This window comes from Schistocerca serialis, chromosome 2 (assembly GCF_023864345.2).
Source record: "Schistocerca serialis cubense isolate TAMUIC-IGC-003099 chromosome 2, iqSchSeri2.2, whole genome shotgun sequence".
NCBI lineage: Eukaryota > Metazoa > Arthropoda > Insecta > Orthoptera > Acrididae > Schistocerca > Schistocerca serialis.
In genome coordinates, this window is record NC_064639.1 from 1,096,331,012 (window position 1) to 1,096,475,190 (window position 144,179).

At 43.8% G+C, this 144,179-nt stretch overlaps 1 protein-coding gene across 1 annotated transcript; it reads right to left on the reverse strand.

The window, feature by feature from the left end:
• Positions 1 to 53,160: 53,160 nt before the first annotated feature.
• LOC126458557 (chitin deacetylase 1) lies at positions 53,161 to 121,521 on the reverse strand. The gene is made up of 7 exons (XM_050095680.1): positions 121,364 to 121,521; positions 90,656 to 90,807; positions 78,894 to 79,043; positions 76,638 to 76,737; positions 60,195 to 60,516; positions 56,621 to 57,036; positions 53,161 to 54,210 (listed from the first exon to the last, which is right to left on the reverse strand). Exons 1-7 carry the CDS (start codon positions 121,416 to 121,418, stop codon positions 53,798 to 53,800), a joined length of 1,608 nt encoding a protein of 535 aa, XP_049951637.1. The 5' UTR covers positions 121,419 to 121,521; the 3' UTR covers positions 53,161 to 53,797.
• Positions 121,522 to 144,179: the final 22,658 nt, after the last annotated feature.

Genomic DNA, 144,179 nt, shown 5'->3' on the forward strand with positions numbered 1-144,179 from the left:
CATCATTTCACAGTTCACTTCAGTGCAAGGCTACAGTCCAGCTAAATACCTTCAGAAAAGACTTCCTAACAAGCATATATTCGATATGAACAAATTACTTTTCGTCAGAAAGATCGGTCTAAATTTCATGTCCTCTCTGCTTCGGCAGTCGTCACTGTTTTGCTCTACATATCACAAAACCTATCTATTACTTTTAGTGTATCTTTCCTCGCCCACGATGGAATTTCCAGAAGGCAGACTGGGCCACCTTTGCAGAAAACCTTGACAAGTGTCTAGGTTGGATACCCCCGACTAGGGACAACTATGACAGATTTGTGGGAGCAGTCATCGCCACGGCTAAGAGGAATGTACCAGAGGCTACCGGAAAGAGTACATCCCTGGCTGGAATGAGAGATGCGAAGACCTGTACCAGGAATTTACCGAAACCAACAGCCAAGAAATCGCGGACGAACTGTTGCACAGCTTAGACGCAGCTCGACGGGAAAAATGGATGGACACCGTGGAGAATCTAGATTTCACTAAATCCAGTAGGCAAGCATGGACCCTACTCCGTAGCCTGGGCGGCAGTATACGTAAAATAAAAGACACCCATCCGATAACCCCTAACAATGTGGCCGCACACATAGTTAGAACCTCAAGAGCACCAAGGGACAGAACACACACCACGACCGTCAAACGTGAATTAAGATCCTTAAAACAAAGGGCATCGCCTACCTCCGAATTTTCACAGCCTATCACAGCGGAAGAAGTTGCAGCAGCCTTGTCAAAAATCAAAAGTGGCAAGGCTCCCGGCTTCGATGGCATCCACCCGGAATTCCTAATTCACTGTGGAAAATATACTAGAACATGGCTCGCAAACTTCTTAACAGATATTTTAGAATTGGGTAATATCCCACACCAGCTTAAACGAGCAAAGATTATAGCGATACTAAAGCCAGGCAAACCTAATGACATGCCCCAAAACTACCGCCCTATCGCTCTGCTGAACTGTGTCTATAAGCTGTTGGAACGTATCATCTACAACAGAATAAGCGGAAAAATTCTTGAAGTGGTACCGATTGAACAGGCAGGTTGTCGACCCAACCGCAGTTGCGCCGACCAGATCCTCTCCCTAGCAACTCATATAGAGGCGAGCTTTCAGAAAAAAACTCAAAACATCAGTAGCCTTTATTGACCTATCAGCCGCTTATGATACCGTTTGGCGACAAGGCCTGATATTTAAGTTGCTGCGGGTCATACCATGTAATAAGCTGGCCAACCTCATTGATAACATGCTCACAGATAGAAGTTTCAGAGTCATAATGGGCGACTTAAAAAGTGACCAAATGAAGCTCAACAATGGTTTACCACAAGGCTCCGTTCTGGCGCCATTGATGTTTAACCTCTACATATCTGACTTACCTGAAACCACTTCTCAAAAATTCGGATATGCCGACGACTGGGCAATAGCTGCAAGAGGAGGATCAATGGAGGCAACGGAAAACACATTAACTGCGGATCTAACAAAGCTGGGAGATTACTTCCGAAGGTGGAGATTACGGCCAAACGCGACAAAAACGGAGGTGACATGCTTTCACCTCGACAATGCCCAAGCAAAAAGAAAGCTCAACGTTCATTTCGAAAACAGGCAGCTAAACCATAATAATTACCACAGATATCTAGGCGTCACCTTTGACAGAACCCTAACATTCAAGGAACACCTACGTAATACAGCCGCAAAACTTAAAACTCGAAATAATATCATACAGAAGCTATGTGGGACCACGTGGGGCTCTTCCGCGGCTGTACTGAGATCTTCGGCTCTGGGACTTGGCTACACAACAGCAGAATATGCCGCACCGGTATGGCTAAACAGTAAACACACAGGCTTGATCGATGCTCAACTAAACTACACAATGAGGATGATATCAGGAACAATAAAGCCAACGCCTTTACACTGGCTACCTATACCGAGCAACATCCCCCACCGGACCTGCGCAGAGAGAACGCTCTCTTACGCAAGTATGGAAAAGTGCTGAACAACGAGAAACTGCCAATCCATAAGGATGTTCCTGCCCTGGAGATGAACAGATTGCGCTCAAGACACCCCTCTTTAAAAAAGGCAAAAAATACGCATCCTCTCAACCCGGATTATGGCAACCTCTGGAAAATGCGGTGGAGAGAATCTGTGCCCCAAAACCTGCAGAATATGCCATGCATCAATGTCCAACCACCAGGATTCAATTTGCCAAGGAAAACTTGGACGACCCTGAATCGAATTCGGACAAACAACGGCAGATGTGCAGACAGCCTCCACAGGTGGGGTAAAATCACCACCCCGAGATGTGACTGCGGTGCGGACCGGCAGACGATTCGTCACATCGTGGAAGATTGCCCTCTGAGACGTTTTGCAGGAGACCCCAATGAGTTTCTGACCGCGACTGAAAGTGCAATAGACTATGTCACAAATCTGGATGTTTGTTTGTGAACTTTTGTTTGTTATATACACTATTTTTAAACACTTTTATATCTACAACTATATGTTACACACTGTGACTACTTTTTATTTCTGTGTTTTATGATTTTTATGTCTTTTCTATATGATGTGTTATATGCCATAAGCTAAAAAAATAAATAAATAAGTGTATCTTTCCGTAATTTAATTCTCTCACAGTCACCTGATTTAATTCGACTACATACCATTACCCTTGTTCTACCCTTTTTGTTTTCATTTTATAACGTATTTTCAAGAAATCTGTTCATTTAAACGCTCAGCCAAGAATATTATGCCGGACGTACCGTGTAGTGGGGTTAACAAAATTATACGAACACATGTGTAACAACAGTGCTTAAAGAGAACATATCTTATATTCCCGCACTTTACAGTTGGATCGTACCACCTAGCGGATGATAATGTATACACAGCAGTCTATTACTAGCAGATAATTTTAAAAGAGGTTGAACTACAACTAAAATAGTTATACATGGTTGCTTGACACTTCACACAGTGAACATTTTTTTTTAAATACAGGCATTGAGACTAGTTAGTTTTGACGTCTGTATTTAAAAAAAAAACTGTTCACTGTATGAAGTGTCAACCACTGATCTATTATTAGCAGTCTAGCAGTAATACCGCTATTCTGCGGTGCTGTAACTTTTTTCTATCTAATCAGTCAGATTTCAAAATAGGTATGATTACTGTGGGAGACTCATAAATGAAAACATCCACTCTTATTGCTGTCAGGAGAAGCACCGTGTTGACTTTGAACGTCTACGTACAACAAAATCATTAGCCGAGCACTTCATCGACGAAGGTGGCTGGTAGAGGAGCTTTGTACGAACTACACCATCACAAGACAAAATTATTCCATGTAACATATGACATTAACACATTTACAGGGAGCCGCATCTCTGAAATCTGTTAGCCATTATGTATATCCGGGAAACCTTCATGGTAGAACGAATATTTCAAAACAGCTGATTCAACCATTCTTCGAAATGACGTAGCTGGTGTCGCCAACATGCAAATGAGACACAACAATAATGAGAGAAGGTCATCTGGAGCAGACGAATCGTCGTTCACATTAATCGCGACCATTGGACGTGTTTACTTCTGGAGAAGGCTCACCGAACACTACCATGGTGATTTTGAAGAATGGCGTGGATTCAGTAACGCCGTGGAGCGCGATGTCGCACTGCGGTCGTGATCCACTTCTTGTCTTGCGTGGGCGGGCTGCGGGCGGGAGAATGTGAGTCTTATGGGTGACCCTCTTTGTGCAGTGTTGCACACTGCGTTTTCTTGTGACCGAGCTGTTTACCAACACTGTACTGCTCCAACTCAACACTCCTAGAATTGTTTGAGACTGGTTTAATAAACGAAATAAAAAAATGGTTCAAATGTCTCCAAGCACTGTGGGACTTAACATCTGAGGTCATCAGTCTCCTAGACTTAGAACTACTTAAACCTGAATAACCTGAGGACATCACATACATCCATGCCCGAGGCTGGATTCGAACCTGCGATCGTAGCAGCCGCGTGGCTCCGGACTGAAGCGCCTAGAACCGCTCGGCCACCGCGGCCGGCTAATGAACCTAATAATGAAACACAACAGCTCATCTGTCCCTCTCACTCCTCTGATCTAAATATAACTGAACCTTTTTGGGATATGTTGGTGGATAAGCTACTTAGTCAATTCGCTCCTCCTAGGACAGTTTTTGAATCAGTGACCTTTTTGCAATAAGAATGGGTTCGTATTCTTTTTACTGTTGTGCATATTTTGTATTCGTCCGTCCCTTGTCTGATACAAGCTGTCACCCATGTAAAATACTAATAAAGATTTTATCTATTATCTGCTGATGTCAATACCTTTTTGTCCAACTCCTTTACGAGGAAACTCAGTACTGTGTGCAGATAGCTACCGGACGAAACAGTGAATCTTGTGTATTGCGTTCTAGGGAGACTGAGCAGTGATATATTCACGTCACTGGACCAAAAACTCCCTGCACTATCATCAGAAGGTAAGACAACGTCTGCAATAACAGGTTATCCAGCTTTTATCCAAGCACTTCTGACGTGACGAATTCATTCTAATGACTAGCCCTTGTTTGTAATTGTATACCGAAAGCTAAATTTGGTAGGTAAAAGAGGGAATTGAAGGAAAAAAGAAGATAGTGTTAACACCCAGTATAAACAACTGTCAAGAGGTTTCCTAAGTCCGCATCTTACTATGGTTATAGCAAAATTGCCTCACACAGGACACGATTCAAGGACGACAAAAAATAATAATTGTTGTGACTTGGCAAGACAGCCAAGCCACTATGAGATAGCCGAAAGGCACGCGTTTAAGCTCACGCAGGCTGGCGTGAGGTCTGGAACAGTTAAAGGAGTTGAGTCTAGTAAAAAAAAGTACGTAGCTTCTGGAATACTTAACTTTAATCCATAATTGGTGAACATCGGTCGGACGGTACATGCATCACAAGATAAATAGCAAATGATAATGGCGCCTTGCTAGGTCGTAGCAAATGACGTAGCTGAAGGCTATGCTAACTATCGTCTCGGCAAATGAGAGCGTAATTTGTCAGTGAACCATCGCTAACAAAGTCGGCTGTACAACTGGGCGAGTGCTAGGAAGTCTCTCTAGACCTGCCGTGTGGCGGCGCTCGGTCTGCAATCACTGACAGTGGCGACACGCGGGTCCGACGTATACTAACGGACCGCGGCCGATTTAAAGGCTACCACCTAGCAAGTGTGGTGTCTGGCGGTGACACCACAATAATAATATCTCAGGAGGGTTTACCCGCCTTGAAACAGATCCCAGACGTAAAGTCTCAACAACGAATTTATAGAAAAGCAGAATTTCGGAACTTTGTTGACGATTGCGAGATGCAGGAGTGTGTTATAGGGCACTAACAACAACAACAAAAACTCAGTTAGTAATAGCGAATACACTGTTCAAAAATCACAAGTGGAGCAGGTGCGCTTGCAAAAGGCCCGGAGACATAGGAAAATACGGACTGGATTACGTCACAGCGAGACAGAGATTCTGTAATCGGGTAATGGGTTGTAAGGCGTACCCTGGAGCAGATATAGACTCAGATCAAAATGCACAAGGGGCCTTCAGTAAGCAGAGTAGCACGTTTTTTCTGAAAGCCGGCTAGTTTTATCCAGGATTCCAATACACCATATTATTTCTCACTCTTTTGCCTACAGAACCCTTTTTTTCAACATAATCTCCTTCCAATGTGACGGCCTTTAGCCACCTTACTGGAAAGGCCTGTACGCACGCATGGTACCACTCTGCTGGTCGACGACGGAGCCAACGTCTCACTGCATCGATAACTTCCCAATCATCCGCGTACTGCTTCCCGCGGAGTGCGCCCTTCATTGGGTCAGACAGGTGGAACTGAAAAGGCGCTAGATTTGGGCTGTAGGGCGAACGAAGAAGAACAGTCCAATGAAGTTTTGTGAGCTCCTCTTGCGTGCACAGATTTGTGTAAGGCCTCGCATTGTCATTGAGAAGGAGAAGCTTGTTTGCATTCCTGTGACGACGAACACGCTGAAGTCGTTTCTGTAATTTCTTTGAGCTTTTTCTTCGGAGGAGAGATGATGTAGCACCACTCCACGGAATGCCATTTTGTTACCGGTTCCAAGTGACGAACCCATCTTCCATCGCCTGTGACGACCTTCGACAAAAATGCCACTATCAGCCCAGCAGTTCCGCACAGACGGTCCTTCGTTGCTTTTTATGGTAGTGTATTAGGCAGCGAGAAATATGGCTATCACATGCCTTTGAGTACCCCATCTGGTGGAGTGTGTCAGTAGTACCAACAGAGACGTCCAACTGAGCAGCGTGGTGTTTGATTGTGGTCCGCCTCACCTCGAATGAGAGTGGCTGAAGCGGGAATACTCCACTATGGACTACAACACATTCCGCATTTTTTTCAACCGAAACCGGCTGAGAAAAGAAATGTGTTGCACTGTGTATTAAGCGCATCCCGTAGATATGGTGAGTAGGCAGAAGTTTAAGAGAATCGTCAGGAAGAATCGGCGTATAAAGAAGTGGGAAAATAAAGCACTAATTAATGATGGCGCCTGTTTGAAGATCTCTGTCGCTGTGAATACTGCGATAAAGAATACCACAGTAGACAGTTCCGTGGAGGATGAATGGACATTCCTAAACAGGACAACCATAGAAGATTGACAGACAAAAATACAGGAACAAGAAAGCTGACTGCGAAGAAACCTTGGTAAGCGAAGGTGTAACTCTGTTGATCAACGAAAGAAGAAAATACAAGAATGTTCAGGAAAGAATAGAAAAGAAATAACTACAGTTATTTAGGAATGAAATCGATGACAAATGTAAGGAAGCCAAGGAGAAATGGCTAAAGAAAAAATGTGAAAAATCGGAAAGAAAGTGATCGTTGGAAAGACATATTCGGCATATAAAAAATTCAAAATTACATACAGTGTAATTCAGACAAAGGCTTCAACATTAAGAATGCAAATTAAGTTCACTGTTAAACGCAGAAGATGATGCAGATTGGTGGAAAGAGCACACTGACAGCCTCTGCAATGTGACGCATCTGTCTGATGACGTGATGGAAGGAGATACAGGTATTTGTTTCGAAGACATAGGGATCCAGAATTAGTCAGAGTAAAACAGAGCGTTGACAGGCTTCTGATAAAACAAGGCAGGAAGGGTAGATAACACTTCGTCACAATTTCTAAAAATCACTGGTGGAAGTTTTAATTAAACGATTACTGAAGTGTGTAGCTGCTTGGGTGGAATTTCTCTCTCTCTCTCTCTTGTCTATCTCCCTTTTCTAGGGTAAGTGTTTATGATATACAGACAGTGTGTAGCATAAATAAATGAGTTATACACGGTGCCAGCATGTACTGTCCACAAAAATCCACAGATCTCCCGTGTCTCTGCTATCAGCATCTATCGCAACGTCGCCGCTCGGCCGCAAGTTGAGCTGGCATCTTAGCGGCACACGTCCGCTGGTGAAACCTGGAACGTTGCCCGCCAACGGTCCTACGTAATTGCCGTAATTCTGCAGCGTAACAGGCTGCGATTCTTCCCACATTCTGATTACCTCCTGGCCGCCGATTAGCGACGTCGCTTGTCCTTGATGTATCCTCTTGCTGAAACGGTTTATGCTTTGCGGAAACAGCACCCTGCAAAAGTGTAAATGATAAGAGGAAGGTTCACGGAAGGAAGTACTGGGAGCAGTTGGGGTACTTTGGGCAGGGCGAGGGCAACCAACAAAATAGGCATTTCTGCTATGAGAGTCCATGGTAGCATGCATAATGCTTGTTCGAGTGTACTGTCTCCGATGTAACTAAATTCAAGTATTTTTTTGTCCACAGTATTTTTAGACAAATTATTTCCTTCAAAAACTGTTTTATAAAAGCAGCCAGAAATTCAAGAGAATTATGTAATGAATAAACTAGGCTGTACCCGGAGTCTAAGAGGAAGGGCAGCTTTTGTAGCTAACTCCAGCTCTTTTTCCCATCTAATATTTGAGTTGACAAAAAATTCACTATCATTATTTATTATGTCTGTTGACATGTCATCTTATTGGCGATAAAGAGGAGAGTTGATTTTGTAATGAACATTTGTATCCCTGGCATTTCCTCATTGAATACGAGGGCTGTCCAGAAAGTAAGTTACGATCGCTCGCGAAATGGAAACGACTATGAAAATCCGATAAAGCTTTGCAAAGATGTGTTGGGCAGTGTCTCTAGTATGACTCTAGGTAGAATTATGTCGCTCTTATCATTCCTGAGCTCTTAGTGAGCGCGTAAAGATGTTATAGAAAATAGTGTCTCCCACCAAGTACGAGGGTCTGGTGAGAATTTTCCCCTGAAGCTATGCAACCAACATTACATAACTGTCGTGCGGTTTCTTCTTCAAGACAATTCTCAGCCTCATTCTGCAGGGGCAATGAAGATGTTCCTGCATCGTTTCAATTGGAAATGTTTGGTTACCTACAATACAGCCCGTAATTGTCTCCCACTGAGTTTCATCTCTGCTCAAACGAAGACAACATTTTGGCACAGACAACGAGCTTTGGGCCAGCGTAGAGAATTGGCGGAAAGCACTGGCGGCTGCCTTCTATGATGAGGGTATTAGAAATTTGGTACAACGCTACGACGAATGTCTGAGTCAGAACGGCGACTACGTAGAGAAGTAGCTGAAAGGTGTAGCTAACTGTTACAAATGAAACATTTCTGATTTTCACTGTGATTTTCATTTCGCGATCAATCGTAACTTACTTTCTGGACAGCCCTCGTAATAAGCTTAACTGTCGTAATTACTTTCTACAAGCGTAGTTTATCAACGCCATTATGGCTCTTCAAGAAGTTATTTTCATATGTACCTGTACATTTTAATTGTTTTATAGGTTTTGCAAGATATCCTGTGTTTTCGTTACGCTAACTCATAGAATGTAGTTGGTAAACAGTACCGTGTGGTGCCAACATTGTAATTAATCTTGTTAACTAGTCTTGCCAATGATTGTATTGTAGATCTTCTTATGTTCTTATTCTTATGTTCTTACTCTGTGATACCAGACTCTTTGGTCTCCTAAGGGTAACAGGTCTGAAATGGCAGACGCCTGTTGACCGTCAGGAGCGTATATGGGGTTGGGTTGGGTTGTTTGGGGAAGGAGACCAGACAGCAAAGGTCATCAGTCTCATTGGATTAGGGAAGGATGGGGAAGGAAGTCGTCCGTGCCCTTCTATATGGCTGTGTGCGCCGCCATATTGGCGGGTGACCTTGAACGAGTTTCGCTTGGCCGCCGCTAGAGCTCGGAGGATCGCGCTATAGTTCTAACTAAGCGCGATCCGCTGGGAAAAATACATTTCCGGGCGCCATATTGGATTTCTAGCGCGCTACTAAATGTATCCACAGTCTTGTACACAGGCATTCTTGATCTTCTTGCATATCTTCTCCTCCTGCACGGCATGGCTGTGTGCTCAGTGCGGCTGCTTCGAGTCGAATAAGCGTGCAGCTGCCTGTACTGCGGAAGTACAGCCTGGAGCGATTTAGGGAAATCACGGAAAACCTAAATCAGGGTGGCCGAACGCGGGATTGAACCGTCGTCCTCTGGAATGCGAGTCCAGTGTCTAACCACTGCGCCACCTGTGCGTATATGGAACTTACTTAAGCTTTTCAAGATATTTTCAAAATCTTATTATATTGCATATACAATTATGTAAGCTGAAAAAGATATTGTCGAAATCTGGTTATGTTGCACTCCAAGTTTTATGATTGTTACATTTGCTGTATGAAAATGTCTTCTATGAGGAAAATGAATTTTTAACCCAACAAATGTTATAATTTTGTAAGTACTGTATGTGATGCCGATGTTCAGAGATAGAACTCTAACTTTTCAGTTTGTGTCTGCGTATAATACACATGTTTTTTTCTTTTATTTGTCCAGTCTTCCAGTTTATTATGGTTGAAGCAACCGAAACCGGATATAAATAAATGTAATTTATACAGCTAATGGCAAAGAAATGCGTTTCGATAAATGTTCAGACCTTTAGCCAGCTACCTACACAAAATTTTAATTCTTTTCCACCTGACTTTTATTATTGTTCTTTAGCGTCTCATTTCAAATTCTATAGAATAGTCTATTCTCTAGATCGTACTGCAGATCATATTTTTCTGATAATTTTCTGTATGTTGCGTGCTGGGTGTATCTATTATCCAAAACTCTTACTCCTTGGTTCTGAAGAAGTAACCCTCCTGGTTGAGTGAGTTTCAGTCTGGCTTCAACGTGTAAGTTATTTCTGATACTTAATATACAATTAATTTCATTGATTAAATCTAAGAGAAATATTAGTTTTCCCAGTGTAGTATTTATTCGTTTTAAGTGCTCATTTCATGTCTCAATTCCTGGAGAGACAGAAAAATCGCAAGGACTTTCAAGTACAAACAAATAAACTGCCCTTGCTTCAACCATAATAGTCGACCAAGAATCATTTGTCGTATTTCCATAAGTACAGAAAAGCTCCTCTTTTACATTCACTTTACTTTTGGTACAGAGATTCCGTTGACTTACCTCTGCAACACAGAACACTGCAAGTAGTATGTGGGATACTGCATAAGAATGCGGAAATTTAGGAGTAGTCAAAAATTTTTGCCGACGAAATATTAAAAAATCTACGAAGCATATGTCGTTAGCTACTAATGTCAAACTTCTGTGCATTCTGCTACGGCGCGTAGTTTTAGATTCATATGTGTGATTTAAATGTCGCAATGTATCCGTACATCCCAAGACATTTGAGTTTTTTGTTCAACCGAAATCGCTTTAAATTTGAAATTTCTCTACATTTCTCTTGGTGTCATGGCTCAATAAGCATTCTTCGTAACGCTGCTGTAAGTGACAGAAGCAGATGGCATTTTCTGCCTTCCATCTATTACTTCAGATCTCACCAGTGGCTGAACTTGAGGAACCGTTGTTACTTGCGTTCCAGCCCTGGGGCTAAACAGAACGTTTCGTAATGCACTTCGACGTGTGGCTGCCTGGAGAATGTGATTTAAATGAAAATGTTGTGAGGGATTTTCTGTTCGTTACCAGTCAACGCTTGCAACTACAAATTGCTCTTTCATGATTTATAGCCTTCCATACATTTATATTGTTTCTCGTAACCTGTTTTCAACACCAGCAACAGTAACTATTCCTCTTTCCTCAAGCGGCTCGTTATATAACAGCTCTGAGATCTGCAATTGAAGCTGCAGTGCAGCACATTTCACCCAAGCGCAACAGAAAGGCAAGAAGTGCAGCCAAAGGCCGCTTTGTTGGCAAAAGACTCTGGCCGGAAAGCCCAATGTGCGCGCAATGCTATAAAATTATCCAGGTTGTATTGGATAAGTGGCGTACTACAAGGAGATACGACCAAAATCCCACACTGTTTAACATAATGTCAGCAGACATCACGAGGATAATCATGGATAACCAAGCAAAATGCTCACGTCATGGGCTGTCGAAAATACCTGGAAATAAACCACACCAACACCAAACAGATGATTTTCAGAAGAGGTGTAAACTCTCACCAAAGACACACTGGCCCTTCAAAACAAACCAGTAGAAGTGGTACTAAAATACAAATATATCGGAGTCACTTTGCAAACAACACTGACATCACCCAACGCCCACGTGAAAGTACAGCAGCAATAAAAGCAGTTTACAACATCCATCAGCCTCACAAAGTCTCAATAAAAACGGCAATGAGGCTATTTAAAACAGCCTAGCACCAACAGAAACTTACAGGGTCCAAATAATCTGGGACAAACTAAAAGTCAATGCCTCCTAATACTAGAGAAAGTCAAAACCCGCTATATGAAACGAATCCTGGGCGTACGGTAGACAACGCCTTCAAGACTGGCTTACGGCTTAATGAAAGAAACTTTCTTCATAGATGACACAGATACTCTTGTCCAACACCAAACCCTACGCAAACACACACCAAATACTCATAAAAAACCACAACCCTATCTGAAATGACTTCTGCTCAACCAACGCCATAATGACAGAAGAGTGGAAACAGGCAAACTAGGAACTCCGACACGTGGTAACACGATACGCAACACATGGATTTCACAAGTTACGCCAAAACAAGAGATTCCACCATCCGAACGAAGACTGCGTGTCTAAACTGTGCAACGAACACTGAAAGATATGCAAAAAAAACTGCAGAAAAAAAACAATGTCAATAATAAAACTAGGACTGTAATACAGGGCGTTTCAAAAAGAAAGAGCAGATTTCAAACATTTATTTCTCAAAAACTACAAATGATAGAAACACAATTCAAACGTTTCTTGTCAGAGAAAGGTTCAAAGTTTTTCAATGGTCCGCGCAGAAGTTCCATGCAAATCCGCAGTGGCGCTGGCGTTTGTTTGTAGGAAAATGGCGACGACACCACAGGAACGATCATTTTGTGTGCTGCAATTTGCAAAGTTAGAGTCCATTGTTGGTGTGCAACGTGCATTCCGCCGTCAATTCAACAAACAGCCGCCTCGTCATAAGCAAATTTATGAGTGGCATCACAGATTCGTAGAAGATGGTTGCATCTGCAAGCGAAAAAGCACGGGTCGTCCACGCACATCGGATGAAAATGTCGAGCGTGTCCGTGCAGCTTACGAAAGGAGCCCTAGAAAATCCACGACACGGGCAAGTCACGAACTAAACATGTCTAAAACAACGGTATGGCGCGTTCTGAGTAAGCGTCTGCACATGAAGCCGTACAAACTGCAGTTATTGCAAGCATTGCGTCCTGACGACCACAACAAAAGGTTCGAATTTTCAACTGCAATTCTACAGGACATGGAAGAGGACAATTTTGCCGAACGATTAATTTTATCAGATGAATCAACGTTTCACATTTCTGGTAAAGTTAATCGGCATAACGTACGAATTTGGGCGAGTGAAACTCCGAGGGACGTTATTCAACATGAAAGAGACTCACCAAAGGTTAACGTCTTTTGTGCAATTTCGGTAAACAAAGTTTATGGACCTTTCTTTTTCATGGAGAAAACTATCACAGGAACCATTTACCTGGACATGTTAGAAAACTGGCTATTTCCTCAACTTCAGGAAGATTCAAATCACTTCATCTTCATGCAAGATGGCGCCCCACCACACTTCTCTGAACCTGTACGACGGTACCTAAATAACACCATTCCAGGACGGTGGATTGGAAGAGCAGGAGCACAAGATCAATGTCATCGTCTGTGGCCTCCCAGGTCACCAGACCTTACTCCCTGCGATTTTTATTTGTGGGGGTACATAAAGGACTGTGTTTATGTCCCACCTATGCCCGCTACTCTTCAAGAGGTACGACATCGAATTGTTGCGGCCGTGAATTCGGTAACTAAAGACCAGTTGCGTCGTGTGTGGCAAGAAATGAGATACCGGTTTGATATTTGTCGTGTAACAAATGGTGCTCATATTGAGGTACAGTTTTGATATTTGTTGTGTAACATTTGGTACTCATATTGAGTGAAGGACCGTTGGAATTGTGTTTCTATCATTTGTAGTTTTTGAGAAATAAATGTTTGAAATCTGCTCTTTCTTTTTGAAACGCCCTGTATAACTCATCTTCCTTTTTGTATTGCTACTTGTATTTGAATTTGCACTTTGTGCGCATTTTGATAAATAATAATACTAGGAAAGGTTTTAGAAATTATGAGACGGATTTATTACACTGAAAAAAAGCATATGAACACATTTCGAAAAACTGCATCGCTTTGGGGCGTCAGTAACACGGGTTCTTATAAAGTTTTAATTATAGCTTTGAAAAAACTAAAATTACGTACTTACTTTTCAAGTTGATGGTTAAAGCTTTACACTGCCCTTCGTATCAAAGTAATTTATGAAGTTTTCAAGTAGGAAAAACATTACGAACTTTCAAAATGGCCCCGCCCTCCCACTACATTTGTGGTACGTGCTACAATTCCGAGAAGGCACCAGCAGAAGTGAAAGATTAATGTGTGGGCAGAAATTGTAGGTGGGTGTCTGGTAGCTCTATTTTTGCTCTCCCAGCACGTCTTCCGGGTTTTGTCTACAATGAATATATTCATAAATCTTCCAGACATTCTGTACCATGTGTCGCTGCAAACGAGAGGAAACGTGGTGCTTACATGATTTGGCTCTTGCACATTTCAGTGTCATTGTTCGAGGAGCATTGAATGTAGAAGAGTAGGTAGGGGGAAGAGACCGTGTTTATGGCTTGTGAGTCCCCCCCGACCTCTATCGTTCTACGATGTCACTGACGGTAACTGTGTTATGCAGCGGAATTTTCTACTGGAGAGATACTTAGCGTGTCATTGAAGCGGAAATATTCGACACTGATCGGGTCTACGAGGGCGTTCTGAAAAGTAATGACTTCGAATTTCTTTACTTGAAAACTTTTAAGGCTTTTTAAATAAAACAAACGTTATTAACATTCTACATCTTTACTCTTAGTGCCTACATATTTATTTCTCAATATAGTCACCCTGGCGACGAACACATTTTTCCCAACGAGAGACCACTTTGTTGATACCGTTACTTCAGAACGTTTGACTTCGTTGACGAAGCCATAACCTCAACTCTGTCTGCACCGCTTCAGCACTACCAAAGTGAAGTCCTCGAAGGCGTTATTTAAGTTTGGAAACAGATGAAAATCAAATGGGGCCAAGTCGGGACTGTATGGAGGACGATCGATGACAGTGAATCTCAGATGTCGTAACGCTCGCGTGTAATCTGGCATTGCCGTTCTGAAGACATTTGTGGAAGAACTCATCGAGTTCTAAACTCGATTACGGCACGTTATTCCTCACACACCGAAATAGTTACGTTACATAACGCCACATTAACACGCTACGATTCGGAGCGTTCTTGCGGTAGAGCGTTGCAGATATGTAGACATGAAGAATAAGAATATGGAAGCTTGATATTTGTCTTATTTAAAAAGCTTTAAGAGTTTTCACTTAAGAAATTCGGAGGCATTACTTTTGAGCACATCTTCATACTTCTTCCAATTACATCTTGCATAACTGCAGTGACTGTAAAATTAGATTAATTCGAGTGTGCACGAAAGACACGGACAGTCGTCTTGTCCTTTCATCGTCGGAGAATCGTACACCTGAGCAGAGATTGATGATACCTTTGTAGTACGAGGGAAGTCTTACGGGGTAAAGATTAGATGAAAGTTTAGCAGTCTCAGAAACAGAGCAGCCCATATCATCAGAAATTTATAAGATGCTGTATCTTTCCTGATGAATGTCTCATTCTCAAATAATGCGAGCGCTGGCTGCTATATGTTATGGTGGTACACTATTAACTGATAATAAAAATGAAAAATTTAAGAAATCAGCAGCAGTCAACGCCGTGGAAATTTTACCGCGGATTATACACTACTGGCTATTAAAATTGCTACACCACGAAGATGACGTGCTACAGATGCGAAATTTAATGGACAGGAAAAAGATGTTGTGATATGTAAATGAATAGCTTTTCAGAGAATTCACACAATGTTGGCGCCGGTGGCGACAGCTACAACGTGCTGAAATGAGGAAAGTTTCCAACCGATTTCTCATACACAAACAGCAGTTGGCTGGCGTTGCCTGGTGAAGCGTTGATGTGATGCCTCCAGTAAGGAGGAGAAATGCGTACCATCACGTTTCCGACTTTGATAAAGGTCGGATTGCAGCATCTCGTCATTGCGGTTTATCGTATCGCGACATTGCTGCTCGCGTTGATCGAGATCCAATGACTGTTAGCAGAATATGGAATCGGTGGGTTCAGGAGGGTAATACGGAACGCCGTGCTGGATCCCAACGGGCTCTTTTCACTAGCAGTCGAGATGACAGGCTTCTTATACACATGGCTGTAGCGGATCGTGCAGCCGCGTCTCGATCCCTGAGTCAACAGAAGGGGACCCAACGACGAACCTGGGTGTACGAATGGCAAAACGTCATTTTTTCGGACGAATCCAGGTTCTGTTTACAGCATCGTGATGGTCGGATCCGTGTCTGGCGACATCGCGGTGAACGCACATTCGAAGCGTGTATTCGTCGCCATACTGGCGTATCACTCGGCGTGATGGTATGGGGTGCCATTAGTTACACGTCTCGGTCACCTCTTGTTCGCATTGACGGCACTTTGAACAGTTGACGTTACATTTCAGATGTGTTACGACCCGTGGCTCTATCCTTCATTCGATCCCTGCGAAACCCTACATTTCAGCAGGATAATGCACGACCGCATGTTGGAGGTCCTGTACGAGCCTTTCTGGATACAGAAAATGTTCGACTGCAGCCCTGGCCAGCACATTCTCCAGATCTCTCACCAATTGTAAATGTCTGGTCAATGGTGTCCGAGCAACTGGCTCGTCACAATACACCAGTCATTACTCTTGATGAACTGTGGTATCGTGTTGAAGCTGCATGGGCAGCTGTACCCTGTACACGCCATCCAAGCTCTGTTTGACTCAATGCCCAGGCGTATCAAGGCCGTTATTACGGCCAGAGGTGATTGTTCTGGGTACTGATTTCTGAGGATCTATGCACCTAAATTGCGTGAAAATGTAATCACATGTAAGTTCTAGTATAATATATTTGTCCAACGAATACCCGTTTATCATCTGCATTTCTTCTTGGTGTAGCAATTTTAATGGCCAGTAGTGTAGAACCGGAAATAAAGTGTAGGAGACTGGTCCTTACTCGTCGAGGCAAAGGTTCTGCCTCTCCCACACAGCTAGAAAGATCGACCTTTTTGTGCAACCTGTCCCGCGGTATAAAAATAGAGAAAACACGGCACTGGGGAAAATGAATACGAAGGCCGGGGGGAGTACGTGGCTGGCGGGGGAGTGAATGACGACTGTCTCGGTGAAGGACGAGCGAGGATGAAAGTAGGAAGATGAGCAGGAGGAGTGAGTAGGTGGAGGAGGAGGAGGAGGAGGAGGAGACGGCGCGGGGCGACCGCGCTGCCGAGTTGTGCAACGGCGGCGGGAAGATGGCTCAACTTTAACATTAGTGAGTGTGTAAATGTCACAGCGGCCCGGCAGGCGCGATGGCCCGCCGGCTGGAGGTGGCGCTGTTGCCCGCTCCCCGTGAAAAGGGAAAGCTGGCCGGCTGCTGCCCCCGCCGCTGCCACTGCCGGTGGCTCTGGCCGCGCCGCGGCTGCCTCTGCGGCTGTGGCTCTGGCGGCCCGCCTGCCTGGCCTTGCGCTGCGCCGAGAAAGTCCCCAGCCGGCGCCGACATCTGCCCGTCCTGCTCCCTTATAACCCGCCGCTGCCCCTGTTCCCACTACCGGCGAGAGACACCCTTTACGTCACAGCTCTCAATGAATTTAATACGCACTGATGGAAACGGAAAGTACACCGTGAAGGACTAGTGCGACACATATCAAACTTTGTGGAGATAGTCATCGCACAAATTACTGAGTATTCATTCCATTGGGAATCGGTCAACATCAGTATGAGGTGTGACCCCCCCTCACAAGCTGTGTCAGTTCGTGAAGGTTGTTGGATGTATGAAAGTATACATCTCCTCATCACATCCCAAATATACAGGGTGATCAAAAAGTCAGTATAAATTTGAAAACTTAATAAACCACGGAATAATGTAGATAGAGACGTAACAAGTGACACAAATGCTTGGAATGACATGGGGTTTTATTAGAACAAAAAAAAAAAAAACAAAGTTCACAAAATGTCCGACAGATGGCGCTGGACAGCAAAACGTCAGTGACTGCGCATGACAATCGTGTATAAAAGGAGCTGTAATGAGAGAGAGATTCAAATACGCCAGCATTCGCACCATGTTGACGTTACCTGAAACGGCGCTTTTAGTCAAGCTGTATTATCAGCATGGGGAACGTGCTAGTTCAGCGTTACGATCCTATTGCCATAAGAAGAGGATTCGAACGGGTAAAGGTCAGTTGACAAATGGGGCTGTGGCAAGAATTATTTCGGAATTCGAAGCCACCGGTTGTTTAGACGATAGACCCCTTAGTGGCCGACCGAGCACAAGGCGTAATGCTGCTGAGACAGTTCCGGAAGAAATGGAGACCGTAGCGGGTTCGTCTATGCACGGGGAAGCCAGCGCTCGTGCAGTCGCACGTCGCACCGGCATTCCATACGCTACTGTTTGGTTGCCACTTAGGCGTACCCTCCGATGCTTTCCGTACAAAATCCATCGGCATCATGAACTGTTACCTGGCGATTTAGTGAAGCGCAGGGCATTTGCGGTGTGGGCGTTTCAAAAGATGGCGGAAGATGACGATTGGTTGAGTAACGTGTTGTGGACCGACGAAGCTCATTTCACGCTCCGAGAGCCTGTCAACGCCCACAACTGCAGAATTTGGGCTACCGAAAATCCTAGAACTGTCGTGGAAACTCCATTGCACGACGAGAAAGTCACGGTATGGGTTGGATTTACCACATCTACCGTTATCGGCCCTTTTTTCTTCGAGGAAATGCGTGATTCTGGTTTTGTAACTGCTACGGTGACGGGTGAGAGGTACGCCGATATGTTACAGAATCGCATCATCCCCAGCCTGGCTGATAAACACCTGCTGGAACGTACGATCTTTATGCAGGATGGCGCTCTACCCCATGTTGCTAGACGCGTGAAAGATCTCTTCCGCGCGTCGTTTGGTGATTATCGTGTGCTCAGCCGCCACGTTCGTCATGCTTGGCCTCCCAGGTACCCAGACCTCAGTCCGTGCGATTATTGGCTCTGGGGTTACCTGAAGTCGCAAGTGTAACGTGATCGACCGACATCTCTAGGGATACTGAAAGACAACATCCGACGCCAATGCCTCACCATAACTCCGGACATCCTTTACAGTGCTGTTCACAACATTACTCCTCAAAAAATGGTCCAAATGTCTCTGAGCACCATGAAACTTCACTGCTGTGGTCATCAGTCACAAAGAACTTAGAACTACTTAAACTGAACTAACCTAAGGACATCACACGCATCCATGCCCGAGGCAGGATTCGAACCTGCGACGTAGCGGTTGCGCGGTTCCAGACTGTACCGCCTAGAACCGCTCGGCCACTCCGGCCGGCCGTTATTCCTCGACTACAACTGTTATTGAGCAGTGATGATGGACATATGAAGCATTTCCTGTAACGAACATCATCTTTGCTTTGTCTTACTTTGTTATGCTAATTATTACTGTTCTGATCAGATGAAGCGCCATCTGTTGCACATTTTTTGAACTTTTGTATTTTTTTGGTTCTAATAAAACCCCATGTCATTCCAGGCATGCATGTCAATTTGTAACTTTCTATCTACATTATTCCGTGATTTATTCAGTTTTCAAATTTATACTGAATTTTTGATCACCCGGTACTTTAGACCGGATGGGTCACTTGAGGATCTGTACATTCCTCGAGGTATAAAGCAAGGAAGTAAGACTGCCTTTAACGTCCCGTCGACATCGAGGTCATTAGAAACGGAACACAAGCTCAGATTGCGTCCAGAATGGGGAAGGAAATCGTACGTGCCCTTTCAAAGGAACCATCCCGGCATTCACCTGAGGTGATTTGGGGAAATCACGGGAAACCTAAATCAGGATTGCCAGACGTTCGTTTGAACCGTCGTCCTCCCGAATGCGGGTCCAGTGTGCTAACCACTGCGCCATCTCCCTCGGTCCTCAAGGTATCTGTGGTGCGAACGGCACTGTGGGCCTCGCATTACCCTACTGTCATAACCAGTAGCGTTCTACAACATGGCTCTAGCCGTTCGAGGGGTGTGGGTCTCGAGGACCACTGTTTCCTATAACCTCCCACCAGGTTATACAGGGTGGTCCATTGATCGTGACCGGGCAAAATATCTCACGAAATAAGTGTCAAACAAAAAACTACAAAGAACGAAAATCGTCTAGCTTGAAGGGGGAAAACAGATGGCGCTATGGTTGGCCCGCTAGATGGCGCTGCCATAGGTCAAACGGATATCAACTGCATTTTTTAAAAAATAGGAACCCCCATTTTTTATTACATATCCTCGTAGTGCGTAAATAAATATGAATGTTTTAGTTGGACCACTTTTTTCGCTTTGTGATAGATGCCGCTGTAATACAAACGTATAAGTACGTGGTATCACGTAACATTCCGCCAGTGCGGACAGCAATTGCTTCGTGATACATTACCTGTGTTAAAATGGACCGTTTACCAATTTCGGAAAAGGTCTATATCGTGTTGATGTATGGCTATTGTGATCAAAATGCCCAACGGGCGTGTGCTATGTATGTTGCTCGGTATCCTGGACAACATCATCCAAGTGTCCGGGCCGTTCGCCCGATAGTTACGTTATTTAAGGAAACAGGAAGTGTTCAGCCACATGTGAAACGTCAACCACGACTTGCAACAAATGATGATGCCCAAATAGATGTTTTAGCTGCTGTCGCGGCTAATCCGCACATCAGTAGCAAACAAATTGCGCGAGAATCGGGAATCTCAAAAACGTCGGTGTAGAGAATGCTATATCAACATCGATTGCACCCGTACCATATTTCCATGCACCAGGAATTGCATGGCGACGACTTTGAACTTCGTATACAGTTCTGCCTCTGGGCACAAGAGAAAGACAGATTTTTTTGCACGCGTTCTATTTAGCGACGAAGCGTCATTCACCAACAGCGGTAACGTAAACCGACATAATACGCACTATTGGGCAACGGAAAATCCACGATGGCTGCGACAAGTGGAACATCAGTGACCTTGGCGGGATAATGTATGGTGCGGCATTATGGGAGGAAGGATAATTTGCCTCCATTTTATCCATGCCAATCTAAATGGTGCAATGGATGCTGATTTCCTACGTAATGTTCTACCGATGTTACTACAAAATGTTTCACTGCATGACAGAATGGCGGTGTACTTCCAACATGATGGATGTCCGGCACATAGCTCGCATGCGGTTGAAGCTGTATTGAATAGCATATTTCATGACAGGTGGATTGGTCGTCGAAGTACCATACCATGGGACATCACACACATCCATGCCCGAGACAGGATTCGAATCTGCGACCGTAGCGGTCGCGCGGTTCCAGACTATAGCGCCCAGAACCGCTCGGCCACAACGGCCGGCCCTGTTTCGTTAATAAAAATCATCAGGTGACTTGAAATTGAACGATTAGGTTAAAGGCTACGATAACTTACACATAATAAATGATATGCAACTCACACTATCAGCAGGATTCGTAATAAATTCACACAGAGTTATGGCGATATCATGACTCAAGAAGTCAAATCGCCTTACGTTCTGGAATATGCCGGACAGAAGAACACTCCGTCGACCGCCTGTCAGAAGCATAGTGAGCAGTGAGAGCAGGGAACTTGGCATGACGTGCACACTAGACCGTTTAAACAGGGCCGCTCAGCAAAAGAGGTAAACACATAAACACCCTGCTGGACATCTATCGAGCGCGATTTATCGGTTTCATTGTACAATAATCGTTACGCATAAATATAATCACCTTAATTACAGGTATGACAGTAAAGTATAAGAGATGTCAATTATTCAAACAATTTGTAAAAAACTGCATATAAACCAATGTACAGCACCACAATTATGTAGAATGAAGGAGTAACCCATACCAGTACTTACAAAAACTTGTTTAGTAACTATACAGGTAAAACAGGAAATGGTTAATGTGATACAACAGAAACAGTAACTGTGATTTCACAAATTGATCAGAGCTATTGGATAAAATGTATTACAAAGCTCTTGTTGTCACCTAACATGTAAAACAGTTAAAGAAACAAACCTGTATGGTTTCAGTTGTATGTTGTGGAACGTCCCCTTAGAAAAATTAAGAATTACTGTGCTGGTAAACTTCTATGTTATTTGATACAGAGACGGCTGAGTAAAACTTAACGTACTCAGACAGTTCTCTCTTTACTTACGCTGATCATCACTAAACTGACACACAATATTTTTCAGCTCAACGCAGTCTGACTTTCAATAATCCCTACAAAAGAATGGCCGTGACTAACAATAACCTATACCTTTCATGAATCACTTACCTCACAAAAATCTTCGTTACTCGAACTACTGTAATACAGCGAGCGCCAATACTGCCAGCTAAATAAAAGATCCTAACTACTGCGGGCACTAACTACTGATAGGCACAGTTATCAAATGAAAGATTTTGATAGAGAACAAACAATGTATTTACCTTAATAATGTTCAAAGGTCATCATACGTATATCTATCAATTCATGACGTCTATCTTTACAAATTTCCTTTTTCTGGCGGACACACGTCCAGATCGTCCGCTTATAGTAACCTCTCAAAACTCCGGCATCTCTCTCTCCTTATCCATCACTGCTGGTGGCTCACCTCCAAATGCCCAACGCTACGCGCTGTTCACACCCATCTGCCCAACACTACACAAGCCAATACTGCGACAATGAGTCCAACCAGTCACAGACCGCACACAGCACAGTCAGCGATTTCCATACAGTGGGCTACGTGGCATTACCAACATAAAAACCTAAACAGCCTACTTACAGTTGTTAAAATTAAAAGCAGAGCACATTCCAGAAAACCACAGAAAACCGCTGATAGTCCCAGCCGACTCTGGCTTTATACCAGGCAAATCTTAATTGCCTGTGATATGGTGTCAGCAATAAACTACGCGTGGAAACTTGAGATCTTGTCCTGTGTTACAGTGATCTGTTACCGACGCTTGGTAGGAGGGGTGGCCTACTGAGTGGTGAGGCAACTGTCGGGGTAGGAAAGTTTAACTCGTATTTCTCCGAGTGTACGAAGACTCATTACGGATGGGGCAGCAATAAATCGAGCCCACCTCTCAATGCCAACGAGAAAGAAGTTCTCTGTACAAGCACAAACAATGTTCCCATTGTGAAGTGGCTGCAAGTGCAACTCGGCTCACTGGTAGCCGCTGGCCGTCCTATACTATGTGATCAAATGTGCCTTCCATTGGTAATGCTGGAATTCAGTATGGTGTTGGCCCACCCTTAGCCTTGAAGACAGCTTCCACTAACGCAGGCATATGTTCAGTCAGGTGCTGGAAGGTACCTTGGGGAATGGCAGTCCATTCTTCACGGTGTACTGCACTGAGAAGAGGTATCGATGTCTATCGGTGAAGCCTGCCACTAAATCGTCGTTCCAAAACATCCCAAAGGTGTTCTATAGGATTCAGATCAGCACTCTGTGCAGGCCAGTCCATTATAAGGATGTTATTCTCGTGTAACCATTCCGCCACAGGCCGTGCATTGCGAACAGTTGCTCGATCGTGTTGAAAGATGCGTTCGCCATGCCCGAATTGCTCTTCAACAGTGGGAAGCAAGAAAGTGCTTAAAACATCAATGTAGGCCTGTGCTGTGATAGTGACACGCAAAACAACAGGGGGTGCATGCCTCCTCCAAGAAAAACACGACCACATAATAACACTACCGCCTCCGAATTTTACCGTTGGCACTACAAACGCTGGCACACGACGTTCACCGGGCATTCGCCATACCCACACCCTGCCAACGGATCGCCACATTGTGTACCGTGATTCGTCACTCCACACAACGTTTTTCCACTGTTCAGTTGTCCAATGTTTACGCTCCTTACAAAGAGCGAGGCGTCGTTTGGCATTTCCCGGGTGATGTGTGGCTTATGATCTGCCGCTCGACAATGAAATCCAAGTTTTCTCACCTCTCGCCTAGCTGTCATAGTACTTGCAGTGGCTCCTGATACAGTTTGGAATTTCTGTGTGATGGTCTGGATAGATGTCTGCTTATGACACATTAAAACCCTCTTCAACTGTCGGCCGTCTCTGTCAGTCAACAGGCGAGGGCGGCCTGTACGCTTTTATGCTGTACGTGTCCCTTAAGGTTTCCATCTCACTATCACATCGGAAACAGTGGACCTAGGGATGTTTAAGAGTGGAAATCTCGCGTACAGACGTATGATACAAGTGACACCCAATCACCTGACCACGTTCTGCGGAGCGCCCCATTCTGCTCTCTCACGTTGTCTAATGACTTGTGAGGTCACTTATACTGAGTACCTGACAGTAGGTGGCAGCACAATGCATCTAATATGAAAAACGTATGTTTTGGGGGGTGTCCGGAAAAATTTTGATCACATAATGTACCTGTTGGACTCTATACTAATGGAAAACCATTGCATGGTCAGATCAGTCATGATACTTTTGATCACACAGTGTACATTGCGGCATTAAGGGCGCTCGTAGTCCAGAGCTGGTGGAGGCGTGGCTCAACAGGCGTGCTTCGTTGGGTCTGCCAATTCCCGCACGACCGATAACAGCGTCTCACGGGAACTTGCAATTTCGATGGCCTCAAATATTTGATTTTAGAAATGTTGTTCTCGGAAACTAGTTCTATATTTAATCCAGTATGATTATAAGCACAATGGGAAAAAGTTAGTCAAATTTCTTGTCCAGTTTACTGAGCATTGTGCGGCAGGTTCCGCAAGTGTAGTTTTGATTTGTAATCGAATAACTCACCAGTTGCTCTTTTATTTTTCTTTTAAATGCCACGTCTGGTTTAGGCCAGTGGCTTTCCAAATAATATTCGGAGGCAGAGCGGAGCCTTATCTGCATTAGTAACGGGTTTTCTCTGAAATAAAAACGTATGAGCGCTGCCCACTCATCACCAAAATTAACAGCTTTGCATATCATGCAATATTCCTCTCTTACTTTATCCACTGTGCACAATGGAACCACCATCACATTGAAACAACGACTTAGGATACTGCTGATTATATTTGTTAAGGTAGGGTCACCTAAAAATGGGAGGATTTGTAGGAAGTCGACTTCACAGTTACCGAACTTTCATGCAAATACAGAAATGGTTACGGAATCGTACTACAATATTAGTCTTGAAAAATAAAAATGCAGGAAACTAACACGAAATACTGAAGCTCATTGTGTGGACTTTGACTGACATTACCAGGAAGACTGAAAGAAGAATAAAATCAGAGTTCGTCCTCTGTGCAACTTGCATTTGCAAATAAACAAGACAAACAATCCAGTCAACTACACATCAAAGAGGCACAAATAATCTCTAAACTGTAGCCGCTCAGAGTACGGACTCTGAAACAGGAAACTATCACCTTGTGCTCTAAGCAAAAGATGACACTTACATCTTCCATTTGCATAGTCTGCATGGGACGAAAGCCAGAATGCGAAAGAGTAAGAATTGTAAGTTCTCTGTTCGCATCCCAAAATTTGTTGGAGAGGTGATAGCACGATTGCAGCCTATGTGACAAACACGAATGAAACGTGAAATTGAGGGTAACAGTGCAAAGTTTCCCTGACATGTCCTACAAATATTCATAAAAAGTTTATTAGGTTGGTACAAAGTATGGACGGTCTTTTGGTGGATGTGGCACGCACAGTGTCTAGTAGGGGAGACAATACACAGGATTGCATCGGGAGGAAATTCTGTTGAAATGGTATGAAATTTCTCAAGTTTCAGAGGAACGAAACGGGACGATTTTTGTTGTTGACTGGGTGTTGTGCGCTGTCCTTAGGTTAGTTAGGTTTAAGTAGTTCTAAGTTCTAGGGGACTGATGACCATAGCTGTTAAGTCCCATAGTACTCAGAGCCATTTTGTTGTTGACATCCATGCTGAATAGATACCGCCCTTGAGCTGTACATAAAGGGTAAATGCCATGATACTACTACTGCAGAATCCAGCAAGCAGACTCTACGAACCTCCCCTACTGCCACCCAAGCCTTGAGAAAAACTTTTCTGTTTCAGCTGGACGACAAATGTGTCTTGGAATCCACTTCCTTACATGAGAAACTTTCAACTACCTCTTATCAATTTGTACTGCACACATTTAATTATGAAATAAATGTAACATAATTGTGAAGATATCTGTACCAGTCATGTTGAGACACATCCTCGCCCCCTTCAAAAGCCTGGTTTTGGCTTTGCCGAAAAATTAACCGATACTGCAGTAATAACAGAAAATAAAACCTAGCGGACTTTCTACCCGAAGGCACATTTTTAAAATCTTAATGTAACATGGATTATTTTGTTACAATTTGTACTGTAATATAAAGCATTTTGTAACAAATCAAATGGCTCTGAGCACTATGGGACTCAACATCTATGGTCATCAGCCCCCTAGAACTTAGAACTACTTAAACCTAACTAACCTAAGGACATCACACAACACCCAGTCATCACGAGGCAGAGAATTTTGTAACAATTTTACTGTAATGTAGGGTGTTTTGTTACAATTTTGCTATATCATAGCGTGTTTTGCTACAGTTTTTGGTGAATCATAGGTCAACTTGTATCAATTGACTTCATTTATTATTTGCTCAATACATTCATACAATTAGCGTTTAAATGGCTACTGATCAAAACAGAAATAGCTCAGTGTCCTACCATATTCCAATGTTACATATAATACTGGATTTAGTCCGAAATACTCTCAAAGTACTCTTTGTAACATCATAGTACGATGAAGTAACTGTAAGTTTGATGATAGGCACAAATAATTCAGAGACTAACAGTCGAATATATTTTAATGTCCTACAGTCTAGGAGAGTTGGAGAATTTCCTCAAGTACACATGCGCAGCCGTACCATTGCATATCTCCTGACACTCATTATTGTAATCAATAATCCTGACCAGTGAAAGGCTACCTGCTAAACGTACTTACAGTTATTTGTGGTATAAGACTGAAATGATTCTGCAGTGGTCTGAGGAGCACTCATGCTGATGTCTTACAAGGGGACCGTATGAACTTACCTTCACCGATTTTATTCATACTGACAGGGTGCGTAGGGCATAACTATGACTTTAACACACGTAAACAGGAAGAGGCAAATCTCAATCGTTTCAAAGAAAATCGAATTTGAAAATTTTAGGCTTGGTTATATACTCTGCGGGACTGCTTTATTAGCTTCGCCTCAAAAAACGTGGTAGTGGTGGAAATCAGAACTACTGTCTTGGAACTAGGCTACCACTATTTGAAACATAACAGATGTGGCCGAGTTCCACTATGACTCAGAGACAACTATGTCTCGGACTGGCAGACCTACATGACACTGGGCTGCACTTGTAACCCCAGGTCTGTCATCTTGGATTTAAGTGACCCTGCTCATGATACTAAAGTACACAGTCCCAGAACTGTGCTCGTATCCTCAAATCTGCCACCTTGGGTTCTATGCTTAATACAAGTGACCTGCAACCCAATAACCATCTGGTCCGCCATCTTGAATTCTGACATCATAGAGATGGGGCAAAACTCAGTGACTATATTGGATCGCCATTTTCGATTTAATTAACTTGGAAACCATGCAGGTTGTGCCCCTTTACCCCAGATCAGTCATACTGGATTGTATACTTAGCATAACTGATCTGCCAACCATGCAGGCTGACACAGTTCCCCTGGCCCGATACATGAGATTCTGATGTCGTAGGGCTGAGGGAAACCCATTGGCCATCTTGGATCACCATCATGGATTTAAGTAAGTTGTCAACCATGCAGGCTGGCCCAGTATCCCCTGACCCGCCATCTTGGATTCTGGCGTCATAAGGCTTGAAAACCATAGTAGGACCAGTGGCTTATGTACGCCATCTAGGATTTTATAATTAGGACAATTGAGCTGGGTGTACTGTCATAGATCTTTTAATTTCCTGCCATTTTGCACTTAGCACAATTGCGATATTTTGAATCACCCACCATTTTTTTAATTGAAGTTTGTACATAGGGAAATTGACCAGTTAGGTCACAGGAGTGAGGAAGGAGTAATCTGCAGCTGCGCATGACGTCTTCGATGACATCATGGACAGACGGGGAGAGAAAAAGCAGGCAACAATGCAGAGAGGCTCAGTATGGTTCAAATGGCTCTGAGCACTATGGGACTTAACGTCTGAGGTCATCAGTCCCCTAGAACTTAGAACTACTTAAACCTAACTAACCTAAGGACACCACACACATCCATGCCCGAGGCAGGATTCGAACCTGCGACCGTAGCGGTCGCGCGGTTCCAGACTGTAGCGCCTAGAACCGCTCGGCCACACCGGCCGGCTCTCAGTATGAATCCAACTATATTTCTGTAGTCGTGTTAGCCAAATGTGATGGAGCATTGCATCTGTCGTTGCATCTTCCTCGACGATATTTCTCAGGTGGTACCAAAATACCGACGTTCAATCTGTAACACTTCTGGTACGTTTTGGTCCACGGATTTACTCATTTGACTCACTAAGGTGTCTACAAGTGGGGATATTTCTATTGCAAGAAAAGCTTTAATATAACGTCCTAAACCAAATCTTTGGGAAACCAGGTCATGACGACAATTTGTTAGATTTTATGACAACAAATAGTCCTAAACTCTTTGATGATGTCAGCGTTGAAGATGGCAGTTGTACCAAGAATCATTTCTAAAGTATGAAGGGTGACAAACAAACCAGAAAAAGTTATATAGTAGATAAAGAGACTGTAGTGTCACACTGAAAGGAGAAACTTGAAATATTCCACTCTGGGAAGGGGTATGTAGAGGATCTGTGGCTGAAGTTCGGATGAATTGTTGCCTAAACAGTGAATAAATATGTACTTTGTAGAACGATTCGTAATTGTAAGAATCCTCTATGGTACACAAGCTTTGTAGAAAATGTTTGAAAGAAAGAGCGACTTCTTCACTTTGGTTTAAAATAGAGCATTGGAGTATAGACAGAGGGTTGCTAAAAGAAACGCAGTAGTTTGTCAAAAGGGCTACATGCGTGAAAACTTTAAACAAGTGCAGCAGCTGAAGCTTATCGAATCATCTCTTTGTAACATGCGAAGACACTGCTAATGCTGAGTGATGTGTATGTGAGTGGCTCGAAGACTTCTTCAGTAATTGAACCCAATACGTTGTCCTCGATGGTGAGTGTTCATCGGAGGTGAGGGTATCATCTGGAGTGCCCCGGGGAAGTGTGGCAGGTCCGCTGTTGTTTTCTATCTACATAAATGATCTTTTGGATAGGGTGGATAGCAATGTGCGGCTGTTGGCTGATGATGCTGTGGTGTACGGGAAGGTGTCGTCGTTGAGTGACTGTAGGAGGATACAAGATGACAGGAGAAAAGATGACGGCTCTTGAGAAAGAATGAACTGCCACTCCTCTACAGATATTCACACACACTGCACACTCCTCATCTTTATGACGGCATCAGCTCAATGAGGAGTGTGAATATCTGTAGAGGAGTGACAGCCCATTCTTTCTCAAGAGCCGAAACCATAGAAGGTAGTGACGTTGGACGCTAAGGATCTAGAGCGAAGTCTACCTTCTAACTCATATCGAGGTGTCCCATAGGGTTCAGATTGGGACTATGGGCAGGTACACTGTACATACCACATGTTAATTTCCACTAATAGCAGTCCGAAAGATTCTGATCGCATAGCCTATATTCAGTGGGAGTCGCATATTATCACCGGGAAATGGTTGTAGCATATTTCAAGAGGATGTAATTGTTGCATTTTAACTTTGAGGGATCTGCTAAAATCTTCTCGCTGCCACCATCTAGATGCTGACGACATCACCTGATCTCATAGATCACGCACAGATAAATAAGTACGTAATTTTACGTGGCCATGAAGCTCTCGCTCTGTAAAGACGGTGAAAGGGATTCAAAATAATGCCCAATGTAATTTTGATTGACTTTATCAAATGTACTGTAGGTTTCAGGAACAAGTGTTCTATAGTGACTAGATTCAAAACTCCAAGTTACTAGTTGCCGAATTTAACTCTTTTGTTTTTGTTTGCCATTATGTCTATATTTACGTGGCATTTGTGTCATTAATAATGTTCTTAGATAATTTTACGTTTTTAACTGCTGGGTTTCGTAAAATTTGCAGGAGCTTTGACGTTCGCTATTAAGTTCCTGTATCCGACCAGTCAAAATAAAGTAGCTTTTTTGCCACTGGCGCAAGGTCTAAACACAGTGGGAATTTTAAGTCTGACAGCTGTACGATGATAGGAACTTACGTGTGTGTTCTGGATGTCGTCTTATTGCAACATTACCGAAATCGTAACTCGATTTTCTTACTGTTGCAATTATACTGAGCCATATTAAGATTTATTGGGTTTGGTTCACAAAAATATTGGTGAGATTTTGTAATTTATTTAGTTTGTGGTTTTCATTTGTAATTGCGAACGTGACCTGAGTAATTTTGCTATCGGAATGGGTTTTGATATCTATTAAATACTGAAATGCTGTTTCCTTACCGTTCTGAGTTAAAATTAGGTACATTCACTGTCCTAAATCAGTATTTAAATATATTCAGAGCCGATTACGTTACGAACATCATGTGAAGAAGGGATATTACAAATACCGGCTTTGGAACATATAAAATTCGCGTTTCTTTACTTCTGTAGCGTTTGCTTAGATATTTTTATATTCATATGCTGAAAGCTCTTTCTGAAGATTAGATCTGCCTCAAAATGGCTTTTATCTTCGATTAATTAGTCTTATTTTTCTTCTACAGCGTTATTTATTCCAAGTACCTTTTTATTTATCTTTTTGTGTGTTTTGGAGTAGAAGTGAGCAGAGGAAGAAGATGAAATATGGGGTAAGATAAGCGTGGACAGGACTACAGGATCTGGCAATAACTAGCAGAGAGCATTTGAGTGGTGATAACATGGTTGTGGTCGAATCGCAGGACCACTGGAAATGGTGTATACCAGAGGTTCCCAAACTGGGGGGCGCGCCCCCCTGGGGGGGGCGTGATGATGTTCCAAGGGGGGCGCGGGTGCAGTTAGTGGTATAAATCTAATATTTCTTTTTAATATCGATATTTTAATAAAAATGAATGTGCAGTTATTAATGATAGATTATGGTGTTAAATACAATCGTTTGGCGTCCCACTTCCCGCAATCTTATCTCAATAATCTATCCTAGAACATACGGCTTTTGAAGATCACGTTTAGAAGGTCACGTTTAGAATGTCACACATAGAACTCTCAAAATTACGAAGGCGATTTGCGTTAATTCTAATATATCAGATTTGTAAACAACTTACTTCCTACAATTGGAAAACAGAAAAGCCAGGTATTAACTATTCCGTACATTTGTACACATGAACTGAACGTAATCATGTTATAACTTTTAGCCGTAGTAGGCTATGTTCATCAGAGTAATAATCACTTATACTGCGTAACTGCAAAAATGCCGTTTTATTACCCTGTCAACCCGCGGATCCCCATGTCATGCGATTACAGTGACTTTAATAGACTGTATACAAATGAACTGGCGGGTTCGTAATTTGGACGCCAGGGTTATGCCCTTTGTCACCAGAAAGATGTGCACGACGTGAATGCGAAACTAGTACAAGTGTTCGTTCTGAGCAGAGTACTTCATACAGAAGTACGCTGGCTCTCAAAAGGAAATATGCCAGCAAGATTATTTGAACTTCGAGACGAAGTGATGCAGTTTTTGGAAAATAACAAACAAACTGAATTGTATGTGAAATTTAGAAAGCCCGATGTTCATGTTGCATTGGCTTGTCTGTCAGATATTTTCGAATCTTTAAACACGTAGAATTTGAAATTACAAGGTGGAGAGAAACATAATTTTTCATCGGGATGCCATCAAAGCGTTTACTGATAAGTTGCAACTATGGAAAGGTAAAATTTTAGCCTGCAATTATTCCTGCTTTCCCAAATTGTTTGGAATCCTGGAAGAAGCGCGATTTCTAAACGATTATAAGGATACTGATACTAAGAGTAAAATATCAAACCATTTGCAGCACCTCACTCATGAATTCGGACGATACTTCCCTAACAGTTGTGATGATAAAATTTATTATAGGTTAGCGACGGATCCAGAGCAAGTCTTAGAAATTAAAAATGATTCTGCAGCGAAGTATGACTTTGAGAAGATGGATAAGCCTTTATTTTGGGTGAAATATCTCACGGTGTATCCCAGCACAGCAGAACAAGCACTGAAACTGTATTTGCCATTTTCAAGCGCTTATTTGTGCGAAAGAGCATTTTCAGCGGTAGTGGCGATAAAAAATAAGCTTAGAAGCAAACTCAGTATTGCCAATGATTTACGTTGCGTGGTTTCTACTATTCAGCCAAGAATTCAAAATCTTGTAAAAAATATGCAAGCTCATACTTCACATTGATTTATTTGTACGTTTCTTGCCATGTGTGTGTGGAAATAACATTTTTATAATAAATACGTCACATTATAAGAGAACTTGTTATTTTCCTCCTAACTTTCCTTACATGTAGGTAACACTGTAAAATTATAAAAAACTATTTCGAAGAAACAATATAAAATAAACATAGTGAATCTGATTTAAATATAAATACTGCGTGTGATCCTTATGGATTCTGATGTTACGTGTGGTATGTTATTTCAACTAATAATAGTATTTCTTCTGGATGAAGACACAGCGAAAGTTTATCCTAGATATGGCAAGCGAAGAGTAGTCTTAAAATCGCATACGGGTGAAGAAATGGTGTGCAGCAAGGGAATGTAATCAAGGTAAGGAAGTTGTTTTATTCATATTTTTTAAAGTTCTGTGTAGTCTGCACGATTATTGCGTAAAACTATTTTTTTTTAATTTTTGTCTGGTTCTGGAAACTGGGCCTCTGTCGCCGTTCGGTAGCTGTCGTAGTTGACATAAATGCCAACCTATGCACAATGACAAAGGGGAGCGCTATAGGCGTACAAATCAGTGATGTTCGTTAACACCGTGACTGAGTGTCTATTTTTGATGATGAGTGAAAGTGATAAGCTACACTCAACTTAAAATAATAGCCCGCATCCACTAATCAGCAAAGGTCGCAAATATTTTTCCTTGTTTACCAAGGACTTTCTTTACTTTCGGAGTGGCTTACAATCACAAGACTAGACTGATGACGTAATAACTGCGACTCGATACATTAACAGCCCACCATGTTACATGACGTCACCATCACAAATAGTTTCTTGATAATTAATAAATATCTCTATTTTTTTAGGGGGGGGGGGCACGGAAGTTTTATTTTCGGCAGAAGGGGGGCGTGACAAACAAAAGTTTGGGAACCTCTGGTGGATACCAAGTGAACGTGGTCCATGATTCTGTATGGAGAAGGTAGCACAAACAGTTATCTCGCTGTACAGTAGGACATTATCGCCAATGGAAGTGCTCTCAGTTGGCAGATAATGTGTTTCGCGGCGCACGATGACACATTAGGCGCAAAGCTGTTCCGAGACTCATCCATGGAGGACTGTTCGTCAAAATCATGGCATCGTGCTGCAGCCTATTGAGCGATTCCGTTTTGACAATTCGCATAACGGGGTCAGGACCGTTAAGTCCAGCGTAGAGGTGGAGCTGCGTGCCTCAGTGATCAAGCCATTAGATTAGTATTTTCAAATGGCCGACCTGTAATCCATATTCTCATTTTTCATGCTTCCCCTACATCGTCCAGGGCAAATACCGGAATGGTATCTTTAAAAGGACACAGTTGATTTCCTTTCCCATCCTCCACCTCCGTGAGCTTATGCTTCGTGTCGAATTATCCCTGACGTCCGTCGGAGATGGTTGCAATACGATGTATGCTTGTATCATAATCGACAGGAAAAAGTTTTTGACTTTACTGGACGCAAAATTGTACTTACACTTTTCCGAAAATTTTGTGGAGAAGTTGGGTGGTCCCATCGCCCATGTATATGGACGATAATTCGCAGCGTCTCTGAATTTTCGTATGTCTATCTGTAGAGCAAAGGCATCAACGATATCGAACTGTCTTGAAGCCGCTCATGACACTAGGTTATCTTGATTTATGAAGAAGGGAATACGAAACTAATTACTGGCTAAAGAAACGGAACCACTATAAAGTACAAACATAATGCAAGATCATCTGAACTCAGACAGGGAAATGAAGTGAAAGATTGTCACATTCTAGCAAGTACAACGGGACGAACCGGATACTTCTAAATCCACACTGGATGTTTCTCTTAGCTTTGAAACCAACTTTCAGTGCTGTTGGATAAGGGCATATTTTTTTTATTGACTCATCTGTCTCCTGTCTGGTTTGGTGCGATCTGCCACGAATTCCTGTGCCAACCTCTTCATCTCAGAGAAGCATTTACAACCTACGTCCTCAATTATCTGCTGGGTGTATTCCAATCTCTATTTTCTTCTACAGTTTTTACCCTCTACGGCTTCCTCTAGTACCATGGAAGTTATTCTGCGCTGTCTTAACAGATGTCCTACCATACTGCCCCTTCTTCTCAATGTTTTCCATATATTTAATTCATTGCCGATTTTCCGGATAATCTCCTCATTACTTGCCTCATCAATCCACCTAATTTTCAACATTCTTTTGTATCGCCACACCTCTAATGCTTCTATTCTCTCCTGTTCCGGTGTTCCCATAGTTCAGGTTTCACTACCATACAGTGCTGTGCTCCAAACGCACATTCTAAGAAATTTCTTCCTCAGATTAAGGCCTAGATTTGATACTAGTAGACTTCTTTTGGTCAGGAAAGCCCTTTTTGCGAGTGCTAGTTTGCTTTTTATGTCCCCCTTGCTCCGTCCGTGCTGCCTAGATAGCAAAATTCCTTAACTCCATCTACTTCGTGATCACCAATTCTGACGTTAGGTTTATCGCTGTTCTCATTTTCGCTACTTCTCATTACTTTCGCCTTTCTTCGATTTACTCTCAATTCATGCTCTGTACTCATCAGACTGTTCACTGCGTTCAGACTATCTTTCAGTTCTTCTCCAGCGAATCTTATCATTGATATCCTTTCACCTTGAATTTTAATTCCACTATTAAACCTTTCTTTTACTTCCGCCGTTTCTTCTTCGAGGTATAAATTGAACAATAGGGGCGAAAGACAAAATCTGTGTGTTACACCATTTTTAATCCGAACACTTCGCTCTTGTTCTTCCACTCTTACTGTTCCCTCTTGGCTCTTGGATGTGTGTTACCCACGATTCCCAATAGCTTGCCCCTATTTTTCTCAAAATTTCGTTCATCTTGAGCCATTTGACATTGTCGATTGCTAGATCAATGTCGACAAACCCTTGCTTCCATTATCAACGGCAACGTCATAATTTCCTCTCTGGTGCCTTTACCTTTCCTAAAACAAGGCTGATCATCTAACACTTCCGCAGTTTTCTTTTCCATTCTTCTGTATATAATTCTTGTCAGCAAGTTAAATGCATGGGCTATTAGACTGATTTAGCGATAATTCTCTCACTTTCCGGCTCTTGCAATCTTGGGAGCTGTGCGGGTGATATTTTTCCAAAAGTCACATAATATATCGCCAGACTCATACATTCTAGTACATACCAAGGCGAATAGTTTGTTGCCACTTCCTCCAGCGATTTTAGAAATTCCGTTGGAATGTTATCTATCCCTTCTGCCTTATTCGGTATTAAGTCTTCCCAAGGCTCTTTTGAATTCTAATACTGGATCCTCTATCTCTTGTATATCGACTGCTGTTTCTTCTCCCATCACGTCAGCAGGCAAACCTTCCCCCTCATTAGAGCAGATTAATCAAGTCGCGTGGCTCTTTGTTGTCTCCGCTGGCGCGCGACTACAGACGCGCCATTGGAAAGGATTGCATTCAGTTACATTAAAGCAGTGCCACTGGACAGGAGGTCGGCTTGCGTCGCCATAGCTGCCGCATTAGAATCGCACCATTATCAAACATTTTGCGCAAAAAATATTTTTATGAGCTTGAAGAGAGCCCAACGAATTACAGATTTCAGCCATTTTGTTACGAATGCCGGTATTTTTGGAAAAGTTTTCCTTTGTACTGCTCTCGAATGTCGCGTCGTAGGTTCGGCCAACAGGAGATCTGAAACTAGATAGCCGTGGCACTTTCTTCTCACCGTGAAAACCGTCCCGCAGAAAAGCAACTGCGGGCACACGAAAGCTGGACATGTGTCCGGCTGCGCCCAATGGGACGGAAGCGAGGAGAGCCAGAGAAAGTATGTGCTAACACGTCCAGAGGCGCGCGTCCGCAGGTGCTTTCGACGGATGAGCCACCCGACACTTCACGTTGCCAAGGGCCTAAATCGCTGCCACTGGCTTTACCGTTAGTCCTTATGGTGAACTCAAATACTGCCGAGGTCAAGTGCACATCTCGTGAGGTGAAAGTAGAGGTCAGTAAAGGGGCTTCAAAGTAAGGAAGGAAAGAAGGAGGGAATATTAGGGATTAACGCTTCAAAAGAGCACTGTGATGTAAAATTCATCCTGTTTTATTTTGTGTAGTACTTGGTGTTTAAGGTGGTGGGTGTTACGAATCCAAAGATTAGAACTCAACTGTTTGGTCGATCCTAGGATGATGCACTGCTGGCAACTAAAACTGCAATTCTGTGAGATTGCAGTTAACTAGAAGTGTACTACGTGCCTGGATATGCAAATTATTAGCATTCCTGTGCAAACATACACAGTAGATAGCACCAACGCCATCTACATTCTGTATTTCCGAAAAATAACATAGACGTTTCTCCTTATGAAGTCGAATTTTGTGGTGTCACCGCCAGACACCACACTTGCTAGGTGGTAGCCTTTAAATCGGCCGCGGTCCATTAGTATACGCCGGACCCGCGTGTCCCCACTGTCAGTAATTGCAGACCGAGCGCCACCACACGGCAGGTCTAGAGAGACGTCCTGGCACTCGCCTCACTTGTACAGCCGACGTTCATAGCAATGGTTCACTGACAAATACGCTCTCATTTGCCGAGACGATAGTTAGCATAGCCTTCAGCTACATTTGCTACGACCTAGCAAGGCGCCGTATTCAATTGATAATTAATATTATGAAGCATGTACCGTAACGAGAGATGTTCTACAATTGTGGATTAAAGTTATGTATTCTACCAGTTACCTCCTGTTTTGCTAGTCTTATTTCTCTGACCTGTTCCAGACCTAACGCCAGTCAGCGTGTAATTAAACGCGTGCATTTCGGCCTCCTCTAGAAACACAGTGTTGGCTCTTCTGCCAACACAACAAATTTCAGTGTTGTTCGTTTGTGAGAAGATCTGTCATACCCAGTGTATTAAGGAGAAACGCCTGCCAGCACGCGTCTGTATTCTACAGCGGCAGCATTGAGACCTATCGAAACTGCGAGCTATCGATCTGCGGTATTCCTCCTCTCGTTGGTCGGGATTGGGTCTATGGATTCAGGAGGGCCACACTCCACACCACACGCGATTAACCCCAGAGACGGCAGATATATTGTTTCCTCGTCCATACGGCATGGTACAGCCAAGTAATGTATCTCGAGTCGGATTTGTTTTCCACAACAGAAATATCCAAACGGACAATGCACCTGTTGGAATGCTGCTTCCATTCCTTTTATGTGAACAAAAACACTAGCTACAAGTTGGGTACAAAGTGAGACTCCAGTGTGCAAGCCAACTTCTGTGGCTGCGGGGGCTTAAAGAACGAATATTGTGAAATACTGCAGGTCCTCGAATTAAGCTAAAGTCTACCGCACTGCAATGAAAAAGACAGGCAAACATAAGACACAGTCCAGGCTCACAGCATAGTTTGTCAACAACATTACAGAATGAATGCGACAGTGCCTTGTTTTCACTGTGCGCGCAGCTTTACACCACTCTAGAGACGTGACGTGCAGTGGCGGAGGAAGTCGTTCGTAATTCTGGATGAAATGGTCCAGATGAGTAATAGCAATCTGGGGATACAAAACAGAGGAGTAATAGCAATCTGGGGGTACAACTGGGTGAAAACAACATTGTAGATCGAATGGCACCATGGCAACAGTGTTTCCTCTAGTACTTACTAGTATCACTAGTGAGTATTGTGCAATAGTTATACACTGATCTTTTAATATTTTTGTTATTCTTTTACTTAATACATGGCTTGTTAGTGTATTATGCGCAATGTAGCGCCAATACATGAAGATATTCTGTTAACATCTGTTATTTATCAAGTATACGCCGTCATGTGGTAATGATGTTTTTCAGTTTTCCAGCAATCTGTATCGTGCGTCGTCGACGCAAGGGTGTTTGAAGATATCGGCTTGCGCCTTTACCATGACTAAAGTCGGCGTCCCTGTGCGAACTTCTCTGATTTCTTAGCTGCCATTTTGGTGTCTATGTTACCTTGGTAACGGGGTCACTTCGAGTACGCACTAGATGGTAATGCTGTGCAGTAATACGGCGATGTCTGTATATTTCAGTATTTTCACTAATCAATACAGTTATTTGCTGGTTTTATGCCACATTATGCCAGCACGTATATAAAAAAATTTTTGTTTTGTTTTGAACTTTCTCTTATTGGCTGTAAACTATTAAGAAGATTTCATTGTAACTCGTACCAATGTCACTAGGTGGCGCTTCAACTCCTTTCAGTCTATTAAATGGTTCAGATGGCTCTGAGCACTATGGGACTTAACGTCTGAGGTCATCAGTCCCCTAGAACTTAGAACTAGTTAAACCTAACTAACCTAAGGACATCACACAGATCCATGCCCGAGGCATGATTCGAACCTGTGACCGTAGCAGTCGCGCGGTTCCGGACTGAAGCGCCTAGAACCGCTCGGCCACGTGGCCGGTTCAGTCTTTTAGTTCACTAATTTTAAGATAACAAAGACTACTTGTCTGATGATCTGTAACTATTTACCTATTTATATATTCGTACCTAGTTTACTATAACTTATTTTGTAAATTACATATAACATCAATATCTCACAGTTTGTGAAGTGTTTGGCTAGGGCTGATGTAATCAGTTTTCGACACGAAATTTCCTCACTATTTAACTCGTGGTTCTGCAACCATCGATCAGCATTTTACCATAGTTTTGCAGCGTGAGCATCTGTGGATCCACCATTAGTAGTCAGATGGGTAGTTTCTACATCGCTGCTTCGTTATACTGTACTTTCCTCTGACACCATACTCGCGAAACCTTCTGTAATTCTGCTGTTCTTGTTCTAACAGTGCTCATTTGCTGAAAATGACTTCTACATGAAGTCGCAAACAGGTCACTGATAAAGTATTTTTATGATCTAGATCGTTGTTTCCAGAGGCGGTTGTGCCTCCAGCCTATTGTGGTGCGATCGCTACCTCTGCGCGCGTGTATCGCCGCTGGTTGTCGGTTCGAGTAAATAGTCTCGCTAGGTATGGACAACCACGGACGCACTATCAGCGCCGGCCGGTGTGGCCGAGCGGTTCTAGGCGCTACAGTCTGGAACCGCGCGACCGCTGCGGTCGCAGGTTCGAATCCTGCCTCGGGCATTGATGTGTGTGGTCTCCTTAGATTAGTTACGTTTAAGTAGTTCTAAGTTCTAGGGGACTGATGACCTTAGACGTTAAGTCCCATAGGGCTCAGAGCCATTTGAACCATTTTTTGGACTATCAGCATTGCTGCCATTCTTGTGGCTTCCCTTGCCGCGGCAGCAGAGAAGATGAGCCTACAGTAATGCGCCAAAAGGCAGTACTGGACACGGGAGTGTCAAGTAGAGGTTTGTTTCAGAATGAGCGTACCGGTTTTAAGGCGTTGTAACATTTATTACGTTCAACTTACAATTGGATATAATACACCAAATGGAAGAGTAACTCAAACAGTTTTGTTTGTATACCGGTGCGAAATGGGAAGCGTATGGAATTACAAAGGGTGACTGGGATACTTGTTGAACGAGTGCGAGTCTTTCACGCTTAGCCCCAAGAAATATCACCGCGGAGAGTTTATGGGCCTTTCTTTTTCGGTATGGAAATGCCGTGTGGCTAGGGCCTCGCGTCGGGTAGAACGTTCGCCTGGTACAAATCTGTCGAGTTGACGCCACTTCGGCGATTTGCGTGTCGATGGGGATGAAATGATGATGATAAACACAACACAACACCCATTCCCTGAGCGGAAAAAATCTCCGATCCAGCCGGGAGTCGAACGCGAGGCATTAAGTACGACATTCTGTCGCGCTGACCTCTCAGCTACCGGGGGGGACTTCTTTTTCGGTGAACGAATTGTAACTGATGTTTCTTATCTTGATGTGCTACAGCTATGGCCCGTGCCTCAATGGGAAGAATCTGAACAACATATCTTTATTTGGGAGCAAGATGGTGCGCCGTCTCACTGGCCTAACTCACTACGCGACTGGCTAAACGATGTTGTATGCGACCGGTGGGTTGGGCGCAAGGGGTTGGTTTGCACAGCATTTTACGCATGACCTCCACGTTCACACACGATCTGACGCGATCATGTGTATGTGCCTCCGATACCAGCTGATCTATCCGACTTTAGAAACAGTGTTCTTGCAACAGTTACTCCTGACACATTGATCGAGGTTTCGGAATAACTCACCTATCGACTCGAAGAGTGATAGGTGTTCACTCTGAATAATTGTAAGAAAAACTGTTTGTGCTTCTCTTTCATTTGGTGTATTATTTATAATTGTAAGGTGAATGTAGTATGTGCTACAAAGCCTTAAAACTCGTTTATTCATTTTGAAACACCCTGTATTTTCAGACGAGTTGCGGTACTACGAACAGCATCGCAGTTGACGTATCTGAGGAGAAAGAAGTCGGATTGCATTTGTCATCGTCATTTGCGCCCAGCACCTGGCAAGGTGGTATGGGATGCCATTTGGGTTCACGACTTGATCACCTCTGGTTCACATGCTGGGTGGTAGAGATAAAAGTGCAGCTGGGTTGCCCACTAGTACACCACCTATCGCCAGCCGCTACGAATGGGTATGTATTATACAAGGTTAGTTCGACTTGATGCTCAGCTGGTTTGGAGTCATTTTTGCTACTACATTTCGCATACTGTATTCCCTCAAATCACCAAATTAGTTAATGATGCATTGTTATTACTATACTATATAGCCCGCCCGGTTGGCCGTGCGGTCTAAATCACGGTTTTCCGGGCGGGAAGGAGCGCCTGGTCCCCGGCACGAATCCGCCCGGCGGATTTGTGTCGACGTCCGGTGAACCGGCCTGTCTGTGGATGGTTTTTAGGCGGTTTTCCATCGGCCACGGCGAATGCGGGCTGGTTCCCCCAATTCCGTCTCAGTTACACTATGTCGGCGATGGCTGCGCAAACAAGTTCTACACGTACGCATACAACACCATTACTCTACCACACAAACACAGGGGTTACACTCGTCTGGTGTGAGACATTCCCTGGGGGGGGGGGGGGGGGGGGGGCACCTAGGGCCGAACCGCACAATAACACTGGGTTCGGTGTGGGGCGGCGGAGGGGTGAAGTGGACTGCGGCAGTCGTCGTGGGGTTACGGACCACTGCGGCTGCGGCGGGGACGGAGCCTCTCCGTCGTTCCTATGTCTCCGGTTAACATACAATACTATACTATATAACCACAATAATTTTCTTATTTGATACCCTTTCTTGTTTGTATCTTTAATTGTCAGCTGTGCATCTGTCACCTATCGCTTCTTTCACTTCTACCGATCAGTTGTGTGTTAGGAAAACGCCGAGCTGGGCCGTGATTCGGAGTCCGCGTTAAATCCTAGGTCCCTTATGGATGACTGAGGACCATACCTAGTAAAGCTGTGCGGTGTTATACCAACCGTCAGATTGAGGAGAGCGTTACCTTCTATAATGGGTGTCCTACACTGTTGTGTTCAAAAAGGAAAAAACGACAGATGATCCTAACGAAATACACTCTTGTTCAGACAAAGCAGAACACCGTGAATGACTAGACAAAGGATGTTCATACTCACAGGACATGTACATTAGTATGTGCGGCAGAAATGATTAGCATTTAAACAATGTCGGCCTGTGGGTTCAGGGTCAACATCGATATCACGGCGCATCGCCATCCACCGGTAAAATGTGTCCGTGGCTCTCGATGTCACTGTAACCGAAGGTAATGGATCAGTGTGACGTGAGCAGACGTGCAGGACACCTCGCAGACGTATGCGCGAACCGTACCGTCAAATCAATGAGTTTGAAAGAGGACGCATTGGCGGCATGCGAGGAAGTGATGCATCCATCTGGGAAATTTCTGCTCATGTGGGAAGAAGTGTTTTGGCAGTGCAATGGCTGTGTGCCGAATGGTTCACGGAAGGCCGTAGAACATGACGAGATGGGTCAGGTCGCACCACCCATAACCCCCCTCCCCCCCCCCCCCCGAGAAGAAGGACACCTCATGCGAATGGCATTGCGGGGAAAAGACCTTAATGCTCCTCGCCTCTGGTGCAACAATGCAACAGTGTAACACATCGTACACTATCAGGAGTAACAGTCCGTCGCCGTTTATTATGGCTTGAGTTACGTGCGCGTCGTCCACTTCTCCACCTACTTTCGACGAATGTGCGTAAACACGCTAGATGGCAATGGTGTATGCAATGGCATCAAATAGTTCTTTTGAGTGAAACTAGGTTCTGTTTATTGAAAATGATGGCCGCATTTGGTTCGGCGCAGACTGGAGGAGCGACATCAAAAAAATGGCTCTAAGCACCATGGAACTTAACATCTGAGGTCATCAGTCCCCTAGACTTAGAACTTCTTAAACCTAACTAACCTAAGGACATCACACACATCCATGCCCGAGGCAGGATTCGAACCTACTACCGCAGCAGCCGCGCGGCTCTGGACTGAAGCGCCCAGAACCGTTCGGCCACACTGACCGGCGGAGCACAAGACTTAAGCGCCAGTTCAAGGTCTTATGATGTGGGGTGCTATTGGCTACAACCACAAATCACAGTTGGTGACAACCACAAATCACAGTTGGTGCGTGACCAGGGCACTGTGACCAGTGTGATCTACGTGGATGACATCCTGTGATCCTTAGACATACCCTTTCTGCATAACACCCCAGACGCCATTTTTCAGCAAGTCAGTGCTCGACCGCGTGTTGCTGCACCAACACGTGCCTTCTTAGTGTCACAGGAGGTCAGCTTTTTGCCCTGGTCCGACAGATCACCAGACTTGTCGCCAACAGTAAATGTGTGGGATATGGTGAAACAACGTATGCAGCACTGTGACCTAATGCCGACCACCTCAGATGAACTCTGTAACCATGTGAATGCAGCATGGTTGGTTATATCACAGGAAGCCATTCGCGCCTTTTACGCGTCGATTCCATCACGCATGGAACAAGTCATTACGGCCCATATCGGACCCTGTGCCTACTAAGCAACAGGACACATACTGAAGCGAGAAAACTGAAATGCTAATCATTTGTGTAGAAAATGTGGTGTCACCGCCAGACACCACACTTGCTAGGTGGTAGCCTTTAAATCGGCCGCGGTCCGGTAGTATACGTCGGACCCGCGTGTCGCCACTGTCAGTGATTGCAGACCGAGCGCCACCACACGGCAGGTCTAGAGAGACTTACTAGCACTCGCCCCAGTTGTACAGCCGACTTTGCCAGAGATGGATCAATGACAACTACGCTCTCATTTGCCGAGACGGTAGTTCAAAAATGGCTCTGAGCACTATGGGACTCAACTGCTGTGGTCATAAGTCCCCTAGAACTTAGAACTACTTAAACCTAACTAACCTAAGGACAGCACAGAGACGATAGTTAGCATAGCCTTCAGCTACGTCATTTGCTACGACCTAGCAAGGCGCCATAGCATTTGATATTATTTTATATTGTGGTTATAACATGTACCGTCAAGAGAGATGTTCTACAATTGTGGATTAAAGTTAAGTATTACATCAACTACGTACTTTATTTGCTACTATTAATTCCTTTAACTGTTCCAGACCTCACGCCAATCTGCGTGAGCTTAACGCGTGCCTTTCGCCTTCCTCTCATTGTGACTTGGCTGTCTTGCCAAGTCACAACAGAAAATACTAATGCACATGTCCTGTGAATATGTCCTATCTCTAGTCCTGCAAGATATTCTGTTTCTTCTGAACGTTGGTGTATCTGTAGGTAAAAAATCAATGGTTGGAAATGAATATTTCGACCGGTACAAGGTGTCGAATCAACAGTGTTAGTGAGACATTTATCTGTACACTGTTTAATTTCTGTGTTGACATAAAAATATAAATGTTCGTGTTACTCCCTGACTGGTGCAAACCTTTCGAATTTGACACCATTTCGGTGGCTTGTATGCCATGTTTACTACTTACTTTTGAAAAGAAGTTTCTCTGTTGACCTCACGCAGTGAGAGCCCCGTCCCTAAACGTTCAACTACAGAAGAAATTTAGGTGGTTACCAGAAATAGTGCTTGGAACCTCCACGACAGAAGCCATCAACAGTAATTATGAGGCCATGGAGGCGTGGGTGGCCCTGGCTTGAAAATGAATACACAATCATCTGGGATATTTTCGCAGTGAAATTCTTCATTTGGGGTTGTTGTAGTCTTTGATGTATGAAAAGTCTGTAGAAACTGAAATGGAATTTTCATGGCGATGGCCTAGCTCCTTGTCCCACTTTAAACGAGAGAGACAGAGAGAGAGAGAGAGAGAGAGAGAGAGAGAGAGAGAATGAAACATTCCAGGTTTCACTGCATTGTGTGCATTGGGACAGATGGTCATAGCTTTGAACGGTCGCTATAAGGTGTAAAATGTTTTTATTGAGCGTAAGAAGTTTACATATGCCAGTAAACAACTAATTATCAATTTGAGACCATTAGGTTCCAGTCTCAAATTATGCAATTTTGGATCCTCTATTTTCTGTAAAATTTTGTTCTTAAAGACTTGGGACACCATGCTTTTTTATCGTAATCAGACCACCGTCTTTACCTAACTTTTGTATTTTCAATAGACGCAAGATGATTGGTAGCGTCCTGAGTCTTCCACGTACGAACATCCGTGATGAACCCAGGTTTTGTTCCCGCCTGCGCAGGACTTCTTCAGCGGAATTAAACGTTAGCTGCCTAAAAAAAATGTTGTTTTCAAACTATGTTTTACATTAACGTTTTACAGCTCTAGACGTTGCCCCTTGCCCCAGGTGTTTCAGACATGTTTAAGGGTGCCAGTGTTCCTTCCACCAGATGTTATACACGTGTGGGGAAGAGCTGTCCTTCAGATACCTGTGTGCGTCGGAAATGTTAACAGCATTCGACTGAGCGAGGCGGCGCAGTGGTTGGCACACGGGACTCGCATTGGGGAGGACGACTTTGCCAACCCGCGTCCGGTCATCCTGATATACATTTTCCGTGACTTCCCTAAATCGCCTCAGGCAAATGACGGGATGATTCCTTTGAAACGGCTCGGCCGATTTCCTTCTCCGTCCTTCCATAATCCGATGGGACCGATGACTTGGCTGGTTGGTCTTCTCTCCCAAACCAACCAATCAACGGCATTCGCTAGCTCTTGTGATGTTTGCAGTGAAATAATGCTTGTCAGTGTTCTTAGCGACACTTTTCTCCGCGGCAGCTAAGCGATATGCTGAAAGGCCAAGACTAACAGATAAACATAGCTCCACATCCATTTTCGTGTAAGCGTAGATTTAGGCACCAAAGTTAGCACATTTGTTGCACTTACGCGAAAACTTTCGCTGCAAAAGTTGTAGCATTGCATTATTCTTATTAATAGCTACCAAATATAATGTAAAAGTAGATGGGGCTACTAAAAACAAATTTACTTCAAAAACTCAGTAGATAAAAAAAAGTTACGCCCATTAATCAAGTATCAACGTATTCAGCCCTTTGCTTAGTAAGATTTGGTGTCACGAGGCAAAATGTTGCATGCGCATACTGTTCCAAATCTTTGAACACGGTACATTCACAGGTCACCGTTATTGTGACGCTGTATTAGTTCCCCGTGTGTGTCTTTCCAGGGTGCATTCGGCCCTGTCTTCATTTTTATTGATAGCAATGGGTGACCGCATCCAACAGCGCAAGAGGAAGAGCACTTGGAACAAAACAATATTCGCCGGGTGGACTGGCCTGCTCTTAGGCCCCCCTCTGCCCCCGACTTAAATTACATCCAGCACAGAGGGGGTGCGTTGGAGAGAGGTATTCTGTTCTCCCATATGCACCAACAACCATCCAGTAGTTATCATCAGCGCTGGTGGTAAAATGGAACCCTACTGCTCTTTACAAGCCTCGTGACCAATGTGGGAACACGTTGCGGAGTATGCATTGCATCCAAGATTATCTCACACCCTAGTAAGATCCATGTTCCGCCTTTTGTAGTATCCAGCGAACATCATGAGTCGCGGTGGCTTCAATGTAATAATTGTCTTTGAAGAAAAGTGTTTTTCTGTTCGCCTCATTGTGCAATTCTTTTCAATTACCTTCATCCCTATACTGTAGTAGTACTTTCTATGTATGTTACAAGTTTCATCGAGTAATATTACTTGGAAGTGACACATAATGCGAACGTTACTTCCGTTCTTAAGTTTCGCATACCGTTGTATAACGGTAGTTTTAAACTGATGCTACTGTATTAATAACAAAAACAGATACCTCGTGACGTAACCCCAAATGGCATTAACTTTTCCATGGGGAATAACACCACAGACGCGTCTGATGAGTTTTTGGCATATTGATTGCTGGGATCATTCGATTGAGATAAAGTTCATTGGCAGTGGCTTGAAATGGCGGGACCATGCTAGTCAGCCTCATGTCAGACCATATAAACAGGCCGGAGAAGAAACGGTATTTCGTGTGCTGTAAGGTATGTTGGAACATTGCAGATGACATTTAATAGATCGTTGTCTCGACAGAAAGAGCGTTCAAGAGAGTGTTGAAGGAAGTGTGTCACTTTACTCTTGCTGCTTTTCACACGTAGCGATTGCTACTATAATAGTCGCGATTGCGCTTAGGATCTGAATTGTGTCTAATTTTAAGACTCGTCGACTTTGACTCCCTAAAATGTATCACGTTATTTATTTACTTATGTAGCAGACAGTCTAGAGGATAAAGTAGATCATATTTCATAACTTAGTTTGTCAGTTTTGGGGGATGCTGCGTAACAGATGTCTGGATATATTTAACAACACTCATCTACACACTATAACCGTGAAGAACGATCACTACACTTCGTCTTACACACGCAGGTGATACGTATTCGTACTTCTTGAAAGAGTTGTTTAAAACTGTTCACTGGAGATACTGTTGTTTATCTCGTAATGGTGTTGCAATAAATGTTTCGAAATCAGCTTTAACATGGAGAAGGTCGAAAGTTCGAGTAATAGGCGGTTACTGGCCTTAAAGACCATACAAACAAGAGCAATATGATGCGACTAAATAGAGGAAAGGTCACGATGCTGTTTGACTACATCAGTACTCAATTACTCCGTGAAGTCAAGTACCTCAAGGCGACCTTTAAGCGAGATTTAAAGTAGAATTAACACACGAAGCCATTAACGGGGAAGACAAATGGCAAATAGGATTTCTACGAGACTTTTAGAGGACGTCAGTTCACCACAAGGCAGATTGCTTACAGAAGTCTCGTGCAATCCACTGTAAGCACAACCCATATATGTAAGGTGGCATTCGTTTATTACTTAAATGTCTCGTAGACAGTGTGTAACGGGTTTATTCATTACTCGCAGCAATATCACACAGGTGGTAAGTCGGATAAAATGAGTACAGTCAGAGATGGCGAAAGAAAGTTTCTATCTCCCCAGCGACGGTGATGGAACAATTTGTCCTCCTCAACGAAAGTAAAAAAGAATAAAATCATAAAAAAACAAAATGGATAAGAAGGCGATAAAATATTCCCGTTGCAAGAGACCTTGAATTGTACATCATAAAATGGTTTACGTCTATACTTTGAGGTTCACAAATTGTTTTGTCAGGATCGTTACAAAGCTAAATGGGATCTCGATGTTGACAACATGCTGCATCGGAGCAAATGGTTAGGTGATGTACCACCACTAGCAACATACCACGCAGAGTATGTCAAGAAGTCAATGGTTTCAAATTAAATGAATGTCTGTTGGCGTTAAGTTAAAATTCCGGAAGCCCGTAATAGCAGTCAAGCGATTATGACCCGAGGCGATTACATCAAAATTCAGGTGACTTGGTTAGCCTAGAGGGCCCTAAACATTTCAGGGTGAAACGTGTGAAGTCAGTAACTGACCACAGTAAAATGCCAAGTGTTGCACAAGTATCACTCCATAAGCCTGAAAGGATTTAAGTTGTCTCTGCAAAACCGACCCCAGCGAAACATTTTGAGATTTCGATGGCGATTAGACTATCATGGCCATAAACATGCGAAGTGAAACTGGAATCCATAAATAAATATGCCCTTATCTGTTATCCATATCGGCTGGGCCTAGAATTTTGCTCCAGTGTTTGGAGTCCTTATCAAATAGGCATAGCAATAGACATCAAACGAATTCAAAAACGCACTTCTAGGATCGTAAGAGGTCAGTGCAGCTCATAAGAAAGTGTATCAGGAATGCTCAATGAGCTTAACTGGGAATCGTGCAAGGAAAAATTACGCACTATCGCGAAATTGTGTTGGGTAAGTTTAAAGAACTTATATTTCAGAAAACTATGTGACCGTTCTGGTGCCACCATCGCATACCTGGCGTAGGTAGTGAAAAAGAATAGAAAATTGCTAGTGTTGGTACAAAGTACCCTCTGCTATGAAATGAGTTGCGGAGTATAACTGCAAATGTAGATATAGATTATAACAGATTCTGAGCACTGAATTTAGGCACCAACAATTCTTTGACAGCCAATCATTTAAACCAAACTGTACTACTATTTTCTGCAGCACTCTCACACGTACTTCTTAAATAGTTCGAAAATTAATATGAAATGTCCCTTCTTAATAACCTACTACCGATAAAAACCTGGCTCTAGAGAAACGTTACAGCCGTTAGCAGGAGTAACAAGATCGATGGTAGGGATGCGTGTTACTTGCTCGCGTCCTGTTTTGGGGAAAAGCTCACAGATGATATCTTTTAATTGAATTTTTAATTTAACTTCCGAGAGCTGTAGGCGTGTAGTTCCCAAGTGCCTTTGATGTCTTTATCTCCGTCGAGTTAGGAAAATTTTCTACGTGAAGGATCAAATGGTCAAAGGAAGACCCTATACGATTTTTTAAAAAGAGAAAGGAGTGCGGAGGCATCTAGTATTACGGGAAGAGGACTCGGAACTGCGCCATCAGAGACTGTTCCGTAAACATAAAATTGTCACCAGTTCCATATACTATTCCGAGCATGAATACAGGCGTTATTTATGTGGTGATCAGTTCCTTTTACTCATTATGTCCATATTAATTAATCATGAAAACTATTCGTTGTATGTAAAGTACGGTCATTCACGTGCAGGTCAGTTTTGTCAATAGTTTTGATTTGCTTCACCAAATCTACTCACAAGAAATGTACAGCCAGTAGCTTACAGATAAGAAATTCGAATAATCTCATTGCAGGACCAGTCCCTCACTTGCCACCTGACACTACTTCGACCGACAGCAGTGCCAACAATAAGAATTTTCACGTGTATTGCTGTGACCAGGCGAAACCACTTTCGTCCTGGCATAATTGTGTGTTCTTTGATTTTTGTGGGACAAGGCTCAGCAGACTAGAACACATGAAATATAAGTTCACTTTATTACATAACTGATTAAAAGATCTAATTAACTTTGACACGCTTCTTTGCTACGGGACTGTGGTACAATTTACAATTGTCATTGACGAGCGAAGCATCACTCGATGCACTTATTACCAAACAGTTCTCTTGCAGTACAAAATGCAACATTTACGAAAGTACATTTCATCAGAAACTTTAACGCCTCTCGTTGTCCTACACGATGATGATGATGATAACGGATATAGCTGAGGTCACGAATGGGGCAAAGCTCCTACATGCTCGACACTATATTGACCTCAGTGTGAGGGCGATGCTATGCTGAGGGAGGTGGGGTTTCCGCAGTACCTTACATTGCTTGGCAGATTGCAGCGAGCCCTCGCTAATGTCTGTAATATCGATTCGCATCGCACAGCGATGTCTGGACGACATTACATTTATAATACTAACTATTCCAACAAGATTTCAAATCCAGATGGACCTAATGACATCGGTTCACTGAATCATGTTGCGTAATACGTGAAATCGACACTGAAACAGCGTGTTATTGAAAGTAGATATCACGTGGCCTACCAACTCCAAAAAATTGAAAATAAAATAAAACATTTTGCATAGTATTCATTGTTCTTCCGAATTGCCGGCCGGGGTGGCCGAGCGGTTCTAGGCGCTACAGTCTGGATACCGCGCGACTGCTACGGTCGCAGGTTCGAATCCTGCCTCGGACATGGATGTGTGTGATGTCTTTAGGTTAGTTAGGTTTAAGTAGTTCTACGTTCTAGGGGGCTGATGACCTCAGAAGTTAAGTCCCATAGTGCTCAGAGCCATCTTCCGAATTTCGCCACTAACTACTTACAAAAATCGGCAACTAACTAAAAATTGCCAGTTTTTTATACATTGCAGTAAAGTCAACAAAACGAATGAGAACCTCACACATCGAAAACATTGCATAAAAATAGCATAGCACAAAGAGGAAACGCACTTGAAAATGGGAATTATTTTCCGAAACGCGTCGTGTAAAATACGAATAAAAGAAAATCGTTGCTGGCAGCAGGAAAGTTATTTATAAACAAACCCATTGTTTTCAGGGTTGCAGATTTTTTTTAAAAATTGTAATGGACGAAATCAGATTGCTCTTTCATAACATTAATAATGATTAATTGTCCCATCGCAGCTTTGTATGTTAAAATGCATACTTTTTGTAATACAGTGACGGTAATGTTTTTATTAAATGGAGAGGAGTGACGTAAGTATTTTGATCAAGATGACAAACCTGATATGCGGAAGAGAGCTAGGCGAACAGGAATTTCCGCTCTCCACTCTAGAGTTATAAGTACCGCCTGAGATCTAATATTGCTGCGTGGATTACGTCATTCACTTATCTGGTGCGGAAGGTGCCAATATTTCGGCGACTTCTAAAATATGAGACATCTACTGTGCAACTACCAGTGAGCACCAGTGTGCTATTAGGAACCTGAGGAATGCTGAAGTTGCGGCACGTATCGTTTGACCTTTAGCCGGCAGTGACCTTTCCTTTAAGTTCTGGCATTGTTAAGCTGCTGTTAGAAATTAGGCCCGGCGATGCGTCGACACGCTAAGGTTCACCACGAACGGGCTTTGTTTTCAGCCTTGCGGCAGGCGGAGCTTTCTCCCAGGCGGCTGCAGCGCTGTCGCCGCCTGAAGAACCGGGGCCGAGGTGTTTTCGCTTTGCTGTGTTATTGCGGCGACACCTTATTTTTCCTGCGTCCGCGCCAAGGACGGTCCGCGGCGAGCAACCGACAGCCGCCGAAGGCGATATCCTCGAGCTGCACGCTCGTTTGAAGCAAACGAGCGGTTATGCTACTACAGTACTTACTGTGCCACTTACGGTGTAAGCCAAGTAGTCATTCAGGACATTATACCCTTGTATAACAGCATCTTATTGCAGCACTTAAATGGACGAAGATCATCGGAGGTCAGCGTCGGGCTCAAAGGCTAAGAAAAGTGAACGTATCGAGTTTAGTCTCCTCAACAACACTTTAAAAAAACCCGTGTTTCACGTATATGAAATACATTTCTACTCTCGCGTAACAAATAAAATGTTAAATAGCTTCATACAGAAAAACTTGATAATGTAAATTGATGGTAAGGGAAATGAGCCAACTTTATTTTTCAAAGCTATATAAGCTGTTAATTTCGTCTCACGTTCTTGCTGATTTCCTCTCTTTAAATTTCCTGTTTTGAAACATTTGTAGCCGGCCGTAGTGGCCGTGCGGTTCTAGGCGCTACAGTCTGGAACCACGCGACCGCTACGGTCGCAGGTTGGAATCCTACCTCGGGCATGGATGTGTGTGATGTCCTTAGGTTAGTTAGGTTAAGTAGTTCTAAGTTTTACGGGACTGATGATCTCAGAAGTTAGGTCCCATAGTGCTCAGAGCCATTTGAACCATTTTTGAAACATTTGTTTCCGTATTGCGGTTAGTTGAGGTTTTTTTTCTGTGTAAAGTAATCGTCAGCCTGACGTTTAGTCGAATTACAGCACTGCTTTGTTGCTGAAATCGAACGTCGTATGCACATATCTTCCAAAGAACCTGACAATCAGTTCACACAGCTCGGCAGTTCAGCATGGAATTACTTACCAGACACAATACTTACCAGAAAAATTCACAGGACGGAGTAGGATTAATGCTGCCATCAAGTCAGAGATATTCGTTTAATGTACAGAAGTGTTATTAATGGACCCCTTTCAAATGAAGTGGCACAACTACTTCAGATATACAAATAAAGAGCAAATGGTGTAGAAGCTGCTCTTTTTACTTTTATATTGTTAACACACTTTCGCCTTTCAAGGCAAATTGATAGTTCCTGTGGACTTATCGTGCAGCGAAAAGTTTATCTGTTTTTGTTGACATGATATAGATACATTTTATAGTAATGATAATTTCTCGCCGGCCGCTGGTGGCCGAGCGGTTCTAGGCGCTTCAGTCCAGAACCGCGCGACCGCTACGGTCGCTGGTTCGAATCCTGCCTCGGGCATTGATGTGTGTGATGTCCTTAGGTTGGTTAGGTTTAAGTAGTTCTTAGTCTAGGGAACTAATGACCTGAGATGTTAAGTCCCATAGTGCTCAGAGCCATTTGAATCAAGCCATTTGATAATTTCTCTTCCATATTGTGTGTGTGTGTGTGTGTGTGTGTGTGTGTGTGTGTGTATGTGTGCCCATTTGAAACGTTGAACCTTATGGTGGTATTTGTGCACGTTTATAGACGGGAAGTGGTCTTGGTGCATGATATTTTGATCTCTTAGGAATCCTGCGCTTCCTTGTTCTTGGCCTTGGTGAAGCTCTACTTTCTTTGCTACACCTCAAGTCGTCGTTCGCCTATTCTGTTCCGGGACTGTGAGTTCGTGATCTCCGCCCAAGCCTGATAGCCTCTCGCGGAACTTGTGCAACATCCTAGTAACCTTTGCAGGCCGATGGCGGTGCGCGATAGGTTAAAAAGGAGCCCGTTACTGGAAGTCACGACGTGACTCAATTCGCGGCACCTCAGAGCGAGGTCGCTGTTCTGTTCTGGGCGGCAACACAGCTTCCAACACGGCCTCCTTCTGGGCTCGCAAGGGTGTGGACCCAGTCGCAGAAGGAGAGCGAAGTATTGCAATAATGTGACCTGTTTGGCAAGAGATGTTGTCATATCGGTTCACAATGCATATTTAAGAAAGTAACAGGCAGTGTGGGCAGGCTCTTAATCCTACTGTGCACGAGCTAAGCGCCGGGTTACGCGCTGCTCGGTTATGGGAAAGGAAAATAAGAAATTAAAAATGCAAAGCAGATGGTGTAGAAATTAATTTATTCAGTACATACGTCTAAAATACAAGTACATCACGAAAATAATGGAACAATCAGGTAACAACAAACAAATGAGTAGATTACATATTTTCATACATTTTCTTTTGTCCAAAAGTGAGCGATTTATTCTTTTTGCGTATCGTCTGCTCGCACAACTGTGTGATGATAAGCGCAGCAGAATGTAACATTCGGCAAGCGAGATGGCGCTGACCAGTCATCACGATCGCTGTTACGCAATCCACCGTCCCCTGCTCCGACGTGGATTGCGGCCTACCAGAGAGAATGGAGCCAATCACGACCTTTCCGAACGTAAGGAGTGGGCGGGACCACTGTTCATTTTCTCTGTGTCCTTCCCTCGAAAACAAAAACAAAAATACAGGAGGGTATTACTGCTAGTAGTGGACCACGCGTTTATTAGAGTGAACTTCAACTGAGTGAGATGTGAGTTCGCTTCCGCCGAGTACAAGCAGCGAAGGCAGTACACGATGAAGAATGGCGGCGAGAGTCTGCGATTCGCCGGTGGCGCGCCGGACGTGGCGGGGGCAGGAGATGCACGGCGGCGCCAGCGGCCGAGGAACGATGGGCGGCGTCGACGTCGGCGTCGGTGGGGCCGGGCGCGGCCTAGAAGAAGCCGTCGCCGGTGGGGTCGTTGACCCACGGGTAGTTGTTGGGGCAGCGCACGCACGTCTGCAGGTTGATGGTCTCGCCGGGCAGCTCCTTGCTGGTCAGCTTGCACGAGTGCGGCACCCAGCAGGCGGGGCGGCCCTCGACCACGCACTTCTCCCTCCACGGCTCGAAGTTCTTCACCTCTTGGATGGTCCTCGGGTTCTGGATCCACTGGATCACCTGCGTCATCGTCACGAAGTAGACGTCCTTGTGCGACTCCAGGATCTCGTCGATCCAGTAGAGGAACGCGTCCAGGAACTCGGGGTTGTTCTTCAGCCACGCTGCGTGGAAGTACAGGCCGAGGGGCGCCCTGTTCTTGTTGTAGTGGCGGTTGAAGTTGTGGTTCAGGAAGTTGTAGAACTGGTCACCTGCAAGGACGCAAAACGAACATGTATAATACTCAGTTGTCCATCACCACTTTAGTTTCTTAGAGTTGCACGTGTGCATAAAATGGGAGCGGGGAAGCCAAAAATAGCGCTACACTTGAAACTTCCTGGCAGATTAAAACTGTGTGCCGGACCGAGACTCGAACTCGGGACCTTTGCCTTTCGCGGGCAAGTGCTCTACCATCTGAGCTACCCAAGCACGACTCATGCCCCGTTCTCACAGCTTTACGTCTGCCAGTACCTCGTCTCCTAACTTCCAAACTTTACAGAAGCTCTCCTGCAAACCTAGCAGAACTGGCACTCCTGAAAGAAAGGATATTGCGGAGACATGGCTTAGCCACAGCCTGGGGGGGGAGGGGGGGGGGGTGTTTCCAGAATGAGATTTTCACTCTGCAGCGGAGTGTGCGCTGATATGAAACTTTCTGGCAGATTAAAACTGTGTGCCGGACCGAGACTCAAACTCAGGACCTTTGCCTTTCGCGGGCAAGTGCTCTATCATCTGAGCTACCCAAGCACGACTCACGCCCCGTCCTCACAGCTTTACCTCTTCCAGTACCTCGTCTCCTGTAAAGTTTGGAAGGTAGGAGACGAGGTACTGGGCGAAGTAAAGCTGTGAGGGCGGGCCGTGAGTCGTGCTTGGGTAACTCAGATGGTGCAGCACTTGCACGCGAAAGGCAAAGGTTCCGAGTTCGAGTCTCGGTCTGACACACAGTTTTAATCTGCCAGGAAGTTTCATATCAGCGCACACTCCACTGCAGAGTGAAAATCTCATTCTGGAGCGGTACACTTGTCGTACATCAAATATCCCTTTTGATGTTACTCTCAAATTTCGGATCTGAATTACCGTAGTGTTTGGCGGTTTAGGTGGAATTTATGAAGAAATCACAAGTTTACCGTTATAACATCGTTGTGTGTTATGTAGAAATGGAACTAAGAAAGAGTAAGACAAGGAAACCTAAATGTGAGCGACTTATTACACTATGGTCTGCAAGCGACGGAAGAATTATCATCCGTGAAAGATCTAACTGTCAGTCCATAAAACAGTGGAGAAAATATTTGTCACTGATCTCGGATCTATGACAGAGATTCTAGTATTCAGAAACTATATGGCAGCCTGAAATGACTAGACTAGGTGTCGAAAACCGTAGCTTACATGAAAGGTTGTTTGTTGCGTGTTGATTCATGCAGACAAAACGTCTCGGCACCAGTTGGCATTGAGTAATTTTGGTGCACATAGCGTGAAATCGACACAGGTGCGACCTTATGTCACCTTGGGTTTAGTCCCCAGTTGTATAAATACTCTCTCCACGCAGTATATGCGGGTTTTTAAATTGTAATAGCCTGATATTTGGCACTCGTCGTATTACTGATAGTGGAAATGCGTTCTTTGATCTGTTAAAGTACAAACTGCTGTTGTGAATGACATACCTGGAGTCTGGGAATTATCTGAATTGGTCAAAAGAGAAAGAGAGAAAGAGAGAGAGAGAGAGAGAGGCAGAGAGTTGGTCTTGACTTGTGAGAAAAACCCTGGCACTCTTTGTTTGATTTACGGAAACCATAGCAAACAGAAAAGAGAACAACTCAACTGACACCCCACACGGAGGAGTAGCAGAAGCTGAGTTTAATTTCCCGTCGCCGTAGAAATCATTTGGGTTGGAAGTAATTTTTGATGGTATTGTGGAAAAGCTACCATGCTTAATATTTTAATAAAAAGTTGTCCAGGTGGCAATAACGTACTGTCATTTTTTTTTTTTTAATTTTGAGCAGTTCTTGATAAGGCACTAGTCGGTAGTGCACAGCCACTCGCCCCGGGGACTGGCTGCCTGTGTTGTCTTCGTCATTTCATCACCATCATTCGTGACAGTGGCTAGATTGGACTGTGTAAAAAAATGGACTGTGTAACAACTGGAACTTTGTACAGGCGCTGATGACCACGGAGTTGAGCGCCCCACAAACCAAACATCATCATCATCAACAGCGGCTCACGTCATTAGGAGGCTTCGGTCTGAGAATGGTCTTATAGACCGAAACCAGTTACCAGAATGTAAAATAATTTTTATTTTTATTTTCGTTAATTGCGATGGAGAATGAGATCAGAAGCACAAGGAGAAGGAAAATCTTTCACCTGAAATGATATAGAACATAACTCATTTACAAAAATTGAACTACATCCGATACCAGTATCAGCATGCTTTTCAGAGCAATGATGAGTCTCCTGAATGTTTTTTGTGTTACGGAAATATGTTGAACTGAATAATAAAGTGCAAGGAGAACCTCTCGATTAAGAAGATCACACGAATCAAACTGGTTGCTGGCAATTTCAGTGTGTGAATATGGTGATAAGCACAAAATGAGCAAAGGAGGCGACAAGAGCCAGGATACGACTGCGCACCTGTGAGGATGTTGGAGCAGGAGTCGACCATAGCGCAGCCGGGCAGGTACTCGTCGAACTGGGGGTCCTCGCGGCGGTCCAGCTCGTTCATGACCATCTCCCAGACGGCGTGGCTGCGCGTCGGGCAGTGCTGCAGGTTGCCGTGGCAGCGGTGCGGCATGCGGAAGTACATGGTGTACGGCCACAGTGGCGGGTTGGAGAGCGGCGCCGTGATGGTCGAGTCGTACAGGAAGGCCTGCTCCTCCATCATGGTGAACTGGTTGTTGCCGCCGACGCGCAGGTAGGGCGCGCGCACGCCCACCACGCTGTTGTCTGTGAGGTTGGCGAACTTCTCGATGATGATGCGGGTGCCCGCCATCTCCTTGGCCCAGTCGTCCACGGTCGCGTTGCTCCAGAACTGCTCGTCGTCGTTGTGCCTGTAGGCCACAGAGATAGGCGGTCATTCGTGAGGCCCAAAACACTCGTGGTGAACAAGCCGCTCTTGCTGCGAACTGAACTATAAGAGACTAAGATCTGATGAAGACAACATGACCACGTATCACCCACTCATTCCAGAAAACTTGTACAATACTGGCCACTAAAACTGCTACACCACAAAGATGACGTGCTACAGACGCCACATTTAACCGACAGGAAGAAGATGCGGTGATCTGCAAATGATTAGCTTTTCAGACCACTCACAACAAGGTTGGCGCCGTTGGCGACACCTACAACGTGCTGATAACGAGGAAAGTTTCCAACAGATTTCTCAAAGACAAACAGCAGTTGACCGGCGTTGGCTGGTCATTTTTTCGGATGAATCCAGGTTCTGTTTACAGCATCATGATGGTCGCATCCGTGTTTGGCGACATCGCGGTGAACGCACATTCGAAGCGTGTATTCGTCATCGTCATACTGACGTATCACTCGGCGTGATGGTACGGGGTGCCATTGGTTACACGTCTCGGTCACCTCTTGTTCGCATTGGCGGCACTTTGTACAGTGGACGTTACATTTCAGATGTGTTAGGATCCGTGGCTCTACCCTTCACTCGATCCCTGCGAAACCCTACATTTCAGCAGGATAATGCACGACCGCATGTTGCAGGTCCTGTACGGGCCTTTCTGGATACAGAAAATGTTTGACTGCTGCCCTGGTCAGCACATTCACCAGATCCCTCACCAACTGAAAACGTCCGGTCAATGGTGGCCGAGCAACTGGCTCGTCACAACACGCCAGTCACTACTCTTGATGAACTGTGGTATCGTGTTGAAGCTGCATGGGCATCCAAGCTCTGTTTGACTCAATGCCCAGGCGTACCAAGGCCGTTATTACCGCCAGAGGCGGTTATTCTGGGTACTGATTTCTCAGGATCTATGCACCCAAATTACGCGAAAATGTAATCACATGTCAGTTTTAGTATAATATGTTTGTCCTATGAATACCCATTTATCATCTGCATTTCTTCTTGGTGTAGCGATGTAATGGCCAGTAGTGTAAAAACTAAGGTATCGTATAACATGGCAAAGACGCGGAGAGAGAATTTTTGAGCTGACTGTTGCTAGATTACAGCTAGCGAACGTTTTCAGTGTTCTTATATTTCCGCTTTCTTCCCTGCTCTGAATCTGAAACATAAGAAAAGCTCAAAGGGAATTTCTATACTCGGCTGGAGAACAAAGCCCAGAGAATGCGAGATGAGCCGCGGTGGTCCATGGCGTTTCTCGCCGTTTTCCGCTGTTGGTGTCTTGGACTGCAATGAATCCTGCTCTCCCTTTATGTCGTGAGTGTGAATAACCACTCTCTCCAGAGCCTCAGCATCCAACATATATTCCTTAATCTAACCCGTGCTGCAGAAGACGTTTCTACCATCAAATATCTTTTCTTACATCCCGATTTCGAATTACAGTCAATCTTAAATTACTGTTGTTGTTGTGGTCTTCGGTCCAGAGACTGGTTTGATGCAGCTCTCCATGCTGCTCTATCCTGTGCAAGCTTCTTCATCTTCTTAAATTACTAAAAAGTCCAAATTCTCCGGGACGACGGGATGGTCCGGGCAATAACAGTTTCTATCGACTTAATTACGACACCTGATTGTAGAGAGTCGTGACTCAGTATTGGAGTAGACTTCATAACTGATTGTAGCTACTCGCTGCCGAATCTGCCGAAACTATTGCTTCTAACGATTCATCCCAAACAAAAATAACGATATTTCCTCAGTAAAAAAATATATTCCGCTTTTTCTTACCATTGGTCACAACGCCTGCGAAACATAGGTAAAACCTGAACTCTTTTCTTTCGACTATTCCAAAAAAAAGCTTTCTAATGCCTGTGTAGTGGAGAAATCGAATGAGAACGGTTTTTGGAGTAGATTTTATGAATAACATACCTGCATAATGGTTTGTTTTGACATAACACACTTGGAACTCTTGTGCGTTGGCGTCTAGAGATCATAACACAAAATTTTGGAACCTCGGTGTTTACAAGTTCTTTAAGGACACCACAACAGCCCTAATTTTAACTAAAAAGCTAAAATTTAGCTTTCTGTTGCAACCAATATGTTCAGTTACGTCATTACATATTCTCTGCTATCAACTGAAGGTTCTCTTCGGTCTGCCATACGATGTAGTTATTTGGGACATGATTTCTCACTCGAACGAGGCCATAACGTATTATGGATCTATTAGGCAGTGGGACCTCTACGTAATCTCAGAACTGTGTCGCATGGTGGTTTGTACTTGTTTTCCTTTACGTACAACGATAATTGCACTAGTTATCTCGAACGGCAAGGAGATAATGGGTTGCCACTGAATGCCCTTAGTGAGTTGCAAAGCGACCGCTAATGCATGGATCTCTGTTGAAATCCTTTAACAACCTCAGATTTCACCCGTAGCGTGTTTTCCCAGGTGACGTTGACATTTTGTTGCTGGAAAATTTCAGTGTAATTTAAAGCGAGAATTGTGAACGTCGGGTTCCTGCTGCACGACTTTGCTTCGGAGACATAAATATAAATCTCGCAGTTTTCAGGGGCATGACTAACCAGTTGGGTAGCTTTCACTCGAGCCGACTCGAAATTTTGATTAAAGGGTATCCCAACTCCACCTCTTTATATGCGCACTGAAACAATTGAGGGGAGGCTGATAATGGTTAACTGTGCGAGATCAGCTTGACGATGCCGCTGGAAGTAGTACACTGAATAGAGATAGAAGCTTTTCGAAGTTTTGATGAACAAGCGACTCAGAGCTTTTACTCGTCTCCCATAGTAGTATAGGTTGCAAATATTACGTCTTGTGAGACATTTTCTTTCGATTCATTGATTTCAAGACAGCGATGAATATCGGCTGGCACACAAAGCAACCTGAGAAATACTAAACAAGACAGTTCATCGAAATCTTGTGTTAGATGGTACCGCACAACCTCCTGCCTTAAAACCACACACCCAATCTGCCGGTGAGCAACTTTGCCAAAACCAGATCCATACCTCTCGTGCAATGTTTCTCTGTTCTCTGCTGAAGACTGCTCTTATCTCAAGGCGCAGCTGCTGAACGCGTAGGAGGGACTGGCGATGGAGAAAGGTGAATCAACAGCAGATACTCACGTGATAGAGTGTACGGCGATTTCGTGACCCTTGCGGTGCATCTCCTGCACGGCCGAGTAGTTGGTGTACTTGTGCGACACGAAGAACGTAGCCTTCATGTCGCAGCCGTTGGGGTTCTTGCGCTTGCCGTTGAAGATCTCCTTGTAGAGCTCGATGTTGTTGTTGTTGATGGCGTCGTCGAAGGTGACGGTGATCATCTGGGGCACCTCGGAGGCGGGCAGGTCTCCCGGGATGGCGGTGCCGTCCTCGGAGCAGAAGCAGTCCGGCAGCACGCACACCGTGGGGTCGCAGGGCGGCGCGCGGTTCGGGTCGTTGTCGTTGTCTGCAAAAGGCAACAGCCGCGTCACAAACACACAGTCCCGAAACATTTAACAGCACGTCCCCTCCTCGCTCTTCTACATCGGTGTCTTTTACCTCGAACTCAGTTACGTTCGACTTGCCTTACCAGCGACTCACCTGGCGACGGCAAAGGCGGTTTATAGGGTCCTGCAACGTGGACGACCCGATAACGTCGTGGAGAGGAAGCACCCGAACGTCAACTGGCGTGTAGTGTGGAGGACAATTCACCACGTAACATTGGACACTGACGTCACGGCGATGTGGTATATCACTGTCAACGGTAAGCAGGTGACCAGATCGAGGCTACGTGCGATCCACATGGTAGACTCACCCACGTGCACGAGCTGTGGCGTTCAAGACAACGATGAACACCGTCTTAGCTGTGGCGAGTCTACGGCAGTGTGGCACTTAGTGAGGCAAATGTCAGCATACTTCCTTCGGGTAACGCCGAATCGTATCGACCCCAAGACTATCCTATTCCCGGATGAGACGTATTACCCACGCACTAAAACTAATGCAATGACGTGGCTTCGTGGACATGCAGTGCATTATTTGTTTCAAGACGGCACTAAGGACACTTTAGACTTTTGGAACTATTTGCAGGAACGACATTGCAAGATCCTCCGTAACCCAAAGTATCGACAATATTTTTCCAATTTTTTGTGGAGTGTGTTCCACGACCCTCCACGTAGCTGGAACATCACGGGTAAGAGAAGCTAAGATTACAAGACGATGATAGAACACTACACGATACAACGTGGGATCTACTTTCATCATTACGAGAAGTCATACCTGGATGATACAGCAGATGGAGAGTTTCGTTGTGAATCCTCACACTCTGTAGCAGTATTTGCCCCATTTCCTCTTTTTGTCCCCGGTGCGAAAAGGTCTTCGCAGTTTTTGTTTTCCCATCTAGTGCAAGATGTAGCACTTGTTAATGGTGGTATGGATTCCACCCTTCAGTTTTGTTTCATGGTTTTCTTCGCCCCGCACTTTGCTCTCTTTCTTTATGCCTTTTTCTACAACTATTAGCATGGTTTTAGTTATGTGCGTCCCCAACTCGACCCAACGAGTGCACTTACTAGTTTTCAGTTCCTTACTGTTAAAACAAAAATAAAAAAAAACAGCGACGCATGCTGCTGCACTGCTTTGTTATCGAGCTGACACGAGGAGTTATGTGTACAAATTAACTAAAAAATTGGTAACCTGGAAAGGACTGGCAGTGCCGCGCAATACGCAAGTTTTGTCAATGTGCTTAGGCTCTAAAGACACAACATGGTATTACCAATCAGAACGTTTTTCACAATCCGCGCATTGTTGTCTGGTCGCCACAAGGCGTGTACTGCACAGCGGTTGCAGAAATCACCATTCTTGGCCAGAGCAGTTCTCAGGCTTTACTTCAGCTACTATGCACAACGGAAAACTGTGAAAGGTGCAGTTTGGCACAGAGTTCGAGATCGCTGGTTGGGTTCGATGAAGCATCACGTGTAATAACAACAGAGAGGCGAGATAGTAATGTGCTACCAGACGAATGACTGACAGGCAGCACCTCCCGGAGGCAGTGAGCACCGAGGATTAGCTAGAGCAGACTTTGCGAGACACATGATCTGTAGTCGAGCCATTGAAACTACTGAGTACGAAGCATTAACATGAACTGACACATAATGATGCTCGATCGGTGGAGATACATGATATGCTACTTGGAAAAGTGTTGCAGTATTCACATTACTAGCCTTTATTTGCAACCTGTGTATGATTAGGAGCATATGGTTGAGTCTTGACAGAATTTGACATAATTCGAAACAAGGACCCAGGAGTAGACGACATTAATGGTTCAAATGGCTCTGACCACTATGGGACTTAACTTCTGACGTCATCAGTCCCCTAGAACTTAGAACTACTTAAACCTAACCAACCTAAGGACATCACACACATCCATGCCCGAGGCAGGATTCGAACCTGCGACCGTAGCGGTCGCGCAGTTCCAGACTAGCGCCTAGAACCGCTCGGCCGCTCCAGCCGGCTAGACGACATTACCTCAGAATTATTTATATTCTTGGGAGAGTGGGCAATGACAAAACTATTTCACTTGCTGTGGAAGATGTATGAGACACATAAAAGACCCAGAGTGGTTTTTCTATGTAGTAATTCAAGTTCCAAAGAAGGCAGGTGTGACAGATGTGAATATTACTGAACCATAAATTTAATGCCATAGTTACAAAATACTGACTCGAATCAGTTACTGAAGAATGGAAAACCCAGTAGAAGCCGACTTCGGGGAAGGTCAGTTCTAGGCGCTACAGTTCTAGGGGACTGATGACCTCAGATGTTAAGTCCCATAGTGCTCAGAGCTATTTGAGCCATTTTAGGTATTAGTGGCGATTCCAGCTAAGTTTAGTGCTTTTACAAAAAGCAGAGAGGTCGTTCCACAACATGCCCAATGGAGATTTTCAGGAGAAACTGCCTACATGTCCACAATGAAGCATTGCTTATTGTGGGTACTTTACATGGGACTTAAATCGCAACTCATCTGACAATTTTTGCCACGGATATTAAAAATATCCGTTTATGGAGTGCGGTACAGGAGAGAATTCCTGTGCTAATGTTGGTATTCAGTTAGCAGCTACTGATGACGTCACAGGAACACGACCTTCCGTAAGTCGATTGAAAAGTGATCTTCTGGATCCGCTACATCAGAAGCACGTATTAAGTAGTACCAATAAAGATAGAGTCAAAAAGAAGAAAGATAGAAAGTGAAACTAGATGTTGAACTCTAAATATGCGCGACAGTGTGAAGGACGAGCTTCGTGGTGAACTGGCAGACGGCCTGTTTTCACGGGGATACGCGAACGTTTTTCCGCGCCGCGCCGTGACGTGTCGTTTTTGTTGGCGCGGTTTGGTGGCCCTGCAGGCGCGCCGCGCCACCGCGAGGCGTGGCCCTCAGCGGCGCAGCTTTCGCCGTCGCCTGGAATGCGACGCACGCCCATGGCTCGCGGACACGTGGAACCACCTCCCGCACCGAGCTTTCGTTCTCACTGTCGCAGCCGCTCGGCGAACAACTATGCATCAACCTCATAAATGTCACCGCGCGCGCGCGCCCGCACACACACACACACACACACACACACACACACACACACACAAAGATATTTACTCCTCCAGAAATGAACTGAAAATGGTTACAGTCTCCTAGACCAAGGTTTTCGGATTTCTCGTGATTGTAAGACAAGTACCGGAACCGCTAATCTCTCTCTCTCGTTTATTCCCAACTTCTTGCGTCCCACTATCATCTACATACATACTCCGCAATCCACCATACAGTGCGTGGCGGAGGGTACCTCGTACCACAACTAGTATCTTCTCTCCCTGTTCCACTCCCATACAGAAGGAGGGAAATATGACTGCCTATATGCCTCTGTAAGAGCCCTAATCTCTCTTATCATTGTGGTTTTTCCGCGAAATATAAGTTGGCGGCAGTAAAATTCTACTGCAGTCAGCATCAAATGCTGGTTCTCTAAATTTCCTCAGTAGCGATTCACGAAAAGAACGCTTCCTTTCCTCTTGAGACTCCCACCCTAGTTCCTGAAGCATTTCCGTAACACACGCGTGATGATCAAACCTACCAGTGACAAGTCTAGTAGCCCGCCTCTGAATTGCTTCTAAGTCCTCCCTCAATCCCACCTGATAGGGATCCCAAACGCTCGAGCAGTACTCAAGAATAGGTCGTATTAGTGTTTTATAAGCGGTCTCCTTTACAGATGAACCACATCTTCCCAAAATTCTACCAATGAACCGAAGACGACTATCCGCCTTCCCCACAACTGCCACTACATGCTTGTCCCACTTCATATACCTCTGCAATGTTACGCCCAAATATTTAATCGACGTGACTGTGTCTAGCGCTACACTACTAATGGAGTAAACAAAAATTACGGGATTCTTTTTCCTATTCATCTGCATTAAATTACATGTATCTATATTTAGAGTTAGCTGCCATTCTTTACACCAATCACAAATCCTGCCCAAGTCATCTTGTATCCTCCTACAGCCACTCAACGACGACACCTTCCCGTACACCACAGCATCATCAGCAAACACCCGCACATTGCTATCCACCCTATCCAAAAGATCATTTATGTAGATAGAAAACAACAGCGGACCTGCCACACTTTCCTGGGTCACACCAGATGATACCCTCACCTCCGATGAACACTCGCCATCGAGGACAACGTACTGGGTTCTATTACTTAAGAAGTCGTCTGCTGAAAGAAAAAACGAGTCTGCTTAACGAGCGCCGTCTCTGACTGCCCCTGGGAGCAGCGAAGGGAAAAAAGGAACCTTCCATCATCGCTCTGAAGCGGCGGGGGCATAAATTACGTAAGTCGCGAGCACTTCTATCCAGTTTACTAAGTTACACATACACAGATACCCTGTACTTAATATTGAAGTGCTGCTGCTCACGGAGGTCCAGTGTGGGCTGTTTGTTATCGTACTGCAACGAAACTTTGTAGATGTGCTAATGTGTTAACGCCGAACCGATTTACACTGGAAAAAAATTGGTTCCAATTTTAGCCAGCAGGTGCAAATCTGCCGCTGTACACCAACTCGTCGACGTGTCCGTTGCTCATATTGAACAAACTGTGCAAGTGGCAGCTAATGATAAAACCAACACTATGCGTTTCTCACTTGTTTGACGTTCTCTACCCGTGCCTCATTCCTAAGAGATTACGTGTGGAAACACTTCTATACGGTTACTTTCGTTCACAGGCTCTCATAGCCTTTGTGGCCGAGTGCTCTGCCAACACAGCTAGCCCAGCACGATTGATGACCAGTCCTCTCAGGTTTACTTCCGCCAGTACCTCATCTACCTTCCAAAGCGCGTAGGGCAAACGTCCCGGGTTCGAGTTTCGCACCAGCACACAAATTTAATCTGCCACTAAGTTGCATATGAAAGATAAAGTACGAAAATTCATTGAGAAAACTGTAATTAGTTCCTGTTTACTGGCTCTCATCAAGGGTTTTGGTTAGTTCCCTTAGGTTACAGGGCAGTGCTTACGTTAGAAATCCCCTCACAATAATTCTCAATTGAGATATCCTGTGGTCTGCTACCAACTCGTCTGCTATTTCACTGATAAGAACTAAGGCCCTACAGCGGGCTAGCTCGATCAGCGCGCTCTGCATCCGAAACGATGCCAGACAGACAATTATCGAACTGTAGGTGAGGGAGCTGAGCACTGTAAACCTAGCTTTTTTTTTTTCAAAGGTACAACGTGGACTATGCCAGTGCAGATGATGGGGAGCAGGGCACAAAACGTTGCGAAATATCACCGAAGCCACTTAAATGCGCACTCACAAAGAATAACCCCAACTTGACCTCACAGTTTAAGGAGAAAAAAACACACTTGCAAGATATCAGACCTAGTAATGGATCCCGCGCCAAAATTTGGGCCATTATTCTCATAGCACGCGTATGACCTTTTGAAAGCACAGCTCTCAAACACTCGCGACCGCCGGATGTTTGTCACTCGCCCAATGCTCGAGAGTGAAGTACTGTACAATTGAGTGGGTAAGAGGTCTTTGAAACACTGTTTTGACATTGGCGACAAGCTTTGTTCATTTTGTCAATGTGCGTCGTTTCTAAACAGCAGCTGGCATCAACAATCTCTTTAGTTTGAACATTTTTATGTTACTATCCACGAGTACAGTGTAAATGAATGACGTGTTACTATCCACGAGTACAGTGTAAATGAATGACACGAATGAGTGTTTCATTTCAGATATAGCGTTGGGTTACTTAATTATTAATATCGCTGTTGTGTGTTACTTTCTTTGTATTTTGAAGGTATCACTGTTAACGTGAAGTAAGTTTGAAGGAGATGTGCTATTCTTCAACGTCATTGGCATGATCAAATTGTAAATCGAAAATCATTAATTTCATTTTATAATAATTCTTCAATTGCTTAGGTTTATTCGTTTTGATTTTGAGAAATACTGTTGAAATAGTACTAAACATATATATGAGTGAAGTTGACATAATTACATACTCATATTACTTATTATTTTTACATTGAGTAATGTGTGTTCTCGAAAAACATTTCAAAACAGATGTGTGAGTCTCCTTCTCCACTTTCCTTCGCCCTCAAGATGTCACGAATAGGAGGGCTCTGGTCTCAACTCGGCAGTAAAGTGCTCCGCTATCGCCACTTGGCGGTTGTGATGGAGTGGATCGAGTGATGAACAACCGGCTCGCGCAAAAGTTTATAAGGTGAACTTTCAGGAGGTCGTAACTGCGTACCATCAGAATCATGGCCAAAATTTTTGCTCGGGATCGATTACTGGAGCTGACATCTTGCAAGCGGGCATTTCTTCTTCTGATAATATGAGGTCCAGCTGGTGATGTTTTCTAGTCAGTAACATTTTTACTTCATAACAATCTTTTATACGTGACATAACCCATACACAACCCGATGCATCAGGGAATAGTTAGTTTGGTAACAGAGGAGACTATGTGTGTAGGGGGTACGGGGAGAGTGCGGTGAAAACTATGACAGGATAGGACGATCGATTATAGGTGGTATCAAGACTGAAATGGATGGAGGTTGCAGTAGTTGGGCAGATGAAGAGTCTTGTACAAAATATTGTAACGCAGAGAGATGCATTAAGATAATCTTCAGAATGAGGACAGCAATAACAGCAACCACCTTTCGAAAAATAAACAGTTAATTTTTTTCTGATAGCTTCTGCTCACTCGTGAAAATACAAGTATTCGGATACAACGTTTATCAATGTTCGCAATAAGATATGTGTTGCACGTGGAGTTCAGCGTCGCCATCAGCATTTATCTTTTACGGAACCAACTGCAGTAGTGGAATAATTATTAAATTTCCCGTTTATCTTACGCAGCATCATTGGAATCGGGGTAAACAGAAAGAGTGAGCTGCATTCCTCCTTGAATTTGTTCTATGCTGTAAGTCAGCCTCGTGGATGTTACTTACTATGATCGTATATGGCATAAGCTAACACGAGTAATGAGATGTGTTATTAGATAACAACGGATCAGTTACTGTTGGCAATACAGAAGATACCTCCAACACCACGATACCTTTGTAACTAGGGCATCCCTTCGTACTTCCTCATTGGCCATGCAAAGCCATTCGCGCAATTATGACGCAATTCCGAAGCCGGTGGGTATTAGGAGCGGCTGCAGTGGCTCGCCTGTGATGGCACAGGCTGCGGCAGTTTGGCAGCTGTTGCGTCACGGCGGGTATGGACGGCGGACCGGGGGCCGATACGATCCGGCCACGCCCCAACCTCGCGCCGGTCCATCTCGCGAGAAAGCGACCTGCTTCCCCTTGCCGGCCAGAATCTCTTCTCTCTGATCAGCGCCACTCAAAGAGAGCACCGGTCCTAGTTTGTGAGACACGTCACTGCGTCGTGACGCGAGTCCACCGCGAGACATCTCAGAGTATTGCGTGGCATGGAGGCACACATTTGATGCAGCAGTAGCAACTAATTTCGGCCACGTAACAGTGAGTAAAGAGCCTGACCAACAGGGACCGCAGACAAATTCGAAGGCAGCTGATGCGTCTGCTATTCCAGACCCATGTCAACCAGTTTCCAAGCGGACATTACGAGGGTGATCCGTCAACGGACATACATAGTCGCGTAACTCTGAGAAGGCCAGTGCTCACAGCGGCATTCCAACGTGAGGTCATCAGTAGGCCAGACGACCCAGAAACTGGACAGTAGCTGATTGGAGGCGCGTATTCAAGTCCAGTGAGTCGTGATTTTACATTATGCAAGGTGTCAGGTGCGCCAGTGGTCCGATGAGGCATTTAACCCACAGTGTGTGGAGAGTTTCACGGTATGTGGCTCTTATGACGAGCACTACAAAATCGCACCTCGACCATCAACCTTTTATTGGTTCCAAAAAAATGGATTACAGGTCTGATATAGTGAGATAGCTGTGGCCATAACTACTATGCCTGTGCGAAACCGTTATTAGATACAGCTTCAAATAGTTCAAATGGCTCTGAGCACTATGGGACTTAACTGCTGAGGTCATCAGTCCCCTAGAACTTACAACTACCTAAACCTAACTAACCTAATGACATCACACACATCCGATCCCGAGGGAGGACTCGAACCTGCGACCGTAGCCTTCGTGCGGTGCCAGATTGTAGAGCCTAGAACCGCTCGGCCATTCCGTCCGGCAGATACAGCTTCACTTGATGCTTTAGCCACATATATAATGATATGGCCACTGCAAATTGTGTTACTATCGTGAAGTCTGATACCCAAGGGGGCGAAATTAGTTAATCGCTAAATAATGAAATTTGGTGATTGTTCAAAATAAAACAGCTTACTTAGGAGAAGCGCTTCCCTGCAGAAATTCACAGCAGCTATGGTCTGTGTGTGTGTGTTTGAGGTTTACGGGCGCTAAACAGCGTGGTCATCAGCTCCCAAGCTATGGTCTCATACATAAAAGCCGCCCGCGGTGGTCTAGCGGTTCTAGGCGCTCAGTCCGGAGCCGCGCGGCTGCTACGATCGCAGGTTCGAATCCTATCTCGGGCATGGATGTGTGTGATGTCCTTAGGTTAGTTATGTTTAAGTAGTTCTAAGTTCTAGGGGACTGATGACCACAGATGTTAAGTCCCATAGTGCAGAGAGCCATTTGAACCATACATAAAACGAAGTCTAGGACTGGAACATAGAATGAAATGTAGTAGTCAACATCATCGCAGTTTGGTAGCTGCACGGAATCTAATGAATGGCTACAGCTCGATTCACATACTTGAAAATACTGTTTTCCTTCAGAACTGAAGTTATTACTGTAACAGCGCGAGCCAAACGCTGGGGCTCATTGCCGAAAACATTTGTTGTAACACTTTGGTACAGCATTACGCCGCAGCACTCGCCTCGGAGGAGCAGACCGCTTTCTGATCGGTGATCGGCAAGTTATCTCAACCAGCGACACTTTGGTACGTGGCCTAGGTGACAGCTGCGGCGTCTACCGTAGTGATGACTTCCATCGTGAGACCACCACTGCTCAGACATCAGTATGAGAAGAGCACTTGTCTGACGGTCCAGCAGCGGCACTGATGGGCTAGGCGTCGAATTGACCCTCCCAGCCACCAAGCCATCGGGCGCTCACCAGCGCCAGATGCTGCTAGCCCAGACACGTAGGGCTAGACACTTCCTGCGAGGAAGTCCTGCACTCTGCCAAGCCATGCCAGTCTGGCCAATAAGATCTTAAAACAGCTCAGCCACCTGGCCAGAAATGCTAGTGTCGCAAGGCAGGTTCGCCGTCGAGGCTAATTGGGTCTAGGAGCTACTGGCGTCTTCATCACTACGCTTCACCATCGAAGTCTGTGGGTTCGATGCCCACAAAGCAGCGCCCGTCAGATACGGGCATGAATTACTTACATGAAGTCAAGGAAAGTAAATAAAAGGATTCTAATGCCTAGCCGCGCGGGATTAGCCGAGCGGTCTGTGGCGCTGAAGTCATGGACTGTGCGGCTGGTCCCGGCGGAGGTTCGAGTCCTCCCTCGGGCATGGGTGTGTTTGTTTGTGCTTAGGATAATTTAGGTTAAGTAGTGTGTAAGCTTAGGGACTGATTACCTTAGCAGTTAAATCCCATAAGATTTCACACACATCTGAACATTTTTTTGATTCTACTGTCACTGAGCTGCTCTTCACTCCACCTGTCCCACAAACCTCCATCAAAGAACACTCATACCCTCTGCGTGACCAAGAGCAGACGCAGTGTCACAGAGAAAGACTGATGTCTCCTAGGAGCGGTTGTATTTTGTCTAGTGTGCTTATTTCATGGCTTGGCTTCTTCATCTGATGAAAACTAAAAAATAAACTCCGCGTTCAGGGTCTTTCTGGCCGCCTTCTCGCCCTTTGCCATGTGGCATCGTGTGGGTGCAGTATGGAGGAGCACCCTTCAGCACACCTCCCTCTCAATCGCTGTCGAATTTCAGACTTTCGAGCCATTACTTATCTTTCAGGTAGCTCACCCATTGGCATCACAAGTCTGAGTGCACTCTGTTTCAGTCTTCACACAAGGAAAAATGCCTGGCAGTTCTGGTATTTGAACCTGCGTCCTCCACATGAGAGTCAGACGCTCGGATCACTCGCTTACAGATGCGGACATTCATCTGACGTGTCATTTAAAAACAGTAGGTTCCACTACTAGAAGATCTCCACTTATACGAATGCAAGCCATGTCTCCAAATCGGAAGATGCAGCTCAATTCTTGTAGGCTGGTAACAGCAGCAGTAACAAGAACTGACTGAGTTGATCACGACGCTAAATTGGTGGTAAAGTTTTCTTTCGGATTATTCATTTCAAATTTCCTTTCTCCAGCACATCTTTTGTGTATTTGCGACAGTACTGGAAGACATCGTCTCTGAAAGACTGCCTTAGTCACCTACATTCAACATTTTCGAGTGAAATGTGATTACAACGTTGCCGGCCGGGGTGGCGAGCGGTTCTAGGCGCTACAGTCTGGAACCGCAAGGCCGCTACGGTCGCAGGTTCGAATCCTGCCTCTGGCATGGATGTGTGGAACGTCTTTAGGTCAGGTTAGGTTTAAGTAGTTCTAAGTTCTAGGGGACTGATGACCTCAGCAGTTAAGTCCCATAGTGCTCAGAGCCATTTGAACCATTTTTTTTATTACAACTTTCGAACACGAAGAAAAGATCGAGGAGTCACCATATTCTTCACTGTTGAAATATACTGTGCCGAGATTTCAGCATAGTAATTAGAATCATACTGAAACAGCTTGCGGTTTTTGTATTACCCTTAGACGCTGTTTGGTGCCCCAAGACGGAGATGTTTTAGGTTCTCAATTCTACACAAACAGCCCGACCCTTTAATTTTCTGGTAACACACTGCAAGGAAAGAGGTTAACGTTTCTCGGTTTTCTGCTTTTATAATTTTACATTACACTGCAAAGTGATTGCTTCTTCCAATGGAGTCGTTACGCTGTGCTGCTGACTCATTAACTGCGCCATAATTAGCGGAGAAGCGGACGATCTCCAGCGAGATTGCCCGCGCTCACGAAGTTGCTCACTGAGCAATAAGTGATGCTGGCGAGCCGAAGTAATTACTATATCTACGACAGGAATTATAAACTCGGGTGCAACAGTAGGCGGAGCGTTCGGGGTTAGGGGGGAGCTTTCGGAAAGGCTTCGTTGTCAGGGGGACTGAAGAGTCTAGCTGGGGGGAAGGGCCCAGTGGAGTGAAATCTGCGAAAGTGGCAGCTGTAGGAGCGGCAGGCTGAGGAAATGAGTGATGGCGGGCTCTGCGCGCCTGCGCAGTAAAAGTTACGCCGGGTCGGGCGGCTGTTGGCAGCAGCGTTGGAGGTCGCCCCTCGAGGTACCGGTAGCCGGCAGCAGCCTCGCCTCGCCTCGCCTCGCCAGCTAACGGTACCCCCGGCACGTCTCGCTTTGTGCGCCGCCTGTCTTTTGGCGCCCACGGCAACCACCGGCGCCCACGGCCCAGGGGCCGGTTCCGAGGAGACCATCTGGGAGCAGTGCCAGAAACTGTGTGCCCGCAGGCACAGCCAGTACTCGCAATTAGCGAGTGGTAGGAAGCAAACGAGTAGCCTGTTGCGAGAATAGCAGTCTGTGTTACATAACATATTGTAATGTAAAGGCCTGCCTTGCTTCTGGAAAGATGCAAAGCTATAAAAGGGGCTGTAAAATGCCACTTGTGTACTGGTCTGCATGTAAGAAGTCTCTGTCCCGCGCCATATGTCCCAGTCGTTGTCAGCTTCAGTAAATGCAACGACGGGGTAAACACCACATTGGAGCCAACGTTTCTGTTTCTGATTCTTTTTAAAACTACACTACTGGCCATTAAAATAGCTACACCACGAAGATGACGTGCTATAGACGCGAAATTTAACCGACAGGAAGAAGGTGCTGTGATATGCAAATGATCAGCTTTTCAGAGCATTCACACAAGGTTGGCGCTGGTGGCGACACCTACAACGTGCTGACATGAGGAAAGTTACCAACCGATTTCTCATACACAAACAGCGTTTGACTGGAGTTGTCTGGTGAAACGTTGTTGTGATGCCTCGTGTAAGGAGGAGAAATGCGTACCATCACGTTTCAGACTTCGATAAAGGTCGGATTGTAGCCTATCGCGATTACGGTTTATCTTATCGCGACATTGCTGCTCGCGTTGGTCGAGATCCAATGACTGTTAGCAGAATATGGAACCGGTGGGTTCAGGAGGGTAATACGGAACGCTGTGCTGGATCCCAACGGCCTCGTATCACTAGCAGTCGAGATGACAGTCATCTTATCCACATGACTATAACGGATCGTGCACCCACGTTTGCAGCACCATTGACTATCAGCTCGGAGACCGTGGCTGCTGTTACCCTTGACGCTGCATCACAGACAGGAGCGCCTGCGATGGGGTACTCAACGACGAACCTGGGTGCACGAACGGCAAGACGTCATATCTTCCGATGAATCCAGATTCTGTTTACAGCATCATGATGGTCGCATCCGTCTTTGGCGACATTGCGGTGAACGCACATTGGAAGCGTGTATTCGTCATCGCCATACTGTCGTATCACCCGGCTTGATGGTATGGGGTGTCATTGGTTACACGTCTCTGTCACCTCTTATTCGCATTGACGGCACTCTGAACAGTGGACGTTACATTTCAAACATGTTACGACCTGTGGCTCTACCCTTCATTCGATCCCTGCGAAACCCTACATTTCAACATGATAATGCACGACCGCATGTTGCAGGTCCTGTACGGACCTTACTGGATACAGAAAATGTTCCACTGTTGCCCTGGCCAACACATTCTCCAGATCTCTCACCAATTGAAAACGTCTCGTCAATGGTGGCCGAGCACGTGGCTCGTCACAATACGCCAGTCACTACTCTTGATGAACTGTGGTATCCTGTTGAAGCTGCATGGGCAGCTGTACCTGTACACGTCATCCAAGCTCTGTTTTATTCAATGCCCAGGCGTATCAAGACCGTTATTACGGCCAGAGGTGGTTTTTCTGGGTACTGATTCCTCAGGATCTATGCACGCAAATTGCGTGAAAATGTAATCACATGTCAGTTCTAATATAATATATTTGTCCAATGAATACCCGTCTATCATCTGCATTTCTTCTTGGTGTAGCAGTTTTAATGGGCAGTAGTGTATTTATCACCTCTGAAAATTATTCCCGCTCCTTTTTAACATAGCAGTTCTATCTGTTTTATACCAGCCGCAATGAACACTACAGAGGATAAGTACCTTCACCACACCTACACTAACATGAATATCAAAGGATAATGTTCTACACGTATTCCGAAGAGCTCGCTGCAGCTGCAGGCTGGAGTTTCACGTGATTCACTGCCTCTTGCCACTGTGCATCACTTCACCACCCACCTTCTATATACAAACTGCTATAGCACTGAGAGAAGAAGAAAAATTAAAAGTATCTACTAACTCTGGTGTTGGTAGGACGCTACGGTCGCAGGTTCGAATCCTGCCTCGGGCATGGATGTGTGTGGTGTCCTTAGGTTAGTTAGGTTTAAGTAATTCTAAGTTCTAGGGGACTGATGACTTTAGCAGTTAAGTCCCATAGCGCTCAGAGCCATTTGAACCATTTTTTGTTGGTAGGACATGTTCTGAGGCATCAAGGGATCACAAATTTATCATTGGAGGGCAGCGTGGAGGGTAAAAATGGTAGAGGGAGACCAAGAGATGAATACACAAAGCAGATTCAGAAGGATGTAGGTTGCAGTAAGTACTGGGGATGAAGAAGCTTGCTCAGGATAGAGTAGCATGGAGAGCTGCATCAAACCAGTCTCAGGAATGAAGACCACAACAACAACAACTAACTGTGGTGAGGGAAAGATGTAAAGGATTTACTTTCTTATATTGTCTCGAAATGCATTTTGATTTGCGCATTGAAGTATCCCGAGTAATCTGTAACGCAAGATTAGTATTACGACTGAACTGTGTGACCATAAGTCAGGGAAAGGATTGTCCGGTTTGAAAGTATGCCCTGTAGGACGCTCGAATGTTGCATCTAGATGCGGAGGGTGAAACAAGAGTAAACTGGACATCTGAGTATTCTGTTACAGACTGACTTTGAACACGGGTATGCGGTAGGCACTCGAAAATGAAGGTAGAGATCTTGAAGTTACAGGGTCTCTTTTGACCAATGATTTGTCGACTATTGGTGAATACTTCCGGAAATGGAAGCTGCAGCAAGTGTCGCTAGACGGAAGTCTCAACGAATCTCTTAAGCAATAAGATGCCCAAGAAGGAGCCCGCAGTCTACTTTGAAGGAAGGTTGCTCAGACATAATAGAAACCCGAAATATCTAGGGGTTACGCTTGATGGAACGCCCAGTTACATGCAGCACCTATTAACGACAGCTGCCAAAATCAAATCTCTTCATAACATCACTCCAGAAACTCTGTGGCACATCATATAGATCATCTGTACCGACACTCCGCACTTCAGCTCTGAGATTCTTTGATCATTTTGCGGTAAATTGCATCCCTGCTTGGATGAGCAGTATGCACACAAGATTTGTTGACAAAGCTCAACCTTACCATGCATGTTATAACTGCCTACACCTCCGTTATGGCTACCCATGCACATACTTCTTCCATCTCTGCGGCGTGAAGGTGCGCTTTTGCAGGAGTACCAAAAACTATGGAAAAATCCTCAACTTCCTGTTCTGGCAGACATTTCACCCATTAGCGAAGGAAGACTTCGCCCTCTTAAGCCACTCCAAACCGTAAGGATGTTACTTTAAATATAGTAATTTTGGGTGTTAGGCCGCGTGTTTATAAAACACTCTAGCAACTAAACTGCCGGCTTAACCGCCGCGAAGAGGGCCACAACAAGTCGGTCAAAACGTTGGAAATTTAGTTACGTCATTGTTTTATAATGTCGTCGCCTAACACCCACAATTATTCTATTCAGAATGACACTGGCCATGGACACCTACAAACCTATACGTAAGGATGTTAGTTGACAATTTTAATGTATGCTGGAGACACACGTAGCAGATTAATGCTACTAGAAAACAACTAAAGATGCCATACAAATCGACAAGCCGCTTGGCTTTGAACTGCCACGCAAGATCTGGTCCGTTCTTAACAGAGTGGAAGATATACTGAGTCCCTTTACAAGTGGAACAAAATCAAGGTGTGACTGTGGAGTTGAAAAGCAGACTGTTCACCATGTAATTCAAGAGTGTCTTCTGAGAGCTTTATCTTTGGTCGATTTGGGGGACGGGACGAAACAGCAAGGTCATCGGCCCCATCGGATTAGGGAAGGATGGGGAAGGACATCGGGCGCGTCCTTTGAGAGGAACCATCCTGACATTTGCCCGAACCGATTTAGAGAAATCGCAGAAAACCTAAATCATGATGGGCGGACGTCGGTTTGAACCATCGTCCTCCCGAATGCGACTCCCAGTGTGCTAACCACTTCCCACTTCGCTCGGTAAGTTTTATCTTTCGAGCCAACAGCGCTCTTGATGACGAGGGAACGGTCAATAGACTACATTCGTGGCCTGTATAGTAGTTTGTAATATGGGACAGCTTTAAATGTTTTGTGATGTCGAAAAGATGAAAAATAGAAAAAGAATCATAACAAGCATGCCGCTTGGAATTGTGTGACTTTCTTTGTAGTGCTTTGGTCATATTCTGTAAAAACAGCTGCCCCCCTGATATAAGTCGTATTAGCTGTGATATCAAGGTTGCAAAGATTTGGACGAATAAAAAACGGAAATTATATTTTCTGAGGTCTCTCATGTATTTCTGATTCAGATCTCTAAATAGATAAAGCTACTAACACCACTGAAAGTTCTTCACCGAACCAGGTTGAGAATTTCTCTTCCAATATTAAAACTCCCCGTCGTCAGGAGCAACAATTGATCCGATTGTTCAAAGTCCATTTTCAGAATCGTACCGATGTGGAAAAAAACGGTTCGCTGTTAATTCATTTAAGGGCCGCAGATCGTTAATTACTTATCAATGTTAGTCAGCAGTAAATTGTTGATGGAGCGCTACGGCGACGCTGGGAGCAATAGCTGCAAGTACTCACCACAGGTGTTCTCATCGGAGCCGTCCGTGCAGTCCTTCTCGCCGTTACAGAAGAGGCCTCTCTCGATACAGGCTCCGTCACCGCACGCCAGGAAGCCATCCTGGTGGAACAACAGAGGTCAGCTCTCCTACTCTTTCCTTCTTGTTGCCAACCTCGACGTACAGTTGTTTACTATTCAACATATTCACGTCTTGGTGGGAAATGTTACAACACCCGTCGCCCGGGTTCCCGGGTTCGATTCCCGGCGGGGTCAGGGATTTTCTCTGCCTCGTGATGGCTGGGTGTTGTGTGCTGTCCTTAGGTTAGTTAGGTTTAAGTAGTTCTAAGTTCTAGGGGACTGATGACCATAGATGTTAAGTCCCATAGTGCTCAGAGCCATTTGAACCATTTTTTTTTTACAACACCCGTACAACGATCATCTTCTCAGTGCCTTTCATAAATATGGGAAAGTAATTTAGAATAAGCTCAATATTTCCATTAACATCTGACCCTGAATCACTACATGCTACTAATTTCTCTTTTGATACTTGAGCTGCATCTGGAAGTCATAATATTTTCCATATTAAACTCTGACGTTCTCGGTTAGGAAGTAAAGAAACAGTTCACCTGAGGAAAACCTCATTATTTCTCCTACCAAAGACGAAAATAAAAATATATATAATGAATCGTCATCGGTGGCTGTCCACAAATCCATCGCATCTTTAACAATCATCTTTAAAAATCACGTTCGTCTAACAAACATGTATATTTAACCTTTAATTTGGAGGATTTCCAAATATTATTACATTACACAGAAAGCAGTTAAAACAAATTAATTCTAAAAGATCAGGCAAGACGAGTCGAGTAGCAACCATCTCTTCGATTACTTTCCCCGATAAATTAATATTTATATGTATATTATTGAAGATTGGCCTATCTGTGTGATGTCAATTTGCTAACGCACGCCAATAGCTTTTGACCAAAAGGAAGCTGTTCGAATCCAAGAAGTGGGGAAAATTTTCATCGCCGTGGTTTGCTTCCTAACGGTAACTGTGAGCAGTTTCTCTGTGTTAGATCCCAAACCACATTGCAATGTCTTAATTTGTTGTTCTGTTCCACGCATTCCATTCGTCGGATTTGAGTTATTCTTTTCATTACTAACAATTTCGGAGTGAAGACCTTAATTTACGGTTACTTTAATTAGTGTCGTAATGAGAAGTAACAATATGAAAGAAATAATTCGAGCCGCTTCGTTTTCTAATGTGGGGAAGGGTGGGATATTCAAAGTTATTCATGCGTATCTCTCGAATAACAGGAAGAAAACTGCGCAAAAACTACAAGGCACGCAGTAAACAGACACACATCAGTGGTTAGGGCATCTCTCCAAGTTTTTGACTCACATTACAAGTGCTGAATATGGGAACCTTTCATAATGCAGCTAACGTTGATATGTCGTTGCAGCTCATAGAAACGAATTGTCAGGGAAGTCGCGACAGCAGCCCACTTTGCAGATCGGTTCTTTGGGATGCCTATCTGCATGTGCGAAATAATTTGGTGTGGCAAGACGAAGTGCAACGGGGCTGAGAGTTATCAATGAAACGTAAAGGTAACACAAACGACAGGTGCAAGCTGTAATTGTAAGAATTCCCTTTACCAGTGGTACATGGAAATACCTTGCAACAAATTCCCACAGGTTCTGCTATATATGGGACACATACATTCCGATAATCAAAAGGTTAAGACAGTCGCCCGTTTGGTGTCACACGGCTCGATCCCAGGGTGTGAAGGCAGGAAGGAAATAGCACCTCCAGCGTGACAATGTGGAGGAATGCGCTGTGTTGCATTCAGACCAGTACTCAACTGGTTTACTCGAAACTATGTGCCGTTACTCGGACCCACCCTCTGTTCCTGTTCCTTAGTCATCTATGTCAACATAACATTATGCTGCAGGATCATATTGATTGTTCGAGACCACGTCCGCTGTGACTTTGACAGTTAAGTATTGCCGGATTCGTGGCCTGCCACTGAAGCCTGCCGTTGAGTACGGAGCTTGCTTGACAAATTAATTCGCCGGAGGGACCTCAGCGGATTGTAAATAAACTCGCGGAAAAACGTTCGGCATTTCAGACGTAGTGCAAGTAACCAGAGACATTTTTTAAATGACACTGTCGCTTTTATCGTGATTCCGTTACTGGGAAAGTATACATAAAACTACCAAATGTTAGAAGAACCCTGCTTCTATAGAATAAAACCAACAGAGTCGGAAGTGAGGCTTACCTGGCAGAGAGGCTCATCTGTGTAGAGCAGCGGCTTAATTTTGCGCTCCTTGTTCTTCAGTTTGCAGTTCTTGACCGCATCCTTCCAGTCGCAAGTCTGCTTCTCGATGTCGAAGTACAGACCAGCCGGGCAACGGATAGCTTGCAGACCCTGCACAGAAGAAGAGGTACAAAATTCTATGAGGAGGTGTCCTTGTCGCCTTCTGATAAGGAAGCTTCCTTGACACACACAGTTTAACATCTGGCCTAGAAACACATCCTAAACATGCTCTCTAGGTAACCGACGTCGTAATGAACAAGGCGACCACATCAAAGGGTTATTAACTCTTCATAATATGTTTCAATACGTGTCAAAAAGGCACAGATTTCTGTTAAACATAATCTTCTTATGTTCGACGACTGCCTACCAAAATTTTGTCTCACTAATTAACTGAAAATACTGGCATTCCCGAGACGAAGATTTTTTCGCAATGCCAAAGGTTCAGCATTACGAAACGACGACGGAATTAACATGCTAATAACGTACTTTTACAGGCTTGCAATGATTGTATCTGTGTAAAATTACATTCTTAAGCAAAAATTTATGTTAGTTACGTTGAGAGCATACATTTCCTGGGAATATCTGCACCTAATCATTACTTTCTTCTGCTCTCATATTTCTTGTCATAGACAATATGGACTAACCTTTTAGGGTTTCCCTACTACCTCTTACCATACAAGATATGTGTTAAATCTTGTCGACACATAAGCATTTAGTTTAGTTTCCAATATCTGAATTAAAATCACGTTAAGAAAGATATAAAATACTTAATATTTGAGTATTGCTGCTTTAAACCCAGAGACATTAACTGCATAATCAAACATTTCAACATTAATAAATGTGGTAAGAATTACTGATGAGTGAAATTACAAAGAAGTAGTCATTAAAAATATTCTTGGTCGAATGGGGTATCCAGGAAGGAATTGTTCAAAGTATATCTCGAGATGTTGTTCTCTCACGCCTAAACTTTTTCATTCAACACAAAGTAAATAAGATTCAAAACTTCCTGGTATATCAAAATCGCGTGCTGGACCTGCACTCGAATCTGGGATCTAGGAAGTTTCCATTCAACGCACACTCTGTTGCAAAGTGAAAAATCAGGCTGGAAGAAATTCTCCAGGCTGTGGCTAAGCTATGTTTTCGCATTATCCTCTCTTCCAGGAGCGCTAGTCTCGCAAAGTACCCAGGAGAACGTGTATGAAGTGTGTGGGAGCGATGGTACTGGCATTACGCCAGTCTACAGTGCTATTAAATAACGAAAGCAACTATCACAGTAGTCGCTGCCCCACATTTAGCTTTACTTTCCGCACACTGTAAATCTGTGTCAACAATTCAATGGAAACGTCTCAATAATTCATGAGTTTTGTATTTCCTGATCGAAATTATTACATTTCGAGGTGTTAAAAAAGTGTAAAAATTAAATTTCTGTTACGTAAAATGCGCAGTGTTGTTGAATAATACATTGCTTTTTATTGGATTTCCTTAAACACCCACGACGTGAGACATATCAGAGAGGACGAAGGCTGCTGAGTGCATGCTGTTGGCTTCGCGGCACAGAGGGAAAAACATACAAATTTCAACGCATAGTGGCCACCGTTGAAGTAACAAAACATTATTTAGCCCAAAATTATCTAATATTTCAAGTCTTATAAGTCTGTCATATGTGACTTACGTATGTATTAATTTTCCTGAATGGCCAAATATTTCGCATGGATTGCGTGTAGAAAACAGCATCAATGTGTTCCCTCGAAAAAACTATTCACGACTTTATTCTGTTTTCGTACCAGTGTAAATTCACGATGACGTCAACTTTCTCGGTGAAACGGACCGTATAAATCTTGGAAATTTCTCTGTACGCACTGTAAATTTCTGTTTGAACACAAGCGAGAATAAGTCAATTTTTGAAGCTGCGCAGCTTACTTTCTCCGCTGTTGAGTAAGGTAAATACTCGTTGATTAAAGAAATCTAGACTGAGAAGCTGTTAGTGAAATCGTTAAATTATTAAAAGATTTATGCGCAGATAATGTTACCAAACACGATAGAATATGGTCAGATATTAATACGAACGTTGCCTGAAAAGAGGATAGTGTTCGCGAAATTGTACAGAACTAACTCTCTGGAATAGCGGCCATGGCAACAGGAGAAAGCTTCAAGCGATGAAACTAACCGATTAGCGTGTGTAACGAAGTGCGACTGATTATTCAGTAGCTCTCTGCCATCAACCAACTCTATGTTAGCTACAATATTGAGGGGCTAGAGAATGATACTAAATCATACAAGAAGATAATGGCTTAGAATTCCTAAACAGTGAAGCCCTACAATGGAAGTATTTAGAATTTGCTGTTCGCAACCCTACAGTAAAACAAATTTCGACTATCGTATCCGATTCAGATGTAACGTAATAAGAGGACAAGGGCTCTCGAAAGATTTTATAGTATCCTGCACGTCGCGTGGCCTGCCTGGACAATGGTAGGCGACTTTTTAACCCGTCTCGGTGGTTGTACAACAATGTATTCAGTTTGCATGTAATTTGTAGAAGAAATAATAGGCAAACAAAACGATATAATAGTTACATGTTTAAACTTCCTTCTTTGACTACAGCTAGGTATCCACGTTAGATTATTTGCCAAGGGATGCACTGTTAGTTGCTGGTGTTGCGCTACTTTTAGGAACCATTTAGCAGAAAATAATCTTACATTCCGTGTTGGAGGTAAATTATAAATTTGACGGAAACAAATGCCAACAGTGTGACAAACACTTTGCTAAAGCCTGTCAGGTTGTGAATAATCAGTCATTTGCAACGAGCTGACATGTTAGCTATCGAATCACGTGTGTACAAGCGGTGTACAAGTGAATTCGATTTGTATAAGTAGCTGGAACTTGCCACTCTATCTTAGACAAAAGTGGCAGACAATGACGATCCGATCTATCATTTGACTCTTCGTAAGCGTGCTTCATTGTGAATTTCATTGACATTAATAAGTGTAAACTCAGAAATTTGAGGGACTGCAACCTGATTTGCTTTAAAAGTATGTCGTATAAAAAATAAATATTGTGCGCGCACCTTGCACAGTATAAACTACGGTGTGGCATGTTTTAATATTTGTTCGCAACCGAAACATTCGCCCTGTTGTTGTTAGTCCATTCTACAGTAAATTGATCGACTTATGAGAACATAAACCGACAGTTGTGTTTACTTGCCAGTTCTGTAGCCAGTTTTTGCGGATAAATTCTTTAGTTAGACGTGGCAGATGACGTGTTCTTGATCTCCTAGCAAAAAAAAATATTGTAAGAATTGAGAGATTACGTTTTCTTAAACATTGTAGCACTCATCTCATAAACTGTGATCATTCCTTTCTTTCTTGCAGAATATGAGAATGATATTCGAGTAGATGTGAATCTTGATGTTTTCTCAACTTTCCATGAAGTTCCGGTTTTCCAGCTGGATGATGTCGAAGTCTTATGACGATATTTCGGTTGGCAATCTTTCAGCCTTTCACAGGTGAGTGTTTTGCACTACAGATTGCTGGTTCACGTCGCTAGGTTTATACCAGAAATTTGCGAGGAGGCGCGTGCGCACAGGTTTCCGAAACTTCATGGAATTCGAAAAAGTTATTGAAAATGTATTTTCGCAGGTCGCTCGGAAGATTTCCGTACAGCCCTTTCTTTGTACGTTTTGTAAAAGACTTTGGAGTCACCATATGGTAATGTTTGACAGTTCATTCTCTCCCGGGATAACCGTTATCTTTTCGCGTCTTTTGGTGTCGTTGTTCTGTGGGCCAAAATCAAAAGAAATCAGTTATCACTCTCCTCCCGTCAAACGCACAACCTGTACTAAATTTCTTTGCGTGGTAAATTGAGCACGTATTAAGCATATCAACTGTGGGAATATACATTACAAAAATGGATGCACGTGTTTATATAAGTCTGTATTATGGGCTCGTATGTATGTATGATTATATGTTCCACATCTCCTCCTAAACCACTGGACCGATTTCAACCAAATTTGGTGCGCATATCAACTACTGTCTGGAAACGATCGCTGTTGGGTAAGCACATATATATCAAAGGAGTGGGGTGAAAAAGCAGTTTAGCCCACGACGTGCGAATATCCATCCTATATTCATTCCCTAAGAATGAGAGCACTTGGTGACTTACAACATACTTTAAACATAATTTCATACCTTGAAGAAACTTTTTCTCGTTGACAACCCCCACAAAATGATGAAAGGAAAAAAAATTATCGCTTACTACATTTCCGCTGTTCATGAAATGAAACTGTACATGGAGTATGACGTTGTAATTTATTACTTATTTACTACAAACTGTATATGCGACATGTTTCTCATACAGTATCTACATATACCGCCCAAAGTACCAGAGAAACATACCACTGTGCGACACGCAATTCAGGAGATACGATGCCAAATATTGAAATGTCGGAAAAAACTGTCGCATCGTCCACGACGTTTTAATTTTTTACTTCTTTACTACTAACTCTATTCAGAACACATTTCGTAGGCTGCAGACTCATGTACCATTGTATGTATCTGCAAAAATTATTTCACTGCACGACACATAACTCGGGATATACGACGTCATAAACATTGAGCTGCGTGAAAATGAAACTGCTGAGAGAAATTTGCGAAAGATACAGGTGAGTGTTTGTACAAAGACGTGTGAAATATTTTAAATATGTGTAAAATATACACTATGTGATCAAACATACTCGGACGTCCTCGAAAACATACGTTTTTCATATTACGTGCAGTGGGCTGCCACCTACTGCCAGGTACTCCATAGTAGTCATTAGACAACGTGAGAGAGCAGAAAGGGGCGCTCCGCGGAACTCACGGACTTCGAACGTGGTCAGGTGATTGTGTGTCACTCGTGTCATACGTCTGTACGCGAGATTTCCACACTCCTAAACATCCCTAGGTCCACTGTTTCCGATGTGATAGTGAAGCGGAAACTTGAAGGGGTACGTACAGCACAAAAGCGTACAGGCCGACCTCGTCTGTTGACTGACAGAGCCCGCCGACAGTTGAAGATGGTCGTAACGCGTAATAGGCAGACATCTATCCAGACCTCACACAGGAATTCCAAACTCCATCAGGACCCACTGCAAGTACTATGGCAGTTAGGCGGGAGGTGAGAAAACTTGGATTTCATGGTCGAGAGGCTGCTCATAAACCACACATCACGCAGGTAAATGCCGAACGATGCTTCGCTTGGTGTAAGGAACGTCAACATTGGACGATTGAATAGTGGAAAAACGTTGTGTGGAGTGACGAATCACGGTACATAATGCGGCGATCCGATGGCATGGTGTGGGTATGGCGAATGCCCGGTGAAAGTCATGTGCCGGCCGGAGTGGCCGAGCGGTTCTAGGCAGTACAGTCTGGAACCGCGTGACCGCTACGGTCGCAGGTTCGAATCCTGCCTCGGGCATGGATATGTGTGATGTCCTTAGGTTAGTTAGGTTTAAGTAGTTCTAAGTTCTAGGGGACTGATGACCTCAGAAGTTAAGTCCCATAGTGCTCAGAGCCATTTGAACCATTTTTTTGAACGTCATCTGCCAGCGTGTGTACTGCCAACACAAAATTCGGTGGCGGTGGTGTTACGGTGTAGTCGTGTGTTTCATGGAGGGGGCTTGCACCCCTTGTTGTTTTGCGTGGCACTATCACAGCACAGGACTACATTGATGTTTCAAAGACCTTCTTGCTTCCCACTGTTGAAAGGCAATTCGGGGATGACGACTGCATTTTTCAACACGAACTAGCAACTGTTCAACGTCCTGTGCGGGAGTGGTTACACGACAATAACATCCCTGTATAGGACTGGCCTGCACAGAGTCGTGACCTGAATGCTATAGAACACCTTTGGGATGTTTTGGAAGGCCGACTTCGTGCCAGACCTCACCGACCGACATCGATACCTCTCCTCAGTGCAGCACTCGGTGAAGAATGGGCTGCCATTCACCAAGAAACCTTCCAGCACCTGATTGAACGTATGCCTGCGAGAGTGGAAGCTGTCATCAAGGCTAAGGGTGGGCCAACACCATGCTGAATTCCGGCATTACATGGAGGACGCCAAGAACTTGTAAGTCATTTTCAGGCAGGTGTCCGGATACTTTTGATCACATAATGTATTTAACAGGTACGTACGTGAGAAAAGTCAGCGGTAAAAGGCTCACCCTAAGCCGCTAGAACGAAATATGAAACACATATTACTTACGATTTGGAAAGGGATACTGTGGAGGTAAGAACCACCAATCTCCTATTGGGGTGGGCAGAGATAAGGGGGAAGGGGGAGATAAATAGAGAGAAGAGGAAATGGAAAGAGAGAGGGGAAAAGAGGAAATGGACAGCAAAAGGAAAGAGGGGGACATGGACAGAGGATGGAGGAGGAGATAAACAGCGAGAGAGTGAGGAGGAAATGGACAGGAAGAGGGGGAAAGAGGAAGGACAGAGACGAGGGGAAGGGAGGGGTGACAAGAAAGAGAGGGGGAAGGAATGGGAGGTGGACGAATAGAAGACTGGAATAAATACGAGTATATACCTAGGCAACACCGGGTGATCAGTTAATTTGGTATAAACGAGTGCCTGCTGGGTATTATGGAAAATTACGCAGAAGCTGCTAGAAACATGTGTTCTTGGGAAACAAATGAACGTTTTGTATACATGTACATCATACTATCTATGCTACTGCCTTTTTCTATGTATACTGCTGCTTCACTTTACCTGAGACGACTGAGAATGTAGTTCTTTTTCAGCCAAAGGTTGATGTCCTGTACCGCGTCTTCTTGAGCTCTGTCACCTAATATTCTCGTCACTATCCTACCAAAAACCTCCTCATCATCATCATCATCATCATCATTGTTTTCACATGGTAGTTCTCCAGGCTGTCCGGTCTTCTGCCATCCTCTTCAGGTCTGCATAATTTCCTCTTCCCTTTATGTCGTCTATCACCTTGTATCTCCTTCTTCCTCTCAGTCTTATATTGTGATTGAACGGTTTCATTGATTCATGCTCATAAAGCAGTGCACCCCTCCTTATTCACGAAAAAAAAAGAAAAAAAATTGCGTGATAAGAAATGAAAAACATTTATTTTCAGTTTATTCAGTACATTAATAAAGCACTTTAGCATTTTGGAGGAAGACTGAAGACCAAAATCCTGAATGCTTTATTAATGTATTGAATAAACTGGAAATAAACGTTTTTCATTTCTTATCACGCAATTTTTTTCTTTTTTCGTGAATAAGTAGGGGGGCACTGCTTTAAGAGCATGAGTCAATGAAACCGCTCAATCACAGTATCCCTAACAGACGACCTCTACTCCTTTGGTAAGGTCACTAACGCGTAAGGGGGAGAGGGGTAGGGTATGCGGGAGGGGGGTGGGACATTCCGTTTGTAGGGAGCTAATTAGAATCTCTATGGTCGAAATACTTTTCATCTCTGGAAACTGACCAACGTAAAAATTATGTATACTGGAGTAACATCCCATACTGTTGGTAGTGTACCAACAATTTCAGTTGGGAGTCCTAGCGTCTTGACAATGTCCTATGGACGTGAATCAGTTAGTGTGGCACATACTGCTGACGATCTGTTGTACTAATAGCCATGTTATGTTTGCTAATTGATTTGCTACTCTCTAACAGAAAGTTTTAGAATTTGATCCTCTCGCATTTCTTCAGTTCTTCATTTCAGTGGGGCAGTTTTCGCTGTACCTATTGAGGGCAACAGCTAATCACATCTTTCACATCTGTGACATGAGAGCCGCACATACAACTATTTTTCAAACTGTGTTTTCTTGCATTGATTCTCATGCCTTGCCAATACCCTCAACCTGTGTTGCAAGTACACAGAAGCAGTTTTACACCACGTGGTGAGCGATTCTGCGCACGATATAACACGTAAGCAGCTTTCTCTCTAGTGCAGTCGCTGTATTACACACTGAGTTTCCGAAGCACAGTATGCTAATCTAGTGCGAGCTCTCTAACGTAACTAGAACGCATAAACTTTAAATTTAACAGATATGGGGCATATTCAATTCACTGAGAACATGCAGGTGTGTAAATAAACAAAATATATAATCTTCCTAGAGCAACTCCGCTTGATTTTTGTTGCAAAACTACCACAAATGCCCAGGTAATGCACCTGTACTCGATCTATGTTGAAAACATTTCCTCGTAGATATTCGAACTAATACCACATGCTATAAGAGGCTTTTTACCTTTCAAAGTACATGTCACATTTGAGGTCAGTTCTGTTAAACAGTCACTAGTCTATCATTCTGAATGGTCTGGTACCCATATTTTCGTGATGAGTAAAGAGGAACAAAATTGTGATCTATCGTACCAATGGTCTAGTACCCATATTTTCGTGATGAGTAAATATAAACAAAATTATGATCTATCGTAGCAATGACGGCATATAGCGGGATGTCCAGAGCAATGTTCAACAAAAAACGAAGCAGCAGGTTTTTTGATAGTATATTGATAATCCTGCAGATGTGTGATCCCATCATAAGGCAGCCAGTGCTTTATCACCAAGGCGATTCTAAGTTCATCTCAGCACTGATATATAATAGTATTTATTGGATGCTTTCAATTGAGGTAGATAAACAATCACTTCCCTTCTAAATGAGGTTCAAATGGTTCAAATGGCTCTAAGCACTATAGGACTTAACATCTGAGGTCATCAGTCCCCTAGACTTAGAACTACATAAACCTAACTATCCTAAGGACATCACACACATCCATGCCCGAGGCAGGATTCGCACCTGCGACCGTAGCAGCTGCGTGGTTCCGGACTGAATCGCCTAGAACCGCACGGCCACTAAGGCCGGCCCGAAATGAGGTAATGAAGCTTTACGATGTATATTTTGTGCTTGGTTATGTGGTATATAAAAACGTGGAAACCCTGAATGATATGTGTGCATCGTGTATTGAACCTCCGAAAACGATAATCTCTCTATATTTATTCTTAAGTTTCCAGGCGATATTTTCGTCGAAATATTTGAAAGTACTTTCAAGATATTTGTTTCAAGATGAAAGACAGTGAAGAAATTTTATTCTAAAACGATTAGTTGTTATTACGTGTTGTCAAGATCACGCAAGGTTGCGCATCCTGCTGTTGTGTGGTAGCGAATTATTTTTAAAGGATAAGAAACATTGCGCAGTAAACCCCACTGTAGGTTTCGCAAACCTATGACCGGTCTGTCATACGTAGGTTTCAACAATTACCGTATAGTCATCATCAGTTGAGGCAGTGAGTGTTTCATAAACATTATAGTGGTCGAAACTACAGATGAGGGACACATGAAGAAAATACGTATTATAGTTTATCTTCGTTTAATTATGATCTTTTAGGTTGGATCGAATTTGAGCTCCTCAGTGAAACTTTTTGTCACAATTATAGGTAATCGCACTACTCAATATTGTCACTATTAGAGGCTTAACATTTCATTGTCTTGCGCTTTTACCGCAGGGTTCCACCATTGTAATGAAATAAAACGCATTAACTGCCATTTTCATTTATATGCAGTATGCGGAATCCATACAACGAGAAAAGCGTCATTTCCAGCTGCTGGTCTCAGATGTAGTAAGCTAATTTCCGTTCACGTGAAAGAAAATTTTGTCATAATTCCCTCTTACGTCATCTCTTAATTAAGAGGGTCAGTGGAATGAAAACCGTACCTCCGCTACAACGGGAGCATGGAATGATTCCATTCAGTAGTAGTTGCTACGCACGTTACGACATTTATTCCACTGGGAGAAGAGACAATCAATTCCTGTTTTGTGGAAGGCGGTCAGCCGCTGACTGATCCACAACCGCACCCACTCCCGTACTTTCTGGTCCGACGGACCGACAGCATTCCTCGGTGTTTTGACCTAATGGCGCCTCTTAGTTTCTGCAAACTGTGTTCATAAAGCTGCGCACTGACTTTTGGTTCCACGCTCGAGAAGCTGGACAAGCGGAGGAATCGCCTTGTTGCACGATAACGACCGTCGCCCGCCCCCACATCGTCAGTCAGGATGGGCGACTTGCGTAGGAAACACTGCAATAATTCCCTAAAGCCCGGATCTTTCACTTTGTAATTTTCGCATGTTTATCGACCTGAAGAAAGACATCAATGGACGGGCGCAATCCAGATCCCTCCTGAAACCACGTAGGTAATCAGGTAACAGGACCGAATCCTCCCAAACTGACACATTGTATGTTGTATTATAGACAATAATATAATTATCTCTGGCATGTTCCTTATCTCCTTCCCCTACCCCTCCCAAGTTTTAAACAAAAAATACTCATTCACTTATGCACGCTTTGCGAGTGACCTTGAGCGGGACTTCGTCGCTGGCGCTGTGTCGGCTGGACTTTATCTCAATAAGATAAAAGATAAAACTTTTAAACATACAATACACGCGAAAATTTTTTACATCTTCTACTGTAACTTCATATGCTTTCCTTTGCCTGCTTGGAGTATTCATAACGTTTAGAACTGCTACCTGCTTCGAACGGGAGGATTCGGTCCCATCGTTTTTCAGACTCTTGCGGGCTTGGGAGGATTCGTTACCATTTTTATGACCGCGGGATATTCGCGGCTGCACTCCCATGGACGTTGGACGAGGAAGTGCAAGAGTGGGTTTGGTAGTGCATCCGTCAACGGCCGACCGCGTTCTACGAAACAGGAATTGATCGCCTCGCCTTCCATAATGTTTTAAACGAGTATCTTGATTTGAATGGAACCATTTCCTGTTTCCGTTGTGGCCGGGGTTCGGTTTTCATTTGACTTCCCGTTATATGTCTCCACTGGTCAAAAGTTGCCCCTGGAGGAAAGAGTGAAGTTGAGCTAAAATAGTTCGTGACGCAGCAGACAAACGGACGCAATGCTCCTAAATGGATGTATTTCTAGTTCTTGATAGAATGGGACTGAGTTTATGTGATAGTAATAGCAATTTATTTCTCGAAGGAAAATTTCTTCACTATGATTAACGTTATTGCAGAAAACGTTCCTTGCATTGTCTTCCAGTCTTTAAATTTGGTACCTTAAATTATTTTCAAGACGGGCATCGTCTCTCTAGCTCCCAAATAGCTTGGTACTGATAGAACAAGTGATTCAGAGCTATCGGAGATGGAGCGACAAGATGTGTATTGATAGTGCACATTTCTGAAAGTCTATTGTAATTTTATATTGTAGCACAAGAAATTGAGTAAAATTATTCACCGAAGTCAAAGACATTCAGATAACTGCCTGCAAGTAGAAAAATGGACAATTTTTTTGACTCACCTGCGAGGTAGCTCTTTTTGATTATCAACATTTGTAATTCAGACATCAAAGAGAATATAAGCAAACAGCTTAGTTCTTTAAAACCTATTAGGAGCTATATTTTTATTTTATTCTTTGAAGCCAGCTTCCTTCTTTTGAGGATAATCTGGAGGATGGGCAAAGGGCATCCCAACTGCAATTTTTTGGGAGAGGTTTCCAGTTCCGGCATTCGTCCGATAACCAATGAAAAAATCACCAAAGCCTTTTTCGGAACTAGGTGATTGGATCTATTTTAATTCTGAAACGAATTTTGTTTGCCTGCGTGTATTTATTTAACGAAGCGCCTGAAGCAATGTATGCCTTCAAGGGCTTTCGGGAACTCTGACGCATGCGCGGCCGGGTGGCCACTAGGACGCTGCCGCTGGACAGTTTGGAGAAACAGCGGTACTCACCGAGGACGTGCACTGGATGACGTCTCTGCAGTTGTCGCCCTCTCCGGCCACCAGTCGGAACCACTCGCCGGCGTCCTTGTCTTTGCACAGCTCTACCTCGAAACTGTCGTCTTTCTTCGCATCCTCCTGCCGCTTCACTCTGATGGACGCTCCTGTGAACACAGAACGAATGTTCGCGATTAGTTTGAAGAACGTTCTAGACAATTCGAGCAAATGCTACGGCCAGCTAGATGGCCCAATCGCAATTATGAGCGGCTACAGAGGCGGCATGGTCCAATATTTCTGCAGGGAACTTCCAATGACTTGTTGAACCCATGCCAGGTCGTGCTGCTGCAGTGCGCAGGGCAAGAGGAGGTCCGACGAGATATTTGGAAGTATACAACACTAGCTAGAGGCCACTTAAAGAAGCACCAGTTTAGAATGGCAAGATTATTGAACCGCATAATACCTCGGTTCGCTTCGAGTGGCCCACTTGCATCTCTCTGTTTGGTAGCTGCTACATCTGAAAATGCAACATTTGCTAACACACAAATAAGCGTAAAGGCTGTGAGGTGTGGGTGCTGCTATTCTGTCATTCTGTGCAATGGATTAATCTGAGATGGACCCTTCACACTATGGCTCTTGCAAGATGCAATTTCCACCCTCCCCCCCCCCCCCCCCCCCACTACTACTGAAGTCAGACAGACGCTCCTAACGTTCTAAAGAGAAATGCCTGAAAAACTTTCAGCAATAAATATCTTCTGCTGTAAGGAAATGACACAAAAATTCACAAAATTTCTTACGTAACTAGTGGGATACTTGGATAGTGGAGTAGTGCTGGTTAGTGTAAAAAAAGCATGAAACAAACGAAATTGTTATTTATTTTGCAAAAATTCTCAGAAATCACAACGGCACTTTTAGTTATGAACTGAACACGTTATTTCCTGGTTCTTCTCGGAATATGAAGTTACCTCTCAAGGATAGGATTAGCTAATGAAATTTCTATACGAAGTTTAAGATTGTTATTGACTTGGCAGAATGGCTGCGAGCCACACCTACTCAACTTGAATAATTATCCGTTAGAGTGTTGCTAGGTACAGTCGAGGCTGTCGCGTGTGAAATGCAGTGGAGTCTACTGTTGTGGAGGAAATATGGGGCTCGCAAGAGCTGTAGCGCACAATACCATAAGCTGCGATGACTGCTGTCTGCGCTGCTTGCTGCTGACAAATAAGATAACTCTCGTTCTATCTGGACTGACCTTCGCCAATCAAACTCTCCCTACGCCTTGATGAAGTCAAGGACTCCTATTCGCCCCTAGTCTAACTATTGGCGTGGTACACCGGTCAGATAACCAGTCCACCGCGATGCCACTCAAAATTCACTCACAAGCATTTAACTGTAACTCTGTCCGTTCACACCGCACAATAAGTGTGTCGGCCAACACAGTGAACAACGCTTAATGGCAAGGACTCAATACAGAGTCCCAAAAAATGGTTCAAATGGCTCTGAGCAATATGCGACTTAACTTCTGAGGTCATCAGTCGCCTAGAACTTAGAACTAATTAAACCTAACTAACCTAAGGACATCACAGACATCCATGCCCGAGGCAGGATTCGAACCTGCAACTGTAGCGGTCGCTCGGTTCTAGACTGTAGCGCCTAGAACCACACGGCCACTCCGGCCGGCATAGAGTCGCACTTCGATTCGCTCACAACAGAGGTGCTCTCCCAGTGAAATACTGAGGAGAGACTTGTTCCTTGCTCTTTGAGTACACGTACGAGCGCGCACGCTCTCGTTACGTGTTCTCGCTCCAAGAGCGACAACGGAACGGCCCCTCTCCACGCCAGACGTGAAGGGGTATATCTTTCGGTCTCTTTCGTTACTCCTTCAGCTCAAGCGTCAGAAATATCGTCTGCCAATAAGTATTGCTCTTCTAAAACGGGAGAATGACGTTTCGTTTAAGGCGACCAATCCGGAAATCTGTAACATATGCGTTTGGAGTTTGCTGTCTCCCTGTGAAAATCTCTGAAACTGCATGCTATGTGTAAAGAATGCTACACAGTGTAGCGGAATTTGCTTTTAAGCCGAACACGGGGTCGTTCCTCCTTTCCGTCGGGCAAACGCTGTCCACTCCACGGGCTGCCGCCGGCCGACGCAGATAGGCTGGGACGTCCTCTGAAGGGACTGGCGTCCTGGCGTGCGGTGTTTGCCTCTCCCGAACTAAAAGCTTTTGTGACCGTCGTGTCTTGAATGTGTGTGTGTACGCCAGCCTCGAGTATTTCAACCACAGTGCGCTTACTTGTTATTTGCATATCGTTTACATGAATTCATACAGCACTGACTTTATCTTATCGTGTTTGGGTTCAAATGAAGCGTCTTCATGTGCGGAATATGATTGTGAGGGAGGAATATGTAAGCAATGAAGGTCAGGAGACCACGATGTCTTACAACGCCAATGCGCTGAGTGACTAGCGACGCCGCAGCAGGTGATCCAATTACAGGGGGAGCACGTAACGCGTCGGTGGCAAGATCGGCGCGCGGGCGTGGCGAGAAACCAGCGGCGGGCCGGGCCGGGCCCAGGGCCGCGCGCTGTTCCGAGATGTCGAGATTACTGCAGCCAGCAGCCAGTGGCCGGCGGCCTGCGCGCCAGCCGCGTTGCACAACGGCGGGCCGCGCCGCGCCGGCGCCAAGGCGAACGGGCCGTTCCCAGCTGCGCGAGGCCTGCTCACGTGAAACCCTGCACCTCCCAGAAATACACGGCAAGCCTCACCTGCACTCCAGCTAGCGCCATCAGGGACCACCCTCATTAAAGGGACGCCCTATACTGAACTTCGTGTACTCCCAATCTGGCATGGGCGACAGCGTACAGTAATACACTACTGGCCATTAAAATTGCTACACCAAGAAGAAATGCACATGATAAACGGGTATTCATTGCAGAAATATATTATACTAGAACTGACATGTGATTACGTTTTCACGCAATTTGGGTGCATAGATCCTGAGAAATCGGTACCCAGAACAACCACCTCTGGCTGTAATAACGGCCTTGATACGCCTGGGCACCGACTCAAACAGAGCTTGGATGGCGTGTACAGGTACAGCCCCCCATGCAGCTTCAACACGATACCACAGTTCATCAAGAGTAGTGACTGGCGTATTGTGACGAGCCAGTTACTCGGCCGCCATTGACCAGACGTTTTCAGTTGGTGAGAGATCTGGAGAATATGTTGGCCAGGGCAGCAGTCGAACATTTTCTGTGTCCAGAAAGGCCCGTACAGGACCTGCAACATGCGATCGTGCATTATACTGCTGAAACGTAGGGTTTCGCAGGGATCGAATGAAGGGTAGAGCCACGGGTCGTAACACATCTGAAATGTAATGTCCACTGTTCAAAGCGCCGTCAATGCGAACAAGAGGTGACCGAGATGTGTAACCAATGGAACCCCATACCGTCACGCCGGGTGAAACGCCAGTATGGCGATGACGAATACACGCTTCCAATGTGCGTTCACCGCGATGTCGCCAAAGACGCATGCGACCATCATGTCGCTGTAAACAGAACCTGGATTCATCCGAAAAAATGACTTTTTGCCTTTCGTGCGCCCAGGTTCGTTACTGAGTACACCATGGCAGGCGCTCCTGTCTGTGATGCAGCGTCAAGGGTAACCTCAGCCATGTCTCCGAGCTGATAGTCCATGCTGCTGCAAACGTCGTCGAACTGATCGTGCAGATGGTTGTTGTCATGCAAACGTCCACATCTGTTGACTCAGGGATCGAGACGTGGCTGCACGATCCTTTACAGCCATGCGGATAAGAAGCCTGTCATTTCGACAGCTAGTGATACGAGGCCGTTGGGATCCAGCACGGCGTTCCGTATAACCCTCCTGAACCCACCGATTCCATATTCTGGTAACAGTCATTCGACCTCGACCAACGCGAGCAGGAATGTCGCTATACGATAAACCGCAATCGCGATAGGCAACAATCCGACCTTTACCAAAGTCGGAAACGTGATGGTACGCATTTATCCTCCTTCCACGAGGCATCACAACGACGTCTCACCAGGCAACATCGGCCAACTGCTGTTTGCGTATGAGAAATCGGTTGTAAACTTTCTTCATATCACCACGTTGTAGGTGTCGCCATCAACGCCAACCTTGTGTGAATGCTCCGAAAAGCTAATCATTTGCATATCACAGCATCTTCTTCCTGTCGGCTAAATTTCGCGTCTGTAGCACTTCATCTTCGTGGTGTACCAATTTTGATGGCCAGTACTGCACAATTCCAGTCACCTCCTAAAAGCCCGAATAACCACTTTTGCAACCCGGACCGCTGCGAGATTTGTAACAAGAGTGTTACTGAGTTACCGACAGGGGTATGGAGCCATGACGACTCCAGTGTCGCACTAGGATTCTCGGTTGAGGATCCACAGCGCCGACAGCCTGATCGAGGTGGAACCACAGACTCTCGACTGGGTTTTAATCTGGATAGTTTCGTGCCCAGGCGAGTATGGTAAACTCATGCTTGTGATCTTCGAACCATGCACGTGCACAGCTAGCTGTATGACACGTTGCATTCTCCTACCGGTAGATGCCATCATACTGAGGAAAAATAAACCGCATATAGCGCTGGACATGGTCCTCAACAATAGATGCATACTTTTGTTGATCCAGTGTGCCGTCCAGAATGACAAGATCAGCTAGGAAACTTCACGAAAACATTCTCTGGATTACGACGCATGCAGTGTGTTCGATTTCAGACGTTTCACGTGCACGCCAACGGTAATTTGTCGATACAGCTTAAAACGTGATATTCGGAAAGACCCCTTGGCGCCAATCAGTGGGCTTCCGGTTGAAATATTGGAGTGCAAATTGCAGCCTCCGTCCCCGATGAACAGCAGACAAGCGCCTTCTGCAGAGGCCCATACGCAACAACGTTGGCTTAGCAGTCGTTGATCAGACACCGTGGGTAACCCCATGGTTCATCTGGTCAGTCAATCGCTCAACAGACTGACCGAGGTGGCGCAGTAGTTAGCACACTGGGAACCCATTCGGGAGGACGGTTCAAACCCGTGTCCGGCGATCCTGATTAAGGTTTTCTGTGATTTCGCTAAATCGCTTCAGGCAAATACCGGGATGGTTCCTTCTAAAGGGCAGGGCCGACTTTCTTCCCAATCCTTCCCTAACCCGATTGGACCGATGACGTCGCTGTTTGGTCCCCTTCCCCAAATCCACCAAACAACCAGTTGCTCAACAGCTGCACGTATATTCGCCCTTTCACATCTTTGCAGCCGTCGTTCACTCCTGTCATCTATGGCCCTTGCCTCGGCGCCAATTTTGATAGCGTCATTTTGACATGGACGCTGTACTTTAAACACAGTGGGACGTGAACAGTTTAGGAAATGATTCCGTCCTTGACCGGAAACATAATGATAATGCCCTTCTAAAAACCTCTATATCAGGCGTCACCGGATTTGGATATGCAGGGCCATGTGGTCAGCGCTCCACTCTCCTGGCCGTTGTCAGTTTTCGTGTCCAGACCCGCCGCTTCTCAGTCAAGTTGCTCCTCAACTGGCCTCACATGGACTGAGTGCGCCCTGCTTGCCTACAGCGCTAGACCCGGACTGTCGTCTATTCAGGTGCTAGCCGACAGCGCGTAACTGCGGCGACCCACGGGAACCTGTATCACCACTGCGGCATCGCTGTTGCCATGCTCTTCTGAACGTCAGACAAATCACTCTGTTTCCACGTTACGACATCGACAGCACTGTTTTCCGTGTCCTCCCCTATACACTACATATATATCCTCCACCGTATTTGCTGCCGCCTGCCGTCTGTGAGTGGTTGTCACACAGCGACGTCGAACATAGACGGTGGCACATTAATGTGGCTGGACCATGAGGAAGGATAAACGTTCCGGTAAACATGAATACGGAAACGAGCCGTTTGTGAGGTAACTGCGAATGTGTCATTACGAGTCGACACTGCTCTCAGCATAAAATATTCTCCTTGTTATAACAGATTTGAAGTATAACTTTCCGATCAGATTGTCATCTGCTTGGCTCAAATTTCAACCATAGCCCACGTCTGAGGATTGTGGTTTAAGTATGATGGGTAACCGGCCCATTGTGCTGCTGATGTCAGCCACTGAGATCGACCTGAGGCCTGACCATGGTGTCCAAGATCACCTGACATCAGTTTGGATTTTTCTGAGGTAAAATAATTTAAATTTAGTTTGGAATTGTTGACAGCAATATTCCATGTAGTGGGTTCAGCCCCTGCCGAAAAGTATGTTCTTCAGGTAAAATAATTTAAATTCAGTTTGGAATTGTTGACAGGAACATTCCATGTGGTGAGTTCAGCCACCTGCCGGAACGGATGTTCTTCCACCCACAAAATGGCCCTTTTCTTGAGGATCTATAAGAATTGTGTATATGTGTAGCTCTAGAGTGTGGGTGAGTGTAATGGACACGTGTGTAGTCCAGAGTCATGTTTGTGTAGTGTGTTGATGATGAGAACAGGGAGAGGGTAAAACTCGGTGCCGGCAATTAGCGTACTGCTCCTCTCCAGTAGCACCGTGAGTCCCTCCAAGTGCCACGTCTCCATCCGACGATGGATCAACATCAACAGTATTACTTGCCCTCTCTTTGTGGGACGCTGCGGAGAGATATGGAATTTCATCCAGAATATTGGTGCAAAGACTGATGATCAAGGTCCTTAAGCCACCACCTCTCCTCGTCTTGCCGATCAAATACTGGCAGTGAGAATTTCATCCACCACCATTATTCGAACCGGCTTACGTACGAGGAGTCGAGCACTTCGAATAGGCGTGAATTAGCGATCTCTACCGGAGAGGCTTGTTGTCTGAGGCCATCTCGAAAAAGATCAATACTCTAGTTGACACATATATAGCAGCGAATTGTATAGTGGTGTAAAGCTTTACGAGATGATCCGGAGGGGGCTGGGGGGGGGGGGGGGGAGAATAAGAGGGGGGTGTTTGAAAGAATTCACAACTTGCTGCAGAGAAAAGTATAGTATCGCAGGAAACTGTCAAGACGCCATGTGGAACACCTCCTGTAACAGGTACGAACGCACAGTAAATTATAAAATGTCAGGTGATGAAGCATAATTTTATTTCTTGATAAGGAAGGCGATGAATGACATTTGAGCCTAATTGAATGGGAGCTAGTAGAAGAGTTTGCTTTTTAATAATGAATAATTTTGGCAGCAGGGAGTATACGAATTTCAGTTCACGTCATTCTTCTCAGATGGTATTAGATGGTGTAGACCTCAGGATTACTGCGCATTTTTCCGTGATGTGGGGTTCTACGCGATTAGCCCGAGTCAGTTTTCGGTATTAATTATGAAACCTCTTGTACATGCATAAGACTGACGGATGCGCTGCAGAGCTAACTGCAGACGATGCAGTTGTGTACCGGGAGATGAGTTTTAGAAACTTTAACGAGGTGCAGAGAGATTTCCAGATGATCGGTGTCTGGTACAGAGATTGACTGCTGACCCTAAGCACATAAATAAATGTATTGCGGTGCATATAAATAAGAGAAAATACCTAATATAATTTGACCTCAACGAATGGCGATCAGTCTCTAGAATCAGTTACAACCCTCAAGCGTCTAGGGTTTGGGAGGAACGACCACATGAATCTAGCATTGGGGGACAGCAGATTCCGGACTTAGATTTATGGATGGAACGCGTGAAAGTGGTCGCTTACAAATATCTCGTTCGAACCATTCATGAATATGGTTCGTCGGTGTGGGGCTCTTATCAAATTGAATCAACGGGAGAGTTAGAAAAGAGTTGTATGAATTGTCAAGTAGAGTAATCAGCGTGAGGCTCACAAAAATGAACAACGTATAATGAGAGAGGTAACAAAAAATACGTCCGACATATACGTCACGTAATCACGATGACGCTAAAATGAGAGTAGTTAGGACTCATACAGAAGGAGTTTGTCGGTACAAACTTGCTTCCCGAGAGTCATCCATGACTGGAATAGGGAGTGAATATGCAGACGGAGGTGATGTAACGAGCCGCGCGTTCACAAGTGGTTTCCAGTCTCACAGTCATATAGTGCCCATGATTTTTCTGCAATTTACAGTGTCACCTGAGAAATGGGTGCCTTGAAACGCACACGACCAATTTCCATTCCCATCGTTCCCCAGCCCTAGTTTGTTTCTCATCTCTAAGGACATTGTCATTGACGGGATGTTAAACACTACTCTTTCTTTCACTTCACATAAGACACACAGAAAAAAATACGAGAGATCATCGGGAGGTGTCACTCCGATACGTACGCCAATACACTAGAAAGGAAGCGAGTAACACTGATTCGAAATACTCTCTCCCGTGGCAAGTAATATGCCTTGTAGAGCGCGAGACGATAATGTTAGCATATGAAGAGCCTGTGTATGCAGTGACTCCATTCAAAGAAAATTACTTTTAACAGTCGACACGTTAAAATGTAAAGTAATACGTTACTATACATATTGTTGAAACAGAACCTGAAGGCTAGAACATTATTCACTACATGGAAAAAGTGCAAGAAAAGGACCGTTATATTGGTCGAAAGATATGAACTTTAAATGCACACGTATCGAGCTACGCAAAGGGAACACACTTGATTAACCTCTGCAGCTGGCGGCAGCGTGGAACTATGATAGAATCTCCGGTCATCCTTGTGAGCGCAGCCGCTCGCCTCTTCTGGAGAAGGCTGCTCTCTGCTGCAGACAAACTGGTTAGAGCTGTTCGCTCCGGCTCCCGATCTCCTTTTGTGGCGGGTCGTCCCAGGCTTGTGTAGCCGTTCTGCGATGCGAAGAATTCTCTGCCAACTCACTGATCTCGACTTCATACTTCCAACGTTCGGTGTCTCCTATACTGATGGACTCAGCTGCACTGTTTGGTGTTCTCCTAGAGTCTTACAGTGTTGATTCTACTTCACGAATTTGCAAACAAGATTTCAGTATTCCCAATAACTGAGGAATGTAATAATTCTTCCATGTGATACGGAACGGTCTTCGGAACTTTCTTGATAGCTAATGATAATCACAATTTTTTTCTTTTTCTATACTTAGAAAGTTGCAGAGGGCTTCTTATACGTAACTGATTATACAAAACACCATCATTAACGATATTAGATGCTCACACGAAGATCGGACGGATTTTATTCTTTTCCTTAACGTGAAAAATCTTTTGACTGCAGTATCTAACAAATGTTTATCTCACAGTATTACATTTGTAAAATCGCTACAAAGGTCTTACGAAGATTTACGTGTGAAGATGTGATCAGCTCTAATTTCTGTCTACCAGACTTGGCCCATAGACTGTGCAAGCGACTCATATGAATGTTACCAGCTGGCACTCACAGCATTTCTTTTGCTACGGCTTTTTACATGACCTCATCACGTTTAATGGACTATTACTAATTATGATACTTCGATAAAAATATAAGTAGTTTCTAGGAATCCAACAATGTACTGAATTATCCTAGTCCCTAAATCGGTTATTTTGCTTAATTTAATCCAAAAAGCCTTCATTCTTCCACTCCCAAGAATTTTTATGTTCACTAAGTACTAAAACTTTGTGTTCTGCCTTACGGCAGGTCTTGTCATCGGGGAAGCCTCGTCAGAGAGGTCCACCGCATGAGCGTCTAGGAAAGTGATTCCACTGATGATGATGAAATAATGAGGACAACACAACACGCAGTTCCTGAGCGGAGAGAACCTCCGACCCAGCCGGGAATTGAACCCGGGCCCCTTAGCACCACTAAGCTATCGGGGCGGACTTCACTAAGTACGTTGGTGTTAATGTGCTCGCAGTCGGACAGTGCAGCATTGAGCATGATTTTTAATGTGCTCAGAGAACAAAGGCGATCGTAAGTGACCCAGACTGCAGAGAGCATGCAAATTTTGTTTTCCTAGGACTGATACTCGAAAGAGCAATAGCTCAACAAAATAATGAACTTCCTCTCGTGTGAAGCCAACGGTTATTTAAATTAAAAAGGAAGGACGGAATATTCGGGTTAACGTCCAGTCAACGTCGAGGTCATTAGAGCGCGAACACATCCTCAAGGATGAGGAAGAAAATCGGTCGTGTCCTTTCAAAGGAACTATCACGGCATTTGCCCAGAGTGATTTAGGGAAACCACGGAAAACCTAAATCTGGATGCCTGGACAGGGGATTGAAATGGCGTCCTCCCGAATGGGTATCTAGCATGCTAACCACTGCGCTACCTCGCTCGGTCATTATTTAAATTCTTAGGCAGTAAACAAAATAATGCTTTTCGGGGCATGGGCACTGTTAGACAAAGAGTGGCATATCGTCTTAGCGAATGATTAAGCCAGAAGCAGGCGTCAACTTCGGAGTGTGAATAATCCATCGCACTGTGCAAGCTCTTGTGATGTAATCAGATATGAAGTGAGCTGGATCATAACGAAGCACTTTACTTTGCGTTGATCTAGATGATTTTCCTCTCCATGCCAGAAAAGGATGAAAAAAATGGTAATGTGACCACTAGAGAGAGCCTTAGGCGTACCGCCGACAGACAGCGCCGCACTTGCTGTGAGCCAGCTCTGACTTTCTTTGGCTACAGCTGACCCACTCAGCTATCAGATCAGCTTGAGTCAACAAACTAGTGGCGGTAGTATATTTCACGGTTACGTCACCAGCAGGGGCTACTGCGAGACGAAACAGATTTGTAATGGCTGGTGTACTTGTAAGGGTGACCGGATCATTTGTTTAATAAATGGTCGCCTCTCCTCCAGCGTGTCAGCTCGGCAAGTTCTGAGCTCCAGTCGTGATGCAACCAACAAGTCTCTTAGGACAGCAGCGTACGTCGTGCCTGTCTGCATTTATTGCGAAACATCCCGTGTCGACCCACGTTGGAGACAGTTCCGCAATGGAAGAATAGACAACGGGACTCTGAGATTCTTTGAACTAGATCTTACGCATAGCAGCATGCTACAAAGCACGCAATAATTACAGGCTGACAGCGGCTCCTGTCGACCTTGACACGAAATGCTTGCAGCAAAGACCTCTTGTTAGCGACCTCTTGTAACCGAAGCTTTCTGAAGGTGTGGCTTTCTCTTTGTGATAACAGGATGCAGAATATGTCTTTCTAAAAACGAATGAAATTTTGATTTTTCTTCACGTGTATGTAAGGTTAAGCGTTATGCTTTCTTCAAAGAGTCGACTATTTATTCCTGACAGGTAACTGGAATCTATTTTCTTGCTATGTCTTTCCCTTGGCTCCCCACAGTCACAGCAGATGGATGCAAGGAAGATTCCCTAAAAAAAATAAAAAAAACGAAAAAAAGAACAAAATTATGCTTTTGAAAAGAGTTAGTCCCATATTTTGAGATGCGTTCGTCACATTATTCGCTCTAGAGAAATGTCAGCTACTTCATGGTGCACTCTGAGACAAATGACACCAATTTAGATCTGGCAAGTTTATCCGCAGTTATCGCATTTTTAACGATGCTTCTAGGTTATTCTCAACAATACATTCGGGAATCAGTACGGTTCAGATGGAAGAGCACTGCGTGAGAAATTGTTGTGAAAATAAATACCTGACGATTTTACGATGAAATGGCGATGTTTTATAAGCAAACACATGTTTTTAGATAAATTTTGTTCGTTAATGCTTTTACGCAATTACAAAAACGTTTTTTCTCCTCGTAATTTCTCGTAATATCATTATTGCTGCCCATGATATGTAATTAGCGACGGAACACCTCTTCTGTCTGTCTTGCTACACGAAAAAATTGATCAATAATTATATGTAAAAATTTATGAAATTCAGTGTTTACGTTTTCGCCCTTTCAATGTAATCTAATAAACCGATTAAAAGTAAAAAATGTTCGTACCTGTTCAGAACTTTGGGCTCTGCTTTTGCGCTGAAGACCGTTAACAGCTCTTTCCCAAGGGAACAAAATGCGCTATTTGATCAGAGAAGTTTCTTTATCGAGTGCAAAGAGTTTATAAACGTCGAGAAATTTCAGAATCGCATTGTCAACACGAAGGCATTTTTGGGTGAAGATTTTTTGTGGGGAAAAGAGCGATGAAATGCGAAAACGTGATGATACGAGATGAAACTACTGTAGAAAGTCGGCACCTTCGAAACACCTGTTAGTGGCAAGGACTTTCCTTTCGCCCGCTTAACGGAGTATGCTCTTCTTCCGAGCCAGCTACCAAGTAGGTTGCAGCGTCCTTCCTGCGTTTCACGTCGTGTCGAAACAAGGATGCACAATTTTCTCTACCACAAAGATACTGCTGATACAACGTATTTCACACCGTGTCCCGATCGAAGTAGAGCGTGGTATTTCCTCCGAGAGTTGCACACTGTTGTAACTTCCACTAAATTTACTTTGCGCAGGTCATTAGTAGTATATGGTCTAAAATTGAAGAAGTGTCTCGGTCTTCAGCGATTTTGAGGAGGCGATTTAGTGAGGACTTAGTGGCCACTTTTTAGCGATCTTTTTTGTTGGTGATGCAAGCGTAAGTGAATGTTAGGTACTAACGATCAGTAACCACTACAGAAAAAAAGTTCTGTTTTCCCGCGAGACAATCACAGGTGGCGAGAAAATACACAAATTGTGCAATTACTGCAGGAATTTTGTTACCATGATTTTAGTATCTTCAGTAATACACCGTATGACTTGCGGCGTATTCTGCGAGGTACGCATCTCCTGGATGTCAGTCCAATGCCTTTGTTCCGTCGCCCTTGCTCTCTGCAGAATACTCGAGACTACTCAGTTCGATACACGTGCGAATCTTCCGTGTCTTAAAGCGAGTTAAAAAAGTTAAACTGTGAGAGCAAATGACAATACAGCTCCCATCCTGTGCTGCATTACACTCGGTCTACTTCATTATTCAATGATTTACGCTGGAAGGAACACCGTTTGTTTTTCACTCAAATCTTCCGGCCTATTAGGCCGTGGTTGAGATGTAAAACTTTCACCCAACGTTTCCTCTTGGACTGCGGGAGACATTTTCAGAGGTAAAATGGCTGGTTGAAACCAGAATTCGAGGGAGCGCCGATTATACAGGCTGTGTAGAGGGCACCACAGTCTATCACGTGACGTCGACTACGAGATTATCTCTGGTATTGCCAACATCCTCGAGAGAAAGTAATCGATCATCATTCTTATGTTGCAATGTTGACATAAAAATTTTGTCTCATTTAACACCTTCCTCTTTTCTATTAAAATTATAATGGTGTTTATAGATCTCAATTGTCTCTCTATACATACGCGCATGACAATGCGATGTTTTTCGATACGACACTTGTCTCTGCGAATTTTATTTCGTGATCACCCTCTTGGTGACGATGTTCCGCTACGGCAGATTTGTTCGTATGCCTTAGGCGGCAATTCATCTTGTGTTCAACGAGACGGGTGTCAGCACTTCTTTTTGTGGCACCAAGTGATGTCAGTACCAGCCGTGAAAGTTAATATTGTATGGTCACCGTTTTTTTTTTCTGTCCGTTTATCGTGTTCTAGTTTATTTCAGATTTTACTACGTAGCGACTGTGTCCACTGAGAAACACCTTTCTTTAGAGGAAAGTACACTATCTAATCAAAAGTATTTGGACACTTATTAGTGAACATTAATATGGGTGTGTCCACCCTTCGCCTTTATGATGATTTCTGCTGGGCACACTTTGAACGAAGTGTCCGTACATTTATGGAGTAATAGCAGGCCATTCTTCCTGAAGAACTGAAACCCAGAGAACGTAGTGATATTGGATGCTGGGTCTACAGCGAAGACGACATTTTAGCTCATCCCAAATGCGTTCTGTTGGATTCAGATTAGCTCTCTGGGCGGACCAGTCCATTTCAGGAATGTTATTGTCCACAATGCACTGACCTACAATTGCCGACTTGTCATTCTAATACAACTGTTCCTATACAGTAAACCATACACAAGGCTGTAAAATGTATTCATATTCTTCCGCATTTAATATTTTCTTAAATGCAATATGAGGACACGAAAAACACCCCCATTCTATAATACGACCTCCTTCGTGCTTCACTGATTATGTTCTCCTGGCATCCGCCAGACCCAAACGCTTCCATCGGGTGATCCATCACTCCAAATCACTTGTTTCCAGGCATACACTGTCCAGTGGTGTCCCTCTTCATACCACCTCAAGCATCGCTTGACAGTGGCTACAGAAATGGGTGGCTCATGGGGAGCTGCTAGGACCCCATTCTTTTTAACTCCCTACGCACTGTTAGTGTGCTAGCTGGACTGCTGTCCCAAGTAACGAGTGATTTCTTCTGCTGATTTCATGTGATTTTTTTACAATCACATACCGCAATGTTCGACGATCTTGGTTTGGCTGTGGTTGTCTCTTCGCGTTTCCACCTCACAATCACATTACCAAGAGGCGACTTGGGCAGCTTCAGAAGAGTCGAAATGTCCCTGACGATCTTGTTACTCAGGTTACACCCAGTAAATAGTCCACGTTCGATGTCATTGAGCTCTTCCGACCGACCCATTCCACTGTTACCGCTTTTCTTCGAACAACACAGTGCTCCCCGCTTCCTTTTATACTGACGAATAGGCCTATCGTGACATCTAGCGGTAAATTCGTTATTACGTAGGGGCGTCCAGACACTTTTGACCAGATAGAGTATAGAGTTCAATGAGCAATGTCGATGCAAAAAGTTACTCATCTACATGTCTGGAATTCTTTGTATGTCTTTGATCCCTAAGTTAGCTGCAGTAGCTTAGACGTCACAGTCGTTTGACTGCATTCTAAAAAGGGAAGCTTAGGTTTAATATCATGTCAATGACGACGTTATTAGAGACGGAATATAAGCCTCGCTAAAAGTCAGGCACGGGGAAGGAAATCAGCCGTGTCCTCTTCAAAGGAAACATCTCAACCACCTTAAGCGATTTAGGGAACCGACGGAAAAGCTAAGTTGGATATGCGGAGGATAATTTTATCGCAGTTCTGCCGAATACGAGTGTAGTGTCATTCTACTAAGCCACATCGTTCGGTCACAATTGCATTTTATACGTCTGCTAATGTTTCCTCAAGAATCTCAGCGATATCATAGATTCAGTTACAAGGTGGGCAACATTTTGAGGGAGACCCGTTTAGCATAATGAGATGCCTTGCCTGAAGTGTATTACGATCTCTTCGCTACAGAATGTTGCATTTACTAGTTTCTCAGCATTACTAGATTAATTCAGAGGCTCGGTTAATCTCTTAGCGAGTGTTTAGGAGTCCCTAAACACAGGATGCAAGTAATGCTTTCAGCACAGCATTTTCAGTGAACAGTAATTTCATTATCTTAAAAAAAGATTCAATATATCAGAAAAAAGTTAAATAAGCTTTTCAGAAGCATTTTATTGAGTTAATTGAGTGTGGATTGTGAGCAATGAGAATCATGAGTGCACACCGTTCTGATTTCCTGTGAAAGTACAATGTCACGAATATGTAGCTGAATTAGTACAGCAAGCAGGTGACAAGTACAAATTGTCTTGAAGTGTTTACCCTCACTTAGGCCTACGCTATGACAGAAACGAACGATGCCACGGATTCCACAAAGAGATGTTTTTCGCACTGATATTCTACGTTGTAATTTATTTATTCACAGGATACGTAAGATAAAACTGATTACTGCCACTGGCAAAGGTGATCCTTGCTCAAAAGTTAATAAAAAAAAATTCTGATGGTTGACTAGCCAGGTGCTGTGGCTAACATAAAATTATAAAAGCTTTCACGTTACAACTTCATACCGCACTTTGCTTCTCAGAGGATGAATACAGCTGTTGGTGTTTCCCGCCGACTACCAGATTAAACACACCACACCAACCTAAGCATCGTGAAATATTAGGTTGTTGGATAAGTTCGTAACGTTTTTGTTCTGTACGTTGGTTTTTTTGCATGATGGTATTCCGGTTGCTATTGGTTTATTTATCGATTGTAATTTTTTATTTGAATTTACATAAACATTTGGAGATATTGAGTGGAGTTGTGGACACTAGAAAATGGAGTGCCGAGTGGAGGAATCGGAACATTTCTAACGCATTCTTCTGTCAGAGTTCAATAGAGGAGTAACAGCAGCGGAGACAGTCAGAAACATTTGTGCCGTGTCTGGAGATAAGGCCATTGGTCGAAGCACGGCAAGTAAATGGTTCCTCGTTTCAAAGAGGTTCGTTTTTACATTAGTGACGCCTCCACGTTCAAGAAGACCTTCGGGGTTTGATGAAGATCGTTTCAACGCATTAATCCACAAATATCCACGTTAGTTCACTCGAGAACTGGCAGACGTGATGACCTGTGAACATTCATCCACTGTGCGTCATTTGCATCTAGTGGGGAACGTTCAAAAATCGAGTGTATGGGCACCGCATGCTCTAAGCCAAAATTACAAAAATTAGTGGATGGATATACGTGCATCTCTGCTTGCTCGTCATCAGTTGGCTCATGAGCAACACAGAACATTCCTAGCCTGTATCGTTACTGGTGACGAGAAATGGTGTCTTTATGCTAAAATAAGGTTCAAATGGCTCTGAACACTATGGGACTTAACTTCTAAGGTCATCAGTCCCCTAGAACTTAGAACTACTTAAACCTAACTAACCTAAGGACATCACTCACATCCATGCCCGAGGCAGGATTCGAACCTGCGACCGTAGCGGTCACGCGGTTCCAGACTGAAGCGCCTAGAACCGCACGGCCACACCGGCCGGCCCGCTAAAATAAGGAAAAGAAAGGAATGACTGAGCCCAAACAAAGCAGAAACTCCCCGTACGGAGACCTCTGTGCACCCACAAAACAATGTTATGCATGTGGTGGAACAGCGACGGTATGGTGTACTACGAATTGCTTCCCCGAGATGTAACCATCACAGCTGACATTTATTGTCAACAACTGAGACGTCTTGCAGACGCTATTCAAGAACAACGACCAGGAAGACTGTGTGAAGCGATGCTAGTCCACGATAACGCCAGCCCTCATTCTGCTAGTTTGAGAGAAAACGCTATACAGTAGTTAGGTTGGGAAATCATTCCGTACCTACCTATTCACCTGATGTTGCGCCCTCAGATTTCAACTTTTTCCGCTCCCTATCGAATAACATTCAAGGAACTTCCTTTCCGGATGAAAATGCGCTCCGAACGTGTTCTTCCCCTCAAAGCCTGGTGATTTCTCCAGTCGCGGAACCGAAATGTCACCCTACCTTAGGCCGACGGTTGTAAATAATGAAGGAGAATATATTATTGATGACTAAAGTCTCTGGTACTTGTGTCTGTTGCTTGTGGAAAACTGCTACGAATTTATGTACCAATCGGAAATGAAAATTTTTAATTCGGAAAATTCTGATCGATGAATTTTAAATTACTGAATAACACTAGAGGAAGTGGCAAGGTCCACATGTTTCATTTCGAACCAGCCGAGTTTATTATTTAGTTTTGTCGCTTACTCATAGCTATTAAATCCGTCGTACATTATTCTTATTTTAATGCTTGCTTGAGTGTTTTTACGCATTTTAAACACATGAAAGAACGCTTTAAAACCTGCGCCGTAACAGCAGGTGTTCCGGGGAAGAGCCGTGAGCTTGTTAAGATGGAAATACATTCAGCCGAAGGTGCTCCCAGTTGGGGAAGAGTTGTCTCGCTTGTGGTAGAACCGTCGGTGGGTGCGACCTTGGCGTGCCAGCGGAGCCGAGCGGGTCGCTGGAGAAAGTGGCAGCCTCCAGCCTCCTGCTTCCAGCTCCAGCCTCCAGCCGGCGACGGAGACTGGCTGCAGCCACGTGTACTCCGTCTGCGCTCTCTCCCGTCACCCCGCACCGCACACTAAAGTCAAATGTCTAGACGCACCTGTTCAGTTCAGTGCTCTCCGTTTCTGGACCAGCTACTTGGAGTTACAGCACACACTCACAGAAAAGGGCACGTGGAGGGTGCTCGTGAGTACGTATTACATAACGGCCCACAAAGGGAGCGTGGCATAAACGTCACAACGATCCTTAGCGCACAAATAATTAGATGATAGTTTTCTGGGGTATACTAATCCATTATTCGCAGAGAGTTGAAAAGGATGCTTTGAAAGTCTTTGTGGTCTGGCTCGTGGTGTGTTGTCCGAAATCACACCTGAAATGTTCACCGCAAGTTTTGTTAGGACCATAAATAAGGAGGCATGTAGACTTTTTGTAGCGAGAAAATACTCTGAGAACTGTACCGTTTGGACGCGCCTTCATTTGCGTCTAGATGCTGAATGTACATTCCAGAACTGGGCTTCCATTTTATGCGATCTGTAAGTGGTCATAATGGTATCGACTTCCAGTATCTAGAAATTTTCGCGTGCACCACACGGAACTTATGATTTGTCTGTTAGACTATTTGCGGTGGTAGCGTCCCCACAAAATTTTGACAAGTTTAAAGGTTTCCATTTGACTATCATATGATGAAATATGGTGCGTCACTGCACAAAACTGTCGTTGACTATGCTGTGGTAATGGCTTCTTCAGTGAAGTTCACTAGACTGTGCTTTATGCGTTCACCTTTCTGATTATTGGTCCTGTTCGAAAAGCGAATATTTCGTCCCCCGACGTCGAATACTCTCCGTAATCGAACTGGAGGATCAGGGCAGAATTTTTTCGAAATAATTTTTTCAACTGCTGAGTACCTCAGGCGAGAAGAATGTGTCGTCAACTTGGTCGGTTTCTGAAGTTACCCTTAGTTTTTTCTTCGTGTGTAAAATCGAAAGAATGAAGTACTGGGCTTCAGTTGCTTAGCATTCGTTAGAAAGGAGTGTCATGAGTGACAGTGCACTCTGTTGTATAAGGATTTAGCGAGGTATCCCCTGTGGCACTTACAAAACCACCCAGATTTACCGTAGGTACTTTAAGAAAAGAGAGGGTAACATTAATCAGCATGTCTGGACTTGCTGCCAGTAGACATAGTACCCCAAAAAGGATCTTTCTATTCTTCCTTGCTGCGTGTTGAGACTGTGCAGTCTGCTATTGCATTCCATTCTGGTTGGTGACCACGCTACGGTGTCTCTTGAGCAAAAAAATTGTTCAAATGGTTCTGAGCAATATGGGACTTAACTTCTGAGGTCATCAGTCCCCTAGAACTGAGAACTACTTAAACCTAACTAACCTAAGGACATCACATACACCCACGCCCGAGGCAGGATTCGAACCTGCGACCGTAGCGGTCGCACGGTGCAAGACTGTAGCGCCTAGAACCGCTCGGCCACCCCGGCCGCCTCTCTTCAGCACATAAGAAATGTTTTCTCTAAAGCGTTTCCACGAGGGCTATGAAATATTTGAAGTTGAATTAATTTCAAACACTTACGATTAATATAACGAAATTTTTCTTAAATTTACTTCTGTGAGGAATAAAGATAGTTATTAGCTGATCTGTATGTGTTTTCTTCTTTCGTAGAACACTAAAAGTGGACAGTGTCTTAGAAACGAGAACCATATATATCGAAATGCATTTCTGTTTGTTTCTGGAGTTGTGAAATTGTTCGCTGCTGAAGTTGTCTTTTTTCCTGATAACTTAGTAGTAGAGTTTGTCCACAATCATAGAGTATCTCACCGAATCAGAATACGTACTGTTCGTATAACAATAGTGATAACAGTGCTATATGGATTTTACGAGATGTGCGATAGTATTCACCAAGAATTTGCAGATTTTTGTGACTTACTCCTTAAGTCTTTCGAAGTGATGTCCAATTTTACCATCTAATGTCACAACAATGGGAGAAAATTTAATTTCACACTGTAACTATGCATAGTTGGTCTGAGGATAAGACGGTATCGATAAATCGATAATTACTAAACTAACAGTTGATAAACGGTGAAACACATCAAAACCATGTTATGCATGATAAAGCACTGTCAGGGTTTAGGAAAGTTTATCGAAAGCACAGTTAGCCTCATACAGTCTGGGTCATAGGAAAAGACAGATCTCATTTATTGGGAAAGTGGATCCATATTATATTTCAGTCTTCTTTATTTACGTCATTCCAGGTTGTTCGGTATCACACCAGAATACAATTCACTATCTTCAGCACTGTCGCTGCTTACACTGCCTGCCATTTTTACCAGAACGTAATGTCGCGTCGCCAACGACAATAGTTTCGATGGAGCAATAATCCCCGAGAAGAAAGAGAACAAAAACTGTCGATTTGCAAAGGAACGAAGGAACAACCAATGATAGGCCTGGACCAAGACATCGATTTTAAGAGGAAACTACGTTAATCTGCACGGCAGGTTACTCAGAACAAACAATAATTACGGTCACGTAAGGAATACCGCACAATGTCTTTCTGTACAGCACTCGCGGTGCTCAAAGCCTTTTCTCGGAGTTCTCATAGATTCTCGTTAAAACGTGTACATCAGCGTGCTCTTAACATGATATCATCAGAAGTTAATACTTCATTGTCAGTTAGTCACCTACCGCTCTGAAACTAAATATCTGAAAGGACAAGTGTACCAACATTTTGATGAGCAACCGTTTCGAAAATGATCATGTGTTATTCTAAATACAATTTACCATTTACAACATGGAAATAGCCTTGGGACGAAATATAGAACAGATCTGCCACATTTCAACGGTACTGCGTTACATCAACGCGTATACGAATTTCCCTAATTCGTAGCTTATTGATCTTCATCGTCGTATCTACCTCTAATTATTTACTACATCAGCATCGGTGGTTGCTGGGGAGTATTTTATGCGTATTGTGGTACAAGGAACCCACCCATGGTCTCTTGGTTACAAAGTAATTTTATTTCGTTAGATTTCTTACTCTAATTTACCTTTGTGTTTATATTGCACTGACAGTATCTGCACAGCAGTGCAAATGTTGACAGTGTTCGCCGTGCTTCTTGTTTGGAGACAAACTTGTTCCATTCACACTCAGCACTTGCTGTTAGCAACAGTGATGCCCACTTCACTCTTAGCTCTTAAGCTTTCATTCAGTACTGCTCGGTTTTTGCCTCGCAGCTGTTTTTCCGAAAGCCTGAGTTGCACGTTGATTTCGATACACAGCGGTATTGATATGCATAATAACGAAGAGTTGGGCGATGTGCATTCTACGGAGTGTCCCAGCAGGAATGGTCGATATTCAGCGATATGACAGGAACGATCATTCGAAGAAAAAAGTCTAGTAAACATGGACTCTAAAATGTCTACCTTAAGTGCCATGAGCAACGTTCACTTCTGATATTGTGAAACAAATCTCTTCTACTGCAAGCTCTTTCCTTTTCTTTTTTTTTTCTTCTTGTTTTGGTCCATACTACCTACACGCGAAATGTGGAAACTAGAGAGCCTGCGCTACAAGGGATATGTTTCACGGTAGTGAAGATGAACAAGTGCTCCTGGCTCTTGAGGCATGCACTTCACAGCTCTTTTTTGATTCGGATGATCGTTCCTGTTGTACACCTGAATACTGACGATTCTTCTTGAGACACCCAGTATATGGAGTGACTAAATGTAATGGGTCAGCACCCCAACGAAGCTACGTTGAGCTCTTCCCGTAGCGAAGGCAAAACACATAACAATGTGTCTGCATCTCTAAACGTGTTTTACGTTTTGGTGATTGCAATGAAGGTATTTCCACATAAACTTAGGTAATTGGCTAATAAACTGAATAAGTCATAATAACATTATTATTATTGTTGTTATTGTATAACGGATCACCGGAAACCACGAGTACCTCATACCAAAAAACTCAGAAAACATCTCTGAAAGACCTTGGACATTTTGTCGCTGGATTTAGTTTTCAGTCTGTATACCAGGGCAACCTAACTGCACCGGTTAGATACATCACCAGAGCAAAACAAAAGCGATTATTGATCTTTAGTACAAATGGTAAAATGCGACGGGAAAGCTGCCAAAGAATAAAAAAGTTGGTGTTTTAAGTATGAGCAAGTAAGTTGTAGAGTATTATTTTGCTGATGTACAAATATGAAATGTGTAGTAAGAAGGTATTTGAATATAAGAATCAAACCATTAAAAGTTGTGTTAAACATATTTTGCTTTAATTTTGAGGAAACCTTCTGAAATTATGAAAATTATTATTGTTATTATTTATAATAAAATTTTTGGATTATAATTTGAAAGTTATGTGTTATGTAAATTTTATAAAATATTAACGACATATAACTTTTACCTTCGAAGTAAAGACTAATATACAGTGCAGATGTTTTCATATGTGGTATCTCAGCCGGCCGCTGTGCCCGAGCGGTTCTAGGCGCTTCAGTCCGGAAAACACAAACACGTCACAGAATTTACGAACTGATGTTTTCTACACACTCGTACTGCATCACAATGTGGGCTACGCACGTCAATATAAACCAAACATTTATGGTCCACATTTCAACACCTGACCTGCTGCCTAGCTGAAAATAAACATTAATGGGCTGCTCTTGCCGTATGTACTTGGAGGTACTAACCAACCTAAAAAATTCGACTTGTAATGACTATAATTATTAGTCCTGTAAGGACGTAAATACGTATGTAATGTTGTTCAATATACCGTTCTGTCACCAACAGAAATATCTGCACTTATGACCGTTACATCCTGTGTAAATATAAACATCGTTGCGTTGCGAGTCGAGCGTCGATGGTGACTTTTAGTCTAATTTTTTGGCAGTCATCAGCATTCTGTAACGTGACACGGCGTGTTCACACTGGTCTGGTCCTGTTCTGTAAAGTGTTCAAAAGTTTTACTACTCGGTGCTGTAAATTTTTGTGGAAAGAGTAAATTACGTAACTGATGAAGACCGACAAGGCTCGGCGTTGTTTTCTTTCTAAAATTTATGCATAAATAACCAGAAATCTAGTTCCTTCCTGGTAATGCTGGAACATACCCTAAATTTGAGCCAATTTGCAGAAACGTCGAGGAGACAGTAGGGAGGAAATAAGCAGAGAAACTCATTTATTCAAACACAGCTCTGAAATATGGTCGGCATTCAAGACTACTACACGAATATAAAATTTTAACCAAGGATCGCTCTGGGTACTTTCAGTGCGGATGCATCACATCTTCCGAACCCCTGCGGAACTTAGCGAATGCTACGAGCAGTGCGGCTGCTGTACAGATCTGCTACTTGCGGGAGACAAGTTAAGGATATGGGTTGGACGGGAAGCGTGTCTAGATAAGCGAGAGCCGGCGCGGTAGCTCAGCGTGTTCGGTCATAGATCTGGCTGCCCTCTGTGATAAAGAAAACTGAATGAAAGAATTAACGATGAACTTGAACGGGCGTCATTTGAGGTCCGCGCCGGTCAAATGCCACGAACAATAAGGGACAAACTCAAACAAAAAGGCAGTTAAGGCAACCGTTCTCGGAAAGCGATGCATCCGCGTTCGAGTCGCAGTCCGGCACAAATTGTCAACCTTCACCAATGATTTATTTCAGTGCATTTAGGTGGCTGAAGTCCTGATGTCTCTTTATACTGTATTATTTTAATTTTTGAAATTAAAAAGGGAAGAGAAGATTAGAGTTTAACGTCCCGTCGACAGCAAGATCACTAGAAACGGAGCAGCAGCTCGGATGGTCAAGGATGGGGAAGGAAAACGGCTGCGCCCTTGGAAAGGAACCATCCCGGCATTTACCTTAAGCGATTTAAGGAAAATACGGATAACCTGAATCTGGATGGCCGGACACAGATTTGACCCGTCGTCCTCCAGTGTGCTAACCATTTCGCCACCTCGCTCGGTCTGTTTTTGAAATATCGACGATAGAATGACGAGGTTGCAAGTTCCAGCATTAATTTTCTGTTGTATGCTGGAGTAAGCCGTTAAAAACGTCCGCGCTTGCGTAGTTAAGAGGGTACCACGCCTGCCTAGCAAGCTTCCGGTAGAGAATTTCAAAATTTCCAGAAGGGAGGTAGTGCAGTGAGCGTGCGCGTTAAAGCGCCTTGTGGGATCCGAGCCCCCCATCCACCTGCCAGCTGCGGCAGAGGCGTGGGCGGCGCCGGCTGCCTGGAGCTGGAGTCCAGCGCGCAGACCAGCGCCTTTATGTAACACCACTTCTCGCCTTTCCTCGGGCGCCGCTTTCCACGCATGGATTCCGGTCGCACAAAACAAACTTTCATGTTCCGCGTACGTCCGAAGTCGCGAGGCGCCCGTAAACTTGATACGGCTCCGAGAAAGTCGTCCCGGCTCAACGGCGGACACGCAACTGTTTTCGAGGAGCCCGTGCGTCATTTGCGTAACAGACATCGCCCGTACTTTTGTCAACGGCACTCTTACAGCGCGTAGACGAATCGGCTGTAGCTAAAAAGTAGCCGTTACGGACTGCTTACTTGCATTCGGCAACAGATACTGGCAGTGGATTACGTTCTTGCCCTCCGGCCGCGACGCAAACACACGGTCCGCCCCCTCCGGGTTTCAGAGGCAGCAGCCGCTTTCACCGCCTTCTGTCTATCGCATGGTATTCGGCCAAGTGAAAATGAAAGTTTGGTGCTGCGGTACACAACAACTGATTACTGTTACGTTAAACCCTTGGTGCTCGACTGGCGGGGCAGCCCCGACCGCGTAAATATCGCAACAGACTCACAAGTCGGACGTCGCCGGCACAACCTTCAATTCGCAGCAACTCGTATGTCGCGACTCTCATCACCTTGTATTGAAGCGTTCTGACATCTATCGGCAAGCGATATTACTACAAGGAAACGCATTTGTCGAAAGAACACCGCTATTGTTTTGTTTTCACGTTTCTGGTTGACTGCGAAGACGGTGTTCGAAACCAAACTGACAAATGGCAAATTTACGTGATAATACTAAAACAGTATAGTAGATATTGGATGAAACAGTGAGTGATTGAGTGACCTGAGCGATGACAACAGAAACAAAACAGTGACAGTAGTATAAATAGCTTCATTCTGCACAGTCTGGATGCTACTTTCAACCAGGAATACTATTTCAGCCACAAGAGACAGAGATTGGAATTTCTGAAAGCTCTAGTTGGAAATGTACCTAACACAAAAGGGAGAAAGAGGGGAAGACCATGTACTTTCGATGACGAAGAGAGACTACCAGAGCAGCCACACTTCATCTATTCCGATGAAAAGAGTAACAGTAAGGATTGTGCTGTTTGTAGTAACAGAAGGTAAAAGGTGGTAGAAGGGAGACTGCTTACCGTATTACTGTAACACATGCTACAGAAAGCCAGGACTCCATCCGGGTGAATATTTCCAAAAGTACTACACATGGAAGAAATATGCCTAAATCACGAAATACATGAAATGAAAGACAAAACTTGAGATTTTCAGTGTTGCAATATATGTGTAATTTGTTTTGTCGTTTAGTTTATAGCTACTCTTGGCATAATTTGATTACACGTAATACAGATTATTTTCAGTGCAACTATTACGAGTGCAGTGGCAGTGCAGGGTGAAAACAAATCGAGCTGAAAGGTTTCAGTCAGTATAGATTTTCGTATCAAGTTACGCAGTAATATTTATAATTTGACGCAAAAATTAACGAACTGACATTCTGATGAAACACTGTTGGGTTAGGTTGTTTTGGGGGAGGAGACCAGACAGAGAGGTGATCGGTCTTATCGGATTCGGGAAGGATAGGGAAGTCGGCCTTGCCCTTTGAAAGGAACCATCCTGGCATTTGCCTGCAGCGATTTAGGGAAATCACGGAAAACCTAACTCAGGATGGCCGGATGTAGGATTCAACAGTCGTCCTTCCGAAAATCGAGTCTAGTGTGCTAACCACTGCGCCACCTCGCTCGGTGAAACACTATATTCTTGGTGTGGCTGACAAAATTTCTTTTTCGGGTACCTATTATTTCCTTTATTATCAGGACAAATCTGCAATACATAAAGATATTTATACTCATGTGCAATTACAGCTGTTGCACTTAACGCGAAATCATTGACGAAACATTTGTGGCATGAGACTTCCTTGCGTTTAGCGCACTCGAAACGATGCTGAAAATTCGAGCGCAATTTCAGTTGAGGCCGACGGAGAACCTGTCGTAAACATTTGCAGAGACGCTAAACAATAAAGTTGCGAATGCTCACATAAATTCTTTAACCGCTAAATCGATTATCTATTTCTAGTGACTAGTATCTCATAAATACTGCTTGGCAGATGGCTGCATCTGGACGCGCTACGAGTCGCCCAAGAAGTATTTCTCGGGGACTGAACATACCTGTAACTAGTCAGTCGAAATCGGTTCTGCCGTTGGAGAGTAAACTTTATTGTTTAAAGAAATGTACTTGTTGACGCGCGGTTTAAGGAGTCTTGTCACGGTCCGAGCTGACCCCCCCCCCCCCCCCCCCCCCCTCGACGGAGGTTCGAGTCCTCCCTCGAGCATGGTTGTGTCTGTTGACCTTAGCGTAAGTTAGTTTAAGTAGTGTGTAAGATAAGGGACCGATGACCTGAGCAGTTTGGTCGTATACGATGTTACCACAAATTTTTTGTACTTGTTGATGCTCTGTCGGTAAAATATGAGTAAATTCCCAGAGACTCGTTCAAAAATAAAACACATTTTTTGATTTTGGAAGCGGGTGCAACTAGAAATTTAAAGTATTTTCCCATACATGTTTTCCTGTTTCTGCACTTGTTTCGCTGCATAAAACACTGTCTCAGTTAGCCATTTGATTTGCTTTCATGAATCAGTCCCAAAAAATGAAACAACAGCTCCTGCGCTCAAGTTATGATCAGCTTATTGCTAGAACTTTACCGTGTGCAGTAAGAAGACAGACTATTATATCAGAGAAGGGTTGTTCAAATCTGCGTCCGGCCATACAGATTTATGTCTTCCGTGGTTTCCATAAACCGCTGAAGGTGAAGCGCAATCCGAGCTTGTGTTACGTCTCTAGCGATTTTGTCGTCAACTGGATGTTAAAGTCTGACCTTTATTTTCCTTTTACGAAGACCTTTTCAAAATAAAGGACATTGTACGTCACTGACGTCGTCGCCGACGATGCGACATTAAACAACAACGCAGTGTACTTAACGCCCTCTTATGCCGTTGGCTGAGAAATGGTTAGTGGTGAAGAGGAGCAAGCCGGCAGCTGTGGCCGAGCGGTTCTAGGCGCTTCAGTCCGGAGCCGCGCGACTGCTGCGGTCGCAGGTTCGAATCCTGCCTCGGGCATGGATGTGTGTGATGTCCTTAGGTTAGTTAGGTTTAATTAGTTCTAAGTCTTGGGGACTGATAACCTCAGATGTTAAGTCCCATAGTGCTTAGATCCATTTGAACCATTTGAAGAGGAGCAAGAGCCGAAAACGCAGATACCTTTCGCGGCTTCAGCAACAAAAACCAAGACACTCTGCAGACTTGGCGACATATTCGCTTACCCAAATTTGTCTGATTCTTCAGGTTATCACCGTACTTTATACAGTTCATTAGAGAGGTTGCCGAAAGCGGAATAGCGGTCTGAGACGCTCTCACTTCTTGTCGTCGAATTGTGTGAAGTCTCATCCGCACTTCCAATTGGATTATTCCGCTTTGTCTGGATAGATATGACGTCACTATGAAAACCCTGGAAGGCTAGCACGATGATGTACTGTCCTCTGTTCCCGCCAGTCAATATTATAACACATTACGACTACTTCAGATCACATGTGAAACAATAGTCTTCAGATGTAAATCGGCTCTGATGTGAAGAGCAATGCTACGCAAATGCAAGTTCATAACAAAAAACTGGCTGTAATGGCCGGTTGAAAACAATCGTATCAACAGATGGAGCACAAACTGCGCTGTACCAGGATGTGGACAGAAATTGATCGTAGTCATACCGAAAGAATCTTCTTCGCATTGACTTTACAGGTGAAACCACTAACATCACTTACCACTACCGAGTCGGAATATTGATATAGCGGTATTTCCTCTAGCAAGTGGAGATGCTCAATCCGTTCCCCGAAAATTCTATAGCTGATCAACAGTGGCTAGTTATTTTGCCGTGTCATTTGTCCCTTGATAAAGGATCATGAGCCACATTGTCAGCTGCGCATCAGTCGATTGCGGTAACATATCAAATTCAGTCATTTTTTCAGCTGGATTTATGAAGCTGAGAGAACTCAACAGGTCAAATCAATAAATTTGAGTCCATCCGAATGAAATGTCCACGGGTGAAGTCACTTGCACTTATGTTAAGACACTCATAGTTTTTGTCGGACACCTCTGAGAGGCTACAGTAACTTGTGACGCTACACATACAGAGTACCCTGCGGGATGCAGTATTAAGTGGAGAATTATTTCAGGGATGACGATGTCAACTGACGAGGCTAGTTGATTTGCTTCCCGCGTATGACGTATGCTAGTGTCGAAGCCGCCTTCCTTCCCGTTGACGTAAACATTGTTCTAACGATTGTTGATTTAGTGTTACAAATACAAGTACAATGAGAGGTGACAAATTCATCTGAGCAGTCATAAAAATTGAAAACATATACAGTACGTCGAGGGGATCACTAGAAGCAGTGTAATGTCTTCCACTATTTAGTGAAATAGAATAATTTTAGACTGATTGTTACATTTTGCAAAAAGGATAAAACCGTTAAATGCTAACGTCGTGAAAACACTTGTTGTCCTTAGTTGATGCTGTCATTGCTGTGGGCTTGTAGAGATATAACATATATTTTGCGGTAATGATGACGAATTTGCACTTGTCATAAAAACTTTCGCTCATGTAGTTGCAGTAACAGATGTCTTAGAAGAGAAAAGAACAGCCTAGGACATGCTCCAGACTTTTCTACGTTTCAGCATTTCACATTAGATTCTGAAAGTAGTTTGGTATATTACCCAAAGAAGATTTTATGGTGAGCGGAAAAACGCTCATTGTCTTCGACAGCCTGAACTGATATCTGGCTTAAGGTGACTGTATCCCTCTTGTTTTTGTAATCTACAGCTAGTTACTAATGAGTTTTGACACTACTCTGTTACCTATTAAAGACATTCCGTGAGGATGTGCTCATAGTTATTTTTCCGCATTGCTAGATCATCGGAGTTCAGAATTTCCGGTTTGGATTAGTCACAAATTTTTTAGACATTCCCTACGTAGAAGTGACATGGAGGTGGTATAACTCTACCGCAAAAGATTGTAATTCTGAAGAAACAAAATACTAGAGATGTTTTTGAACAAATTAACTGATGTTTTCCACAAGAGCAAATGAGTAATTTTCGTCTTAATTGTCAGTCAGAGTTCGAATAATTTCGATCATCTGTGGCCTTTTCAACTGACAATGACACTACCGGCCAAGGTCAACGGCAGTATAACTGAAATAAATAATAAAACATAGAGCAATAAACACCTGTTATTGTACGATATTCATTCGATCGCTTACATATATGGATTTTTCGGTGAATAAGTAAAGAAAATTTAGGAAACACTCTTTAGATTTCCTCTAGTTATGTTTACCACTTCCGATGTTGAATAAACATAAGCTGACAACAGTCTCCAAAGAAAATGTTTTTCGATGGGGATGGCAGGTTCATAGTCGCCCTCCAAGCTGCATCTAAGTAGTAGCGTTTACATCTAAAAGTCTAGAGTTCCCTATCTTTTAAGAATGATATCGTACAACTGTTTGATGCAGGACGGAATTCCTTGATGACGATACTACCTTTTGATTTTTTTCACGGAAATTAGCAATGCTGCAACTTACATTTTAGACATCGTCATCCCGATACGAACATTTTTTGCTAATTCTATTGTTGTGTCTATCTTACAAAAAACCAAACAGTGAGCCACTTGGCTAGAGTTATTTACCGCCAGCAGTGGGCAGTGGAAGTCAAGGAGCGCCACTTTCACAATCGGTACTTGCAGCAAGAGAAAATACCCACCACAACCGGTGCAGCTGCCGCCATTTTGTACACGTATCGTGCAATGACAAATTTCGAAACAAAAGAATACATAATATAATGTACTACTTTTCAATTTACTATACACTATTATCTGGACTCTATTTTTTGATCAACTGATGCAATTAATTATGTGATTATTGACACCTTTAATAGAAGAGGCTAGTAACATATGTTGTGAGGGATGGACGCATGTGCATTTCCGTGAACCTTGAACCAAGTACTTGTTTTATGGTGAAGTAGAGAACTAAATGAAGTGATGCATAGCTAGAGAGAGCAGGTGGCTGTTAGAAATACTTAAAACTACAGTATATTTTCAATCAACAGCTAATCCTCTACTTTGGCCGAACTATAAAAGTGAACAAAGACAGTTACAGAAGGAAACGTTTGCAAATGATCTGTTCGTTTCTTGTGCACGCATTGAAGTCTCCACGTACCTGAGGTAAGCTGAAAGTTGACAGTTACTTGAAATACCATGAAATTCTATTGTATTAGTGTAACAGACATATTTAAGAAGCTCCTTTTCATGGACGTTATTTTGAGGCACACAATAAAGCTGCAGAATTATTTAAAGCAGTAATGTATGTTCTCCAGTCGTACTTGAAGAATCTTCAATAGAAGAGTATAGAAACATATGTTGTGAGGGATCGATGTGTGTGTAGTTACGTCATAGAACACAACTATAAAACATTGTTAGCATCGTATAAATAAGTTTCACAGTGTTGTTTTTCAGTTGGAAGAGGAAAAAATGACAGAATACAAGAGCAGTGATTGTAACAGACTCGCGCGAGGGACATGGTTAATAACAGAAGAAATGTGTAACAGATGAGTTAGTAATTAGATGAATGAAACTGGATGCGCGAAAGAAAAAAAAAAAAGAAGATAGCGCGTTGCTTCTTGACGGTGCGCTTCTTACCTGAGTGAACAAGCAGGACGAGCAGTAAAGAGGCGCTGTACACAATCCGCGCCATTCTCGCGCGTGGACACTCACTGGTAGTGACGTTGCGAGCGCCTACCAGCGCCTTTTATACGCGGCCTACATCCTCTACGGAGTCGGCCGTCTATCGGGGACAAACCCCTCTCTGTTCGCGACCCCTCATTGGCGGAGAAACCGCTCCAGCGCTCTGACGTCGCCTGCCTCCCATCATGGCCGCCGGCCGCAGAAGGCGCAGCGGGCGAGTCTGTTGTCGTCGCTCTTTCCTCTCGCTCCTCCCTCACGTTTACTGTCCTACCCGCATCTCCTCCCACACTCCCTTTTGGACCGCACGTCGGCGACCGCCTGCTGAGATTTTGTCAAAGTACGAGGATGGGTCCCCCCATCAATTCACTTTCATCGGAGAATATGATCAGGAATTCTTGCTGTTACATATCTTTAGAGTCGGCTGTGATTAGTTACACTGACACTCCACGTAACGTGTATGAGTGGAGCAGATGGTCGAGTGTATTACATAAACGATCGGATTACGCTTCCGCTGCTGGTTAGGATCCCCGCAGATGACCTTGTCAAGGCGCTGTGGCCAACGAGAACGCCCGAAGCGGGGAGGACAACACTCAAAGGGAAAGCGACGTTCCCTGGAGCGCCAATGACTCGTTTATCATTACCGGCACAGCAGATGCGCCCACGAATAACCGAGAGTGGCGCTCGTCTCTAAGGTAATGCAAGGGCACAAGATGTGCTGTATAAACAACGAGAATGGCAGTTTTCTCTCTTCATTACAGTTTCCGCTATTAGGACGCAGTATCTTGGCATAAGCGAGTGCTTTAAATGATATATTTCAAGCATAACAGTCAAACAAATACCGGTTGTAATACGATTTACATCCTCCTTCTAATAACGATCAGGTGAAACGTGCAATGTCAAAAGTATCTAAGGACAAATAACATTTAAATGAAATCACAGTTTCAGAGATTAATTCGTCTCAACAGCATTAATAATGTTAAACTCGTTGAAACCTCATTACATTAAAACTGACATAATATTCCATAGCCGGCCGGGGTGGCCGAGCGGTTGTAGGCGCTACAGTCTGGAAACGCGCGACCGCTACGGTAGCAGGTTCGAATCCTGCCTCGGGCAAGGATGTGTGTGATGTCCTTAGGTTAGTTAGGTTTAAGTAGTTCTAAGTTCTAGGAGACTGATGACCTTAGAAGTTAAGTCCCATGGTGCTCAGAGCCATTTTATCCAATATTCCATAACCCGACAAATTCTCTCTTGTGCCAACGTCGCCTACACTAAAGTTTTATCACTCCCTCAAGATCCTCGAAGGCCTCGCCCTCCGACTCGCCTTCAGTATCTACCTACCCCCTCCCCTCCCCCCCCCCCCACTCCGCCCCACTAGGATTCTGTATGAACTCTTCTATATCGAGTACCCTAGGATTTCCAGTAGGGGAGGGTCGTGAAGCATGAACCTAACGTTTTCTGACTTTACTGTTGTAACTGCCGTGGATAATCTGAATACGAATATACCATTTTCGCATCTCAAGACACATTGTAAAGATTTTATGTTTTATTTATAGTACTTAATTACATTGAAAGTAAAACAGATACAATTACAAGGTATGTCTTTCCTGTGATAATATCGACTGTTAATGACACAATGCAGTTGTGCTTATTCAATAATAGTAGAACATACAAGTATGAGAACGTATTGTTACTGTTTCAGCTCAGTTCACCAATGTTTAGCTCACTGTTTTACGCAGATCGCAAATAAAATACAAAATATTCTCCTGGTCCACATGCACATTTGTGGTAAAACTTAGCTAAAAGAAGGGATTGGTTGACTAACGCATCCTGAGGCATCAAGGAATTGTCGTAAATTTGGGAATGGAAGGAAGAATGTCGAGTAAAAATTGTAGGGGGAGATCAATACAGCAGCAGGTCAGAAAAGGATGCAGGTTGAGAAGGATATGCATAGATGAAGAGGGTTACACAGGATAGACTAGCATGGAGAGCTGCATAAAACCAGTCTTCAGACTAAACAACAATAATATCAATAACGAACATATAGTTTACCTCTGCACGATTTACTATTAATAAATGAGAAGCATTGGTAATAAGAGGGCTAACTAATGACTGGTTTCGATCATACCTAACAGATAGGGTACAAAGTGTAGAGATAACACATATTTCAAATAGATGTAAACATTTAGTAAAACACTTATCACAACCAAAATTCATTAATATAGGGGTTCTGCAAGGTAGCATGGTAGCATATTAGGACCAATACTATTCCTGATATACATGAATGACTTTACCAGTAGTGTTACTCATAGTGAAAAAATTCTCTTCGCTGATGACAGCAATATTATAGTCACTGAGAAAACAAGAGAACTCCTTGTTTAGAAAACAAATGAAACTCTCAAGGAAGTTTATGATTGGTCAATAAGCAATAAAGTGACATTGAACATAAAGAAAACTAATGCCATGACTTTCAGTTTGAAGAGGAAAAATGTTAAATTAAATGTAGATGGCACCTCTATAGACTGTGTAACAAATGCAAAAGTTCTTGGAATGAATATTGATTCTTAGTTGAAGTGGTGTGAACACACAAAGGTAATTGCAAACAGAATTTCGTCAGCATGTTATGCCCTTAGAATCCTGTCATCAGTGTGTAACATGCAGTGTCTTCTAGTTACATATTATTCATATGCACACTCAGTTCTTAGGTATGGCATTCTTTTTGGGGAACAAACGCACAAAATATGAACACCATTTTCAAACTCCAGAAAAGAGCCATAAGAATAATAACCAAAAATACTAGTCGAGCTAATTGTAAAGATCTGTACAGAAGACTGGGAATTTTAGCTGCTCCATGTGAATACATTTACCAGTCAGTTGTACACATCAATAATAACATTGGTAATTACTGCACAAACAGCTCTGTCCATGAGCGTGCAACAAGAGATAGACTCAACATACATTTACCAAGAAAAAACAAACATAAAACTCAAAACAACATTTTCTACCAAGGAATAAAACTGTACAATAAATTACCAAAAGAGATTAAAGAAACTGCAAAAATACACTTATTTAAAAAGGCAGCTAGAAAGTACCTATTATGCAATACATTTTATACTCTCAAGGATTACTTAGCTAAAACAGAGTAGGGCTTTGATAAAAATGTTATAGAAATAAATAATAATAATAATGATTATAAAATATCCAACATTCCACATAACATCGTGACTTTATGTTTTTTTTTCCTTCGTTTTTTCCTTTCTAGAAATACTTACCCCCAAGCTATGTATAGCACAATACTAACACCTCTTCCTCATTTCTGAGCTCAACATCTCACTTATTATGGATGGATGCTGACTCAGCTTTTCAGGATAGCAAGTAGGAAGTTGCGGTACAGAAAATGGCCCAGAGATCACCAGTGTGCGTGTGTGTGTGTGTGTGTGTGTGTGTGTGTGTGTAGTGAGTGAAGTGTTATGAAACAATGTGTGTATAGTGTGTGCAGTGACTGATAGTGAGACATGAGTGAACAATGTGGCATTGCATTATTTAATAAGTTATTTGTAAAAAATTATTGTATACCAGAAGTATATCTAATGATTGTCTCTAACTAGAAGTTTGTAAATATATGTGTATACGAATTAGCTTATTTTAAATTGATCTAAATTTGTAAATACTTTCACATGTCCTATATCCTTGCAAAAAGAGATCTATGGATGACTAAAGCTACTACTGGTACTACTACTAATACTACTAGTTAAATAGTCTATTAATATCGTGACTACCAAATCCCAAATACCTACATTTCTAAATATATTTTGTAGCTGAATCTTTCTCACGTACTTGGGGAACGCTTGTCATCACGCTTGACCCACCACCTCTTAGCTGGCACCTCAGGAGTTGAATGTTCAGCGCGGCAGAGTGCCTTGCGAGGTTCTCGGGTTCGATTCCCGGCCGGGTCGGAGATTTTTTCTGCCGGGGGCTGCGTGTTGTGTTGGCTTCATCATCCGGAGTGGCGTCTACTAAGAAGACTTGCACCAGGTGAACGGTCTACCCGGTGAGAGGCCGTAGCCGCGTGATCTGAAGCTCAACACCAATCAGTTATCGACCGACACCCATGAACCATCATACACGACCTATAATAAATGACTCATGGGTAACATTACGTTCAAGTTCATGTCCTTCGTCAGTTCTGAAATTTAAGTATTTCTGTAAATGTACATTGGCGAGCCAAAACGTTATCACTACCTGCTTAATAGCGTGTTGCTGGGGCTTTAGAACGCAGTACAGCAGCGATTCTACGTGGGTTTCTGCAGATATGTGAAACCAGATGTCTACGCTCAGGTCTACATCTACATCTACATCCATACTCCGCAAGCCACCTCACGGTGTGTGGCGGAGGGTACTCTGAGTACCTCTATCGGTTCTCCCTTCTATTCCAGTCTCGTATTGTTCGTGGAAAGAATGATTGTCGGTATGCCTCTGTGTGAGCTCTAGTCTCTATGATTTTATCCTTATGGTCTCTTCGCGAGATATATGCACGAGGGAGCAATATACTGCTTGACTCATCGGTGAAGGTATATTCTCGAAACTTCAACAAAAGCCCGTACCGAGCTACTGAGCGTCTCTCCTGCAAAGTCTTCCACTGGAGTTTATCTATCATCTCCGTAACGCTTTCGCGATTACTAAATGATCCTGTAACGAAGCGCACTGCTCTCCGTTGGATCTTCTCCATCTCTTCTATCAACCCTATCTGGTACGGATCCCACGCTGCTGAGAAATATTCAAGCAGTGGGCGAACAAGTGTACTGTAACCTACTTCCTTTGTTTTCCGATTGCATTTCCTTAGGATTCTTCCATTGAATCTGTGAAGGGCATCTGCTTTACCGACGATCAACTTTATATCATCATTCCATTTTAAATCACTCCTAATGCGTACTCCTAGATAATTTATGGAATTAACTGCTTCCAGTTGCTGACCTGCTATATAGTAGCTAAATGATAAAGGTTCTTTCTTTCTATGTATTCGCAGCACATTGCACTTATCTACGTTGAGAATCAATTGCTATTCTCTGCACCATGCGTCAATTCGCTGCAGATCCTCCTGCATTTCAGTACAATTTTCCATTGTTACAACCTCTCGATATACTACAGCATCATCCGCAAAAAGTCTCAGTGAACTTCCGATGTTATCCACAAGGTCATTTATGTATATTGTGAATAGCAAAGGTCCTACGACACTTCCCTGCGGCACACCTGAAATCACTCTTACTTCGGAAGACTTCTCTCCATTGAGAATGACGTGCTGCGTTCTGTTATCTAGGAACTCCTCAATCCTATCACACAATTGTTCTGATAGTCCATATGCTCTTACTTTGTTCATTAAACGACTGTGGCGAACTGTATCAAACGCAATTCCGTAAATTACTGGCCGGTTCTTATTGCGCCAGCAACTGACGCCTCAAAGCGTCCCAGATGTTTTCCATTGGACTCAGATCAGGCGAATTTGGTGTTCAAGATATCGGCGTGAGTTCCTATCATGCTCACGAAATTACTATAACAATTTGTGACACACACAGTTATCTTGTTGGAAGATGTCAGTGCGTGCGGGGAAGACATCAAACGTACAGGATGCAGTCGGCCCGCAGTAACGTTCACGTAGTCCACAACTGTTACATGGTGCCTTTAATTACTTCTACAGATCACATGGAAGCCGAGATGAACGTTCTCCGTAGTATGAAACTACTCTCGCCGTTGCGAGTTTTGTGTTTCGTGCAGCTGTTCGCCTGAATGACGCCATATCCGGAACTGGCCCGGTACAACATGGTAGGTGATTCATCCGTCCAGGCGACACGTTTACGTTGATCCACGATGTCAACGTGCGAACTTGTAAGAATCGTCTGCTTCGACGCTCCATGCTCAGCAATGTGTCTTGAATGGTGTTCTCCGGTACGCTTGGGGCTGCGGTAGCACGGCGGTCTTTCGTCATACCTGCCACAGACCTCCGTTTACCCTGCGTTACAGAGCGTGCAAGTCTCCAGCCTCAACATTCTGTGATGACGCATCGACATTGAACACCTTGACGCCTACTCGTGATTTCATCGTCCTTCAGTCACGTTCCAAAGATGCTCATGACAGTAGCACGCTAACAGCTGACCAGCTGCGCCGCTTCCGAGATAGTTGTTCCCAGGAACATTTGATTTGATTTGATCAACTGCTCATTTAGAGACGTGCTGCCTTACATTTTATAATAGCTGGTTCATTTTACAGCTTTTCGTGTAGATTACAAAACATATTCCATATTACAAACAGCAATTATTGTTTTCAGCAATTACAGTGGAAGTAATAATAAATTAAAAATACAATGGAAATTGTAAGGAAGAAAAACAAAAAAATATTCAAATTTTAAGAAAATATGTTGAGAGACTATAGGGAAGACTTGGATAGAAAGAGGGAGAGAAATGTTACCTTATCTGAGCCAGCCTGGTCTCAAGTCCTCGGAACTACTTCCAGTCTTGCAGTCCCTCTTCGCTACATTTTAATTTACGAATTAATATTTCTAACACTATTTACAAAAACACTATAACTATTATGTACACTGAGGCAAGCGCATTGGTGTAAAGAGAGATATTTCTTTGGGTTATTAATTAACCGTTAGTTGCTATATTGTGTGTCTTGAATTTTACCCATTATGTTGCGTATATACTATGTGTTCATTTACAAGTGCTACATCCCAGCAGAAGTATAATGACCGTGGGATGGATATGCCTGCCGTTTAAGAGATTCTGGTCAAACATAAAGCACACCAGTGGCAAGACGCAATGAATACCCTCACTGCGCGATAACAACAGTGAAGTCACTGATGACAGTGCCACTAAAGCAGAGTTATTAAATGCGGTTTTCCGAAACTCCTTCACCAATGAAGGCGAAGTAAATATTCCTGAATTCCAATCAAGAACAACTGCCAAGATGAGATACACAGAAGTAGATGTCCTCGGTGTAACAAAGCTGCTTAAATCACGTAATAAAGGCAAGGCTTCCGGTCCAGATTGTATACCAGCCAGGTTCCTCTCAGAGATGCTGGTACAAAAGCTCCATATTTAGCAAATATATACAACCACTCGCTCACAAAAAGATCCGTACCTAAAGTATGGAAAACTGCTCATGTCACACCAATACCCAAAAAGGAGTAATCCGTTGAATTGCAGGCCCATATCACTAACGTCGATTTGCAGTAGGGTTTTGTAACATATACTGTATTCGGACATTATGAAGTACCTCGAAGAAAACGATTTATTGACACATAGTCAACACAGATTCAGAAACTATCGTTCTTGCGAAAAAAAAACTAGCTCTTTATGCTCATTAAGTAATGAGTGCTATCGCCAGGGGATGTCGAATTGATTCCATATTTTTAGATTTCCAGGAGGATTTCGACACCGTTCCTCACAAGCGTCTTCTAACCAAACTGCGTGCCAATGGAATATCGTCTCAGTTGTGCGACTGGATTCGTGATTTCTTGTCAGAAAGGTCACAGTTCGTAGTAATATACGGAAAGTTATTGAGTAAAACAGAAGTAATATCTAGCATTCCCCAAGGAAGTGTTATAGGCCCTCTATTGTTTCTGATCTATATTAACGACGTAGGAGACAATCTGAGTAGCCCTCTTAGATTGTTTCCAGATTATGTTGTCATTTACCGTCTTGTAAAGTCATCAGATGACCAAAAGGAATTGCAAAATGATTTAGATAAGATACTTGTATGGTGCGAAAAGTGGCAACTGACCCTAAATAAAGAAAAGTGTGAAGCTATTGACATGAGTACTAAACGAAATCCGCTAAATTTCGATTACGTGATAAGTTACACAAATCTTAAGGCTGTAAATTCAACTAAATACTAAGGGATTACAATTACAAATAACCTGAATTGGAACGACCACACAGATAATGTTGTGGGTAGAGCAAACCAAACACTGCGTTTCACTGGCAGAACACTTTGAAGGTGCAACAGGTCTACTAAAGAGACTGCTTTCACCACGCTTGTCCGCTCTATTCTGGAGTACTGCTGTGCGATGTGGGATCTGCATCGGGTGGGACTCACGGTTGACATCGAAAAAGTACAAAGAAGGGAAGCTCGTTTTGTATTATCGCGAAATAGGGGAGACATGATACGTCAATTGAAGTGGCAATCATTAAAAAAAAAGACTTTTTCGTTGCGACGGGATCTTCTCATGGAATTTCAATCACCAGTTTTCTCCTACTATTGCGAAAACATTCTGTTGGCCCCCATATACGTAGGGAGAAATGATCATCACGATAAAATAAGAGAAATCAGGGCTCGCACAGAAACATTTAAGTGTTCGTTTTTCCCGCGCGCCGTTCGAGAGTGGAACGGAAGAGAGACAGCTTGAAGGTGGTTTATTGAACCCTCTGCCAAGCACTTTATTGTGGATAGCAGATTAATCACGTAGATGTAGATGTAGATGTAGATACTTAAGCTAGATCAGGTTTACAGGGTTGATTACGTTACACAGTTTATTCTAAAACAGTTTAATTATTCGAGATGTTGTGAAGCTGTTCGCTGTTTGAAAGAGTGCGTGTTTCGGTACTGCTGTCTGTGTCGATCTACGAATTGGAACTGCTGTCTTACTTGCTTCGCGTGTGTTGCAGTGTTCTGCTAAGCGTCCGTGTCTGTCTGTATTCGGCATGTAATGTCGTTGAGACATCATCAGCGACTTATGATATCCCACTCGTCTTTGTATCGCTGACAGTAAAAAAGTACGCCTTCTGGGGATCCATGTCCCCCACATATACAGGTAGCACCGGCTGCGACCTACGCGGTGTAAGTGCGCAGGGTAAGGGCAGTGGCCTGTCAGAAACTAAACCATACCCCGGCTGGGATTGATACGGCTCAGACGTTCCTTGATCTCTGGGAAGAAATGACATACCCTACGGCTCTCATCGCCGGCCCTTTGCCGGGTATCAAACCGCCATTTAACGAGGAACAGGCCAATAACAATCTGCTCTTTGTTAAACTCACTTATGTCACTGGACTTCCCCACTTGCGGTCCACGTAGTCGCTAAAATGATTTCTCTTTCGTCTCGGCTCCACTTATACGCTCTCGTCACCGCGTGATGTGTCCGAATCGTCACCAGGCGACATTCGATCTCGAAACATTTTGGCTTGTTAGTAAACGAGGTGTCCCAAAAATGTTGCGGCAGACTTTGGTGGGCTGTGGAGGGTATCGTGTGGAAGAAATTGAGAACAGAAACCCATGTCGGAAACGTTACCCAACGATGCTTCGGGGTGTTGAAATAGTAAGCGCCGGCGCCTGCCGGTAGGCCAAACCTTCGGCAGTGCTGGTAGACCGTAGGTGGAACGTCGCGCAATGTTGTTTGCTATTCTGTGACCGCGACTGATTGCCACTATCTCCAGTGGAGAAGATGAGGTATCTGCTGCTTAGAAAGGGCTTGTCTCCCATGAATGCAATGGTTTGTTGCCTCGGTGGATGACGGCCTCGGACACGGGTTTCCATCCACATTTATTTTGCTCCTGTAACCTTCTGAAACCTCCATTTTTTCGGTATACAGGAGAAAAATAAATTGCAGATGGGCACCTGTGTTCGAAACGGTCATGCACGAAGACAACAGAGCATCGCTTTCATAGGAGACAAGGCGTGTCTAGGCAACAGCTAGCTCCATCTTCTCCACTGGAGATTGTGGCAATCAGTCGCGATCACTGAATAACAAACAACGTTGCGAGACATTCCGCCTGCGTTCCGTCACCGTACGGTCCAACGTTTGCTGCCGAGGGGGTGGCCTAGTGTTAGGCGCCATCACCTGTAACTTCGCCGCTGTGTAGCGTCCTTGGATGACGTCTCTGGACGCGGGTTCCCGTACTCGATCTGTTCCTCACGACGCCCCCTGCAACCTCTCGAAGTTTGCCGCAACATATCTGGGACGCCCAGTATGTTATTGACTCTTTGGCCTGTAGACGTCTGTGAATACCTACCACTATTTTTTAATTTTCAGTTTTTTGTTGTTGTAAAATTGCTTTCTTTTTGTACGTTAAGAGAATATATCTAGCACAGCTCACAATGCAAACGTTCATTCACAATCCACAAATGCTGTATGGTGCACAAATAGAAGTTGGCCATTATTTTCAGGTTTGTCAGTTTTCCTGAAAATTACACTCCTGGAAATTGAAATAAGAACACCGTGAATTCATTGTCCCAGGAAGGGGAAACTTTATTGACACATTCCTGGGGTCAGATACATCACATGATCACACTGACAGAACCACAGGCACATAGACATAGGCAACAGAGCATGCACAATGTCGGCACTAGTACAGTGTATATCCACCTTTCGCAGCAATGCAGGCTGCTATTCTCCCATGGAGACGATCGTAGAGATGCTGGATGTAGTCCTGTGGAACGGCTTGCCATGCCATTTCCACCTGGCGCCTCAGTTGGACCAGCGTTCGTGCTGGACGTGCAGACCGCGTGAGACGACGCTTCATCCAGTCCCAAACATGCTCAATGGGGGACAGATCCGGAGATATTGCTGGCCAGGGTAGTTGACTTACACCTTCTAGAGCACGTTGGGTGGCACGGGATACATGCGGACGTGCATTGTCCTGTTGGAACAGCAAGTTCCCTTGCCGGTCTAGGAATGGTAGAACGATGGGTTCGATGACGGTTTGGATGTACCGTGCACTATTCAGTGTCCCCTCGACGATCACCAGTGGTGTACGGCCAGTGTAGGAGATCGCTCCCCACACCATGATGCCGGGTGTTGGCCCTGTGTGCCTCGGTCGTATGCAGTCCTGATTGTGGCGCTCACCTGCACGGCGCCAAACACGCATACGACCATCATTGGCACCAAGGCAGAAGCGACTCTCATCGCTGAAGACGACACGTCTCCATTCGTCCCTCCATTCACGCCTGTCGCGACACCACTGGAGGCGGGCTGCACGATGTTGGGGCGTGAGCGGAAGACGGCCTAACGGTGTGCGGGACCGTAGCCCAGCTTCATGGAGACGGTTGCGAATGGTCCTCGCCGATACCCCAGGAGCAACAGTGTCCCTAATTTGCTGGGAAGTGGCGGTGCGGTCCCCTACGGCACTGCGTAGGATCCTACGGTCTTGGCGTGCATCCGTGCGTCGCTGCGGTCCGGTCCCAGGTCGACGGGCACGTGCACCTTCCGCCGACCACTGGCGACAACATCGATGTACTGTGGAGACCTCACGCCCCACGTGTTGAGCAATTCGGCGGTACGTCCACCCGGCCTCCCGCATGCCCACTATGCGCCCTCGCTCAAAGTCCGTCAACTGCACATACGGTTCACGTCCACGCTGTCGCGGCATGCTACCAGTGTTAAAGACTGCGATGGAGCTCCGTATGCCACGGCAAACTGGCTGACACTGACGGCGGCGGTGCACAAATGCTGCGCAGCTAGCGCCATTCGACGGCCAACACCGCAGTTCCTGGTGTGTCCGCTGTGTCGTGCGTGTGATCATTGCTTGTACAGCCCTCTCGCAGTGTCCGGAGCAAGTATGGTGGGTCTGACACACCGGTGTCAATGTGTTCTTTTTTCCATTTCCAGGAGTGTATTTCAAACAAAATTAGTCAGAATTGAACATTGTACCTAATCTCAGCAGTAGCCATCATATGTCAGGAAAATAAATGTAGTCCTTAAGAGATGGACAGGACTCTCTAGAAACGGTTAGAACACAAACAAAAATGAAATTTTACGAACAACTAGCTTAGTACCCGCTGCCTCGCTCGCGTAGACTGTATTGACTGCACCTTTTTTTGTTTTTCTTTAATTAAACTTTTGATGATGTTAACAAGCTGCAAAATCTTCTAAACTTTTCAAGGTAATTAGGGTCATAGAACCATGCTCTTCTCCGGAGGTACTTATGACTAAAGCCCAGCGTTAGTGGAGCGATAGCAGAAGGGCAAGAAAACGGAATAGTGAGCATCATAGCAAAAAATAGCCTTAAAACGTTTGACGAGGACGCATTCAGCGTCACAGACAATGCAGAGAATGAGGAACAACAGAATGCGGCTATGAAAGGGAAAGAGAATTTGGAGAAGGTAGCAGGTGTTGATACAAGCAAAGAACAACTGAAAAACAGTGGCAGTAGCTCTTCTGGAAATGCAGAAGCTAAATGTGACGCCAACTCTTGGACCGAAGAAGACATCAAGCTGGATAAACCCTTAGGAAATGGATGAAATTATGAATCCCCACATACACTGCGGCTGGCTTCAAAATGATCATTGCGAACAGTACCTTGTTCAGACCAGATAAGGCAATCAGTGAAGAAGTTGAGGAATGAAATGCAAGCTCCTGTCTCGAATACAAAAATAACCCCCCCCCCCGCCTCCTTCAACCCCCCCCTCTCCCCCCGCACACGAAAGGGGAAGAAGGACGGCGAAGTCGTGCCAATCTCTGTGTTGCATCTCACAGAATTCCGCGAGCTGCTGCACACGGCTTGTTAGCAAAACGTGTCCTGGGCAGATGACCCACCGGATAAAGCCTAACGTCTACTAATGATAATAAGACGCTGGCTGATAGAGGCTGTACAGTGAACTGTGTCACAGAAAGAAGTGCTAAACTGATTTTGAAGCAAACTGCAACTGGAATAGGAGATTTACTTTCTGATTGACAAATCACTTTACATATAAATTTCGATAGAGTAATTACGAATCTAACGCTCAATATCTTAGGTATTATCATCTTGTCCAAATGGGAAGTTTTCGATGAATTCCTAAAAACTAATGATGTCGATGTCACATTTCTCCAGGGAGTGGTATGTCGCGAGATTTCCCTAACAGCCGCATACAGCATGTACAGTAATGTGGGAGAAAACGGACGCGATTCTGCAATCTTAACAAAGAGAGGTCTTGAGATGAGTCAACTTAAATTACATCCAGACGACCGAGTGATAAAAGAAGTCACCGGTGACATTACACTTGTAAACGTGTATGCTCCGTCCGGATCGAAACTGAAAGGGATTCGACAGTCTTTTTTCCGGGAAACTCTCGCATATTGTTTAAGAAACTCCCATAATGGGTTGACACTGGGGAGTGAATTTACAAGTGCCGTCTGTATCAAGGGTAACGCTCCAATCTGTAAGCCCTTACGAGATGCAACTACTGCTATCAGCGCAAAAGACAGGAGAAAAGCTTCACATCCAGACAACCCACAATAGCTGCATAAGCTGAAACGCAGCATCCCGACTGGAAAGGTCATACGTTTCGGAAAATATCGGCGTAGACGGAGATGGAGTCATATTACTCAGCAGGATTGATCACCATGCAGTTCTGATCAAAGTGAAAGGATTCCCGAGACCAATCCAGTATGGTAAGAGTTACTAGAAACTAAACACTGTGGTGACAAACATGTTGAAGAAAACTCCAGAACTGAATTCTCCAGATGGAAAAGAAAGAAATGATTTTATAGAAGACACATTGAATGGTGGGAAAAGATATCGAAACCAGGTATTGTTGTTGTTGTCTTCAGTCCTGAGACTGAGGTATTATAAGAGTTTTTTTTTGAAAATGCTTCGTATCAGTTACACAGTTAAAGGAACGATACGATCAATTTTATTACAGCGCCTTACGGGAAATTCAAAATGATGGCGCCATTTCAAAAGCGCGCTAGAGTTACCACCAAATGGACGACAAGAAAATCACTGCATTCTTAAGTAACTGTGAACGGAAGTTAGCGACGAAAGCAGAAATTCGTTGATGGAACCTGTGACGGAAGAAGATTTGAAAATCACGATCAAAAACTTGCCAAGAAACAGAAGCCCAGGCGTTGATTGAATTTTACACAAAATATTGGCATATCATACGTACTGAATTTTTCGAAGTCTCACAATATAAGATCGGAAATAGGAAGCTGTACATGGCTAAAGCTCCAGGAATAATAGTACTTGTGCCGAAATATTCAACAGCGAGCACAATATCGGATTACCATCCATTTAGATCACTCTGCACAGACTACAAGATGATAGCAGTGAAAATTTCTCGCAATGAAAATGTAGAGAGTACTGGTAGACACTATTGGGTAAGGATAGACATGTAGTGTGCTTGGAAGAAACATCCACAAAAGTGAACCATGAATTCTTGAGAGCAATGAGGCCTCATTTTAATTTTACGAAATCAATAATTCTTCAATCTTACCGATAAATGGACACGTGAGTTCAATGATTCGCGTGAAGGGATACCTCTAGGAATGACTTCCAGTGCACAGATCTGTCAGACACGGGTTTTATTCATAGATCCTTAGAGCGTAGGCTACATAGCCATATTGAAGGTAAACAGATTGGAAACAGCAGCCTTACTGTCAATGCGTGGGCAGATGAATTAACCATAATAGTGAAAAATAACACTGAAGTGATGCGCACGAAGCATATTTTGGTAACTTATGTGTTGGTATGTGGAGCAGCTATTAACGTCAGGAAAAGCAAACTCCTCTGGTTAACGAATCACATGCGTCTCGGCACTCATCCCCATCTGGAACGTGACAAAATAAAAATACTAGGCATGCAGTTTAGAAAAATAAAAGGCGAATCACTGAACGAGAACACAAAATAAATTGTACGGGAAGCCTTGATAACGCTTCCAGTAAAAGTAACATAAAATTACGCGTGGAGTGGTTTAACATCTATGCGCCCTCCAAGGCATGGCACATGTCACAAATACTTACACTGGAAACTGAATTTGCTACCAGAATAAAAATACACAGAGACACATAGGGTGTTTCCTATGGAGTGGAGTGCTCTTCCATCTGGCCAGAGAACAGTTAACGCTCCCAATGAAGGACTGGAGTGGCAGGGCTTGGTTGACTTTGAATCCAAATCGAGAGTTCTGTTTCTGAAAAGCATGCTTCCTAAACTTACAGGCCCTGTTATAGGGCAGACCTCTTCAAGGAAGCATGGGGAATATCTGGAGAACCAGAGCTACACAGACCAATGCCAAGGGATATTTCTACCCCTACCAGAGATTTCAAGGATGTTGTGGAGAAAATGGAAATGGGCAGAAATCACAGAACCAAAGTATCACAGAATTTTTTTATCAGATAAACGACACACACCGCACATTCGGTGAAAGATATTGGATGTACGCTGGAATATTATAGGGGAAAATCTCTCTCACCAGTGTGTAGCTTCGAACGTCCGTTCTGACGCATACATCTTCGTCAACGATCTTTCACTCACCGCCGAGCGACGGCACAGGATACACCCAGAACACAACCCATACTGTCAATATTGCCACATAAGAGACACTGCCATACACATAAAGGTTGGCTGCTCGAAAACCATAGACGTTTTGAAATGGACAAAACAGTGATGAGCAAATTTGCTAAATGAGCAACCACAAGACCTATCGAACAGAGAGCTAATTTGCTTAGACATTCGAACCTTTCCGTGAGCGAAATCGAGAACGTTAAATTGATTAATCTGTAATTACATATTGTATGTAATAAGACAGAACGAAACAACACGCAAAGGTTTCCAAGACCTTCTACGAAAAGAAAGAAGAAATGTGAAACTGGGATCAAAGTACAAACCATACATATATGCAGCCATATAGCACCATGACCAAAGACAACTATCAATGACCAAACTTGGGAAACCTTGAGTAACACATTAGGGCGCTGCTCACTGGCCAGCCCGATCACCAACGAATTTCTTTGGGGGACATATGAAGAACAAAGTCTGTTGGACCACGTTCGACATTTGGGTGGACTTGGTTGCCAAACATTCCTACGCACTGCAGCTTCGGCTAATCTCATGGAATGTTGGAGTTTTTACGACCATAATACGTCCCAGAACCACTGCTGTCGACATCGCGGTCAGCAGTTTGAAGAACAGCTGTGCACGGAGGCGAATAAAACATTCTGCAAGAAAAAATTAATGTGATCTTGAGGTCTACCTATAAATAGATTTGTTGCATGTGGAGCAAAAACCAAACTTTTCTTTTTATTTTTATTTCGCAGACATGTTTCGCTGTAGTTTCACCATCATCAGCGGATTTTTATTATCTTTCTATCAAACAGGAAGAATTCTCTTTACTACTTGTACACATACAAATTTCAGTTTTTAAGACAGTATTTACATATTTGAAAAGCAGACAAAATTTTGTATATATGCCTTGTTACCACATGTTGTAAATTTCCTGAATTTTATGTCATGTACTGCAGTTGTTTTGTTTCACAGTTTCTCATCTACAACCATATAGAACTTAATGTAGAACAGTTGTTTACCTGGAGATTTTATGGCTAGGAATGTTATGGTTGTGTCTACCGTTAACTAATCCTATATGGAAGATTGTGTTTGTGTGTGTGTGTGTTTACAATATGTTACACTTACTTTATCTTGTTTGCCCATTGTATTAACTGTGACGGCTTGCACTAAGTAACTTTCACTCTCACCGTTTACGAACTACAGAAATAAGACGGCGGACAGCTGAACATCTGAGTGTTTTCTGGGCAGGAGTTTTGAACCTTTGTGAGGTGTATCTGCCATTTTGTGTGTGAATGTGAGAGTATTTATGTAAGTAGCTGAGCGTTTGTGTGTACTTTGCTTTGTGTTTGTGTGTGCGGGGGGGGGGGGGGGGGGAGAAGGGGTTTTGGGGTGTCTATGAGTTGATGTTGTCTGATAGTTCCTTGAGGCCAGAGGACAGAGTTGCGTTGCAGAGAACTGTGTATTCATTTATTGCTTGTTTTTCTTCATTAATGACTTTTTGCATTTGATAATTTTCTTTAATTGTTAGTTTTTGTGTGGAGCTGTTGCATTTGAAAATTCTCAAGTCAGTGTTGGTGTTTTTTAGACTGTGTTCCACGTCTATAAAGTGTCCAACAAATGTAGAATGACAGCTGTTACTTTTAAATGCTCTTCGGTATTCCGTGTCTATGGTGTTAAAGTTTTTTCTTGTCTGTCCTATATAAACTGATTTGCAGTCCTAGCCTGTCGGTTGGTAACTCATGATGCTGAAACGTCACCGAAACCTGTTTGGGAAATAAAAAGAAAAAGAAAAATTATGTTTTGCTCAAGTGGACCCTCTCCAAAAACAAATCTAGAAATCAATATGTTTGTTTAAAGACTATGTGTAAATGCCTGTTCATACCAAGTGTGCACAGCCATTGCCTCTTTTTTTCGTTTGTTTAAATTCTTTATTTATTCCTTGTAAAACATTGTAATTCAATGGTTGGTATGAATCACAAAGATGTTCGCTGGATTGTTGCAGAAAAACCTTGAAAGATCTGAACCAGCGCTTCCGGGTCAGCTAAAGAACTGTGTATCCCGTTGTAGTGATTATAGCTGCTGTTACTATTACCCTAAGAAATAGACTTAATGTACTCATATAACGGAATATTTGCAACTGACACATTCATTTTAATAAACATTTCCATAAAATATTTAACTGAACCTAAAGTGCTCTTGCAGGGATTAGGAAAAAGATTAGTGAAAGAAAAATCAACCCAGGTATGAAAACCTGTGAGTTGTCAACAACAGCTTTCAGGCTTCTAAAATCTTGATGAAAATGTATGTTGCACTGTGCTGCACACTTTCTTGATCTATATTAAAGGATGTGCTAATAATGAAATAAAGTTCATTCATCTGCCTTTCGTTCACCGAATGGATTATGGTGTTCCCGTTAAACAAATTCATATCGGTAAGCATGTGGAGTAAATACACTAATACGTCAGTGTAAGAATAACTCAACCATTAAATGTAGGCCTACACACGGTTTGTGAATTACCACACATTTAGTTCACAATATCTCAGTCAGGGCTAAAATATTCCTTGTGTACAAACTGACTTGCCTAAAGTACTACCATTAATGAAAGCAGGCCAAGCAAACACGTTTCAATACACCACCGCTGGTCGCAGTGGCTTATATTTTAATCATAAATGTAGCTACATTCATTTCTTATGAGGTTCGTCAGTAAATGCATCACACTCAGTCCCGGAAATCTGGTGTTTTCTGGGTCTCTAATCGTGCCACAAGTGTGGAACAGTTGAATGTAACAAGGAACGGAACTGTATGTAAAAAAAATTGGGTTCAGTATGCTTTACTGCAATCAAGCCCATTTGCAGTGTACCAAGACTTTCTTTCAAAAATATAATCTGCTACGTTATGGCGCATCTGACGTGTACCTGTAAATATTGTGTTCCTTCATTCACGAAGAAAACAGGTTCCTAATTTTGTAGATAAAGACTAGTCACTGATGTATTACTTTTAACAAAATGATAACACTCGTAGCACTTATCTTGTTATTTTAAAAACCACGACAGGCTTTCACCCCAAAGGCCATTTATTATCCAGTGGTATCTACATAGCTTCGGAAAACAAGGTACAATGGAATTAGTGAGATGGAGAAACGCGTATTAATAGGCGCCATCAACAAGCGTGATACGTAAATTTTGCAAAAATTCATGCACAGTCTTAATAAAAACAAAAAAATAAAAAAAATGTTGTTGGGTTCATCTGTTATAGAAAACCAATGTAAAATCAACTAAATAATTCTAAAAATACAAGTCGACAAAAAATCATGAAACCACCATAGTATCACAAATATCGTACATACTCTTTAGACACTCATACATTAATTATAGGTGACATAACTTATGTGTCATTCGCTGTGACGGAACGCGGAACGACTGAAGAGACGTACCAGGAGGTGGCGTAGCATGCCCTCCCCTATTCATGTTCCACCTCCTAGCACGTCTCTTCAGCCGTTCCACGTTCCGTCACAGCATATGACACATAATCCGTCACAGCGCATGACACATAAGTTCATGTTATGTATATCAGTTTGTTATATTCTAAAGAATATACACAATATTTTTGTTATTACAGTGTTTTAGGATGTTTTTCGTTGAGTTGTTTTTCAACATTATGTATGTTATGTGCGAATTCTTTACAAACGAATGGAAAAACTGGTAGAAGCCGACCTCGGGGAAGATCAGTTCGGATTCCGTAGAAATGTTGGAACACGTGAGGCAATACTGATCCTACGACTTATCTTAGAAGAAAGAGTAACGAAAAGCAAACTTACGTTTCTGGCATTTGTAGACTTAGAGAAAGCTTTTGACTATGTTGACTGGAATACTCTCTTTCAAATTCTGAAGGTGGCGGGGCTAAAATACAGGGAGCGAAAGGCTATTTACAATTTGTACAGAAACCAGATGGCAGTTGTAAGAGTCGAGGGACATGTAAGGGAAGTAGTGGTTAGGAAGGGAGTGAGACAGGGTTGTAGCCTCTCCCCGATGCTATTCAATCTGTATATTGAGCAAGCAGTGAAGGAAACAAAAGAAAAGTTCGGAGTAGGCATTAAAATCTGTGGAGGAGAAATATAAACTTTGAGGTTCGCCGATGACATTGTAATTCTGTCAGCGACAGCAAAGGACTTGCAAGAGCAGTTGAACGGAATGGATGGTGTCTTGAAAGGAGGGTATAAGATGAACGTCAACAAAAGCAAAACGAGGACAATGGAATGTAGTCGAGTTAAGTCGGATGATGCTGAGGGAATTAGATTAGGAAATGAGACACTTAAAGTAGTAAAGGAGTTTTGCTATTTGAGGAGCAAAATAACTGATGATGGTCGAAGTAGAGAGCATATAAAATGTCGACTGACAATAGCAAGGAAAGCGTTTCTGAAGAAGAGAAATTTGTTAACATCGAGTATAGATTTAAGTGTCAGGAAGTCATTTCTGAAAGTATTTGTATGGAGTGTAGCCATGTATGGAAGTGAAACATGGACGATAAATAGTTTAGACAAGAAGAGAATAGAAGCTTTCGAAATGTGGTGCTACAGAAGAATGCTGAAGATTAGATGGGTAGATCACATAACTAATGAGGAGGTATTGTGCAGAATTGGGGAGAAGAGGAGTTTGTGGCACAACTTGACTAAAAGAAGGGATCGGTTGGCAGGACATGTTCTGAGGCATCAAGGGATCACCAATTTAGTACTGGCGGGCAGCGTGGAGGGTAAAAGTCGTAGAGGGAGACCAAGAGATGAATACACTAAACATATTCAGAAGGATGTAGGCTGCAGTAGGTACTGGGAGATAAAGAAGCTTGCACAGGATAGAGTAGCATGGAGAGCTGCATCAAACCAGTCTCAGTACTGAAGACCACAATAACAACATGTGAGATATATCTGTTTTTGTGACTAACGAATCCGCACATTATCATCTATGGAAGAATTGTTTTGCACCATTTATGTATTACAGTTGTTATTGATAATGCCTATTACTGCATTTTTCTCTATTTCACTAATTTTAGTTTATGTGGTTTTTCAGTACTATGTTGATGCCACTGGTTAATGACCTCGGATGCTGAAACCGGGCGTGATTTTTAAAATAAAAACAAAAGTGCAACTGGTGCTGGTATTTTATTCAAAACCTAAATCACAGTTGCAGAATTTGTATCGACATGATCCATACGCTCGACAAGAAATTCGTTGATGTATATCGGGAGAAGAATTCACCCTAACGTGAAACTCTGTGACACACGACAGGGTGCTGTACCGTTGAAAGGTGCCAACTTATTTCGAGTTGACATTTTATTACCCATACCTGAGACACAAAACAACTGAAACCGTACCTCCCATTTCAAGATGTTTCACTGTGTTTAGTAGCGTAGTGGAGCCTATACAGTCAAGAGCCTTTATTAAGTCATCCGTTACACAAGATATGCAATGATCGCAGTTTCTTTATAAGTACGTTCCACTACCTCACGCAGCAAACAATATATGTGAGGGACAACTAAAGAACAAATCCTACACCCGACTTGCGAATCTGTCAGCTGTGACATGTTTTCTAGAAACATTTGAAACAGCCAGTAACAATGGTATTGACTCGAAATTGTCAACATTGACTTCTTTTTGTCGAATTCCTACTGCCGGAAAAGTTTGTGTGGGTAAAATGCCTTCCAGCAAAGTTATTTTATCCAACTAGATGCACTAGTAATACTGTAGTGTTTAGTATGTGACTGTACTTCAGACACCTAATAATTGCTTCAGTTTCCTTTCCAACAGCCTCTAACAGCTCTATCCCTTAAAATAATATTGTTTAAGTAATCTTTCTGACATTACTGCCACGTATTGCTGAGCGATAATGTTTTGTTTTCTTCGACTGTTTGATGATTATTTTATTGATAGTAGTGGACGTGTGATCTTGGGTGGAAGCCTTTGCTTTTTTCGCACTGGAAAAGTGGATCCCAGTGTGTGTGGTCGTGTTGTCGGCAGAAAGCAATTAATGAATCTCATGAAGAGAGGCGGGCATCGCCAGACAGAAGGGCAGGCTTCGTGAAAGTGAGGCTGTTGTCTGCTTCGTGCGTTTGTGGGCTGAGCCAGTGCCCGACCTAACTGAGGGCAGGGGTCGCCACACCACTATCCCCGGAGAATACATGAGTGTGATACTTTTGCCTGTTGTGCATTAACTCTCAGGTCGATACACCGCGGCCCCGCCTGGCAGCATTTGCAAGTCGGTCGCTTTCGCTCCAAAATTTTGGTCATCCAGTTAGACTGAGCTAACCCACCACTGTGCTTAGTGCGAAGAGTCTGACCAATAGAAGAGAGAGTGTGCCGGTACCAAACTCATGTTAGTTAATCTGCGTTTTGTACGACGAGAGTGGGAATATTTGCTACGTTTTTACATGAAATTAGTAATATTCTCGTCCATCTCATTGATAATAGTACTGATTCGTCCCCCCCCCCCTTCCTCACCCTAGAGTTTTTGCTGGAGGAAGAAGTAACTTTAATGGCATTTGTGTATATTCTGGTCCCATTCGTGTTCTGGCCACCGTGCAGTTGTTCTCTCAGCCGTCGTCTGGTGCTCATTGGCTCACGCTTTGCTGATTTTGGAGAAATGTGTGTCTCAGAGTCTGTGGTTGCGGGATTCATAGTCCGAGCAGCTCGTTAACTTGAGTTGCCCATTTCTAGTAACTTGTGGCACTGAATTCATGAGCTGCTCAGATAACAATAGTTTTTTGTGTTTTGTCCACGCAGTCTTCCATTGAATTCGATAGCTCTCCTTATTGTTAGCGTCATTTTGTATGAATTATATCCAGAGTTTTAGAACACTTTGCTCTCTGCTAACTGCTTTGTGTATTGTGCACAGTAGTTAAAGCAAATAAAAATCTGTTACACTAACAATGGGACCCTCCACACTGTAAATCACGAATTTTGATGCGCTTCAGATATGTTGTAGAGGCACTTACTCTTAGTACCTGGCTATCCGGTTTTTAAGCGACTGGTCTTGGTTTTTGAGAAAATAGATTTTGAAGTTCATTGCGTCCTTTGTATACCCGTAACATTCCCTACGTTCCGAGTAAGCCAGCGTAGCGCAGCGGTAAAGGTTCAGAGCTACGGCGCTGGGGGTACCGTGTTCGAATCGTGCTGGTGTACTTCATATTTTTTTTAAAAAAATCGACCGAGTTTTTCAATTTTATTTCAAAGAATATCAACAAACAGTGTAAGGTGTGCTAAATTGTAAAGATATATTCAGTTATTAATTTTTTTCTGTCATACAGTATTACAAAATCTTATTTTTTATCGTCCACATTGCCTGATGTGCCAGAACAATATTGTGGGCGATACTTATCATAGAAACAACCGAAGCACAAATTTTTGCAGCACTACGCGCATTTTATGAAGGCAACCGTCTTGCAGGCGCACGGTTTCTTCATGAGCGATACGGGGAAACACAATTCTTTTGCATTCAAAAAGATTTCTCTTTCATCCGCTAATTTCGA

Bases quoted from the DNA above. Each gene is read 5' to 3' on its own strand.
- LOC126458557 (XM_050095680.1), bottom strand. From the start codon at position 121,418: ATGGCGCGGATTGTGTACAGCGCCTCTTTACTGCTCGTCCTGCTTGTT. The intron at 90,808-121,363 runs GTAAGAAGCGCA...CTGTGTTCACAG, and splicing joins CGTCCTGCTTGTTCACTCAG to GAGCGTCCATCAGAGTGAAG. The intron at 57,037-60,194 runs GTGAGTATCTGC...TGTGGCCTACAG, and splicing joins ATCGCCGTACACTCTATCAC to GCACAACGACGACGAGCAGT.